The sequence below is a fragment of the Sciurus carolinensis genome, chromosome 14 (assembly GCF_902686445.1).
Source record: "Sciurus carolinensis chromosome 14, mSciCar1.2, whole genome shotgun sequence".
In the NCBI taxonomy this organism is placed as follows: domain Eukaryota; kingdom Metazoa; phylum Chordata; class Mammalia; order Rodentia; family Sciuridae; genus Sciurus; species Sciurus carolinensis.
In genome coordinates this window covers 76,189,213-76,333,391 of record NC_062226.1, presented here as the reverse complement: position 1 = coordinate 76,333,391, position 144,179 = coordinate 76,189,213, and the positions used below count along the sequence as shown (strand labels likewise).

Genomic DNA, 144,179 nt, shown 5'->3' with positions numbered 1-144,179 from the left:
TCTTGGTTGGCATCCATTTTCTTTCAGGGCTTGGTATATGTTGTTCCAGGCCCTTCTAGCTTTTAGGGTCTGGATTGAAAAATCTGCTGATATTCTTATTGGTTTCCCTCTGAATGTAATTTGATTCTTTTCTCTCGCGGCCTTTAAAATTCTGTCTTTATTTTGTATGTTAGGTATTTTCATAATAATGTGCCTTGGTGTGGGTCTGTTGTAATTTTGTATGTTTGGAGTTCTATAAGCCTCTTGTACTTGGTTTTCCATTTCGTTCTTCAGATTTGGGAATTTTCTGTTATTATTTCATTGAATAGATTGTTCATTCCTTTGGTTTGTTTCTCTAAGCCTTCCTCAATCCCAATAATTCTCAAATTTGGCCTTTTCATGATATCCCATAGTTCTTGGAGATTCTGTTCATGATTTCTTACCATCTTCTCTGTTTGTTCAACTTTGTTTTCAAGGTTAAATATTTTGTCTTCAATGTCTGAGGTTCTGTCTTCCAGGTGTTCTATCCTATTGGTTATGCTTTCTATGGAGTTTTTAACTTGGTTTATTGTTTCCTTCATTTCAAGGATTTCAGTTTGGTTTTTTTTCAGTATCTCTAACTCTTTATTGAAATGATCTCTTGCTTCCCGTATTTGGTCTTTTAACTGTTGATTGGTGCGATCATTTAATGCCTGCATTTGCTCTTTCATCTCCTCCTTCAATGCCTGCATTTGCTCTTTCATCTCCTCATTAGCTTCCCTGATCGTTTTAATTACGTACATTCTGAACTCCCTTTCTGACATTTCTTCTGCTGTGCTGTCATTGGGTTTTATTGATGTAGTATCTAGGTTTGTTTGGGACATTTTCTTCCCTTGTTTTCTCATAATGGTCAGTTGTCAGTGGGACCCTGAGATATTGCAGTTTTCCACTATTGGCTTATAGTGTCCCAGTAGATTTCCAGTGTATCACCTCCCAGCCTTCAGTAGCCTGATGTCTTGGAGGAATCTGATAAAGCAGCTCATTCGAAGAATACTGCCCCTAGCCCCCTACTGGTTCCACGTTTTGGAACTGGCTCTGTGCGGAAATGCTCTCACTGTGGGCCTGCACCGTGCAGCTGGCCGTGTGGGAAGAGCCCACTGCTGGAGTGTGGAAGACTACCTTGGGAAGACTCAAGCTGCCCTGCCCGGCTCTGCTAAGCCACCTCTATCTGGGCCTGCCACCCGGGCTGAGCTTTACCCAGTGGGCAGACTCACCCGTGGCTCCACTTCAGTCCGAGTCTCTCAATGCCTCCCCTTCTTTACTCCTGGGTTGTGGAGCGACCGGGGGTGCAGTCTCCCTCTAGGCCGCCATCTTGGATCGCCCCGTGAAGAGAGCCCGCAGCCGGAGTGGGCAGAGCCGCCTGAAGAGGTCTCCGGCTGCCCTGCCCTTATCCCTGAGGCTGATTGCAGATCGAGGCTCTCCGCTGGTTCTTTGCAGGAGTACACTGCACTGCAGCGGCTCCGGGACTCGGAGCGTGCTCTGTTCAGACAGGCTCTCACTAGCGGGCCAGTTCCTTTCCGAGAACCTGGAAAAGCTGGCTGTGTGGGCGGGGCCCACCGCCGGAGTGCGCAGGACTGTCTGTGGATGACTCTAGCTGCCCTGCCCAGCTCCGATAAGCCACCTCTATCTGGGCCTGCCACCCGGGCCGAGCTTTACCCAGTGGGCAGACTCACCCCTGGCTCCACTTCAGTCCGAGTCTCTCAATGCCTCCCCTTCTTAACTCCTGGGTTGTGGAGCGACTGGAGGTGCAGTCTCCCTCTAGGCCGCCATCTTGGATCCTTGAGGTATGATTTCTATTCTGGGTCACTTTGACTTATTTTTAGTTTTTTACTTTACTTGGTTTCTCCTTTGATTGGCATTTCCTTTAAGGTAGTTCTTCCCTTTGCTGACCTACATTGTTGTTTTTCATTTCCTCCTCATGGAATATTTTGCTGAGAATGTTCTATAGTGCAGGCTATTTATAAATTCTTTTAACTTTTGTTTTATCATGGAAGGATTTTATTTTGGCCTCAAATCTGAAGGTTAGTTTTACTGGGTATAAGTTTCTTGATTAGCAACCATGTTCTTTCAGAGCTTGAAATATGTGTTTCCAGTCCCTTCTGGCTTTTATGGTTTGGGCTGAGAAATCTGCTGATATCCATATAGGTTCCCCCTATATGTAATATGATGCTTTTCTCTCACAACCTTTAAAATTCTCTTTATTTTGGACGTTAGGCATTTTCATTATAATGTGCCTGGGTGTGTATCTGTTGTAATTTTGTTCATTTGGTGTTCTGTGAGCATTTTGTATTTGATTTTCCATTTCATTCTTTAGGTTTGGGAAATTTTCTGATATTATTTCATTGAATAGATTGTTCATTCCTTGGGTTTTTATCTCTGTGCCTTCCTCAATCTCAATAATTCTTAAGTTTGGTCTTTTCATGATATCCTGTAGTTCTTGGAGATTCTGTTCATGATTTCTTATCATCTTCTCTGTTTGGTCAACTTCATTTTCAAACATTTAAAATATTTTAAATATTTTGTCTTCATTGTCTGAGGTTCTGTCTTCCAATGATCTAGTTTGTTGGTGATGCTTTCCACTGAATTTTTAATTTGGTTTATTGTTTCTTTCATTTCAAGGATTTCTTTTTTTTTTTCAGACTCTTTATCTCTTTATTGAAATGATTTTTTTGCTTCCTGCAGTTGCTCTTTTAAAAGTTTATTGGAGTGATTATTCATTGCCTGCATTTGCTCTTTTATCTCATCCTTTGCTTTGCAGATCATTTTAATTATGTATATTCTGAACTCTTTTTCTGACATTTCTTCTACCATGCTGTCATTGGATCCTATTAATATTGAATCTTGGTTTCTCTGGAGCACTTTGTTTCCTTGTTTTTTCATGTCGTTCATGTATCTTGCCCTCAAGCAGTATGAATCTGGAGTATAGCAGTTTACCCCCTATAGGCTTATAGTGACCCTGCAGGTTTTAAAAACCTCTCCTTTAAGGGGGAGATCAATAATAAAAGCACCTGGTACAGACAATATGGAGTCCTAAATCAAATGGCCCCTATGAAGATGTTAACAGTATTGTCATAATAAACAGAGAAGATGTGTTCAATTATTATCTACAGTATAATCAATAGATTTGCAATGAGGTCTATAATTTCTAATGGTGGACAAAGAGGATGGGGAGGGGTGTAGGATGTAAATGTCAATGGGATAAGAAAAGGGTATATAGAGGTACTAGATCATAGGAAGAATGAAAATGGAATCAAAAGAAGTTGGCTGTTAGCATGAGAAAAGGGAGAAAGAGACTCTGAGGAAACAGGTAAACAAAACAAGAGTGAGAAAAATAAAGGAATAAAAAACTTAAAAATTTCAAAAAGCAGAAAAAATCTATACTATAAAAGTTCGTATACTATTCAAACCTCCCAGTCTTTGGTATCCTGATGCATGGGAGTTACCTGACAATGAATTCCAGTCTCCAGCAGGCATATTAGGATGGGAATTGCCCCTCCTAAAGATGGCAGCTTCCACTTCTGGGATAATTCAAGATGGTTGCACTGGCTTCCAAAGTGTTGGCAAATGGGGACCTGCAGTGTGGGTACCAATTGGGTGTAGGCACCAAGTTCATGTGGGGTGTGGACAGGCCAGGGTCCTTAAGGCAGGACTCAGTCTGGCAGGCTGGGGGTTCTGAAGGTGGAGCAGGGTCAGGCTGGCCAGGGGGTTCTGAAAGTCCTGGCTGTTGTCCAAAATATTGTTAGCCACATGTGACCAAACCTGTGGGTACTGTGACAATGGACTTCCAAGCAAGAGCAGGCAGCAGGTGATCCACTGGTGGTCTACAGGTGGTCTGCAGGCTAATGGTGGACAATCAGCAGGTGGACCTTGGGTGGCAGGTGATGGGTAGGTGAAAGGCAGGAGAAGGGCAGGCAAGAGGCAGGCAAATGGGCAAATGGTGAATGATAGGTGGCAGTCAGTGAGCGATCTGCACTCAAAAAGTAGGCGATATGCTGGTAAAACGGGGAAGATGGGGTGGAGCAATGGTGAAAACAGCAGGGAATAGATGAGCAGTAAAGACTGCCTCACAGAGAAACAGATTTTCCTCTACTGGACTCCTGAGTTACAGAGCAACAAGGAATGCGCCCTCCCTATAGTCCGCCATCTTGGATCATGTGTCCTAGGATTTATTTTGACATAATTTTAAAAGCATAAAATACAATTTGTCCAAACTTAGTCCCCCGTACTTCCCCTTTCCTTACCCCTTATCTACTGATGTTTCTGCTCTGAGACAATAAACATAAATCTAACCCAGGATAACAAAGAAGGGAAGACCTTGGATGGCAACATTGCAGCAGGAATATAGCACAAGTCAGGTTCTGAGTGATCTCTGTCGGGGGAAAGGAAGAAAACTGACAGATTTCCAGTACCTCTCAATCTTCCATATATCAAGGTAACATAAATAAGAAAAATGAAAAGATAATCTGTGTCCAGCATGTTGGGTTAAATGGAAGAAACTGCACAACCTAGAAGTGACCTGCCTCTATGCTTTGTGAACCTTAGGTCCCTCTGGTTGAACCAAGTCTGAGCTATAAAGAACATGACTGATCTTGAACCTATGCAAGAAATCAGGAGTTAGGAAGTCCTGAATTATACAGTGTGACAAAGTTAAAAACACCTTGAAAACTAGTGATTTATGTTTTGAAAAGAAAGAGAATACAACTGAATTTCTGACAGGAACAATTTCTTTGGAGTGATATTGATTCAGGGAAAAAAATGTATGCTGGGCACACTGCAGCAGAAAATATTTACATAGTCATGTTATGATATTAAGATTTATTGATTTTTCACCATTTAGAATCAAAGGTACATCAAAGGAATAAAAGTATAAATGTAAATGTGTTTAATATTGACAATATTAAAAGAAAGGTATAGTCAATGGAGGTTAGGTAACAAAAAAGAGGATAAGGGTATGTGGAGGGAGGACTGACTCTAGTTGATGTAACCAGGAACCAAGAAATACTGTCTGTGTAGTGAAAGCCTTCGTGCAGATTTCTGCCATCTGCCTCCAGCTACTGAGTTCTAAAGGAAATGGAATATCAAGGCATTAACCCTCCGAATGTTCTTGAAGGAGGGAGAAGCAGTGTGAAAAGGACCAAAGGGGTAGAAGTTCAAAACAACTGGAAATGGGATTGGAAAACTCTCTTAAAAGAAAAGACATGGATTTCATATTTCTGTTGCCAGTTTGCCATTAGGCATTCAATAAAGTTTATTATGATAAAGAGAGAACTGGGAGGAGGGATTTTAGTTTGTTAAATAACAGGTTTAATCTCATTTGAAGTCTCATTTCATGGAGGTATTGTGTAAGTAGAGAGAGGTAAGGGGCATGGATAGTGAGAAAAGTTAAATCATTATGCTCATGACAGGAAACCAGTGAACAATGCCTAATATGAACTTTTAAGAAGTTGCACCATAAACCTATAATTTACACATATTGGAGTAACCATGAAAAGAAATAAAAATGGAAAAAGTGTGCTTCTGATAACTAGAATAGTGGTTGGTTGATATGCTCAGTAACTGTTTGCTGAGAGAGTTTACTGAATGATATGCAGGAATGGAGGAGATGATGAGAGTCTGATATTGCTGTTTATATTCATTAAAACCTTGTAGCTATTCCATTTTCCCCCACCCCCTTCCTTGCTAATACGATACAAATTTCTCCTCTTTAGAAAAAGTGATCTCAACTCCAACCAAAGGGTGAATCCTGATTAGTCTATTGAACCATGGTATCTTCCACCTCCAACAAGTGATTCGTTGGGGGACATCCAATGAAGAATGCAGGGAGGATTCTTAGAAGTTGCTTTCTTCTTCTTTCTCTCAAAATTGACAGGTTTGAATTTTATGCCTGGGCTATTATCTTACAACCAAGAAGAAGCTAGACTGAGGAAAAAAAGAACTATCCATGGAATGGCATGACATGGGAGTCCCAGTCGTGTCACCGAGTTTTCAATTACACAACCCCATCTTAACGCATTTGTATGTGAGGTAATACATTCTCCTTTTTGTTCCAATTGGTTGAGTTGGGGACTTATTACTTGTTATCAAAGAATAACAGTAGATAAAATGTCTGTTATAGTTTGGATCTGAAATGTCTCCCAAAGATTCATGTATTGAATGATTGGCTTCCAGGTGGTTTTGCTATTGGGATTTGGTAGATACTTTAGGAGGTGGGGCCTAGTTGGAAGAGGTGGGTCATTGCAGGGGTACTTATAAGGGAATGTGAAAAAGGGAACCTTAGCATCTCTCTCCCTCCCCTGCCACCTCATATTTCTCTGCTTTCCAACTGCTGTGAGGTGAGTAGATTTTCTCTACCACTTGCTTCCAGCCGTGATGTTCTGTCTCTATCTCACAAAAAACCCACAGCAATGGGGTCAAGTAACTGTGGACTAAAACCTCTGAAACTTTGACACAAAATAAATCTTTCCTCCTTTAAGTTGTTTATATCAAGTATTTTATCACAGCAACTGAAGGCTGACTAACATAAGGTCCTTCTGTAATTTTTGGATTAGTAATATATGCCTGTTAATATTTATGAAAATTAAAAATTAAAGCTATGTGTAATTTCATCCTATTCAAATAGAAGAGTATTTTTAAAAATCTATATTTTAATTTTTGTGTCCTCTAAATTTAGATGGCCAAGTTTTAAGGCACAGTTGTTCTCTCCTGTTATGACTCTTGCCTTTCAAGGCAAATTTTGCAAAATCTCATTCCTCCAGTCTGATAACCTCAGAAATTTTACCACATAAACTCTAGCTAACAGGGAACACCTTTTCCTGATACAAGAAGAAAAGTAGATAATTTAAGTATATTTGCCTATTTCACTTTCTTATCATGACATTTATTATTTCAACAAAATGTGAGCAAAAATAAAAAGATGAGAAAATGGAAGAAAATGAGTATAAGACACAAAGTGAAAGGAAAAAGCATAAAATAGTCTTGTTAAAGACTAAAGGAAATACATCACAGATATAAAAGAATATTGAGTAGGATTTTTCCTATTATTTCAGAATTTCAGTTACAGCCCAAAAGTTGAGAGAAACTGAAGGATCTACTAGACACTTCAAAGAAGAATCTACCAAAAAGAAGCAAATGGTTAAGTAATCATCATGTTCAGAAGCTTATACAGCAAGGACTGAAAATTCATGAAAGAGGATTGTAGGATTGTTTGGAAGAGAGCCATTATAGTTTGGGTATAAAGTGTCCTCCTCAAAAAAAAAAAAAAAAAAATGTCCTGTGTTGATGCAGGAATACTCAGTGGTGAAATGATTAGATTGTGAGAGTTATAACCTAATCAGTCCCATCCTAGTTTGAATGGACTAATTCAGTAGGCATGGTGTGACAAAGGTGGTAGGTCACTGGGGGTGTGCCCTGGAAGGGTTCATTTTCCCTGCAAACCATTCCTTCCCCATCACCTCTCTGCTTCCTGGCTGCCATGAACAGAGAGCAGCACTCCTTTGTTATACCCTTCAACCATGATGTTATACCCTTCAACCTCACCTTGGGCCCAGGGCAATTGAGTTGACTGACCATAGACCAAACTGCTGAAATCATGAACCAAACATAAACTTTTTCTGCCCTAAGTTGTTATTTTTGGGTACTTTATTCACAGCAATGAAAACATGACACAAGAATCAGAAAAAAATGAAATATTGTATGACTTATTCTACTGTCTTCCTTAGTTAGTGAAAAGAAGGTCTCAAGAGACCCAAGAGAGGGAGACGCAAAAAGAAGAACAAAAACAAAACAGCATAAAAGAAGAGCTACAAATGATTTCTTCCTGCTTTAAGCTATCATGAATAATGGAATCATTTTGAAATTTGTTGATTTGATAGACCAAGAATGTGTACTCTTTACTGCAGGACACAAGTGGCTATAAGAGAACAGAATATATCATCTTTGATTATGATTATTATTATATTCATTCATTATTATATTATATGATTATATTCATCTTTGAAATTTTTTTTTACTTTAATGGTGAGGAACTCCAGGTATAAAGGGCTGTGATGTCCCTCTTGAGGTGGTAGGAAGAGGGTAGAGAAACTGAGGTGATGGGTCACACAAGTTACTAACTCTAACACAGCAGAGATCATCTCTGCTGGGGGTGAATGTCACCAAAGACTGTGTTAGTGGGTCACTGACAACTTTCAGGAAAAACCCACCATTTGAATACCTGCCCTGTTTGAGGTTAGTTGATAAGTGAGAGTGAACTTCCATTAGCCTTAGCTAAGCAAAAGTTTATTTCTCCACTTTCAATTTGTTCATCCTTTCCTGACCTTAAATTTCCAGGAGCCAGAAACAACATAACAAGATGTGAAGCTGGGGAGGAGAAAAGAGAAATGAAAGGTCAAGGTGATGATACACTGAAGATATAGACTATGCTGTTATCTCACGCTGGCTCAGTCCTGAGCTAGGAATAAGAGAAACTTTGAATTGAATGATAAAGTCAATTTGTAATTTAGACTGCACTACATTTTTGTCTTTCACCTGAGAATGTCTGTTTATGGTTAAAAGTAGGCAGAAAGTCCCAAAATATGCCTGAGCAACAAAATATTTCTTCCCCATGCAGATATTGGGGAAGAAAATGCCTACTCATTGGGTTGGAAAGCAGTGAACGGAAAAGAATAAAGATGTTTGCTATTTTTTCCTTATGAAGGGAAACCCATTCATTAAACATTCCTTACTTGGTAAAACCATTGTAGCAGATTGTCAGATAATACTCTTTTGGGTTTCTGGTCATGAATTTCTCATGAAGCCACTCAGATACAATTCCCTCTCCTACCAAATATTCTGCTCCTCCATCATAGGAACAGGAAAAGAGAAGTTGAATTTGACCAAGGTTGGGGTTTTACTACATAAGAAGGGAGTGAGAAAAAGTATTTTCTAGGAAGTGGCTATAATGATGGATTCTTAAAGGAATCTAAATTGAGTGAAGAGGGAAATAGAGACAGCAAGAGGATGGAGTATGAAAACATGTGGTGTTATGGAGAAGAGAATCAATGAGGTAAAGAACTATTACAATTAGGAAACCATAGGAAGCTCCTGGAAGATAAAGTTGGGATGGCCCAAGAAAGGATTGCTTGAAATGGAAGTTTCAGAGGCCCCAGGGCTTCTAATAGATGGCAAGATTTAAGAAGGAATTGGCTGAATGAAAATGTTGTGGGAGGTGAGACAGGTAAACAACTGAATAGGTGAAAAGTGTAGTCTTATGAACCAAATAGAATTTGAGGTAGTTGTAATTTTAAGAGAGTTGGTTCAATTTTTTAGTTTAAAACCATTTAAATCTACAATGAACCAAAGGATATATTGATTTCTAATTGCATTAACTCATTGATTGTATACACCTTGAACTAACACTGATCATATTTTACCTAATTTTAAATAATTTACATTAAATTACATAGCATGTTAGCATTAAATATTGTTTTGTTTACTTAAGAACTGAAAAAATAGATTAGTATCTTAGAAGACAAAATTAAATTTATAGTGATTTATGTTTACAGTAACTTCATTTTTTTAAATGCTAAAATCAAAGAATATTTGCACGTTAGAAATTCCTTTTGAAAACTAGACACAATGAACTTTTACTAAGTGGATCAATTAATTATAAGAATAGGAGAAATCAAAGGAATTGTTATGCTGTGGTATGAAATTACCTCTTCAAGGTTTGACCATCTTTCTGAGTAGGGGAGATACTTAGATTCTTTATCTTATAAACTTTAAACCTCATTTATGAGCTCATATTTTGCCAATTTGATGCCACTGTTTCTCAGCTAGAGTCTATAAACTTGTGATTGTCTTCACATGCACAAACAAAACAAAAAAAGAAGTGTATTTGATAACTAGATGCACTTACTTGTAAATAGTCTGGAGTCATAACTATGGAAGAAAATTTATTTCCAGCAATTCTTAGAACTGAACTGTTATACTATGTCATTTTTGAGTGGGAATGTGAAGGGAGAAGATGTGAAGGGGATGTAGTTGAAGTTCTCCTTTCCTCTATTTCATGTGAGGTGGACCACAGTTCTCTGATCATCTCAACCTTGATTGCTCTTTATATCCTATTCAAACATGAATTATATATTCTAAGTTATATATACCCCTCCCTTTTAATATAACCTTATGTTATGAGGACTTCCTCTGCTTCTTTCTACCATATCCATGAATATGGGTCATCCAAAAATCAACAATTATAGAGACTAAAACTGAATTTTAAAACATGTTAATTTATTATAAAGTTATTTTGTATCTGGATGTTTCATTTATCTCTTTATTGGCACTATTACAAAAACCAGTACTTACTATAGTTTTGGGATCCTGTGTCTGAACTACTTGAGATTTTTTTTTCAAAGTGCAGAGTTCAAGAACAAACAAAAACTCAAGAGATTTAGACCTTGACAGGGAAGGAAGGGCTGGGAATGGGCAGTTTAAAAATATTCTCTAACTAGTTCTTATACACAGGATAATTTGAGAACTAGTTTTAGAAATTAAGTATTCTCACTTATACATCAGAAAGTCCAGACATTTAACTTCAAAGATTTTAAAAAATATTTTTAAATATATGCACAAATGCAAGGTTAGGGAAACCAAGACAATTCAACCATTTGTCTTTTTGAAGGTTTTTTCCCTATAGGATTCATCAGGGGTCATCTTTTTAAATATTTTTTTTTTAGTTGTAGATGGACACAGTACCTTTATTTTATTTATTTATTTTTATGTGGTGCTGAGGATCAAACCCAGTGCCTCACACATGCTAGGTGAGTGCTCTACCACTGAGCCACAGGCCCAGTCCAGTGGTCATTCTTTATACACAAAATTCAATGAAAAGTGAAGAAAAGTTCAGTAATTCAATCTCCTTTTTTCCTTTTCTCTTCCCATACTTCCAGATCCTATTGTTTTTACTATCAGAAATTTCAGATCTGATAATTTTTTTTTAAATTCCTCAAGTCTGATTTTTCATTTCCATATACAAGCTTTGTATCTTTAAAAAATTATTTCAAAGTGAGAGATGAAAGGTTGAATTGTAAGTTAGTATTGAAGTGCATCTCAGGGCACATTTTTCCTCTGGTTACTTCTGCACAAATTACCTTCCTTGCATCCTGCCTCCTAAGTTTCCCCATTGTAGTACCTTCCTTTTCTCTTCTCAGACTTGGATCTGGCTGAGTGAAGTCATTAGTATTTCACCTTTTCCTTTAGTTTTGGCTTCTAGTAGTACTATCTCCCCACCCAAGGTCACCCACCTCATTGTATTTCCACAAAATCTATTCTATTTGCATTGATTAGAATTTTGTCTGCCTCTCGAAATCCAATTTCTATAGTCATAAGTGTTTGTCTTTCAAGACTTTTTAACTTCACTTGCTCTACCTCCAAGCCTGAGCAAAGGCGAATCAACTATTGAGAAAGCATTTGAGGTTGCTTTAAAGCTTTTAAAGTCTTGATACCATGTATTTTTAGAGGGGTTTGACTTTCAGGATTTCAATCTTTTTATTTAGGCAGCTACTATACCAAGGAACTGTTGAATAATTACCTTTGAAATTTGCTTATCAGAAAGTGAAAATTCTCAAAAGCCATCTATAACTTCTAAAATAACTGCCATAGATGTGTGTGTGTGTGTGTGTGTGTGTGTGTGTGTGTGTGTGTGTGTGTAAATGCACAGGGGAGGGTGCCTATACAGACAAAAAATATAGCAGTGGGAGACGAAGAATATCTACTTTCTGTGAAGCACAATAATGAGCTATACAATAATAATTATAAAACAATCTGTGCTCTCAGAGGTGTACCCAGCATAATGCTGGAGGGAGATACATGCACAAATGCTAAGAACAATATGAGAAAGAGGCCCTGGTAATCTGCTGATGGTTGGTTAAGAGCAGCTGCATGACAGCATGGGAAAAGCTAAGGGGTTAGAGTCAAAGAGATCTGATTTCAATTTCCAACTTAGCTCTGCTATGGTTCTTGTCAAATGACTAACATTTACAGAGCCTCAATTTTCTAGAGTCTGTAAAGTCTAGCAGCACCTAACTCCTAAGTATGCAATAAGGAGTAGAGATAAAGTAGGCAATGTGCCTAGCACATGGTAGGGATAATAAATAAGTTATTATCATGGAAATAGCCAGCAGTTGCAAGTTTGCAAATTGAACTCTTTGCAATTGTACCTGGAATACAAAATCAACAGACCCTGCACCCAATTGCAAACTGATTTCTAGTCCAAGAGACTGACTTCAAATCAGGTCATTTTTGGTTGAGGTCATGTTTAATGTCAAATGCTGTTTAAGCAATGTGGGTCATGTTAGAGGCCCCTGAATTCTGCAAAGCCTGTGAAAACAAAGGGATAACTAAAAACCTCATGGTTTAAAATTAGCTAGTCCAAGCACATGAGAGAAAACTCCAAGATATCTTTCCCTATTCAGAAAGGTTTTGACATCCATACCTGGAAAACATTGTACTTTTTTAAAGGTTAGATCTGTATGTGCTGCAATAAATGAATGTCAATGACATAGTAATGTGTGAAAAATTATAATGAACACCTGAAGTTCTCATTTCACAAATCCATTCCCTCAGCTTCTGCTAATGGAAATGTGTTTTGTCTAACAGCATCTTTTCCCTTTGTTATAAAGCAGCCCTGGCCAAGAGGTCCTCATGACCTGAGCTAGGCAATCTGACACTTTCCTGGGAGTTTGCATCTCAAATAATTTTTACACAATCCCCCATAAAAGGTGGGATGATGTATGCTAATGACGGAACCCTAAAAAGACTATGGGTTCCTACTATCACAAAGGACAGAACAACCCCAATTCCTGTCCTTTCCAAAGATTATTACCTCTCTTCAACCTTGGCTTCAATCTTTCCTTGAAGAAAAAAATATGCATTAGCCACATCAATGGAAAATTTTCCATGTTCCCTACATACAAAGCTGATCCCTTAAAATATTTTTACAATACAGTCTTTTTCCATTTAAATTATATATAGTAGATTTCTGTTGCTTCCAAAGAGCCCTAACATACAGCAATAAAGTAATAAACATTGTGCTTATTCTTACATGTCTATTTTTAATTCATTGACTTTATACATTTTTGCACTAAAATTTTGTAACCTATTATTTTTTATGAAAAAGTACCAACAAATCTTTTAAATTTTAGTAACCATGAGTGTTCTCTGAGATGGAAATAAATCTCTTTTGAATGCTCTTTGCAAACTAGGAGCAGTTTTCACTGGGAAGCAGGAGCAGCATTTATAGCAAACTATCACAAGGCACCTGAGGGAAGTGAAGAACTGAACCAGAAGGGGGAGAAAGGACCAGCAAGGGAAATTCAAAGGTATTTGCCACCACACAAAGTATACAAACAAGACTGGCTTAAGCTCTTGCCACTTCCATAATATAAGGAGGTTCAAAACCTTCCCTGACAGTTACCCACATTTCATAGAAAGCTCGTGTTTCATTCTCAGAATAATTTTTTAAAATATTTTTTTAGATCTTGATTAGAACTTTATTTTATTCATTTATTTATATGTGGTGCTGAGAATTGAAACCAGTGCTTCACACATGCTAGGCAAGTACTCTACCACTGAGCCACAACCCCAGCCCTCAGAATAATCTTGACTCTGGGTTTCTACATTCTTGCATGTTGCCTCTGCCCTTATATCATATAACTCTGATGTAGAATACATTTCTTTTTTTCTTCAGTTTCCAGGGTAAGGAGAATCACATTAAACAAGATTTGGGAACTTAGCATCTTACTTGGATTGGTGGATGTGGTCGCCAAGATGGTCTGTGTCATCTTGGGTCTGCCATCTTGCTGACCCCTCTCTATTCTTTCCTCTCCATGCCAATTGCTTTCCAGAACTCCAAATCCTGTGTTTTGTCTTATATAAAAAAAAAAAAATTTCCTTTCCCTGTGATGTCTGCACTCTAGCCAGCACTAGGTCCCACGTATGTTTTCATGTAGACTATATTTACCTGATATTTTTTTTCAGGCAAAGATAGATTCTTCCTAAGTAAATTTCTCTTCACTTCTCACATTCACATGTAACGTAGAACAGGAACTTAATCTTTGTGAAGGGAACATAAACAGTGTTCATAGAGAGTAACAAAGAGAAGAAGACTTTGGTATTTTAAAAACAGAGAAAGAATTTATCCGAGAATTGCCTCAGCCAGAGAACTTTCATGACCACATAATCCATTCAGTGATTCATCAGATTTTTATTGTGTGCTCTCTATGTGCCAGTAGACAATTGGCTGCCTAATGGAGAATTTAAAGGTAAATAGGGAATGACCTTGGGAGCAAAAAGTCCACAAGGAGAGATAGATACATAAATTGATAGTCATAAAACAATGCTACAGTGAAGGGCCACATAAAGTTGGAGTCATTTGTACACAGAAGACTTGTTCTGTCCCAAATATTTGAGGCATAGGCAAGAGTTCAAATGGGAGGATCAAGGGTCATATGTCTAAATATGTAGATGATATAAATCAAGCTAACAGACTGCTAAACAAAATACGTTTTATCTTTTCTTAATGAAAAGAACTTCATGAAACCTGACTGACCAGGTCTGAGTTAGGGATTTGGTAGTCCTCAGAGTTCTTGTAAGCAATGGTAGTACAGTGAGACTGGTCCTTGGCTTCTCACCTGAACCAATTGGCAATTTCCTCTCCTTTTCTGCCATACCCCCATTCCTTTCCATACTTATATATATGTAGTGTTGAGGTCATGTGTACAGGCTCCTGCCACAGCATCCACAAACAACTGCCCTTTGGTCACAACTTAGCCTAGGATATATCCAGTGGTGATCATACTGCCCTTAGGAGGAAAGACAGAGGAAAAGTATGCACCCAGGCTCTGAAATTAGGGTCGAGATCGTTTAGACAGGGATTGAAGGGTGCTAGGTATCAGAGAGTGGTCTAAAAATGGGTACATCTCCAGATAGGTCCACCTAAGGGGCTCCAAGGACTCTTCAGTCTACAGTGTGAAACACAAATAGATAAGAGCTACAGAGAGGCTGTCTAAAGAACAATCACCCTCTTGCCTAGACCAGAATGCAGCATTGCTTAAGCTATTTTATCATATTCTTTAGATGAACCATCCTAAAATGCATGTAACACAATAGCATCAGATGCACTAATTTTGTGGCAAGGGTAGGATAAACATGTTTATTTGGTTTTTAGTTCTCACCTGATGGATCCTTGAGAAAAATGCCATTTCTGGACCTGTAAAGCATTGTAGTTATATTTTTCAATGGCTATATAGGTTAATAAGCTAACACCAGGGAAGGGAAAATGGAAAGAAATTCTTTTTGGCTGCAAATCCCAATTTAGAGTCTAAAGTATAATAGGGCCATCTTCAAAGACAAAGGACACTGTGTTTTCAAACATTTCTTCCCAACCAGACATTTTCCTATCAACTGGTTGTTTTCTGCAGGGCAGGCCTACCCTGCATTTGTTTTCATCAGGGTCGCAAGGAAACCACACAGCCTAGGTTGAGCCAAAGTCAGGTGACTGCTTCCCAATAGCTATGCCAATTCTGCCCCCTTCCAATCTTATCTTTACTTCAATTCCCAGTTTTTGCTTGATTTCCTGCTTACTTTTTATCATTTATTTTTTTTTTCTCTCTCAATGTCTATAGATCTTCCAGTTTCTCATCATTATCACCAAATTCTGGTCACTTGCCCTGTTTTGTTTTCTAGTACATATGGTCCTCTTAGCTTCTGTTGGTTCCGCAGCCTGATATATTGTTGTCCTAACCTCTGAGTGGTTTGCGGTTTGTGATAACCTAAACCAATCTCAACATCCTACCTATCTCCCTGACCTACAGTCAACCTCATGTTGACCTAAAAAGTGAAAGCAAACAGCAGGTCAAGCATTGAAACAGAATCCTCATCTGCAGTCTGAATCTCCTAAGTCATAGTAGGAGGGTTGAGGGGCTTTTATTTCTCACTTATTTGGATGCCTCTTTTCTTCTATTTGACCCCAGGAAATCCATAATTACCCCATGGTGGATATCAATACTGTGTAAAACTGCTCTATCTCCTAATAGTGAGTTCAGACATCACCCACCAACCACAGCACTATATCTCTACTGATCATTTCCAACTATTTCTTGCCAGAGTCTCTGAACTACGATCCATTTGAGGTAAGCAATGTTTCAGTCTGTTACATTCTCACTCCTCTTTTTATCTAGTTACAAACCATAATCCTTCATTTAATAGTTACTCTCATTCATACCCCAAACTCCTTTATGCCTTTGCATTTTATCACATCCAACTGGGGATCAACCCTGCTGTTTGGCTGTCTGTCTGGTAAGATTTGAACATCCCATAATTGCTGGAGGAAAACACAGCAGATCGAATAACAAAAATCCCTCATCCTCTATAAATCCATCATCACAAGTATCAAGTGAGCTCTCAACTCTGCCCACCAGTTTTTCTAGCCAACTGGGTCTCTCCCTTCTCCATTTTCCTTAACAGTGATGATGCAAACTCAGTCTGTTCCATACTATGTAGGACCAACAATTTTTTCCCCCATTCACAAAGGAAATGAAGCCATAAGAAATAATCCTCTCAATTTTTTAAAATTTATTTTTATTGTAATCAAATGGGATACATGTTGTTTCTCTGTACATGGAGTAAAGGCATACCATTTGTGTAATCATACATTTACATAGGGTAATGTTGTTTGATTCATTCTGTTATTTTTTCCCTTCCCCCCACCCCTCCCACCCCCCTTTTCCATTTATACAGTCCTTCCGTCCTCCATTCTTGCCCCCTCCCCCCCCATTATGTGTCATCATCCGCTTATCAGCGAGATCATTTGTCCTTTGGTTTTTTGAGATTGGCTTATCTCACTTAGCATGATATTCTCCAGTTTCATCCATTTGCCTGCAAATGCCATAAAATGTTCAACTTCTCTAGTAATAAGAGAAATGCAAATCAAACCTACCCTAAGATTCCATTTCACCCCAATTAGAATGGTGATTATCAAGAATACAAGCAACAATAGATGTTGGCGAGGATGTGGGGGAAAAGGTACACTCATACATTGTTGGTGGGGTTGCAAATTAGTGCAGCCACTCTGGAAAGTAGTATGGAGATTCCTCAGAAAGCTTGGAATGGAACAACCATTGGACCCAGCTATCCCACTCCTTGGCCTATACCCAAAAGACTTAAAAGCAGAATACTACAAAGATGCAGCCACATCAATGTTCATAGCTGCTCAATTCGCAATAGCCAGATTGTGGAACCAACCTAGATGCCCTTCAATTGATGAATGTATAAAGAAACTGTGGTATATATATACAATGGAATATTACTCAGCCATAAAGAATGATAAAATCCTCTCAATTTTTAATTAACAATTCTACAAACCCACACTTGTTCTCAAGACATAGACAATTACACTTACCACAGCATCTCCCTCACCCCACAATCCCGCAAACTATATGCTTCATCCACCTGGCCTTCTTTTAGATCTTCCAGTGTTGCATCTGAAACTTCTGTAAGAATTATTCACATTATTTGATAAACTAACATTTCCAAGCCCACTGAATAGTTCCTGAATGGAAAGGACTTAGAAAATGGCACCCTTAAGACCCTTTGGTCATCCTTAGTATCAAGAGAGACTGAGAATGCCACACCATGATCTCTTCCATATGCTGCTCATCTGCTTAGAAGCTGCTTTTCCCTTCCTTTGTTTCTCCTCCTTCTCTCCACACCAAATGCACTTTTGTTCATCTTTGGACTTTCCACTCAAACCTCACATCAGCAGGAAAGCTTTCTTCACAACCCCCTCCTGCTCTCCCACTGCCGCCACCAAGTTTAGGAGGGTTCCTTTGTCTCATAGGACCACAATCTTTCCCTCATGACACTCAACTCAGGTTAATCTCACACACTTAGTTGTGTGATTATTTGGTCACTGGTTCTCTCCTACCAGATTGTGATGGGAGGCGCCATATCTGTTGTCATTCATCATTGCTTCCACAATATCTAGGCAGTACTGGTACATAACAATTCCTTAACAACAGTTAATACTTGAATGAAGGCATCAGTAATGAATTAATGAATGGACTTAAAATTGATGAGCAGTGTTGGAAATTATCAAGTTATAACCTTAACACAGAGTTTTTTCAGTCTCTGGTTGGATATTTTTTGTGTTGGGCAATCCATTCCACTGTTAGAGAGTGATACAAAATTCATTTTTAATTAAATTGAAAGCTGCCCCCTCATAATCTTCCTCCAATGCTTACAGCTCAGCCCTGCTGGAAAAAGCAGAGTCTGTTTCCTCTTAATGCTATTCCTTTCCAATATTTGAATACTTTCAGCATGTGCCTCCTATATTTTCTCTTCTCCAACATTGATAAACAGAGTTGCTTCAACAGTTCCTGATTTGAGACAATCCTCAGACTCAATTATCCCCTCCCTGGTTTGAGCACACTCTAATGAACACAGAAACAAGAGAAAAACAACAGAGCCATGAAACTCTCACGTCCTCAGAACAGTAGCTTTAAGTCATTACTTTGAGAAGATGAGTCTGTCTCCTTCCTTCTACCAGTTAGAGTTTATATTACAAAGTCACTGAGCCACCGAACTGCAATATCTCCAAGAAGGATCATACCTACAAGGCAATCAATCTACAGGACACAGGGGATTTATTACAAGAACTTTTATTGCAGCAATTTGTTGACAAATGCTCAAGCAGGAGCACGGAGTGATCAGTACTAATAAAACCTTATAGAGATAATTTCCCCAAATGCTGTCTAGGAGAAAAACTGAGATAGATTCCTTAAGCAAAGATAGGAATTCTGAACCTTTCCACTGGTGGTTTTTACATGTCATCTCTGGAGAAATTTTAGATGTTTCGAATCTAAACGTACATCAAAGCTGGGATTGATAAAAATAGCAAAGAAGTTCTATTTATCTCAATTCACTAATCCTAGCCAGCAGCCGAAAAGAACTGGAGTTTAAATCCTATTACTCTCTCATAGCCCCCGCCCTCCAGGCCATAATGTCTGGTTGATACAATTACTTCTGAGATGAGAAAGGAGGCTGTCACATTGACCGATTGTTTACAGTGCTCAGGAAGAAGGGGCAACAGTCTTGCAAATTGAGAGAATTATTATATGTCCCTTGCGTAACTGGAAACCTTTCCAAGGGTCACTCTTACAGGTTGCCACAAAACCAGAGGTAGAAGAACCAGGTCATTGCTTGACTGTGGGCTCAGAAGGCCAAGTACCACTTACAAGAGAGTGCTGAGAAGTATTTAAAAGTGTGTTCCAAGATAGTGCATTTCCTACTAACTCTCAGGAAAATAGGGAAATAAACATCAGCCTGTGATTTGGATACAGTCAAATTGCTCAATGGGTCAGGTCAGTGCAGGGATTCTTGATCCAGTATTTTTAAACCAAGGACAGATCTGGGGTAACAACTGTAACAGTGGAGAGGATGCATAAGAAAAGGAATCACAGGCAGAATTGACCAACACTGGAATTATCTCATACACTGCCCAATGCCCAACATGTCCTTTCTTGCTATGGCGAATGCTCTCAAGAAAAGTTTGAATGACTTAATGATTAGAGTCCAAGACTCGCAGTTGTATGTTCTTGTGTGTACTCTTCAGGCCAGCTTAGCTTCCAAAGTTTACTTTTGACTGTTTGTTCCTTTATTCTGTATTTGAACCTGTGTTTACCCATTTACTTTTTGTATGTACAAATCTTATCGAGAATTAGATACAAAAATCAAATCTTCTCTTTCCCAAAGCATTTCCTGGTCTTGTCCGCTATAAGGAATCTCTCCTCTGAACTTTCCTGTCTTTGTTTTCTTTCCCTTCTTGTGGAAAGCTTGTATGTACATTTCATTTCCCCTATCATTGTATAAGCTAAATAGAAACTGTGCCTATGTCATATTTGTTTCTTCCTCAATCTCTTTCACAGAAGCAGACATGAAGAAGAGGTAAAGGAAAAATAGAAGAAACAAATAGCAGACATGATTTAAAATAAGAAATATTGACCTGTGTGCAATATGCGTAGATCCAGTACCCATTTAAGAGAGTCAAGTCAAACAGGGGCTCTTTTCAACTGCATGCTAGGCTGGATGCCTTCAGCCTCAATAAAAACTCTCCCACCTCCTTATCACCCGCAGATTAATAAGAACCTGGAATTCTTTCTTTCTCAGAAGACATAAAAGAAAAGATTGATAACCATGACTAAGTAAAAACTTTAAAACATAACATATATTTAAAAATACCATAAAGTCAATGACAATTTCTTTAAAAAAATGAAGTAAACCCATATTGATAGACCAATTAAGAACAAACAGATCTATTAATAAATGAATAACTCCTGCAAATTAATATTCATTAATTAATATGGATTAGTATAAACCATTCAGTAGAGGAATAGGCAAAATTTTGAGGCTTTAAATAACTATAATAATTTTGAAGGGAACTTTGAAAATATCTACCAATATGTCCAATGGCTTTTGCTCTCCTGTAGACACAGGTTATACACTTCTGGCAAGAATATTCCTTAGACGATGTTGTGTGGTTTCTGATGCATGTTGTCAGGTGACACGTAACATCAGTATGTCTCACTTTTGGTGTTGCCAAGTTTGATAACTTGTTTGGCAATGTCTAAATCAATTCCTATAGCTATACATGTTTCATTTTGCAAGTGATAAGTAATCTTCAGTGTAACACTGAGAACATGTGAACATCTGTTCTCAAAAACATTCCCCAGTGGTTCTGGCATCCATTGAGGACCCTTGCCTGATTCAATTTATTTTACATCAAGAGTTGCAACGTGACCATTTATTGGCTGGCATTCATCTGTAGAAGAGAGATTTTTGTCTTTTGAATTGGGATAAAAATGTAAGATATCTCTGAGAATAATCTTTTATTTAATTTTGACTTTTTAATTATATTATATACACACACACATTTAAAATCTTAAACTATTACTTCATATTGATATTACAAATTGCAATCTAATACCAAAATGTTCTGCTTAATTCTCCCCCATAGCAGTTTTGTATCAACCGTTTTCTACTATAAAAACTCAACTTCCCAGAAATCTCAATGTTTATTTGCCTTCTTCTACAATGTCAAAGAATTATGTGTTTATAACACTGATACAGCTATCAGCAACAAACCCACCAAGGAAACCCCAAGATCTCCTTGCAGTTCTTTTTGTCCTTATTGTATACCTTCCTGAATAAACATGGAGTATTATATTAAAAAATGCTTGACCTAATTCATATCTTGGCATGATATGCTATGGATCTGATATGTAGATATGTTTATCTGCCTCTGCCTATATTCAGTTCCAGCGTGCTATAGTTTGGCATGTAATGTACACCAAATCCACATGTTGAAGACTTGGTCCCCAAGTCTTTGGAACTATTGGGTGGTGGTGGAACCTTTAGCAGTGGGGCCCAGTTGGAGAAAACTAGGTCTTTAGGAGTCTTGAAGGGTATTTTGGGATGCCAGCCACTCCGCTTCCTCTTTCTTTTGCTTCCCAGCTGCCACAAGGTGAACACATTCCCTCTGCTGGGTGTTCCTGTCATGATGTACCAAAAGCAACAGGAACCCATGGAATGAAGCTTCAAACTGTGAGCCAAAATAAACCTTTTCTTCTTACAAGGCGATTTATCTCAGGTATTTTTTTTTTATAGTGATAGAAGAGTGACTAACACCCAATGTTTACTCATTTTTAAATCTTTATTTATAAAATTGGAAGTATTTACATAATTAAAAAGTCAAAAGTAAAGAAAAAGGTTTTCTCAAAGAGATCTCACTACTATCCCATCCTCCTACACCCACGCACCTCCTATAAACAATCACTTTCTTGTCATTGTGTCAGGTTTATACTTCTTGTGTTGCTTCTTGCAAAAATTTATAAAGCATATGTGTGTATATATATATTTACCTCCTGTATGTGTGTATATTCTCACTTCCTCATATCCTATGTATGTGTGAGTGTGTATATATCTTCACTTCCTCTTTTTCTTTTTAAATAAATGTAGCATTTTATGTATACTCTACCTTGCCCTTTTCAATACATCCTGGAAATCACTTTTAGTGAGTTGCTAGAGATCTTGCTCATTCTTTGTTATGACTATGTCATACTACACTACATTGTGTGACTGGATCATAATTTATTCAGCTGGTCTGCTGTGAGTGGTGAGCAGGCACCTATGTGTTGTTTCCAGTGTTTTGTTTGTACAGACAAGCTACTGTGACACGTCTTGCACATATGTTTGTGCTTCTGTTTTTCATGTCGTGACTGGAATCTTATGGGCAAAGGAGAAGGGGCTTTGTAAAAGGGTAAATGCAGTATGTTAGGTGTTACCAAGTTTTGTTCCATGGGTTTGTAGCTCTTTGGTGTGTTTGAGGGGCTGAAGGTGTGTTCTGGGTGAGGGGATTATTAGAGGAGGATTCTTTCCTAATAGCTCTATAAACATCTTTTTGCCCCATCCAGGCTGGCTCTGCAGCTAATCCTCTACTGTAAATTTTTTTTTTCCTAAATTCATCTCTATTTTGCACTCAGGATGTCACTGATTACTGGATCTGAAAAAGAAATGGCAACAGTTCTTTACTTTCTGGATTGATCTCTCCAACTGCAGTCTCTTCCCAGACCAGGTCAATATGGATAAGGAAAGTTCCCTAGAACTGTGGCCATCTTCAATACTTAAATTTACAGTATCAGGAAGGCAAAATGTTAACCTCCGTTCTCTGTGGGCTTTTTAAGACCGGGTTTTATGTCTTGTCATGAAATCATCAATAGGATAAAAGCATACAAATTTGTTTAAGACAAGTTTTGCATAGCCTGGGAGCCTTCATAAGATAATGAGAACCCAAGGTTGGGCACTGAGATGCATGCCTGTGATCCCAGAGGCTCAGGGGGCTAAGACAGGAGGATGGCAAGTTCAAGGCCCCCTTCATCAATTTAGCAAGATATTCAGCAACTTAGGGAGACTGTGTCCCAAAAGAAAAAATAAAAAGGGCTGGAGATGTAGCCCAGTGATAGTTGTAGATCACTCCTGAGTTCAATACCAATACTGGAAAAAAAAAAAGAGTTTAAGAAAGGAAATGAAGATCCAAAGATACAGATGTCTACTGAATTGAACAAAGAGTAGGAAATTATGAAAATGTGACAAGGCATATGGGCTTAAGCAAGGGTATTTACCTGAGTAGAGAAGTGAGTGGGAAGATAAGGATTAGTTTAACAAAGCTTGCTTATACAGATTTCCCTAAGTCTCAATTTCCCATTCTCAATGATAAGAATGGTAGTTTCCCTGTGGTACAGGGAAGACATCTTTTACATGGGAATTTCAACTCCTGGTTTTTTTTTTCCCCCACAGTTATTCCAAATCTCTCTCTTTTTTTTTTTCTTTATCACCCACCCCTTATTTTGGAATAGCTTCTGCATATCAGACTGGCTTATTTCATTTAACGTGATATTCTCCAGATCCATTCATTTACTGCCAAATGTCATAAAGCAATTCTTCTTTATGACTGAGTAATACTATATTGTGTATATATACCACATTTTCTTTATCTCTTCATCTGCTGAAGAGCACCTAGGTTGGCTCCATAGCTTGGTTATTGTGAATTGTGCTGCTATAAACACACACACAAAAAGCCACATTGATGTGGCTGTGTCACGGTACCCTGCTGACTTTAAATCTTTTGGATATATACCACAGAGTGGAATATTTAGGTCATTTTTGGCTCCATTTCTAGTATTTTTCAGCAATCTCTGTACTGCTTTCCAGAGTGGTTGCACCAATTTGCAGTCCCACCAACAATGTATGAGCTTATCTTTTACCCCACATCTTGCCAAAACTCTTATTATTTATATACTTGATAATTGCTATTCTGGCTGGAGTGAGATGAAATAGTATTGATTTGCATTTTTTCAATTGCTAGAGATGTTGGACAGCTTTTGATAAATTTGTTGACCATTTATAATTCTACTCTTGAGACTTGTTCAGGTCTTTTGTCCATTTATTTACTGGTTGGTTTACTTGTTTTATTGATGTTAAGTTTTTTGAGTTATTTGTGTATTCTGGATTGTGGGATGGGGGGATTCTGCCACGTCCAGTGTGGGTGAGGGAAAGGGTTTCTGTTGGAGGATGGTGCTGGTTATTGATTAATCACTTAGAAATGTATTTAGTAAAGTAAACACAGGAGCCAATAATCTTTTTAAATGGGAGAGGAGTGTGACAGATTGAGTCGTGCTAAGATCTGGCCTCTAACAAGATGGAGAAGCTCACCCTCCCTTTATTTATAGTAGCACAGGTAAAGGGGGACTGGGAGGAGTTTCTTCTGTGAGGAATAGGATGATGGAGTTAGGGAAGCCATGTACTTTAGCTGGTCATCCCAGAATTAACATCTCCTCAGGCAGTCAGCCACTTCTACACAGAGTCATATGCCCCAGTCTCCCATGACTGCCAGTTCCTGGGAGTCAGACCTCTGTATCCCATGGCTCAGTCAAGCCTGATTCTGCCAGTCATGGATGGTTTCCTGTACTGGATATTAATGCCCTATCTGAGGAACAGATGGCAAAATCTTCTTCCATTCTATAGGTTCTTTCTTCATGCTCTTGATGCTTTCTTTGCTGTGCAGAAGCTTGTTAATTTGATGCATCCCATTTATTAATTTTTTATGCTTTTGGAGTCATGTTGAGGAAGTCTCTTCCTGTGCTGACATGTTGAAGAGTTGGACCTACCTTTTATTCTAGCAGGTGCAAGGTTTCTAATTCCTAGAATTAGAATCGATTCACTTTGAGTTGGTTTTTGTGCAGGATGAGAGATAAGGGTTAAATTTCTTTCTTCTGCATATAGATTTCCGGTTTTCCCAGCACCATTTGTTAAAAAGGCTATCTTTTCTCTAACGCACATTTTTGGCATCTGTTTTAGGGTAGTTGGTGTGAACTTGCACAAGTGTTATTTTAATTATTTTTTATTAGTACTGGGGATTGAACCTAGGCATGCTCTAGCACTGAGCTACATCCCCAGCCCTTTTTATTTTTTATTTCAAGCAGCAAGTTTTCACTACATTGCCAGGCTATCTCAAACTTGAGATCCTCCTGCCTCAGCATCCTGCACTTCTGGGATTATGGGCATGTGTCACCCACCACACCCAGCTTGTACCAATATTAGTTTAAAATAGTCAGCATGATACAGGAGCCTATGTGTGTGTGTGATGGGCCCTGAACTGCTATACTTCCAGTTTCTACGTGTCAACCACTGTACTAAACCACTCTTGGTGCTCTCGACCCCAACCTTTCTCAACTTCTCTCAGTTCCCACCTCTTTGTTCTGAAACATTGATTTCAGTTCTCCTTCTGCCCACCAATCACCATTAGCATATAAATGTTATATAACACCTTTCATCTTTAAAAAGAAAAATAAACTCTTCTTGTGTTTCTTCTCAATATTTTGCTCTCTTCTTGGTCTAATTTCTCCAAAGGTCTGTTCTGCTTCCCCATCTCTGTTGCACAACTCAATGCATTCCAGAATGTCTTTTTCCTCTAAAACTTCACTCAATCTCCTGTTGTTTAAAATCATCAGCAAACACTATGTGGCCCATTCCACTGGTTATTTTTCTCTCATCTCCATTGTCCTTTGGAAGCTTTCAACACTACAGGGATCCCCTCACTCTTGAGCTGTTTTCCTTTGGTAGCTTGGAACATCATGATACCCTTTATTTTCTCTTCTTTCTTTGACACTTCTTAGTTTTTCTTAGGGGACTTACTCTCAGGACTTCTGAACAGTGCGGTTCCTTAGGGCTCAGAGTCACCTCATTGTTCATCCCTCTTCTCTCCCTACTGATTCCATCTCTTCCTATAACCTTGCCTGATGATAACATATTTGCTTTTCTCCTGTCAACCCTAATCCTAACCCTGTTTCCTGAGCCTTCAATGCACAGAGCTTAATAATACCTTGACAGTTCTACTTCATTACTTTACCAGTATCTCCAATATAGCAAGTCCAAAATGGAAACCTTGATGTCTCTCCCCACTCTATGCCAACTCTGGGTTAACCTTCTTTTGTCATTTTTGCTAAATTCCCACATCCAAATGTGTATTACTTACTAGAGCTGCCATCACAAAGCACTACACACTGGGTTGCTTAGACAGTAACAATTTATTTTTCTTACAAGTCTAGATACTAGGAATCTGAGACCAAGGTTTTAGCCATGATTTGAGGCCTCTCTTCTTTGACTTGCACATGGCTGTCTTCTCCCTGTCTTCTTCCCGGTCTCTCTTCTGCACATGTCTGTGTCCTAATTTCCTCTTATAAGGAAAACAGTCATATTGGATTACGGCCTATCCTGTAACCACATTTAAGTTCACTACTTTTATAAAGCCTATTTACAAAGACAGTCATGTTCTAAGGTACTGGAAGTTAGGACTTCAATGTATGAATTTTTGAAGGATACAGTTCAACTTATTACACTAGGGATATACATCAGCTTATAGCACAATTCATTAGCAAATTTTGATTGTTCTGATTTCAAAATTTCCCCCCAATCATTTGCATCCCCCTCTTCCTCCAGTTCTGCTGTAGTCCATGATGCTGTCCTCTCTTGCCTGAACTACTAGAACATGAAATTGACCAGTCTTCTCACTTACAATGCTGACCTCCAACCTACACTTCCCTAGAGAGCCAGTGAGATGTCCCAAATATGATTCAGATCAAGTCACTGATGATATGCCATCATTTCCTCTAAGAAGTCTTCAGTAGCTTTTGATTGAACTCAACATAGCCAAACCCTTGAGACCTTTGTGTTTCTGGCTTTGGAATATTTTTTCACCAGTCACTTCATCCTATGCATTTAGGCTCTCCTCCTCAACTCTCCATGATAGGTTTCTGTTTTGTCCTTTAAGATTGTGTTTAAATGTCACTCTTACAAGGAAGCCTTTCAAAAGATCCTTATAAAGAATAAAGCATCCATCTTATTTTTCTTAAATTTTCATGTTTGTTTTATTCATACCACTTGCTGCTATTTGATGCCTGCCTTTTGGCATGTTTGGCTTCTTGCTTCAGCTCCAGGAATATTTTCTGATGTGTCCCTGGTACCTATTACTTTGCCTAGCAAATGATAAGCAGTCCATAAACATGCTTTGAAAAAAGGTATAAGTGGAGAGATGGATGCTTTTCTCCATGAAAATAGAAACCACCCATGTCCCATTGTCTGCAAAAGATAGAAACTCAATAATTACATATTAAATTGATGAATGGATCTCTGCTTTACAGGAAACCGAGTGTAGAGAGTTGAAACGACTGTCCCCTGATCAGCCAGTAAAGAAGCAGAGCCAGGCTTTACATACTAATGTTTGACAGTTCAGTTTCTTGAAATATCATCACTGGAAGGGACTTCAGATATTATCCAACAAGCAGATTTTACAAATGAAGCTCAGGATGATTGAATGGCACACCTGACTCACCTTTTTTGATGTATATAAGAAGTCCTGCTCTGTGAGGAGCCATCTGGGTAACTTAGTTAAATTTCCTTCTCTGTTCCTCATTTTCCCTATTTATAAAGGAGCCAAGAGGTCACATGGGTATGATTTAATCAGTCCTGGATCTTGAATTCCTTCCAGTTCAAATTTTAGGACTTTTCTTCCCTCAGTTTGCTCCTTCTTCTTCCCCTCACCATCTCTGTTTATAATTAGGGAGAGAGTTAAGCTGTATTTGCATATACTTTATTCTGTACTCCTGTAAAAGCTTTAGAAAAGCAAAGTTCTAATTTTCATGTACTGTAGGGAGAATAAGTGTGCCTACCTTTGCGCCCCCTAAAGGAGCGTTAGAAGTTATTTCTCCAGATCCTAGCCTAGTTGAAATAAAGTACTTATATAATAGTCATTCGGAAGAAATATCATTATCAATTCCTGTAATGAGGCAAGAAATTGGAAAAGAAAAGAATAATATAATGTTCACAGCAGTAACTGAATATTAAATCCCTTGGTGTGTATGCAAGAAAATAAATACCTGCATTTCTATGGTTTTCACTTTTTTCAACCTCTGGTGATGAGTGACTTACACTACAAAAAGACAAACCATTCTTATTTACGCTTAGAATGTCAGATCCCATTTGCACCCCAAATGCCATCACCTTGTATAATTATCCTGACTTAAACTGCACAGAAGAGAAAAGCTGAAGGCAGAATCTGAGGAGACTTGGAATATTAAACACAGCCCCCTTTCTCTGCAGCCTTGATCAAATACCCTAATTTGCTGCAACCATTCCAAGATGGAAATGTTTTGAATTCTAAAATAGCTTAGCACCAAATGTGTCATAATTAATCTAAAACTATATTTAGAATGATGGAATTTGCCTTGAAATCTGAAATATGCTTCAAATGTCAATCTTATTTTTAATTAATATGCCAATCTACCTTTGCAATAATCAAGTTTTACAGTCGCTGGGTACTGGATAACATGGATACTGTTTCATGAGTGTGTGTGATTTTTTCCTAATCTCACAATTATGATAATGTAACTCTCTCACAGATCCTTCCTTCTCCCCAAGATTGTCAAAAGAAATCTGATTTCATCCCAGTGGTGTATTTTGTCTATAAAACCAAAATGATGTGAAATGAAATGTCTTGTCATACTGGTCACAAGTTAACAAAATGATTTTCACACCATCACATTTACCATCCTCACGATCTGATATTTACCGTAAGAGGACAATATATCATAGAGCTTCAGTCAACCCATTTCTTTTGACTTAAATTTGAAGTTAATGGCATTGGAAGTCCCAGATAGAAAAGAAATGTGTCTTTTATTATTTCAAGTGAGCATGGAGTTTTAAAATATTGATCAATTATAAAATGCATTGTTTATTTTACCCTCTCATTAGGTCTCTTCCAGATTTTCTATTGACTTCTAAAATACTTACTAGTTAAAAAATTTAACTAACATGGAACCCCAAATTTTAACAATCCTGTCACCTGCTCAAATTTCACCATATGACCAGGAAACCTGTCTGAAGATACTGATTCTTCTGTCTTTACAAACATTTGGAGAAAAAGAGAGAGAACAATTTGTTGGAAGTTTCACATGCACATATGTTTGAGCTGAATTGGTGTCTTGGGACTTTTTCTGCTATTGCAAACAGTAAGATTATCAGTTATGGGTCAAATAAGGTTAGCATGAAAAGCAAGAAAAAGAAAACTATAAAAATTGAGAGTGGTTAGAAACGTCTCAAGCAATTTGACACATTATGTTTATTTCATTTAATAAAAACTTAGGTTTCTATTTTGTCCATTTTGTTTGCTTCATTTTATCAAATATTTAATTTTTTTAATTTTAGATTTTAGAAGTTTTTGGCCACAGATTTAGTTGAGGCTTTAGAGAAAACTTGCCCGAAGTTTGCCTTCATTGTTTAGCTGTGGCCCAAGGATAATTAGGAGGTAAGACATGAAGAATAGCAGAAGTGTGGGAGGGGAGGAAAAATACCAGGAGAGCAGTCTGACAGAAGAAAACTAGTTTTTTTGTTCTTTCCACCACTAAGCCTGTTTTATATTTTGTGTGTGTTCACTTCTCAATGGAAAACGCTGATCTCCCATAGTTATTATATTTTAACCATTGAAATCTTGCTTTTTAGATTCTACAAATCTTCCTTAGTAAAAATTCCCTGAACTTTTCTAGTTTTTCTCCTGCTCAAACTCCTGCCGGCTTTAAAATCTTCCTATATTCTAAAAGTGATATATAAGCAAGCCTAGACCCGAGTAGGGTGTCCCTTTAATCTATGCAGCTCTAAGAGTTATGTTCCTCAAGCCCTCTTTGTCCCAGCATTTTGTCACTGCTGCTCAAATTCCCTTCATAAGTTTCATATCATATGATGGTTTTTAGCTTAGCATTTCCCGTCTCTCTGCTTCTTGCTCCTTATGGTCTCAGTGAATTCAACCCTAGCTACAGGCGTGAACCTTATGATCCTGGCTTGGACAGCCAAAGCACTGCACTTTCCTAGTCCATTGTGAAAGGCCTGCAAAGAAAGAAAGAAAGAAAGAAAGAAAGAAAGAAAGAAAGAAAGAAAGAAAGAAAGAAAGAAAGAAAGAAAGAACTTTCCAATATTGAATAAAAAAGGAGAGGGAAATAGTAACAAATGTTCAATTACATTGTTTCAGACCTCAGTAAAGACTTTCTTGAATCCAGAAGTCTATGCCTAGATTTTTTCATTAAAGGAGATGATGAATTCCTCCCTTTTTTTCTTAGTGAGTTTTTGGGTTGATTTTTGTTTCATCCACAAACCAGAGTCTTCTGCACATGCACACACACATTCACACACATGCTGCAAGTCATCTCTCTGATATGTGTATTAAGTACAATATGTGTAAAAAAACACTGACAACAGTCCTGAAGTATCCATCAGAAGGCAGGATTATAACACTTCAGGATCCCTGAGGTGTCAGTTCCCTCCCTTCAAAGGCACCCAGAAGCACACCTGTGGTTGCAAAATTTAGGGAGTTTATTAGCAAGGGAGAAGAAGACACACAATGGTGTGGAACGTCTCAAAAAAAGAATATTAGAAAGGATTTATGGTGACTTAGGATGGTCTGGAGGAAGCCTGATTCTCTTTGGATTGTACTGTGAGGAAGCAGCAAGAATTCTACAACTGGTTATCTCAATAACTCTTATCTATCAGGAAGCCAGACTAGAGAGGAGATAAAGTTGCAATTGGGAAAGAATCAGAAGTCGCTCGTTAGCTAAAAAGGTGGGATGTTGATGTTTGATGTTTCGTGGGTTGTACAGGGATCTGTTTCTCTGTGCTTGAACAAAATTTTGAAGTGGTCTTGAGTTTTCTCATTCATCATGTGCTAAGAAAGATCTTGTCTGATGTTGGTTCTTGGAGATTGTGTCCAACAGGTGAACAACCTGGGCCAACTTCCACTAACCTTGAGATCCAACTGTAAGCATCAGACTAGTTCCTGGCTGATGTTTTCTTTCTCAGAGGCTGAAAGGTACAAAATCTCAGTGAGATGACTCAAGACCCTTTCAAGTTAAACTCAGCAGTGCACAAGAAGGGTAAAAAGCTGCCATTCTGATTTTGTTTGGAGAGAGCTAAGAAGGCTTTTGTAAAATCCCATTATTTTTCTGCACCTGAATAATGATGCCAGAAATCCTTTTAACAGGAATCAGTCTCTCAATCTGTAAAGAAAGAGATGTCATAGAATTCAAATTCCTCCAGAAAAGACAATGGATTTATTTAACTCTCAACTCTACTGATAAAGAAATGGAGTCTCATGAGACAAGAAAGTATTTTGATCTTTAATCCAAAAGGAAGTATGAAAAAATTTTATTCCTTCACTCAGTCTTACAGTCATGGAGTCCCAGCCTCCTCTTTTCCACACTGGGGGCGATGACTCCCTGTTTTCTTAATGACTCCCTATTCTTTCCCACCTACCACTGAAGAGACAATCAGGGGGTTAAAGACAGAAAGTAAGGGCAGTTTGGGGTTCAGATTAGCTTATCTAGGAACCTGCTTCAAGGAATCGTAGTTTCTGGGATTTATGACTTTGCCGTTGAACCAGCAGGAAATGCAATGCACTTTGCAAACCCAGAATGCTTCTCCCACATAGTGTCCGGGCTTGTACTCCTGTGCATACTACAGACTTATCTATTTTATTTCCACTAGTGTCTTGACTTCATTCCCTTCTGCTATAGAATACATCAACATGCTGTAGCAATTTCCTTTCTAAATAACACTTTGCCCTCAATAATGACATCAGGCCAGAACATACAGAAAGTATCAGAATCTTTTGATTTCTACCAGAAGAGTCTACCTCTTTCTACCTCTCTCTTGCCAGCTCTCCTTTTTCTTCTGGTTGTGAAACAGGTGTTCCTCTTAGCCACATTTCTTCCCATTTGCCCTATTTAGGAAAGACTAGAGTTGGAAGACCCAAGTTGATTTATTCTCTCTTCTTTTCTTTTTTTTTTTTTTTTCTTACCCCTTCTGGTTGCCAAAAAGATCCTGTAACCTATTCATTCTCTTTATGTGTTCTTTTTCTATATAGCTTCCTTAAGATGGAATGTAAATGATTCATTCATGCATTTGTTAATTCAATAACACAGGTGTTGAGAGTTTTCTATTGGTTAGACATTCAATGGTATCTGATTCACTGTAATATCTCAGATGTCAGACAGTTACTTGATAAATAAAGGGTACAGAAAAGAGACAAGTCTTGTGGAGGAACACAAAGGAGAGCATCACCTTTCATCATCTTCCCAATCACACGAGGGTCCATTGGGAAGCTTAGGCTCAGCACTTCTGGTTGCTCCACTGTGAGCCAAGAAATACAGAGCTTTTAGGGAAAGGACTTAACACCTGATCCTTAGAATACAAAGACTGTCTTCAACTATTTTCTCAATAAAGTGGGGAATTTCAATATTCTCATGTGAGAACACAGGACAGTTAACATGCTACTGTGCAATAAAAACTAAACACTAAAAAATGTGACTCTGAAATAGGAGTGGTCCAAGAATTCTCTGAGGTTTGGAATGAGAGATGTTTGTTGTAGGATAAGAATAGGTATGCTAATCTCATGCAATTTTATCCTTTGGGTTTCTCTGGCATTTTTAAGTGAACTGATCTTATTTTCAATAACTTTAATAAAATTCAAGTTCGAGAGAAGCGTAAAAAAATCTATATTTCATCCCAGGTCAATGTTCTGCTCTGTCTATTCTAATTTTTAAGGCAATGTGAAAAGAGTTTCAAAAAATAAAACAAAGTCTCTGCTAATGCTAAAAACTGACATGCATTGGGCTGTGTATTTTGAAGCACATGAACTTCCAAAATGAATGAGATTTTTGTGGCTTGCTCCAGGTGGAAAAAAGATTATTATTAAATTGTTTAAGGTGTTTTCAAAAGTATGCTATATTTAGAAAGAAGAAAATGAAATTTGTACTATAAACTTTTGGGAACTCAATGGATATGCTATTATTTGTTTGGGGTCTTTTTGTTTTTATATTCTTTATTTTTACAGAAAATTATAACATTGTTAGGTGTTTGAGAGGGAAAACACACAGAGAGCTACAGTAAGACCCAGTGATGTAAATCAGTTTCAATTTGCTTTTTGCATATATCTGTCACGTTTTAGTCTGCCCGTGTTTCCGCTATTCATCTACTGTTGAAGAAAGCTCCCACTGGTATCATACCCAATGTCCACAGGTATTATAAATATCCTTTCATAGATCTCTACTGAGGGATAAAGCATGGGGTCAATTCAAAGTCAATCTTAAATTTTTAAGGCAGGCAAGTATATCATTTGCATACAGATCAGCAATCTGTTCTTTACTTAGGGAAAGATTTACAGATACTTTAAAATCAAGCCTAATCTATAAAACAAACAAGCAGGAAGCTAAAGCAAACCAGAGAAACAAAGAAACAGAAAGAGAGGAACAAAAAAAAAAAAAAACAGATCAGAGTGTAATCACCTTGAATATTTGTTAGAGAAGAAATTTTGTTGTTTCTGAGTAAGATTGCAAAAACTCCAATGGGAACTAAATCAGGACTCATGATCTGAGAGTGCTCATGAGTCAAGGTGCTAAGTATCATGGTTTAAAACTTAAGTTGCCACTGTAAAATGTAAGCTTCAGGCACTGGTTGGATGGTAGAGAGACAGAACAGTTTGTTTTTTAAATAAAACCTTCTTTTCAATTATTGTCTCACTTGATCACTGCATGCATGCAATTCTCTCTGGTCAAATAAAACTCATCTATAAAGGTCATCCTCTGAAAGTCATTCATCTTATTCTGCCCATCCTGAGGAAAAACCTTTTTCCCAGGAAAAGTGGAGCCACATGATTGGCACTCTCTCTGGACTTATTCATGGAGATGGATCTCAGGTTGCTTAAGGGGACTCTCTTGCTAGGTCCAAAATTAGAAGATCAGGGACAGGAAGATTGAAAGGGCAAAAGAGAAACAGCTACAGAGGCAAATTGCACTTAGTCAAAAATGAGTCCACAACTGGGCAAACATATAGAGGTTTGGGCTCCAGGCCAGACTCTGTCAAAAGCAGTGCTGGCTCTCAATCTTCCCAAGACTCCCCCACTACATCTTCACCACCTGCCACCACATGGCCACCCTGAGGCTGACCCTTTCACTCTTCTCAAGTCACATCCTGGTACTTCTCACATTAGTCCTAATTTAAACCCATTCTAAAGAAAGGACCAGCTCCTCACCCTTTTTAAGGTGTCAGCGATGATTCACAACCTCAGGAAAACTCCTAGAGACAAAGAAATATCCTTCTAACAACTACAAAAGCAAAAATACTAAAAAAAAAAAAAAAAAAAAAAAAAAATTACACTAGTACTGACAATTACAAAGAAATTTTGCAAATTATATAATTATAAAATATACCAAAAAAAGAGTTCTGGAAGATGATTTCATGTGGGCAAGTGCAGGTGGGGGGTCCTTTCTGACATCCCTCAAATATAGTCTGGAGCAACATTTCCAAACATGCTCTGGAAGTGCTACTCACCTTGTTCTCCACATAGGAGCACATATAGGCGGAGAAGTTTGAAATAGAAAACAGAATTTCCCCAAGGCTATCAATATGCTTATGCAAACCTTGAAATCTGCAAAACACAAATAAAATATATGTTTTTTTAAACTTATTTGTCTCCAGAACTCTTTTTTGAGGTGCATGCCTATGTATAATCCCTTTTTCTCTTTGGCTACATTAACTCAACCAAGAGGTAATTAAATACAAGTACGTCTTCAAGATTACTCCTTTAATTTTTAAGACCCTTCCTTGAACACCATGTCCCTCATCTTTCCACTCCTACCTCCCTTCCACCTTGCTCCTATCCCTATGCCCTAATCACTTCAGCTGGTCCCTCTGGCTGTTTTCTGAACTGGTTTCTTTTGTTTGTTTGGAATTTCCGCAATCTACCAGTGCTGGGGACTCGAACCCGGGTCTCGAGTTTGAGAGGCAGGCACTCTACGTGTTGGGCTATATCGCCAGCACCCTCTGGCTGTTTTCAAGATCTCACAAGCACATTATCTCTTCAGAAATCTTCCTGGACTTTATCATGATTTCCATATTCCATGAGTTTCCTGTGGCTACCATAGTAAGTTACCATAGTTCTGGAAAATGGAAAACTGAAATGAAGGTGTCGGTAGGGCCACCATCTTCTGAACGCTTTAAGGGAGAGTCCTTCCTTGCCTCTCGCAGTGTCTGGTGGCTATAGGCTTTGACTTTTGGTAACAAAACTGTGATCTCTGCCTCTGTCTTCACACGGTCTTTTCCTCTGTCTTCTTTTATGTCTTCTCCCCTTCTGTCTAAGAACATTTCTTTTTTTTTTGTTTGGTTTTGTTTTTAGATTCTTTTATTTCTTCAAATTTGTTATGTATCAGGAGTGACTGAAATAAAAAATATACAGTCCCATCATTATTGTCATCATCATCATGGAAATGACTTTAAGAGAAAACTGACCAGATGAATATTATTGCTTCCCATTTTCAACTGTAAATAGTTGCCATTGATAAACAGCCAAGAGTCTGTCCAGAATGCTCAAGATTTGTTATATAATACAACATGCCTGTTCACAGGCGGGGAAAAACCTAGGAAATAACTTATGTGAACTTTTTGATTTCATCGTACAAGACAAGTACAAAGGCATCACCCATGCCTCTGAGAACATTGGACCATGCGCCCTTGAAAAAAAGCTTTTCCTCCTTCATCATGAGCAGTCTTCCTCCAGCAGTCAATCATGCCTGTGTACATGATGTCAGTTCCTTTGCACCCTGACTACATCATCATGCGGCGGCGAACAATATCAAATGGATAGGAAGTCAACCCAGCAAAAGTAGTGACAGACTGTGCAATCATCCAGCTGATAAAGATGTGAGTATTCTTGGGATCTGGAAGCATTCCCTTTGCAGTGTCATAGATACCAAAGTAGGCAGCTCGGTAGATGATAACACCCTGCACAGACACATTAAAGCCTTGGTATAGGTCCTTAATCCCATCAGATTTGTAGATCTGAACCAGGCAGTCACTGAGGCCTTTGAATTCCCTTTCAGTTCTGGCTTTGCCCTCATCAGCTGCTAGATGGGTTCAGATAAAATCAGGAGGACACACAAAACACAAGGATGTGGTCCCTGCAGCACTACCTGATGCCTGCAAAGTAGCACCCAAACTGGGTCCTCTTGTCCACACCACCCAGGAAGATCTGCTTGTATTTATCTTTGAAGGCAAAGTTGAGAGCCTGGGCGGGGAAGTAGCTGATGATGTTGGTCAGGTTACCACGCCAGAAGGACAGGACTCCCTGCTCCTTGGGGATACGAACCACGCAGTCTATAATGCCCTTGTATTGCTTATCTGCTGTGATTTGCTTGCTGCCATGCTGTACCTGCAGCAGCAGCTTGACTCGCTCTATGGGTACTACCACTGTCTTGGAGATGGCCACGGCCACTCAGGAAGTCAGGAAGTCTGGCAAAGGACACAGCGGCATCTTTCTGTTGGTAGAAGAAGGAGCGGGTGACTGGGGGACAGAACTGGGCTAGAAACTGGCTTTGACTCCTGGGCTCTGGGCAGAACAATTCTTAAACTGAAGGAATCACCATAATTCCAACATGAACTGATTTTGAGATGCTTACTTTAATCACATCTGTAAAGACCTTTTTCTTCCAAATAAGATCACATTCACAGATTATGGCTGGGCATCCTTTTGGGGGCCACCGTTCCACCCACTGAACACCCCCAGACTGAGCTCAGGTCACCTTCCCCTCCTAGCTTTAACAGTACCTTTGACATATCTTCATCACAGCATTGACCCCATTGTGTTATCATGACTGTGCCCACCCCATCACACCACAACTATCCTATAAGATCCTAGTAGACAGCATCAGTGCCTTATTTATCTTGGAATTTCCATCTCCTAGTGCACGCTGGGCTTTCCACGTGTCTGACTGAGTGAGCGCTCCTTCTTGCAAACATCGTCCTACACACTCTGAAGGCTGCTGCTGGGTATCTACTTCCTTTCTCAAAGACTGATAAGCCACAGTTGTTCGCAAGCAGTTACCTTTTGGAAAATTTGCAAGGGATTGATTTATAATTTTGTCATGTGATGGAAAATGCTTGCCCTGTTGCAAAGAAGGTGGTGTTGAAACACCAGTTTTGTTCTGGTGACTAGCATCATTTTTGTGTTCATGAACTGAACAAGGAGCAAAGTGCCTTGAAATGTGCTTTATTGTCCAAAGAACAAAGTATTACACAGTTCATCTGCCACGATGGTTATTTACCAACAGCCTGGGAATCACAGAATATCAATTCTGGTGGTCATCTTGTTTTGGGGGAACTAGGGTTTTTGCCTAAGACTCTGACCTCAAAAGAACAGTTCCCAATAGGCTATTTCCCCCCACAAGGAGGAAAGAGAGATATTTATAAAAATGTTCTTTGCCATCCAGGAACTGATCATTAATTTGGGATAAACACAGATGTAAAAAAATCATGCCAGTGTCTTGAGAGATGCTCTGTGTGTGGTGTGGTTTCTCCTTGAGGCACAGAACTGGTGTGGTACAAAAGTTCCAAACTGTCCAGAGCCGAGCTTTTGAGACTCTTCGATGCCATCCAAACTCCTTGGTCTGGATCTTCTTTTTCTACTCTCTTCAGTCTTCTTTCTTTTTTTTTTTTTTAATATGTCTCAGCCACACTGCACTATTTTTTTGGGTCTTCATGTATTGTATTCTTTTTCTCCTCCAGGTCTCTGAACATGCTGTGAACTCATCCAGTCCCATCGTCTCCCGCCTCTTCTCCGTTCCCCTGCCCTTTCCTCTTCCACACTGCGGGGGTGTTACCTGGCTAATTCCTCCTTTGAGTACCAATCTAGATGTCAGCTCTCCTATAAAGCCATACCTGACTTCCCAAGTCTGAAGTACAGTCTCTTCCTGAATACACTTTTAAAGTTCTTATGTATGATACTTACGGACTGTATTGTAGTCACCTGCTTGTTTATCTGTCTGTTTCGTCTTGCTTTCCTTTTTATCACAAGAGCTAAGAAATGCCACTGGTCCATACAAGACATTCCACAGACTTGTGGAATGAATGAATGAATGAATGAATGAATGAGTGAATGAATGAATGAACAAACAAAGTAAGCATATCCAGAATGAGCCACCTGTCTGTCCTATATGAACAGTAGCCAATCCAGTCCTAAGGTCTCCTCTCCTCTCTGCAAGTTCAGGTTCACATGCTAAGTGATGAATCTGTGTTAGAGAAGCCCCCAGCAACATCCAGCAGAATGCACACACTCATCTGCTTCTGTTTGCTTCTAGCCATGAGGAAAGATGATCTATTTTCTGACTTTGATGCTTTTTGCATTTTAATGAAAATAAAAATACCATTTCCTTTTCTCACATTAACACTGAGAGGAGGCTCCCGGATAGACAGAGTTGCCAAACTTTCTTTACTTCTTTTTTTCTTCCCTTCCCACACCTCATTTTAGATTCCATTGTTTGTTACATCAGAATAAATCATCAGGCCCTACCTAAATTTAAGCAGCTGTTAAGTTTCCTTGGTTTTTCTATTGACTACGTTTTCTGGAAAAGTGCTCTCATATGGAAAAGTCTGCTTCAAGATATACTTTAAATTCTGACAAAGTATGATTATACTATCTAAATGAGATTCCTCTATTTATTTAACAAGACTTGCAGAATGAATAAATAAATGATGTCTTCCAAAAGTACCTAAATGTCATCGGTCAATTTGACCCTGGTCTGTACCCTGTTGTAGAAAAGGCAGAATAACATATCTACTAATCTTTCTTCATGATCCATCATTTTTAAGATCTAAACCTTAAACTTAAACCTCACGTGGACTAGGCAGTATCTATAGATGATACCCTTTTGTCTCATAATCAACAAGTTTTTCAACCTCTGGGCCCTGTTATGCTGGGTGCAGGGACACATGCTTGCAATCCCAGCAACTTGAGAGACTGAGGCAGGAGGATTGCAAGTTTGAGACCAACCTGAGCAACTTCATGAGACCCCATGTCAAAATAAAAATTAAAAGAACTGGGGATGTAACTCAGTGGTAGAGTCCCTGGGTTCAATACACAGAACTAACAAATAAACTGTTACACATTTTTCAAGGAAGATATAGTCTTTCCCACTTTAAATTCTATTTGGGAACTTCATGAGGGAGGTTATGTCTTCTGTTCTCACCTGCTTATTTTCACACAAGGGTGCAAGGAAAGACTTTAGATACAATTTTTCAGGTCCATATCCTGATTGATAATTCCCCAGGAGCAAAATGTCTACTAACAACTATAATAAAGATTTGTTAGATGATTCTTTTACATTAATAGACAATTTCTGTTTTAAAATATAAACTCGAAAATGAAATGTTTTGGCATGAGAGAGCACGACTACAAAACAAGGTAATTGCCCTTTTTATTGTAATCTCTGGACAGCAGCCCAGAGAGGAACACATTCCACAGGGCCAGAGCTACAAATCAATTTACAGTCCTGGTGGTCTGGATGGTACAATAGATTTCCTACTCACCACACAGTCTGTGAAAGTCAGACAGTCTTAATTTGAAGATAGACTCTACTGAAAATCATTCCCATAGACTAACTCCTGTGATCCCAAGTGAAATGAATGTAGAAGGTGCTGAGAAAATGTTTGTGAAAGACTATAATTAAACACTTGATGAAAATGAGATATGGCTTACTGTTTTCTGTGGCATGTGGAAGAAAGGCACATTTATCTTGGTCTCTTTGCTAAATAATTCTTTGGATACTATACTTCATTTTGGAGATTTTTACAGGAAATCTCAGAAACTTATAACTCAAATAATAGAATCTGCATCAGCCAAGATGTATTTTCAAGCCTTTAATATTCATTCAACTCAGAATAGGTAAGTTTAGATCAATTAGTTTTATTTTAAGTTCTTCACTAAATTTTGGTCACTACTTTTAATGTGGGGCATGCTTTCTACACAGACAGAGGGTCTAATCCCATGAATAAGTTTTCTTTGGGGTAAGATAAGAAAACTTCAATTGGATGTTACCAGACATTATGACTTGTCTAGGTGCCACTACCCTGGTGATGACAGTCTTTATATTATTCAGTATAATCCCTCTGAGCATGTGAGAAAAATGGCACAATGAAGAGATGCCCTCATCAGACCACGTTCTTTGGAATATGATATTGGCAGTTTCCACGAGTTAAATACAAATTTTTATCCACAACAGGAATTTACTAAGGGAGAACAGGATAAAAAGGAAATAATCTACTCTACTGACCCCATTATTCTGAACTGAGGGAAAACAGAATTTGAGCTTCTGTCCTGGGTAAAATGAGATTCATCTTTTTGAGGAAGAATGCTGAACTCTCAGTGTGGGAACCACATTTCCTAGTGGGAACTGACAATCTAACACAAAGAGGAAAGCTGCCAACCACCTATTAACCATAGTTCACCAGGAACCAGACAAAAAAAAAAAAATGGCTTTATTTTACTCTCATCCTCTCCAAGACACATTCCCATTTAAAACTAAAGTTGACCTTCCTTTGGTTGTTCTTAAAAATTTTCAGTCTCGTGAATTTAATCAGTCCATCATGCTGGAAGGAAACAATTCTCAGAAGGTTGCCTCCAAAATAACAGAGAAGTTACAAGTGACTTGTGAGGAGTTTCACTACATCATGTTGACAGGTAACACAGAGATAGGAATAGCATGTTGCTATATAACCCATCATTAAAGGTCTTCTACATGCCAGTCATGTAAAAGTTGCTGCACAAGCACACATACATCAAAAAATCAATAGATCAAAGCAGAATAGACAAGTAAACAAATAATTACAGTAAAAATAGACAAATGATATAATACAAGCAGATTTCAGCAGGTGTCCAAAGCAAAGAAACTTGATGTGCACTTCTTAAGAGAAAAACAATGTGTACCAAGTTGAAACTCTCCAAACTACGTGTCATGTGCAACAAGAACAACCAAACTCTTCCTACTCAAAGTGTGGTGCCCAGGTCAGCCACACTGGCACCAATCTAGAGACATGTTAGAACGTAGTGCATTGAGCCCCACTTATTGACCCTGCATTTAAACAACATCCCCAGAAGTTCCACATTAGTTTTGAGGCACACTGCTCAAAAACAGTGTTACCCAAACTTTAGTACACTTCAGAATCACCTGAAAAGTTCACTAAAACACAGACTGCTAAGTGCCAACCCCAGAGTTTTTGATTCATTAAATCTGCATCTAGAGTTTGCATGCATAACCACTGATGTTGCTGGTCTGAGAACCAGTTTTTAGAACCACATTTGTAGATCATGTTCAGGAACTTGAGTCCAGAAAAAGAAGGGAATTCATGAATACCAGGATTGAGTATTCAGAAATGTCTTATTGAGGCAATTAAGAAGACCACCCTAGGACCCTGATAACTTGTACAGGTGCAGGTGCAGACCTGGTTTTTAGTAGATGAAGCTTCTACCCTGTTCACCCTACCCAGATTACAAGATGTAGAAAGGGAAAAGATAATTCTTCAGCTTTTTGCTTAATTCCAGTTCCTAGACTAGAGTAGGTGCTGCTTAATACCATTATGCTTTTTTCTTTAAGAAGAGCATGGTAGATCTTACTCTTTGAAAGCCTGCACATCCTTGTCTATGAATGGCACAGTGGACACTGAGTCTCCTGGATTAGGACACTTGCTCCAGCACAACTTGCCAGAAAAGGCTTGCAATGAGAGGGAATTGAACATTTGTCTAGCTACTACTAAAATAATCCCGCCACAGGAGAATGGGGAGCTGAAACTCTAAAACTTGGTTCTTATGCCCAGATGAAAGAAAATTTAAAGTCAAACACAAAGAGTCAAGCAAGACATTTTTATCACGAGTGAAAGTAAAGTAAGGCCCAAGCAGAGAACAACAGAAGAAACAATGTGGCTTCCAAATTTGTTGTTGTTTGATGTTTGTCAGGAGAACTGGGGTCCACCTTCTGCAGTCTTCACCAATCAGATGTTTTTATCTCCTCCTTCACAACTGCTGGGGAAGATTTTGGCCCAAGTTGGTTCTCTCTAGAACTGTCATGGCAATCATCCAATTGGAGTTACATCTGCAAGTCAATGCTGTATTAATGTGGGTGCTAGGGTCAATGAGCAAGCAGACTTCGTCTTAGTGCACTTGTGCTATTAATTAAATTTACCTTCTGAAAATACATCGAGAAACCTATGGCCATAAATACTAATTGCACAATGACTCCAGTACACCCTGCCAGGAGTTAGCCCCATTGATCTTTGTTTCTTGACATATTTCTTAATTGGCTCCCTTTGTTTCCACATATTTATTTTCAGAGTTATACACCTGTTGTAGTTCCTTGTTTTTTTTTTTTTCCATTAAAAGCAATTCAGGGACTGGGGATATAGCTCAGTTGGTAGAGTGCTTGCCCTGCAAGCACAAGGCCCTGGGTTCAAACCCCAGCACTGCCAAAAAAATAAAAAAATAAATTAAAAAAAAATTAAAAAAAGAAAGTAATTCAAAGAAATCTCATGACCATTGCTACGCTATTGGTTCACATTCCACTGTTTGTTACTAACTACTGCCTAACACCCTAAAAATTTTTGCAACGGCAGTTCTGAACACAATCGCCTAGACATTTCTAAAATAACTCCAGTTTCCCATTTGGCTTTTTTTTTCTGGTGAGTACACATATTCTAACACATACTAGTGGAGTATGCTAGGAGTTAATCATAAAATGTCATCTCACATACCTAATAATATGGGTAAGAGCCTACCTAGGTCAAACAAGAATGGTCTGTGTTCATAGAATTATTCAGAAAGTGCAAATGTCAAGGATCAGAGCCAACTATTAGAATGGCCCCTAAAAATTCAAGTAGCTGAACAACTCTTATGGATATTTAATTTAACTTGAATTATTCAAGTCAACTTCTTAGTCTAGTGGCATCTTCCTGTGGTCTCTGCTCATAGAGAGAAGCTAATGGGATTGCCCATCATTTTACATTGATTAAGGTCATAACTTTTGAAGGGTTAAGTTGCCCATGTTAATTTCTGTGATATTGAAATTTTCATGAAGAATACAAACATGAATTCTTAAATATAGCATCACCCTGTTGGATGCTTCCTTATCAATCCAAATTATGTTGATGCTTCCTCCATTTATACTGCCTGCTTCAGTCACACAAGCCCCGAGAAGTAGAAGGCTGGTTTGGAAGGCTTGGTCTGGCATTCCAAGCATGTCTATTTTGATTATTATTCAACAAATTCAACTCATCATGTATAATGTAATATGATTTATAGCATATTAAGTGATGGTTCTTAAACATGCATTTATCCTAACATTTAAAAATATGAGAAAATAAGAATAAGAAAATAATATTATTACCCACATGAAGCAACTCTGTTCATCTAAATATTATATGTAAGTTATAGTTTGGATTTTATTATCCCTCTGAAATCTCATTTGTTAGGCAATGCAGCAATGGTCAGAGTGGAAAAGATTGGACTATGAAAGCTGTAGACTCATCAGTGGATTAATCCATTTGATGGATTATTAATTTGAGTACACTACTGCATGGTAACTTGTAGGCAGGTGGAATGACCTGGAGAAAACAGATTACTGGAGGCTCGCCCTTGGGGACTGTATCTTGTCCCTGGCTCCATGATTTCTCTCTCTCTCTCTGTCTCTCTCTGTTTCTCTCTCTGAGTCCTCCTGGTTGTCAGGAGCTGATCAGCTTTGTTCTGCCATGCCCTTCTGCCATGTTTATGTCTTGGAGCTATGTAATGAGTCCTCTGGAAATTGTAAGCCAAAATCTTTCCTCCTCTAAGCACCAAAAACAAATGAACAAAAAAAAAAAAAAAAAAAAAAAAAAAAAAAAAAAAAAAAGTCAGCCTCAAAATAAAACTAAAATAAGGACTGGAGATTTAATTTAGTGCTTGCCTACCCCTGCTTGAGACCCTGGATTCAATTCCCAGTCACACACACACACACACAAAAAAAAAAAAAAAAAAAAAAGCAAAATTGTATTTTTTCTTAAAATATTCCAAAATTGTCAGTTACAATGCTAATCCTCCAAAAGTTTAAGTGAGGGAGCTATGAACTCTGTTAATATATGTTTATTCAAAATCACTTGCAAAGATGATGTACTTATAACCATTTATCTTATCTAGGCTTCAGAATCAGTATCTTTGAAAAGATGTGTGACGTCTATCCATATCTATATTTATATCTCTGTCTCTATATCTATCTATCTCAAAAAACATGAACCTTTGTGCCAAGAAAAAGCTCAGAACTAACCTTTCTCTTTTTTTTTTTTTTTTTTTTTTTCTTCCTTAAAGGAACAAAACAAGGCCAAGAAAGAAAGGTTTTATATTATCCACATAATTGCTTGACTTGCCCTCTTCATTCTGCCTGGGCAGAACAAGCGGTATAAGACTAAAGGCTGAAGCTGGCCCTTAAAGCTTTAATTAGTATCACATTGTTAGAAGTTGCAACTGGTTGTTAAATGTTACTGCACTTTCCTTCTCCTGTGAACACTTTCTTTTCTACCACTGCTAATTGCCTTGATAAGTTTTCTCTAATGATGCACCTTTGTCCTTCATCTTACTCAACTGCATGAAAAAGATAAGAAGGTAAGTTATTGAAAATAGGTGAGAAGTTATACAGGGAACTTTAATAATATATCATAAATTACTGTCATTCCAATTCTCCTGTGACCTTTGTATGTTTTATGCAAAGAATAATGAACAAAAATATCTTGGAGAATTGTCTGAACTTGTCCCATATACATAAAAATTTTACAATGATACTAGTAAGGGATTGGAAAGGGTGAAGAAGAGCAAGAGACTAATTTCTGGAAAATCTCCTTATAATGAGTTTATTTGGCAACTTAAAAAGTAATTTTTTTTCACTCAGATTCAAAAAGAATCTGGATAATAGTGAATTCTATGCTGTGGATGGAATATTAGAATGAACTTTCTCAATATGCTCTTTTTACACAAATTGATGAACTTAAACCAGAGATGTGAGCAAATTCAAATCTTTCCTGAACTCTTAGTCCTAGGAGCTACATATTTTATCTGACTATACTATTAGCTTTTTGGCTATCTGTCCTTAGTTATGCAAAAATTTGTCCACAAAGTTTGCAGCATTTATTTGCCTCATACTATCCCAATGTGGGTAGAAAAGATCCAAGAAAGATTTAGAAGAATTGAGTGTTGTCTGCAAAGGAATAGATTGAATTTTATAAGGGTTGTCCCCCAAACCATACCCTACTTCAAAGCAGCAAGTGATGAGTAGAAGGTAGAGAGGGGACAGATCCCAATTCTCTTTCCCGAACTTAATCTCAGACCCCTCGTTATTCTCAGTGATCCCAGGAAGCTGTAAGAAATCAGGACAAGGACTGCAGATCTCAAGTCCCTTTAACTATTTGCTAACTGGATGATTCTGGGAAGCCCTGAAGGATCCTCTCTTCATCTGTAAATGGAAATTAATATGACTTGCCTTAACTGGTCCTAGGGTTCACACATCTATATGAATGTAAAGTTTTCACTCATGGTACTGTCAGTGCACTGAAGTGAGTTTTGGGAATGCAGAGATTTGCAAAGATTTCCTTATTGCCCTGAGACTTTCCTCAGAGAAAATAAAAGTAGATAATAAATGCATTGTGTTCAGTAGCAATAAAGCAGGCCTTCAATAAAATCGCCTTTTATTGCTGTACAAGCTATTCTGGGCTAACTATATTCTTAAAATCTACAAACACAAGAATTCATAGAGGGGAAAAAAAGTGAACTCTGGATCCCAGCATACATATTACTTTTGAAATGCAAAAGGCCTATGAAAATTTAAGGTGGTGATTTATGGCACATAAGGTTCTCAAAGCACTCAGAGTTCTAAGATCTCTCTGCATCTTATAATCATTAATTACCAAGAATATGGCATTCCAACCCATAATAAGCACCCTGCAGATATCTGTATTTGATGCATGAAGAAGAAAAATGATCAACGATACAAGTTTCATTTGTCCATTTCTTCTCATGGAAGGCAACCCCTGAGTGGGCCTCATAATAATCTTATCATATCCTTTTGCATCTTATTTATGCCTCTATTAAAAAAGTGAATTTGGGTAATGGGATGTGTGTATGGAGCAAAATGATAAAACCATAAGCTCTCTACAATAATTCCTGTAGTCTAAGGAATAGATATATCAAGGCATTTTGCTTCCGTGAATTCTAATGCCAGCGTTCCCCCATGTGGCTTTCTTTCCTTTTGTAGTAGGCTTGTTGATAAAGCCTAAGCTGTTTGTGTTTGCCGAGGGGAGGAGATGAATAAGTTATTAGAACTGTATGGGAAAATTCTCACTCTCAGCAAAAAATAGCCTATTTATGGGATGATCTTAAAGGGCAAGATATTTTTCATTCTGACCTTTAATGGCACAGGAAAAAAAAAGATCAGCATAGAAGGTTTTTCGTGGAGGAAGGTGTAGATTTCACTTTGGTGCCAATTTGGACTTGTGTTTGCATCTTTTGAGTTAAGGATAATGAGTGCCTAGTTTCACCTTTGCCATGTTCTTACCTACTTCCTCAATTCCTTTTAACAGAAGGTATCACTCAATGTGCACTGAGATCTTGGTGGTGTAAACACAGCCCAGGTCTTTAGAGGGCACCAGGCCAAGGTCACTCAGGTCAGAACATAATGTACCAGTTTCTAATGGCAACAGGAAGCTAAGAAAACTGTTTCTTTTTGGAACCAAATCAGAAACCAAATCAGAATTATGCCTGCATAATTCACTCGGATCAAATAGCGTTTTTAAGTCCAAGTTTAGGTTGGGAGGAGGAAAAAGGCCTGGATGACATAGGTAGAAGACTCTTTTTTTTTTAATTATTAATGCATTTATTGTTATTTCTAAAATGAATTATACTTCAGTTTACTAGCAGAATAAAAATAAATAAATTCACACTCAGATATCATTGTATTCAGTGAATTAATTCAACTATTTAAAAATAGGTATTTGCTATTGTGGGAGAGGTTGTAGGGAAAATGTCATGCTCATTCATTGCCATGGCAGCAGCATTTGGGACAGATATATATGCATTTTTACTAAATCTGGAAAGTTATATTATGGAAGTAATTCAAAATGAGGCATAAAGCTACAAGCATTAAAATATTTATTACTATATGACCTATGACTATAGAATTTAAATGAACTTGTGAATCTAACAATAGGTGAATAGTTAAATCAATTTGGTAGGTTAACTGCATAGGATATTACAAAGTCATTAAAACTAATTATGAATACTATGTAACAGCACAGAAAATATCTACGATAGACTATTAATTGAAAAAAGCAGAATATAAAGTTAATGTGATTGCTATAATTCCAACAACATTCAAAGACTGAAAGTGGATATAGAAAATGATAAAAAAATATTGTATGGCAGTAGGATTAAAATAAAGTTTTTCAACATTATATTGATTTTAGTTCCCTTAAAATTACTAAAACTTGTTGGAGAGGTGGGAGAGATTCAAATTAGCTAAATGCTTGAATGAAATCAGTTACTTGACCTAAAAAAAAAAAATGCTCTTTTTCTTTGCAACATCAGGAGCAGGATTTATCTGCATTCAAAACCATATTCTATACATCTAGCTAAGAAATATTGGGCTAGTCTTCCAACCTCAGTTTCCCATCATAAATGGAGATGATAATCATACCCAATCTTCATAACCTTACTGTGAAGATTAACAGAAGTGAAGAGCATCCTTAGTAACTGCTCAATACAGGTTAACTGTTATTATAATTTCAATAGAGCATGAATGCCATTGGGAATTTGGAACTAAGGTTACTGCAGGAAACTGCTTAATTCAATTTTAAATTGCCAAAGTTCCTTAATTTAGAGTGGTGGGATGCTGTAGGAAATGGAGGGTAATTAAATGGAGGTGTCATTTGTAAAATGTCAGCAGTTTCCTACACATTTGTAAACCAAAGATAATGTTGACGGACTAAAATAGTCAAGAAAACTTTTTGCAAGGCTAATTTAACCAAAAGCATGATCTATGACAAGATAAACAAAAACGGAAATCTCTTTATATTCCATCTGGGAGTTGCTGAATAAAATTACAGATGCAAATTAAGCTTGCAGTTTGAAAATGTACTGATCCATTTTGGTTTGTCTTTCCACACTGCCTCTCCTTTCTCAAATCACCATAACGTGTGGCCTTTTGGGATGACATTGATTAACCTGAAAATGCATGACTCTGTTGCAAGACACAGAATCATGTTAGACATTAATGGTCAAAGCCACTGGACAGTGTTGGAGAGTTGGGTAGTGGAGATTCTTCTTTCTGAGTCATTTACATATAGCCTGGAGCTTGGGTTCCCACTGCCAGATGGGTGGTTTATTTCTTCCTGGGTTTGGAGGACACAGATCTGTAGATGATTTGGATACATTATGTCATTCATCACCTTGTCTCCAAAAGTAGGCTTCAGACAGACTTCTTGTTTCTCATGACAGAGCAAGACTTTATATTATCTTAGACTAGTAACCTAGTTCACTTATTTAGAAATCTTTAGTGAACAAGGGGTGTGCAAGTGTGTGTTTGTGTGTGTGTGCATGAGCATGCAGGCAGGAGTGAGTAGGAGAAAGGGAAGGGTTATATTGAGAAAACAAGCAATATAGAGAGGTTTTACCTCTTGGACAGGCAAAAATCTAAGAAATTTAATGACACTTGGTTGGTAAGTCTGTGAGGAGCTAAGCACTTAGATATTTCTGATGAGACTGAAAATTGGTACAACATACAGGGAGGGCATTTTGGCAATAGCCATAAAAATTACAAACATATTCCCTTCCTATCCACAGGATAGGCCAGTTGATGAGCTCTTCTTGTCACTGTGGTGCCATGCACTGACCTGTCAGCCTGGCTGATGCAGCCTTATGCATGGGTTGGGATCACACATGTTCTTGTTCCACCTTTTAATCCCCTCACATTCTGCAAAAGCTCATTTCTTTCCACTCACCAGAGGCTTCTCTCTGGGCTTCACAGCAACAGTCATGTGGTAGTCACTGGACTCCACTTCTGCGATGCCCAGGAGCACTGGAGATGAAGGTCATTCTGAAAGGAGAAAGTGTGCTGATTCTTGTGCAGTTCCAGGGTTGCTTAATGTGGAGTGGAGTTTAGGCTCAAAAGTGACAGGAGGTAACTGTTTTTGATCTACCTCATCCTGCTCCAGAAAAATTTACACTCGTCATAGGATAATACACCAAGCTACTAATTCCTGTTCCTATTCCCTAAAGGAGACTATGGAAGGACATAAAGGTAACATTCTCCTTTCAGCTTCTAGAACATTCTGGATTTCTCATCTCAGAGAACTAAACAAGTTTTAGGCATTTCTTATCCATCCTTGTCCATGTTCTCCTGTAGTAAAGTAATTATCTTGACATCCTAAGAAGCAGTTAATAGAGTCAGGTAGAGGGTTTCTGGGTCAAATAAAGGGATAATCCCTAAGGTTGACTCCAGGGGCTGCAAGGATGTGGAGATGAGTCCTATAGATGGGAGAGGCCTCAGGAGGCCACAGAGCTTCTAACAAAGTAAGTGGATTTGTGTGTGTGTGTGTGTGTGTGTGTGTATGTGTGTGTTAAATGAGCTGAACAATATCATATCTTTCCCAAATTAAGTACACTATTTCATTTCTTGTACCCAGAAAAGTACATTTGGTAGGCCTAGGAGAGTCCTCAGAGTGCAAGGAATTCTATATCTCAGGGGCTCTGAGACCATTTTATTACCTTTACCAGCCCTTTCCAGGGGTGTCACCGCACTGAGCTCACACATGGCCATTACTTAGGATAAATATGAACCTACCACAGGCTTGAGGCAGTCTCAAGGGAAGCTCTGAGGTTCCCATGGGTGTCTCTCTATGGTATAACTGCCTACGGCAGGTTGGCACTGGGAAGAACAATCTCCTTCAGTTTGTGCTTTCTGGATTGTTTTATTTCTCTCGTTTTTTTCATGAAATACTTGTGGAGTAACTGTGGAGTACCAGCCCTGATGCTGGGGTCAAGGCCAACTACATAAGAGGCACGGCCCAGTGTAAATTGAAAATATGGAGACTCTAGTTCAAAAACAAAGAAAAAGTGGTATGTATAATACTAAAATATACAACTTTTCCTTTCTTCTATGATCTCTCGACTTCTAATGTCTAATTTGCTGCTCAATGTTCTAGGTAAATACATATTACGTTTTAAGTTTTAGCATGAATTTTGCCATTTAGCATTTTATTTTGCAATTCCAGCTTTAAGGTCAAGCATAAGAACATTTATCTCATATGTAGAATCACCAAATTTGTACAATCTGTATTCCTTGCTTGTGTATACATATGTATTCCATTTTTACCAGAACAGTAGAAATGCTTCACAAAAACAACTCAACTGTTTTTATTTTATTCTTGACATGTTTGTGTTCTTGGAACACTACTCTTTCAGCTCAGGAAGGAAGAACTAAAACTAAAGGGACTTTGGGATAAAAAAAAAAAAAGGAACTTTGGGCTGCCTTACTTTTCTTTTTCTTTCATCATTGTCAAAACAAGTAATTGGCTAATATGAGAACATGAGTAAGAAAGGATATGATAAGATTTATAGTTGTGTTTTATGACTGCTGTAACAAATTAACCTAACTTAATGGCTTAAAATAACAAATTGATTCTGTACAGTTCTAGAGATCGGACATCTGAAATAGGTCTCATTAGGCTAAGGTACCAGGAGGTACCATGACAAGCATTTCTTTCTCCAGAACTTCTTCTTTTAAAGCAAGTTCTGGTTTAGTTTCATGGGTGTCTTGTGTGGCCTCTTGCATCTGTCAGTGTTCCCACTCACTCAGTCGTAGTTAAGATACACTTGCCCCGTACCCACTTCTAGTCTCATGCAACTCTCATGAGTGGGTCCACCAGAATTCTGTACTCGTGGGGCACCCAGACACTGTATGCAAATGAGGTGTCTGGGAATTGGGAAACTACATATCTCATTTATCTCTTCTCTTCATGTGCATACTCCACGTCCCAGCACACCCTGTGCAATAACACAAGTTCAAAGATAAAATTGTTAATTTCAAGATAGTGATGGTAAAACTTAAAACAACACTGAGAACTCTTAGGAGGATGGGCTGTTTGGGACTGTAAAGTTCAGGTGCCTGTGAAGCCAACCCCAGCAGCATGGCTGGCAAAACCAAAGGCAACTTTCAAATAGGTAAGAACAGAAAAGAGGAAGACGTGAATGAGTTAACGACAGAAACACAACTGTGATTTTTCACAGATATCTTAATCATCCATTTTCACTCACCAACAAAAACATACCCGTGCCTTCCCATACTGGTTGTTCCTACTTACCATAATTCACTCAAATACGTTTAAAAAGGAGCAATAAATGGTTTTTGAGGTATTCTACAGGGGTCTCTTTGCAATTGGGACCAGTTGTTCCTTGGTTAAGAAAAAAAGAAGAAAGTCTTAAACTGGAAAACATTTTCCAATTTATTAAATTAAAAAAATGAGGTAGAGTGTGATAATTTGATTTATATTTTTAAAAATCTGATGATTAAATAAGTGTAATTATCAATTACATCTTTTTAAACATGTTTCTTTTTTGTGTGTAGGGTACTTTCAAACTGTTCACTTCTAGTGCTTCATAAAATATAATAAAGTGGGGTGCAGAGGCCACATGCTTGTAATTCCAACTACTCAGGAGGCTGGAGCAGGAGGATCGCAAGTTTGAAGACAGTCTGAGCCATATAGTGAGACTCCATCTGAAAAAGAGGAAAGAAAATATATAATAACTATTTTATACTACAGTCAGCCTACTGTACTGTAGAACATTACTACTTATTCCTCCTACATAACTATATGAAAATTACTTTTAAGCACATAAATACTATAAAGTAAAATATGTAAGTTTCCATTCATTGGCAATTTTTTGATACAAAGTCATGGCCATTCCTTCCTGTATAGAAACTGATTGGTATTCCAGATCTTTCTCATATAAATCACACCCATGATGTACAATCTATGATTTTCTAGTTCCGGTTACTTTGAAATGATCCAAAACACTTTAAAGATGTTTATGGACACTTACATACAATAGTGGTGAAATCTTGAGTTCAGAATCCAATTTTATAATCTCCTCCCCAAACTTTTATAGTTATCCACACATAATTCAACAGAATATTTTGTTTTATAACTGGCCTTTAGAGAGTTTTTTCAAAGCCTTTCAAAGGGATAATAATTTTTTAAAATTAATTAATTAATTTATTAATTTATTAATTTATTATTTTATTGTAAACAACTGGGATACATGTTGTTTCTCTGTTTGTACATGGTGTAAAGGCATACCATTTGTGTAATCATAAATTTACATAGGGTAATGTTGTTTGATTCATTCTATTGTTTTTTCCCTTCCCCCCCACCCCTCCCACCCCTCTTTTCCCTCTATACAGTCCTTCCTTCCTCCATTCTTGCCCTCCTCCTTAACCCTAACCCTATACCTAACCCTAACCCTAACACTAACCCCTCCCACCCCCCATTATATGTCCTCATCTGCTTATCAGCGAGATCATTCGTCCTTTGGTTTTTTGAGATTGGTTTATCTCACTTAGCATGATAGTCTCCAATTTCATCATTTGCCTGCAAATGCCATAATTTTATCATTCTTTATGGCAGAGTAATATTCCATTGGGGATAATAATTTTTTAGATTCATATTTTATTGATTTATATAATAAAGTCCTAATTAACACAATATCACTGGCATAAATATTTAATTGAATAATCTGATAAATACAAATGCCACATAAAGTTTGAGAGCCAAGAGAACTGACTTTTGTAGGTATATGTGTTCGGTGGGGACAGTAGAACTCTGCAGAATGGCAGAGATTCATTGAATAATCATGAACTCCCAAAACTGCCACAGAGAGTGTCAATTCTACACGTCTTATACAGAGCACAGGAAACATTATTTGATTTGGACATGTGGTTGAGGGAAAATTGGTTTAAAATACTTTGATTTAAGGTGAGTGTCCTCGAGAGATTCCACATTCTTAATTTCTTTATATAAAATTCAAGATTACTAATGAAGACTGTTTATTCAATGTTGTTTCAGGTGTCATTTTTTTGGTAAATAACTCCCTGTCCCCCATGTGGACAGTTACTCCCTTGGCTCTGACCTCCTATAGAGTCTGACACAGCATTGATCATGTAGTATTGAATTAGCTGCCTTTCTGTCTCACTCTGTACTTGAAGATATTCCATAAATATTTCATGGGCTTCTTTTTTAACACAACATGGAGTTGTGCTCTGAGCTTTTCCTTTCTTCATTATATAATCTTACTATTTTGAAACATTTGATTATATCAAATGTCTTTCTTTGAATCAAGTCTTCATCCATTTGCTAGATGGAATTACCAAGACCTTTAATGCGTACAGTGTTTAGAACCTAGACCATGGCAAGTTCTTTCTGTGTTTGCTATTATTATTTTTTCACCCCTATATATAAACTTTCATCTTAAATGCCTTTTGGGGGATGAAACCAAGAAAGCAGATAGGCAGCTTTTCTACAAGGTGGATGAACAAAAACAAAAGCAGTGGGATTTTACTGGAATTTAAAGCTGGACATTCAAAGCAGACAGGAGACAAAGGAGGTTGGATATAATAAAATAAGGAAAAAATCCCGAGCAGCACAGCGCTGTGGCTGGGCAGGGTGGAAGTGCCACCCAGAGCAGTCCCCTCCATGAGCATAGTGGAGGGATAAGGGAATTAAAGGAACCCACGTTTTTGAGAGGCGCAAGGTGTGTCTGGGTACAGAGCATTTAGAAATCAAGGACATTGTCTAATTAAACTGAAAGACACACTGCACCATATCCTTGTGCAGGGGGGAAAAGCAGCTATCTTTCCTGGTGTTGTACAAAGAGCAAAGGAAGGAATCATTTTGCAGCTGCAGTGTGGGGGGCAGCAGCTGAAGGGACCAATTCCTGGCAATTCTACATTTGCCCTGAAATACGGGCCTAGTAAACACGCACGGCATGACACAGAGTGTGCCTAAGTGACCAGGAGGAAATCAAATGTGGAGAGAGATTTACACAGGGCACAACTGGTTGCAGAAACTCACCCAGTTCTCCCCCTCCACCTCCAATCCAACTATTTGCAGGACCCACTGTGAGAGACCCTTTCAGCAGGAAACTCAGAAGGGACTGAGTTGTTGGGACTGAACCCGAGACCTGGAAACGTGGGGTCTGCAGGTGAATTTGGGACCTAGAATTGGTTCCCCCACCACACAAGTGGAACCTGAGGGGATCCCTGGAGTAAAGTCTTCCACCGGCGACCAGCGAGTACTGGGCAGTGTAGGTGTGCTGATTTAAAATCTCCAGACCATTGGCATTCAGTGAAGAACCTGGGGCTCACCCAGCCCAAATCTGCCTCCAGGAGTTCCACCTATGGATCACCACTCTGGTTCCAGCAATCCAGAGGGTGGAGCATCACATTCCAGAGCACCCCATGGATATACCACAGGAATGCACCCTCTTGTCAATAAAATGATACCAAAAAATTCCCCAAACCTCAAATCTTCAACTTGTCAGCTTAGGATAAGACTTCTTCAACAGGACTCCCATAGCACAAGAAATAAAAGCAAGAATCAACAACTGGGATAGATTCAAACTAAAAAGCTTTCTCTCAGCAAAGGAAACTATCAGTAATGTGAAGAGAGAGCCTACAGAGTGGGAGAATATCTTTGCCACTCATACTTCAGATAGAGCACTAATCTCCAGAATCTATAAAGAACTCAAAAAACTCTACACCAAGAATACAAATAACTCAATCAACAAATGTGCTAAGGAAATGAACAGACACTTCACAGAAAAAGATGTACAAGCAATCAACAGATACATGAAAAAATGTTCAACATCTCTAGTAATAAGAGAAATGCAAATCAAAACTACCCTAAGATTCCATCTCACCCCAATTAGAATGGCGATTATCAAGAACACAAGCAACAATAGGTGTGGGAGAGGATGTGGGGAAAAAGGTACACTCATACATTGCTGGTGGGGTTGCAAATTAGTGCAGCCACTCTGGAAAGCAGTATGGAGATTCCTCAGAAAACTTGGAATAGAACCACCATTTGACCCAGCTATCCCACTCCTTGGTCTATACCCAAAGGACTTAAAATCAACATACTGCAGAGATATAGCCACATCAATGTTCATAGCTGCTCAATTCACCATAGCCAGATTGTGGAACCAACCTAGATGTCCTTCAGTTGATGAATGGATAGAGAAACTGTGGCATATATATACAATGGAATATTACTCCACCATAAAGAATGATAAAATTATGGCATTTGCAGGCAAATGGATGAAATTGGAGAATATCACTCTAAGTGAGATAAACCAATCTCAAAAAACCAAAGGACGAATGATTTCGCTGATAATGGGGGTGGGAGGGGTTAGTGTTAGGGTTATGGTTATGATTAGGGTTAGTGTTAGGGAGAGGGACAAGAATGGAGGAAGGAAGGAATGTATAGAGGGAAAAGAGGGGTGGGAGGGGTGGGGGGAGAGAAAAAAATAACAGAATGAATCAAACAACATTACCCTATGTAAATTTATGATTACACAAATGGTATGCCTTTACTCTATGTACAGAGAAAGAACATGTATCCCATTTGTTTACAATAAAATAAATAAATAAATAAAAGAATGAAATGGAAAATCAAATATAAGAAGTTTCCTGGACCCCAAATGTACAAAATTGCAACAGACCCACATTAAGACACATTATAATGAAAGTGCCTACCATACAGAATAAGGATAGAATTTTAAAGACTGTGAGAGAAAAATATCAGATTACATATAGAAGGAAACCAATTCAGACTTCAACTGATTTCTCAACCCAGATCCTCAAATCTAGGAGGTCCTGGAGTAACATATATCAAGTTCTGAAAGAAAATGGATACCAGCCAGGAATTTTATATCCAGCAAAATTAAGCTTCAGATTTGAAGATGAAATAAAAATCTTCTATGATTAACAAAAGTGCACAAGTAGAAAGCCTGTACTTCAGAATATTCTCAGCAACATATTCCATGAAGATGAAATGAAAAAAAAGTGAAAACGAGCAAAGGGAAGAACTACACTAAAGGAATAGTCAATCTAAGGAGAAACTAATTCAAATTAAAAACTAGAAATAAACCAAAATGGCTGGGAATACAAATCCTATCTCAAATAATAACCTTGAATGTTAATGGCCTACACTCATAAAGCAAAAGACACAGACTGGCAGATTGGTTAAAAAACAAGACCCAACAATATGCTGTCTCTAAGAGAGTCACCTCATAGGCAAAGACGTCCACAGACTGAAGGTGAAAGGATGGAAAAAAACATATCACATGAACCATGTAAACAAGCAGGGGTCTCTATCCCCATATCAGATAGAGTGAACTTCAAGTCAAAGTTAATCAAAAGGGACAAAGAAGGACATTTCATATTGCTTAAAGGAATTACACATCAACAATACATAACAATCATAAATATTTATGCCCCAAATGATGGAGTGTCTTTGTACATCAAACAAACTCTTCTCAATTTCAAGAATCAAATAGGCCACAACACAATAATACTGGATGGCTTTAACACACCTCTCTCACTACTGGATAGATCTTCCAAACAAAAACTGAACAAAGAAACTACAGAACTAAATAATACAATCAATAATTTAGACTTAACACACATATATAGAATATTTCATCCATCAATGAGCAAATACACTGTCTTTTCAGCAACACACAGATCCTTCTCTAAAATAGACCATATATTATGCCACAAAACAACTCTTAGCAAATACAAAAAAATATAGAAAATACCTTGCACATCCTATCAGATCATAATGGAATGAAATTGGAAATCAATGATAAAATAAAAAGTAGAGGCTACTCTAACACCTGGGGACTAAATAATAAGCTATTAATGACAAATGGACAGCAAATGAAACAAAAAATACTTAGAGGTAAATGAGAATAATGAGAACAATACCTCAGCATTGTAAAAGCTATATATGCCAAACCCAAGGCCAACATTATTCTAAATAGAGAAAAATTGAATGCATTCGCCCTAAGAACTAGAACAAAACAAGGATGCCCTCTTTCACCACTTTCATTCAACATCATCCTTGAAACTCCAGCCAGAGCAATTAGACAGAAGAAAAAAATTAAATGATACAAAAAGGAAAAGAAGAATTCAAATTATCACTATTTGCTGATGACATGATTCTATATTTAGAAGATCCAAAAAATTCCACCAGAAAACTTCTAGAACTCATAAAGGAATTCAGCAAAGTACCACGATGTAAAATTAACACCCATAAATCAAATGTGTTCCTATATATCAGTGATGAATCCACTGAAATAGAAATTAATAATTTCAATCCAGTGAAATAGAAATTAAGACAGCAGCCCTGTTCATAATAGCCTCAAAAAATAAGATATTTGGGAATTAATCTAACAAAAGAAGTGAAAGACCTCCTCAATGAAAACTACAGAACACTAAAGAAAGAAATTGAAGAAGACCCTAGAAGACAGAAAGATCTCCCATGCTCTTGGATAGGCAGAATTTACATGGTCAAAATAGCCATACTACCAAAAGTTTTATACAGATTTAATGCAACTCCTATTAAAATCCCAATGACTTTCTTCATAGAACTAGAAGAAGCAATCTTGAAATTCATTTGGAAAAATAAGAGACCCAGAATAACCAAAGCAATCCTTAGTAAAAAGAGTTAAATAGGAGGCATCACAATACCAGATATCAAACTATACTACAGATCTATAGTAAAAGAACAGCATGGTATTGGCACCAAAATAGACATGTAGACCAATGGTACAAAATAGAGGACACAGAGACAAACCCTTATAAATACGGTTATCTCATACTAGACAAAGGTGCCAAAAATTCAATGGAGAAAAGAGCCTCTTCAACAAATGGTGCTGGGAAAACTGGAAATCCATATGTACCAAAATGAAATTAAACCTCTGTCTCTCACCCTGCACAACAATCAACTCAAGGTGAATCAATGACTTAGGCACTAGAACAGAGACCCTGCACCTAATGGAAGAAATATAGAACCAAATCTTCATCATGTTGGCTTAGGACCTGACTTCCTTAACAAGACTCCTAAAGAACAAGAAGTCAAATCAAGAATCATTGAATGGGATGGATTCAAACTAAAAAATTTCTCAGCAAAGGAAACAATAAACAATAAGAAGAGGGAGCCTACAGAATGGGGGAAAATCTTTACCACACACATCTCAGATAGAGCACTAATCTCCAGGATATATAAAGAACTCAAAAAAACTTAACACCAAAAAAAAATAAAATAAAAAAAAATAACTCAATCAATAAATGGGCTAAAAAACTGGACAAATACTTCACAGAACAAATACAATCAATCAATGAACAGATGGAAAAATGTTCATCATTTCTAGCAATTAGAGGAATACAAATCAAAACTACTCTAATATTTCATCTCACTCCAGTCAGAATGCCAATTATCAAGAATACAATTAACAATGAGTGTTGACGAGGATGTGGGGGAAAAGGTACACTCATACATTGCTGGTGGGACTGCAAATTGGTATAATCACTATGGAAAGCAGTATGGAGATTCCTCAGAAAACTTAGAATGAAACCACCATTTGATCCAGCTATCCCACTTCTCGGTTTATACCCAGAAAACTTAAAATCAGCATACTACAGTGTTGTAGCCACATCAGTATTTATTGTCACTCAATTCCCAATAGCTCAACTATGGAACCAACCTAGGTGCCCTTCAACAGATGAATGGATAAAGAAAATATGGTAAGTATACACAATGGAATATCATTATGCTTTAAAAAAAAATGAAACTATGGGTATTTGCAGGTAAATGGATGGAACTGGAGACTATCATGCTAAGTGAAATAAGCCAGTCCCCAAAAACCAAAGGTCAAATATTTTCTCTGATATGCAGATGCTAATTTGCAATGGAGTAGGGCTAGGAAAGAATAGTGATACTTTGGATAGATAGAGGGGAGTGAAGGGAAGAGAGGGAGTATGGGGAGTAGGAATGATAGTAGAATGAGTTGGACTTTATTACCCTGTGTGTATATATGATTACATGACCTGTGTAAGTCTGCATCATGCACAACCAGAAGAATGAGAAGTTATACTCCATTTATGTATGATGTGTCAAAATGCATTCTACTGTCACATATAACTAATTAGAACAAGTAAAAATGTCTTTTTGGATATATTCTCAATTCCAATCTTTTTTTATTTCTTTAGGAATTGATTTGCAATCATAAAGTCAATTGTTAGTCTGCTGTTACCCTAAGCCCTCAATGGTTACTCCTGTAAGTTATTATCACAGTGACAAGTTTTGCAAAAGTTTTGATAAAAAATGATCATTTTGGTGATCACTTTTATATTCTGGTGAGAAAAGTACAAAAAGTTGTAGTGTCAACTGGAAAAAATAGAGGGAAAATAGCATGTTCCACTTACTGAAAATCATATAATGAATTCAAATATGCAGCTTGAATAAAAATTCCAAGTGATCTGTTCATTAAGTCTTGATTTCCACAAGATTAAATCTTTCCTTGATAGTAAGTGACACAAAGAAAAAGGTACATGAACTCTTTAATTTCAGTGCTAATATTATGAAAGAGATAATAAACTTAATTTGAGCCATGACTCCAGTCTAGAATTATCCATGTCACTAATTGCATCCCACAGCATTAAGGTTCAGTGCCCACGTCATCCTCATACACATCTATGTTAATCAGCTTTCCATCACTACAAAAACACCTGAGATAATAAGCTTATAAGCAGGAAAGGTTTATTTTGACTTAGAATTTCAGAAACTTTAATTCGTGATTGGTTGGTGTCGTTGCTTTTGGGCCTGTGGTGAGGCATCACACAGAAGCAGGAACATGTGGTGAATAAAAGCTGCTTATGGCCTGGAAGCAAAAGAGAGAAAGAATAAGAGACTAGGGGTCCCACCATCTCCTTCAAGGACACTCCTCCAATAACTTAAAGACCTTCACCAGGCCCCACCTCTTAAAGGTTCTACCAATTCCCAATAGCACTTCCCTGGGAACTAAGCCTTTTTAACACATGGGGAACATTCAAGATCCAAACTATGGCAATATCCTTTACACACTAAGCCTTGATCCACCTTCCGAACTGTTTTTGAACATTACCCAGGCTGATTCTTAACTCTCTTGGCATTACCCTCTGGTTTAATGTATTCTTACATCTTGATCATATTTCAGATTCCTCAGCATGTTAACTTCTTAGCTTATTTCCAAATTGATCCAGTTAATCATAAAGTGTAGCCACTACAAATTTTTCATTATAGTCTCCATGCTGCATGGCCATCATGGTCAGCCTAGGTGGAGTGTTCATGGTGGCTATAGCCAGCTGCACAATTCTTGTGCTTTCTGTGGAACACAGCAATCCTGACATTTGCCTGGACACTGTTACCTGCAAGAACACCTGGTTGATTTCTAAGTCTTAGTTTATGACACTGACATTAGCTAAGAAGACAACTTGCATGACAAGAAGTCATGTGGAAGGGAGACAAGAGATGACCATGACCAGATTAGGTGAGTGAGAAGAAGACGTGAGAGTCAAGAGGGAAAACATTTTCCTAAGAAGATGAAGCACCACTGGGACACTTCGTGTAGTTCATGATTTTAACCACTTACAAGTGCTACCTTGAGGTTATGGTATTGAGGTTAGTTATGGTCTCCATATTTTTAAATCCAAAACATGGAACAGACCTCTATATAACTCACATAGACAGTGGAATGGAGTATTTAAATCATGCTTGGTCCATAAAACCTGAGAGCCATACATTTAGACCATATAATTAACTATAAGACAAAACAAACAGTGAATGAAAATAGCTAATTCCTGATTTGCATGTTGGTAATAACTATCTTCTTACTTTTTGTTTTTCTTGAGTGACAATTATGTGAATTACCTTATGTTGTCAAAATAAGTTTTAATAAGCTAAAGATGCACAAATGGACCTCAGTAGGATATTCTTCTCTGAGTACTATAGGTTTCACATGAGCAAAAAATGTTTTAAGACCCTTGTTTTAAGAAATTAAAATCAGCATACTGTAGTGACATGGTCACATAAATGTCCATAGCAGCCCAATTCGCAATAGCTAACCTATGGGCAACCTAGGTGCCCTTCAACAGATGAATGATAAAGAAAATATGGTACATATACACAATGGAATATTACTCAACTGTAAAGAAGAATGAAATTATGGCATTTGCCAGTAAATGGATGGAACTGGAGTATCATGCTAAGTGAAATAAGCCAATCCCCAAAAATCCAAAGACTAAATGTTCTCTCTGATATGTGGTTGCTGACTCACAACAGATGGGTCGGGGGGATCTAGAGGTTCACTAAATTGGACAGGGGAGAATGGGGGGAGGAGAGGGGGAATGGGAATGGAAAAGACAGTAGAATGAATTGGACATAACTTTCCCATGTTCATATATGAATACATTACCATTGTAACTCCACATCATGTACAACCACAAGAATGGGAAGTTATATTCCTTTTATGTATGATATGTCAAAATACATTCTACCATCATGCATAACTAAAAAGAACAAATTAAAGATCTTTGTGTTGACAGGGCAAAAGAAACACATGTCTTGATACATAACAATATATTCCTAGCTGTAAAGCACTCACATAGCCAGCAACTCAGAAAGCTGTAATTCCAGCAACTCAGAAAGCTGAGGCAGCAGGATCACAAGTTTGAGACCAGACTGGGCAATTTAGCAAGACCCTGTCTCAAAATAAAATTTTTAGAAAAAGGACTTTAAAGAGAAAAGGCTCAGTGGCAGAGTGCTTATTTATCATGTGCAAGGCCCTGGATCCAGTCCCTAGAACTGCAAAATAAATAAATTGTAAATAAATAAATAAATAAATAATACAGTACTCAAGTAGAAAGTATGATAAGATGGGAGGTAAAATTGGTGATGGGAGGACAGCAACGGACCTTATATTTTCCTCAATACTTCAATAAAAAATTGTCCTTCTGCCTGAATAGCCAGGAGTTCTATCATAGTTGCTTTTATCTTTGTTGCATAGCTATATACTTCCTAGATATCTTCATTATCCCTCCCCCATCAAAATTCAAAACCTTTTAAACACTCTTATTACATCAGTTATCTGAACTGTCCTGTCATGAGTATTTGGCATTTGATACTGTTGGAAATAAGGTGACTGATGGTTTAGATATTAGGTGTTCCCCAAAAGCTTGTGTGTGAGACAATGCAAGAAGGTTTAGAGGTGAAATGATTGGGTTATGAGAGCTTCAACCCAATTAGTGCATGATTCCCTGCCGGTGAACTGTGGGCAGGTAGGCTGTGACTGGAGTAGGTGGGTCCCTGAGGCTATGCCTTTGGGATGTGTTTTGACCTTGTTTAGTGGAGCACTCTCTCCCCACACCCCTCCCCTTCCTGGGGCCATGTTCTGAGCTGCTCTCCTCCACCACTCTCGTCTACCACTGTGTTCTTACTCTCCTGGGCCCAGTGCAAAGGAGTCAGCTGTCTATGGACTGAGACTTCTGACACCACGAGCTCCCAAATAAACTTTCCTCCTCTAAAACTGTTCTTGTTGGATCTTTTGATCACAGAAGTGAAAAAGTTGATTAAAACAGGTGACTAGCTATTTCTGTTTGACAGGGACACTGAGTTTTCAATGCTATCTATACCCAGTAGAGTCCTGTGCAAGAAGGAATGAATTAGTCATCCTACATGAAAAACTTAAGATGGCAAGGTGGAAGTCTTCCTCTCACTAAATTCCATGAAATGTCCAAAAGGATATTTTTAAATGACAATAAATTTGTCATTTGTTTAGGAAAACAAAAGAAATAGGAAGGAACTCCTGAAGGCAACCAAGATCTAATATAAACAAAAATAGCTTAGAAAAAAAAAAAAAGCTTAGAAGGAAAAACCTATAAGGGAAGGAAAAGCCTGAGGGCAATCTGAACTCAAAATTAAATGAAGCCACTAGGTGTGGTGGCGCATGCCTATAATCCCAGCAGCTTGGGAGGCTGAGGCAGGAGGATCATGAGTTCAAAGCCAGCCGCAGCAAAAGCAAAATGCTAAGCAACTCAGTGAGACTCTGTCTCTAAATAAAATACAAAAAAGGAGCTGGGGATGTGGTTCAGTGGTCTAGTAACTCTGAGTTCAAACCCTAGTTACCCACCCACCTTCCCCCCAAAATTAAATGGAGCCTAGAAGGTAGAAGAAGTTTCAGGGCAGTAATCAAAGTATATGGTTAGAGATGTACACTCAAAAAAGCAGAGCCATTTCCCCTTATATACCTTCAAAAATTTACATTAAACATTGAGCAACAGTCATGTAATGACAGGCTGCAGCAACTAATATGGACACTGAGGTCAAGAAGAGAGGGCTGAGCCTCAAAAAGAAACTCAAGAAGCCTCACCTACCAAGACAAAGTGGTAAAATCATTCTTGAGATTAGTGTATGTTCACACACATACATTCACACATATGCATACACATATCTTCATTCATCCACATAAATACATGCACGTGTATCCCGAATCAAGTACAGTTTTTAATTAGGAGACGCTGAAAGTATTCCCGTCAAGATCAGGCATAAGGCAAGGAAACACACTAACTCCATGACTATTTAGTATCATATGGAGTTGTCTGTTAATACAAATAAATGAAAGAAAACAACTATAACTACTAGAAGAAATAAATTATTTTTCAGATGACAGGATAGTATGCATGGAAAATGTTAATCGATTACAAAACTAATTCAAACAACAAAAACTAGATATAAAATTAACATAAAATCAGTACATTACATATACATAAATGAGATATAAATAGAAGAACTAATAGAAGAAAAACTCAATTCATAATAACAATGAAATCAATTCAACAAAAAATAAACCATGAAAACTTAGAACTAAATTTAACAAGTAGTGTTCATGATGTATATAAACTGAAAAACACCTCCCTTCCCACCTTGTTCTATTAAGGGCATGTCAACATCATCAAAATACCAATTCTCCCTAAGTTATCAATCATAAGTGTATGCTCACACACATACATTCACACTCACATACATACAAAGTACCAGGAAGTTTTATTCTTGTGCTGACAACTTGATAATTAAGTCCGTATTGAATAATAAACATGCTACAATGTATCTAGGAAATTGCTGGCAAAGAAAAGCTGTGAAGGGCCCTGGCCCTGCCAGATAGTAAAATACCATAAAACCACAATAATTAAAACAGAGCAATGGTGCATGAGGAAATGACCAAACCAACAGGATGGAAAGCCTAGAAGAACAATTAGCATTGTGTACAAATCTAGTGAATAATGAAAATGACATGTCAAAATATTTGGGCAAAGATAAGATAGACTATTAAAACCATGTTGGGACAACTGGCTAGTCACTTGAAAAAGATAAAATTAGATTATTTCTCATACCATATGCAAAAACAGAATCAAATTAATCAAAGATCTAAATGTAAAAAAGAAAAGTCTCTAAATAAAAAAAAAGCACCAGTGGATTCCTATAGAATTTTGGTGCATAAACTGTCTCACCATGATTCAAAATGTAGCTGCCATAAAAGTTTGATAAATTTAACTACATTGTTTTCTTGTGTATGGCAAAAAAAAAAAAAAAATCCCACAAGTAAATCAAAAGGAAAATGGAAAATGTCAAATTTAAGGAAAATAGTTGAAGCATGCACCATAAAAATGATGATGTCCCTAGCATATGAAATATAAATGTTAAGAAATCAAAAATCATATTAATATGGACTACAGACACATGAGACAACAAAGTGACTTTAAACATGTGCAAATATATTCCATTTTACTTATAATCAAGAAATTCAACTCCAAACTACTCAAATAGTATTTCTCATCCAAGAGATTGGCAAAATTTAAAAATATTGACAAGTTTTTTTCCTGGAGAGACTATGGATGAATTTAAGTTTTTATATATTGGTTACTAGTAGAAAAGAAAAACAGGACAATTCCTGTAGAAAGAATATGACAAAAACTATGTATATATTTACATTTTGACCTAGAAATTTAAGTTCTTAGAACATACTCTGAAGAAACACTTCAAACAATATGAAAATATGTATGTGCATGGTCATTCACTCATTCAGTACAACGTCGTTTGTAATGGAAAAGTATTGGAAAGAAGCTAAATGCCCAAATAGGAGATGGGTTGAATCAACTGTGGTATATGTACACATTGACTATAAATACATATGAAGCTATAAATAGAACAAGAATATTCTCTACAAATTGATAGAGTGTCTTCTGTTAACTGGAAGAAAAAAGGCAAAGTGGAAGAATAATTGAAGGAGGGGCACAAGGAGGGAGGAATGGGGAAAGGCTGATCAATGGGTATAAGTTAGAAGTAAGAAGTTCTGGTGTGGTAATGCATAGTCGGGTCTCTATAGATAACAATTATGTACTGTATATTTCAAAAAGTTGGAGGAAATATCTTCAAACATTTTCACCATAAATCAGTGGTAAATGCTTCTGGGATGAATAAGTTTGACTTGATTTAAACACTGTACCATGTACACCTGTATTTAAACATCACATGATACCTGGCTAATAAGTACAATTGTTTCATTTTTTGTGTCAGTTAAAAATAAATATAAATTGACAATATAAATCCTTTCACATGTTAATAACTTTTGGAATGAAAATAATATTCTCTAAAACAACAAAAAATTAGAAGAGAGTCATTGTTTTACATTCCTTCAAATCTCTTCAGTGTCTCTCTTAATGAAAGAAAACAGGCATCTCAAGTCTTCTGTATTCAATCTGTTTCCATATGTTGTTTTGGTTGAAGTATTTGGAGAACCCAAACTCACATGGAAATGTAGTTGGAAAAAGAAGGGATATTTTAATAGCTTTTTCAGATAATTTTGGAAATAATTCCTAGGTACTACACCAAAATAAGTGGTACCTTCTTAAAGATTAGTTGGAATGTGAAATCTGAAATCTTATTAATGAGAGATTTGTTCTTTTACATTAAAATTGCTTAGAGACAAATACAGAGGAAAGATTATACAAAAAAAAAAAAAAAAAAAAATGGAGAAGATGACCAACTAAAAGCCAGGGAGAGGAACCTGGAACAGATCATTCCTTCAGACTCTTCAGAAGACATTGACCCTGAAGACACCTTGAATTTAGACTCAACCTTGTGATCTGAGAGAATATTTCTGTTCCTTAAGCCACTCAGTCTTTTATGCTTTTATACTTTGTTAGAGCAACCCTAGAGAACCAGCACAATGGGGGTGGTAATTGTGAGGGTAGCAGTTAATGTTCTGGGTTATCTACTGCTATTTAATGAACTGTGTTGGTCAACTGCAGCTTTCCATATCTACAACAAATGCCTGAGATAATCAAGTTATGAAGAGAAAAGAGTTTACATCGGTAAGTCCTGGAAAGCCGTGGTTGGTTGACAGTGTGGCTTTTAGGTGTATAGTTAAGGCGGTGCCCATTCACCTGATGACTGTGTGTGAAACAAAAACAGGAAGAGGAAGAGACCAAGGTCCCACAATCCTCCTCAAGGGTGCTACATCAGTGACGCAAGACCTCTCACAAGGTCCTATCTCTTAAATAGTTCACAATCCCCCAAAAGCACCAACCTGGAGACAAAGCCATTAACACATGGACCTTTGAGAGACATTGAGAGACATTCCAGATCCAAACTATGGCACAAACCATGCCAAAATTAGCAGAGAAATAAAACTTTCAGTTTTACTGGATCAAGAATTCTGCAGAGCAGCAGTAGTTCACCGATGCTCCATAGTCTCTGAAGCCTCCAGCTTGCCTGGAGGACAGGGACAACTTAACTGAAGCAATATGCCTGGGTGTTCTTCAGGCGCTGTCTGTGGGAGCAGATGTGTCCAAGATGGCTTCTTCACACACATTTGGTACCTGAAGGTGGATGCGGAAGTACCTGAGGACTGGTAACATTAGTCTCTATACAGTTAGTTTGGACTTTCTCACAAAAAGGAGGTTTCAGGTAGTTGAACTTACTTATTGCATGCATCTGGGCTTCTTTCAGAATATGCATTTCAAGAGACAGGAAACAGAAGAGCAAAAGTGGCCCAGCATCGCTGCTCCGATATTATTTACATAGTTCTGGGAAGTCACAGGACCAACCTTGATTCAGAGGGGTAGAGCAGTATACTCCCCCTCTTGATGAAGAAGCAACAAAATTTACTTGTAGAAAAGTATGTGGATAGAAGATGCTGAAGTCATCTTTGGAAAATACAATAAGCCACAGGTAGAAGAGATAGGGCAAGGAGTAACATTTCTTTTAAAAAAGAACAACCTTTTCTTTTAATGTAGTTTTGCATTTGGGAAGTATTTTGGTGATCTAGAACAAGGGTCAGCAAACAACAGCCTACAGACAAAACATAGCTTGCTGTGTTTTCTTGTAAATAAAACTTTATTGCAGGGGTTGGGGAGATAGCTCAATCGGTAGAGTGCTTGCCTTGCAAGCGTAAGGCCCTGGGTTTGATTCCCAGCACTGCAAAGAAAAAAAAAAAAAAAAAACACAAAAACTTTATTGGAACTCAGCCATGCACATTTGGTTATGTATATTCAATAGGTATTTTTGTGCTAAACCAGAAAAGTTGAGTAATAGCAACAGAGACATTGTAGTCCACAAAATTGGAAATATTTACTAGTTGACCTTCCACAGAAAAAAATTTTTGCTGGTCCCTGTTCTACAAAATAAAATTTAATTCATGAATTACATCTACAGAGCTAGGAGGGGGGAAGCACTATAAACCTGCAAGCAAATAGTGACAAATAACCTACTTATAATTCAAATGAATAACATTAGCTACATTGAAAGGGAGAAAAACAACTAAAGTAACTATTGAACTTAGTATGTGACTTCTCATCTTCAGTCTAGGTAGAAAAGAATGTTGCAGATAAATCTTTTTTTTTTTTCCATGTCTTCTGAATTTTACATTCTTTATTTAAAATTTTATTTATTTATTTATTTATTTTTACAGACTGCATTGAGACTCATTGTACACAAGTGGGGTACAATTTTTTCATTTCTCTTTTTTTTACTTTTTTATTTTTAGTTTTCACAGACTGAATTTTGATTCATTGTATACAAATGGGGTACATCATTTCATTTCTATGGTTGTGCACGATGTAGATTCATACCATTCGTGTAATCAAACATGTACATAGGGTAATGATGTTTGTCTCATTCCACCATTTTTCATACCCACCCCCCTTAGACCAGGGACTCTGCACCAAATAGAAGACAAAGTAGGCCTGAATCTTCATCACTTTGGCTTAGGATCAGACTTCCTTAACAAGACTCCCAAAGCACAAGAAATCAAAGCAAGAATCAATAAATGGGATGGACTCAAACTAAAAAGCTTTTTCTCAGCAAAGGATACAATCAATAATGTGAAAAGAGAGACTGCAGAGTGGGAGAGAATCTTTTCCAACGCACTTCAGATACAGCACTAATCTCTAAAATTTATAAAGAACTTACAAAACTTTACACCAAAAATACAAAGAACCCAATCAATAAATGGGCCAAGGAGCTGGACAGACACTTTACAGAAGACATACAGGCTATTAATAAATAGATGAAAAAGTGTTCAACATCTCTAGTAATCAGAGAAATGCAAATTTATACAACTCTTAAGATTTCATCTTACTCCAATTAGAATGGCAGATAATCTTGAACTCTCTTGTGGGGTGTGTAGGGGGATTGATATTGATGTCAAAATTCTAAAACTATGTGCACAACATAATTGAAAAATTGTACAAATGACTCAGATGGTGTTGTGGGAAGTGCTGGATATCACTGTAGGAAAAGGAGGCTATAAAACAGAAGGGAAGAGGCTTGGGAAAAGCCCACTGGGTTGTGCTGAGGTTGGAGGCATCCATGTGAATCAATAGCTACCTGCACGTCTATGACTAATCTCAGTCTCCTAACTGCTGATAGGCCTAGAATCAATGACACTTGACACCCAGTACCAATAAGCCTATTTAGTACCCAAATTGCATTTTCTATTAAACAGAACAAGAACTCCTTGGAGAAATGTCAAGTTCCAGAACTGAAGTAGGGAAGTAACAAGAAAAGTCTGAAATATCATCTTGTGCCAGGAAATGAGGAAGTACTCAACAAATAAAGAAAGAAGTAAACTTACCAAAGGATGCAGGACAGTACTTTTCAAAACTATCAAGTTTAATAAAAACAAGGAAAGTCTGAGAAATTGTCACAGAGTAGAAGCTAAAGAGACACAATGGTTCAATGTAGTGTGGTATCCTGAATGAAATCCTGGAACAGAGAAAGGACATTGGGAAGACTGGTGAAATTCAAATAAAGTATGGAGTTTGGTAAATGTACTGGTATTGGCTTCCTTGTTGTAACACAAAACTATAATAATGTAAGATGTTAATAATAGGGGAAAATAAATGTGGGGTATGCAAGAACTCTGTTATCATTACCACTTTTCTGTATAATTACTGTAAAATTAAAGTAAAACTGCATCTCAAAAAAAAAAAAAACCTATAAAAACTGGTGTGAAGAGACTCCCATTGGCCAAATCTAGAACACGATAAGAATGGATTATAGCCCAATTCATAAAATAGGAATCCATGAGTCCATACTAACAATTGATATTTTTTTAAATTTATTTTTATTGTAAACAAATGGGATACATGTTGTTTCTCTGTTTGTACATGGAGTAACGCCATACCATTTGCACAATCATACATTTACATAGGGTAATGGTGTTTGATTCATTCTGTTATTTTTTCCTTCCCCCACCCCTCCCACCCCTCTTTTCCCTCTATGCAGTCCTTTCTTCCTCCGTTCTTGCCTCCCTCCCACTCCCCATTATGTGTCATCATCCCCTTATCAGCGATATCAGTTGTCCTTTGGTTTTTTGAGAATGGCTTATCTCACTTAGCATGATATTCTCCAATTTCATCCATTTGCCTGCAAATGCCATAATTTTATTATTCTTTATAGCTGAGTAATATTCCATTGTGTGTGTGTGTGTGTGTGTGTGTGTGTGTGTGTGTATCACAGTTTCTTTATCCATTCATCAATTGAAGGACATCTAGGTTGGTTCCACAATCTGGCTATTGTGAATTGAGCAGCTATGAACATTGATGTGGCTGTATCTCTGTAGTATGCTGATTTTAAGTCCTTTGGGTATAGATCAAGGAGTGGGATAGCTGGGTGAAATGGTGGGTCCATTCCAAGTGTTCTAAGGAATCTCCACACTGCTTTCCAGAGTGGCTGCACTAATTTGCAGCCCCACTAGCAATGTATGAGTGTACCTTTCCCCCCACATCCTCTCCAACACCTATTGTTGCTTGTGTTCTTGATAATCACCATTCTAATTGGGGTGAGATGGAATCTTAGGGTAGTTTTGATTTGCATTTCTCTTATTACTAGAGATGTTGAACATTTTTCCATATGTTTGTTGATTGCTTGTAGATCTTCTTCTGTGAAGTGTCTGTTCATTTCCTTAGCCCATTTGTTGATTGGGTTATTTGTATTCTTGGTGTAGAGTTTTTTGAGTTCTTTATATATTCTGGAAATTAGTGCTCTAATTTCCAGTGTTCTAATTCCTAATTAGTGCTCTGAAGTATGAGTGGCAAAGATTTTCTCCCACTCTGTAGGCTCTCTCTTCACATTGCTAATAGTTTCCTTTGCTCAGAGGAAGCTATTTAGTTTGAATCTGTACCAGTTATTGATTCTTGATTTTATTTCTTGAGCCATGGGAGTCCTGTTAAGGAAGTCTGAACCTAAGCCAACAAATTGAAGATTTGGACCTACTTTTTCTTCTATAAGATGCAGGGTCTCTGGTCTAATTTCAAGGTCCTTGATCCATTGTGAGTTGATTTTTGTGCAGGGTGAGAGATAGGGGTTTAGTTTCATTCTGTTGCATATGGATTTCCAGTTGTCCCAGCACCATTTGTTGAAGAGGCTATCTTTTCTTCATTGCATATTTTTGGCACCTTTGTCTAGTAAGAGAAAATTGTATTTATTTGGGTTTGTGTCTGTGTCCTCTATTGTGTACCATCGATCTACCTATCTATTTTGGTACCAATACCATGCCGTTTTTGTTACTATTGCTTTGTAGTAGAGTTGAAGATCTAGTATTGCGATACCCCCTGTTTCATCCTTCCTGCTGAGGATTGCTTTAGCTATTCTGGGTTTCTTTTTCTTCCAGATGAATTTCATGATTGCTTGCTCTATTTCTGCAAGGTACATCATTGGGATTTTAATTGGAATTGCATTAATCTGTATAGCACTTTGGTAGTATGGCCATTTTGACAATATTAATTCTGCCTATCCAAGAATATGGGATATCTTTCCATCTTCTAAGGTCTTCCTTAATTTCTTTCTTCAATGTTTTGTAGTTTTCATTGTAGAGATCTTTTACCTCTTTGGTTAGATTGATTCCCAAGTATTTTTTTTTTTTGAGGCTATTGCAAATGGAGTTGTTTTCTTCATTTCCCTTTCAGATGTTTCATCGCTTACGTATAAAAATGCTTTAGATTTATGCGTGTTGATTTTATAGCCTGCTATTTTACTGAATTCATTGATGAGGTCTAGAAGTTGTCTGCAGGAGGTTTTTGGATCCTTTAAATATAGAATCATGTCATCAGCAAATAGTGACAGCTTAAGTTCCTCTTTTCCTATTCGTATCCCTTTAATTTCTTTAGTCTCCCTAATTGCTCTGGCTAGAGTTTCGAGGAAAATGTTGAATAGAAGTAGTGAAAGAGAACATCCCTGTCTTGTTCCCGTTTTTAAAGGGAATTCTTTCAGTTTTTCTCCATTAAGAATGATGTTGGCCATGGGCTTAGCGTAAATAGCCTTTACAATGTTCAGGTATGTTCTTACTATCCCTATTTTTTCTAGTGTTTTGAGCATGAAGGGTGTTGTATTTTGTCAAATACTTTTTCTGCATCAATTGAAATAACCATATGATTCTTATCCTTAAGTCTATTGACATGATGGATTACGTTTATTGATTTACACATGTTAAACCATCCTTGCATTTCAGGGATGAACCCCACTTGATGGTGGTGCACAATTTTCTTAATGTTTTTGGATACGGTTTGCCAATATTTTGTTAAGGATCTTTGCATCTAAATTCATCAAGGATATTGGTCTAAAATTCTCATTCCTTGATGTGTCTTTGCCTGGTTTGGGTATGAGGGTGATATTAGCTTCATAGAATGAGTTTGGTAGGGTTCCTTTCTTTTCTATTTCCTGGAATACTTTGAGAAGTATTGGAATGAGTTCTTCTTTGAAGGTCTTGTAGAACTTGGCTGAGAATCCATCTGGTCCTGAGTTTTTCTTGGATGGTAGGATTTTAATGGCTTCTTCTATTTCATTGCTTGATATTGATCTTTTAAATTGTGTATGTCCTCCTGGTTCAGTTTGGGAGGAGCATATGTCTCTAGAAATTTGTCAATGTCTTTGGTAGTTCCTATATTGTTGGAATACAGATTTTCAAAGTAGCTTCTCATTATGTTATGTATCTCAGTGGTGTCTGTCATGATACTCCTTTTTCATCACAAATTTTAGTAATTTGAGTTTTCTCTGTCCTTCTCTTTGTTAGTGTGGCTAAGTGTTTGTCTATTTTGTTTACATTTTCAAAGACCAACTTTTTGTTTTGTCAATTTTTTGAATTGTTTCTTTTGTTTTAATTTCATTGATTTCAGCTCTGATTGTAAGTATTTCCTGTCTTCTACTACTTTTGCTGTTATTCTGTTCTTCTTTTTCCAGGGCTTTGAGCTGTAATGTTAGGTCATTTTGTTGTTGACTTTTCATTCTTTTCTGGAATGCGCTCCAGGCAATGAATTTTCCTCTTAGTACCACTTTCATAGTGTCCCAGAGATTTTGATATGTTGTATCATCATTCTCATTGATCTCTAAGAATTTTTTTTATCTCCTCCCTGATGTTTTCTGTTATCCATGTTTCATTCAATAGCATATTATTTAGTCTCCAGGTGTTGGATTAATTTCCATTTTTTATTTTGTCATTGATTTCTACTCTTAGTCCATTATGATCTGATAGAACACAAGGCAGTTTCTCTATTTTTTTGCATTTCCTAAGGGCTGCTTTGTGGCATAACATATGGTCTATTTTTGAGAAGGTTCCATGTGCTGCTGAGAAGAAAGTGATTCCACTTGTTGATGGATGGAATATTCTATATATGTCTATTAAGTCCAGGTTATTGATTGTGTTATTGAGTTCTATGGTTTCTTTGGTTGGTTTTTGTTTGGAAGATCTATCTAGTGGTGCCAGCCAGTGTGTTAAAGTCACCCAGAATTATTGTGTTGTGGTCTATTTGATTCCTGAAATTGAAAAGGATTTGTTTGATGTACAGGGATGCACCATTGTTTGGGGCATAAATATTTACTATCATTGCCTTCCTAATTCATGGTTCCCTTAAGCAGTATGAAATGTCCTTTATCCCTTCTGACTAACTTTGGCATGAAGTTCACTTTATCTGATATAAGGATGGAAAGCCCCGGTTTTTTACTGTGTCCATTTGCGTGGTAGGTTTTTACCCATCCTTTCACCTTTAGTGTGTGGATGTCTTTTTCTATGAGATGAGTCTCTTACAGGCAGCATATTGTTGGGTCTTTTTAATCCATTCTGCCAGTCTATGTCTTTTGTTTGATGAGTTTAGGCCATTAACGTTCAGGGTTATTATTGAGATATGATTTGTATTCCCAGTCATTTGGGCTTATTTTTGGTTTTTAACTTGGCTTGGTTTCTCCTTTGAGTGGTTTTTCTCTAAGGTGGTTCCTCCCTTTGCTGACCTACATTGTTGTTTTTCATTTCCTCCTCAAGGACTATTTTGTTGAGAACATTCTGTAGTGCAGGCTTTCTACTTGTAAATTCTTTTAACTTTTGTTTATCATGGAAGGATTTTATTTCATCTTCAAATCTGAAGGTTAGTTTTGCTGGGTATAGGATTCTTGGTTGGCAACCATGTTCTTTCAGAGCTTGAAATATGTTGTTCCAGGCCCTTCTAGCTTTTAGAGTCTGGGTTGAGAAGTCTGCTGCTATCCATATTGGTTTTCCCCTCTATGTAATCTGATGCTTTTCTCTTGCGGCCTTCAAAATCCTATCTTTATTTTGAACGTTAGGCATTTTCATTATAATGTGCCTTGGTGTGGATCTGTTTTGATTTTGTGCATTTGGTGTTCTGTAAGCCTCTTGTATTTCATTTTCCATTTCATTCTTCAGGTTTGGGAAATTTTCTGACATTATTTCATTGAATAGGTTGTTCATTCCTTTGGTTTGTATCTCTGTGCCTTCCTCAATCCCAATAATTCTTAAATTTGGTCTTTTCATGATGTCCCATGAAAAGTTCTTGGAGATTCTGTTCATGATTTCTTACCATCTTCTCTGTTTGGGCAACTTTATTTTCAAGATTAAATATTTTGTCTTCATTGTCTGAGGTTCTGTCTTCCAAGTTGTCTAGTCTTTTGATGATGCTTTCCATTGAGTTTTTTATTTGGTTTATGGTTTCCTTCATTTCAAGGATTTCCATTTGTTTTTTTGTTTTGTTTTGTTTTGTTTTGTTTTTTGAGAATCTCTATCTCTTTGTTGAAATGATCTTTTGCTTCCTGCAATTGTTCTTTCAGCTTTTTGGTATTATCATTCATTGCCTGCAATTGCTCTCTTATCTCATCCTTTGCTTCATGAACCATCTTAATCATGTATAATCTGAAGTCATTTTCTGACATTTCTTCTACTATACTGTCATTGAATTCTATTAATATAGAATCTAGATTTGTTTGGATCATTTTCTTCCCTTGTTTTTTCATGTTGTTCATGTATCTTCCCCTCTAGCAGTGCAGATCTGGGTATTGCAGATTTCCCCCTATAGGCTTATAGTGGCCCTATAGGTTTCCAAAACCTTTTCTTCAAGGGGAGATCAATATTAGCAGTGCCCAATTCAGAAAGTATGCAATCCTAGACCAAATAGCCCCTATGAGGACAACAACAAAATTGTCATAATAAACAGAATGAGTTCAAATATTATCTTCAGTATAACAAACAGATTTGCAATAAGGTCTGCAGTTTCTAATAGAGGACAAAGAGGAGGCAGAGGGATGTAGGATGTAACTGTTAATGGGATAAGAAAAGAATATACAGGGCTGGGAAGATAGCTCAGCTGGTAGAGTACTTGCTTTGCAAGCACAGGGCCCTGAGTTTGATCCCCAGTACCGCAGGAAAAAAAAAGAAAAGAAAGAAAACATATACAGAAGTTCTAGATAATAGAAAGGGTGATAGTGTAATTAAAAGAAATTGGATGTTAGTATGCAAAAAGGGAGAAAGAGACTCTGAGGAAACAGGTAAACAAAAGGAAAAGAGAGCCAATAAAAGTAAAGAAATAAAAACTTAAAATTGTTCAATAAGGAGAAGAAAGAAAATCTACACTATAACAGTCATATAGTATTCAAACCTCCCAGTCTTCAGTAGCCTGATGCATGAGAGGTACCTGACAATGAACTTCAAGTCTCCAGCAGGTGTCTCAGGATGAGATTTGCCCCACCTAAAGATCAGAGCTACGGCTTCCAGGATTATCCAAGATGGCCACTCTGGCTTCCAAATGTGTTGGCAAATGGGGAGCTACAGCTTGGGGTGTGGGCATGGTCAGCTGGAGGTCCTGGAGGCAAGATGTGGTTGGTTAGGCAGGGGTCCTGGAGGTTGGGTGTGTTTGGTGTGGTTGCAGGATCCTGGAGGCCAGGTGCAATCAGTCAGTCGGGGTCCCGGTGATAGGATGCAGTCAGTTGGTCTGGGGGTACTGGTGGCCGGGAGCAGTCAGTCGATGTCAGGGCCCTGGAGGCAGGGAGTGATCAGTTGGGCTGAGGTATCCTGGAGACGGGGCTCAGTCAGTCCGGCCAGGGGTCCTATAGGGCCTGGCTATTGTCTCATAATGGCAGCAGCCACTGTAACCAAACCTGCAGGTACTGTGACAGTGAACTTCCAGGCACCAGCAGGCAGCTGGTGCTCCACTGGTGGTCTGCAGTCAGTCTGCAGTCAGTCTGCTGGCAGCTGTTGGACGATTGGGAGGTGAACCTCGGGTGGTGGGTGATGGGTAGGTGAAAGGCAGGTGATGGACAGGCAGAGGCAGACAAATGGTGGATGATAGGTGCCTGACAGTGAGCAATCTGCACTCAAAAAAGGAGTTGATATGCTGGCAGACTGTAGGTGATCACAGTAGACAAATGGGGTAAACAGCAGGGGATCAATAAGCAGCAAAAACTGCCTCACCAAGAAACAGATATCCTCTGCTTGAAACCAGAGTTATGGAGCGACAAGGAACGCAGCCTCCTTCTAGCCGCCATCTTGGATCTCCAGCTTAATTAGTACAATTGATATTTTTAGTGGCAAAGGAAGAGCTTTTCCTCTCAGTAAAAGACCAATTGACAAGTGTGAAGGAAGAATGAATTGGAAATTCACTACTTTCCACCCATCAGACTTATGACCGCTTCAGATGAGAATTATCAAGAGTTGCTAAGTCTATTGGGGTTAGAGTCTGAAAAGACTGGCATTTGCATGTTCTTTAGTGTCTTCCCGGAGATTGTATGCTGTTCACAAGTGTACAAAATTTTACAATGAAAAAAAATTCAAGAAATATCTTAGCTGGGTGATCAAACTTTGCATCTATGATGAAGGGCTAAAGGACATACTGTGTGCATGCATACAGATAAAATAACCTGATCAGGACACCTGAGCTTATGTAGCATTCCAACTAGGGATAGAAGTATCATGCAGAAATATCAAAAACCAAACAAATCCAAATTCAGGAACATTCTATAAAACATCTGGGCTACATTCAGAAAATATGTCAAAGTCATGAAAGACAAAATAAAACCAAGGTAAAGAATTGCTTCTGATAAAGGAGATAAAAGAGACTCAGTCACTGAGTGCAATACTAAATCCTAGGCTGCAAGAACAAAGATGCTACAAATACATTATTGGGACAACTGATAAAAATGGGAATATGGACTGTAGATTAGATACAAATATTATACTAATGTCAAATTTCCTGACTGTGATACTATCGCTGTGGATATATAAGAGAATATTCTTGGGTTTTTTTTTTTTTTTTTTGTGTGTGTGTGTGTGTGTGTGTGTGTGAAAACACATTGAAGAACTATTGAAAATTAAAAGATTACTACACATGCAATTCACTTTCAAAACGTTCAGACAAGAATATAAGAGGGAGTCAAAGAGGGAAAAATTATAAACAAATTTGTCATATTAGCCAGGCACAGTGGTGCATGCCTGTAATCCCAGCAGATATGGAGGCTGAGGCAGGAGGATACACATTGAAAACCAGCCTCAGCAACTTACTGAGGCCCTAAACAATTCAGCGAGGCCCTGTCTCTAGATAAAATATGAAAAAGGGTTGGGAATGTGGCTCAGTGGCTAAGCAACCCTGGGTTCAATCCCTGGTATTAAAAAAAAAAAAAATTATCCTATTAGGTGAATCTGGGAAAAGAGTTTTGGGATTTCTCTGTATTATTCTTGTAAGTTTTCTTTAGGTTTGAAATAAAACCTAAAGTAGACATGGAGAGGCAATATTTTCTAAAAAAGATACATTTGAAAATAGCTAATCCAAAGTAAGTATTCAACAAATGTAGTTTTATTTTTGTTTCCCAATTAATTTGACTAATTAAAAGTCATTGCAAAATGTGCCTACACTGGAGAAAAAAACTGTCAAAATTTTCTCTCTTTAGAAGGTAAGGAAAACAAACACTTGATATCCCAGTTTCTCCCCAAAGAAAGAAATATAAATATTTGAGGGTTTGGATCATAAACCGCGCTTATATTGGCTTCTTTTTCTTGGTAGCTACCAGCTTGAAAACCTCTGGAAGGAGATATAACAAGGAAGTTTGTGGTTTCTTAAATAAATGCACTGAATAAATGGATTACACACACACACACACACACACACACACAGCCCAGATTGCGGGGCTGATGGGTCTAATGGACATAAGTGCTGTTTTTGAAGAATCTATGATATTAATCTGAACGAAGACTCATAAGCATTAATATTCAGTTTCCCTTTTATAAACTGAGAAATACCAGGAAAATAGTGCTACTAAATGAATTAGAGAACCTTTATGTCCCTGCAGAAATCTGGGAGAGTTTTATAATACTATTCTCTTTAAGCACCCCACTGTATTTGACCTCACTCAGATTAAAAGATACAGCACAAATCCACTTTCATTTGACAAGTAGGACAGGATTTGTGAGATCAAATCAACCTTAGAAAAATCTCAACTGAGACAGACATGTACGACTGGGTTGACATACATCTATATTCTGGCTGTGTGTATCTTTAATAACCCCTCGACAACAGATGACTCTTCCAGAACATCCTTAAGAGAAATCAACTTAATTATGTGTGGTTTATCTTGTTTTGTTCCTATGTAAATTAATAGGACTGCTCCTTAGCTTTTACTGAGGAGTTACTGAGTTCTTAAAGTCACTAAATTCATGATTGAAAAAAAAAAAAGTAAAAAAGCACACTTTGTTTACCATAAACATTAACTGGGTGACAAAATTCCAGTCTTAGTCTTCTTCCTTGCCACATCCGTGGTCACTATTCCTAGGTTGGAGTCTCCTTGAAAATGCAAATGATAGCGTAGGACTCTATATTCTTATATTTTGCATGTGCTGTGTCAATAGTAAACCACATTCAGCATGGTAATTTTTGGATGTCTTTATTTTCTCAAACCAAGAACATTCAAATAGAATCTACATTTCTACCAATACAGAACTACTCCAGACCACTATCTTCCCACACTTGGTCTAACATATCAGCCTCCAAACTGATCTCCTCACTTCCATACTTCCTCATCTATGGTTCCTGTCCCATTCAGCAGCCAGGGTGATCATTTTGAAATATAAATCACTTTTCTGCATAAAAACTACCAGTAACTTCATATTCAAATAAAATCTAAATCTGTGATCTCACTTCAAAGTCCTGGACACCCTGGTCCCTGCCTGTCTCACTAACTTCTCCAAAAACTCTCCTTCTTTCACGATTATCTAGACACATTGTCCTTTCTTCAAATGTTCCAAGCCTGCCCTAACCCAGGTCTCTGGCACTAGCTGATCCTCCCACCTGAGATACTACTCCACTTCAAATGCTACTCCACTTCAAAAGGTTCCTGCTCAACATTTAGCTACTGCTTTAGACATTGCTGCCTCAGGAAGATTTTTCCTGGTCACACCAGGTAAAGGAGACACTCTTTTTGTCAACTAATGCTTCTATTTTGTTTACTTCAAATCTTACCGCTATCTAAAATTGTGTATTTTTTTTTCACATGCTTATTTCTCTTCTTTCCCTCACTCACTAGAATGTAAGTTCTATGAGAGCAAAAAATCTCTTGTGAATGATTACCATGGTTTTCCCAGTATCCAGGATTGTCAGCTCTCAATAAATACTGGCTGAAAGAATATACCACTAAATATACAATCACAAGTAAGTCAATGATCAACTAATGTCCATTGTAAAATGATAATTTACTCAAATTTTTCTGGATTCAAAACCCCACAGAATACACACACACATACACCTGGAACTAACAAATTTGGCAAAGTCACAGGTTTCAAAAATCAATGTTCAAAAAAACCAGTTTCATTCCTACACACTAACAATGAACAACCAAAAAGCAAATTAAGAAAACAAATTTGTGTGTAGTTTCATCAAAGAGAATAAAACATTTAGGAATGAACTTAGCAAAAGAGGTTAAGGAATGAGGAATTAAAGGAAATACAAATAATAGGAAGAACGGAACAACCCATCTTCCAACCCATTGGAAATACTGCAAATATGTGTACTACCTAAAGCGATCTGTAGATTCAGCGCCACCTCTATCAAAATTCCAAAAGTGGTTTTGGCAGAAATAAGGAAGAAATTATCCTAAAATCCTGGTGGAAAATCAAGGCACCCTCAATAACCAAAACAATGTTAGAAAAGAACAAAGTTGGAGGCCTAACACTTCCTGATTTCAAAACATATTAAAAAGCTACAAATCAAAACAATATGCAATCAAAACAATATGGTACTGATGTAAAGACCGGTATATAGACCACATGTCTAGAGGCAATTATGGGAGGAAAATTTCATGACATTGGATTTAGCAATGATTTCTTGAATATGAGCCTCAAATATTATAGTTACCAGTGTCACCACTGTAATTCACACAAAGCATGCACCCACAGTGGTGAAATATTATTGAGACTGAGACATGGTATTGTGTTCTTCCTGATGAGACTATTCCCACTGCATTCTAGAAAATTGTGCCCCTTGGAATTATTCAACAGTTTTTCTGTAAGGTACTCTGAATTCAGCACAGAACTATTATGTTTTTACAACAAGCAACAGATACGCATAAAACCTTCTTGAGCTGAGGAAAAGCTGGTCAAATTAAGGATAGAATATCAAAAGGGATTATACACCATTACACAGAATAGAAAGTATGAGGAAATGGTAATGTGGAGACACATGAATTTATTTTTCTCTCCTATAAATGCAGGCACTCCAGAACCATTATCAGGATCCAAACTCCATCTTTCTGCTCTACCATGCTTAGCACTGATGTCTATCCTAAAGTTACTTCATGTTTCAAGGTAAAACTGCTGGAATTCCTGCTCTCATGACTACATTCCAGGCAGGCAGTTGGTGGGAAGAAAAACGTAAGAGTTAAAGGACATGAGCCTTTGAAGACATTCTCCAATTTATATTTCAATGGCTAAAGTGAGGAAATACTGTGTTCCTCAGCTGGGCGTATTGCCCAGGAAGAAGTGAAAAATTAGTATTGGGTAAACAATTAGCTATCTCTGCTCAGTTAAAATTGGTAAATTTAGTTGAATTAATGACAAAATACATTTACTCTGATTGACTCACAGTTTTATAGGTAGAGTATAAATGTTATTGACTCAGTAGATAAAATTCAAGTAAGTTACTACACATTTCCTGAATTACATCTAAATGTTTTGAGTTGCAGACAATTATAAAACTGCACACTAAGAAGACTTGCAATGCTAATTATTAAAAATAACCCAAGCAAATTGAACATTTCTTTATATCTCTAACCCAGAGTTCCTTAATAAGAATATGATTTAAGTAAATTAAACTTACTGAAGAGAATAATACTTTGTTTCTTTAGTGTGTTTTTTTTTTTTTCTTAAGAAACAATTTTGGGGTTGTTTGCTTTAAATCTGAGTTTCTGGTTGCACAATTGTCATGCTACAGAAATCATTAATGGTAGAGGCATTTCTCAAAGGTCTAAAACCACTCTCCTCCATGAGATAAAGCTCAAATAATATTCCTAATTAAAACAAGCAACAAATGAGCTTATACCTTGGGACTTACACATGCAAACAAGGGTCATCTTACAAAATAAACCTAGACATCTGGGCACTTTCTTCTAATGAGACAGCTATTATTTTGAAGGATTTTGTAGTTCTTTTCTTCCAGAAATTGAGGCTGGAACAGGGCAAAAGTCAGGGCAAGGCACTGTTCTCAGTGATTGGTTTGTAAACCTTGTGGAATTTTTTTGTTTGTTTGTTTCAAGAAGATTAGCCAACTTGATCAATAATGCATTCTACTGACCCAGCTCTGAATGACTTCTCATTGTTTCTAATAAAGATTTACTGTTGGGTGTGGTGGTGCACACCTATAATCCTTGCTACTTGGGAGGCTGAGGCAGAAGGATCACGAATTTGAGACCAGCCTCAGCAACTTAGCGAGTCCCCAAACAACTTAATGAGACCCTGTCTCAAAAAAACTTATAAATTAAAAATTAGAAAAGCATATTTAAAAGGGCTGGCGATGTGGCTCAGTGGTAAAGTGTCCTGGTTTGAATTCCTGGTACCTTAAAAAAAAAAAAAAAAAAAAAAAAAAAAAAAAATCAAAGTCACTGACATCAGCAAGTTCAGTCAATCAACTCACCTGATGAACTAGAGAGACCATCTGTGCGTTCCCTTCCAGAATGATGGTCAGTGATTCTACAATTTCTTTTGCCAACCCTTAACTCTAGGATCCACATTTAGAAAATTCATCATTTATTATTTAAAAATATCTATCTCTCTTATTTCAACAAAAATATAGATCACCAAAATCCACATTAACATATGAACACATACATGCACACCCCACCTATGTGTATGTGAATGAAATAAATGAATGCACATTTATATTCGAGATATATGGGAAATAGAAAAGTTCTATTAATCAAAACTTACGGAAACTCTGAGTTAATTTGTGTTACTTATGATGGCGTCTCTAAAATCTAAACTTTTAAATGAGAACGAAGGTGAGGAAGGAAATGAACATTTATGAAAAGACTACTAAAATCAGGCAATTGCTAGCAATTTCTGTTGTAAATCATTGTAGTCTGTAAAGGTTCCTAGTGTCATAAAGCCTACTAGTAACCACTCAAACAAATGGAATTTCTGTTAATTCAACTTTTAAACACATCGAGCTATTACCAACCTACTACTCCAGTTAGCACTCTGTACCATTTAGCACTCCCTCCTAATGCTCACTCCCAGTCTCCAGAATCATTAGACATACCTAGTCTCAGAGTTTCCTGGGTATCAAGTACCAGGAAACATAGCTTTCCCTCTGCTATGTGATCCCCAACTTGACTTATCTGAAGAGGCCTAAGTGTATTCTAATACATGTGTTCTTTATAAAGTCTAAATTGCTGCATTCCAAATATTCTTTACTCATTTCCACTGAATTGCAAACTACATCAGCACAGACATTTCAAGTGACCAGGTCTTGGAGTAACAGGGTGCTGTTGTTACCCCAGCCCAAAGCTCTGTATTTTGAACACAAAAATCTTTGATACTTGGGATAAGTATTAAATTTATCTGAGAGGTTTCAATTTTAAACTAAATCAGTGTTTCATTTCTCACTTGCTGGATTTTTCAAACTGTTTATAGATGAAAAGAACTCTGTGTGCACTGAACCATTCAATCCATTTTGGTCGGAAGCATGATATTTTCGTTTTCTACCAAAAGTGCCTGTAAATCCCAGGGCAGTCTCATGCTGCTTTTTCTTTAATGTAAATTACCTCTGTGGACTGCTACTTAAAAAGTTCAACCAATAGATAAATTTCCTCCATCCCCTCCAGTCTTTCTGAGGGTAATTTCTACAATCTAGCAAAACCACCTAGCTATAATCAGATTTCTATGTTTAAAACAACATAAACAACCTGATTTACGCTGAAAAACCGTGAAACTCCTAGGGAATTATAGGCAGCTGAGCTGATTGCTCTAGGGGGAACCAGTTGTTGGCATAAAGTCGTACATATCCCATTTTTTCATATTTTGGAATTTCTGTTGATGATCATGGAGGAAAATTAAAGAACAAAAGATGGGTTAATATTTGGGTGGCACTATAACTAATACCTGCAGATCAGAAGAAGAAAGAGAAGATGTCAATGAGCCTGTTAAGATATCATTGAGTAAATATTGTTTTGAGCCTGAGAAAATGTAGAAAAACAACAACAACAACAAAAGCCCACGGAATCATCACAGATTCATGGAATCCTGGTGGAAACCAACAGTAGCAGCCCGCAGCATCAAGACATCCTTCTGACATATCTGTGTCCCAGCAGTGGCTAGCACAATGCTTCTACAATAAAAAATGGGTACATTTAGAAGCATATTTGACTGGTCAATGTCAATAAAGCTGCCATTTCTGCTTTAGGAGATATTATGATTTTTCTTTCTAATGTACCTCTACTCTTTCTCAGATATCTACTTTCAACAACAATCTCTTAAAAAAAAAATGTTTGAGCAAAGCAAAAGGAAGTAACATTACTAAAAGACAAATAAGATGGGCACTTTGTTAGCAATGTATAAATCACAATAGTCAATACCAGTTCTTTAAGTCAAATGCAATTTTCTCCCGCCCCAATAAAAGGAAAGATTAAAATGGAATGCACCTTTAGAAATCCCCCAACAAGGACCTACCTGCTGTCTCATAGTTCCAGATAACTCTCCTTCCTAATGGACTGTGCTCATCTGAAAGGTTCAAATGTGGCGATAGACATACCTAATTTTTGGCTCTGAGGAAATGGATGAATCCACCCCCAAAGAGTTTACGATGAATAGAAGCAGTATTTTGAAGGTGTTATAGGACAAGAGTTAGAAAGGAAGCTGAAACAGATGATGCCATCAACTGAATAGTATCCCCCCAAAATCCACACGTTGAAGCCCTGGCCCCAGAACCTTAGTCTGTGACAGTAATTGGAGACAGGCCTGTAAGTAGGTAATTAAGGTTAAAGGAGGTCATCAAGGTGGGCTCCAATCCCATAGAAATGGTGTCTATAAAGAGAGAAAGACAACAGGGATACATGTGCACAAAGACATAGGGAGAAAGCAGCTGTCCACAAGCCCATGAGACACCTCAGGAGCAACTAACCCTGCTGACACCTTGATCTTGGACTTCTAACGTCCAGAACTGTGAGAAAAATAATCTCTGTGATTTTAGCCATCCAGCCTGTGATATTTTTGTTATGGCAGCACTAGTGGACTAATGGAGCTGTCTAAAACGGTTGAACATGAGCCAGGAGAGCTTTGAAAAAAAAAAAAAAACAGAGTGCAATTTAAAGAAATGATTGAATATGATATGATCAACATCCACTGAGAGGATCTTGACCCTGCTTTGAGAGACTTGCCTTCATGGATGTATGGTTCGGATCTTAAGCATACCACAAGACTCATGTTAAAGAATTGGTCCCCAAATGATGGTGTTACTTGGAGCTCACAGAACTATTAACAGATGGAGCGTGTTGGAAAGAAATTAGATCACTGGAGTCATGCCCTTGAAAGGATATTGGAACCCTGACCTCTTCTCTCTTTTTTTTCCCCAGTTACTATAATGTGAGCAGCTTTGCTGCACTATGCACTCCCTGCCGTGATGTTCAGCCTCACCACACGCCCAAAACAACAGGGCCAGGTGACCATGAACAGAAATCTCTGAAACTGTGAGCCAAAATAAATCTTTCCTCTTTTTAACTTATCTCAAGCATTTTGTCATAGCAATGGAAAGCTGACTAACACATTATACAAGATTGATGAGAAACCCCAGTCATCAGAAGTCATTCCTTATTCCTATGCCTAAGAAAAACAGATAGCTTCCTACTTCTAAACACACCCTGAATCCCAAGCACAAAACGGTCAAGGAAGACAAATCTCCTTTCACTGTCATTTTCCTTTATTGAAATCCTGCTGCAGTTTGTTAAAGCTTGACAATTGGCACTCTTAGAAATGGCCCGAAGCTTGTCAATTCATTTCTTTAATTTGCAGAACACCTATTGGGAGGTAATAGAACCTGACAAATTGATGGACTATAGTAAAGCCCACTCTGGAAATAAAAGTGATTTAATTATCAGTCAAATATCTAAGGTTAAGATGAGATATTTTCAAGTTACCAGGTTATAAGGATTAGCAGAATGTCAGAATTCATCTTTTCAAAGAAAAAAAAAGCTTCCTATTTGGATTATCATTATTATTTTAATATCTTTACTTATAACTGTACATACATTTTTTATGCTATGAGACCCCATCATATTTATCCTTACCCACTTTTCCCAAAGCCAAGTACCTTGTTTCTTATCAGTGGTCCTATAGCTAAGTTTGTGAAATGAATGGGTAAGTCTATGGGTCAATGGAATAACCAAATTTAGTGAGAACATTTTATGACAATAGTACAACTGAACCTTCCCTTTTTTCCAGCCCAAAGTGAACACAGAGCAACTCTAGGATCAGCCTGTTTTAGCAGGCAAGACTATGAATGTAAGATTCATACTCTTCAGCAGCCCATGTTTTCTTCTATTTATTTATAAAAGGTATTTTTCCTTCTTTTGCATTTAATGTGCGAACTGTTTTTCCATTTGAGGTATGTTAGCATCATATTATCTACACATGTCTGTTGATATGTGGATTCCCATAACTCCCATAATTCTCATCTCCTACAGATGCATGGATGGATTGTGCACTGCACAAATCTAGAAGATGTCATTCACAAAGTGGATCATGTAATGATCACGCGCAATCATTAATTTTTTTTAATGTTAGTTGCTCTTTCATGTGTTAACTGGCATTGATTTATATTTGGGACAACATGTTTGAGATGTATTGGTGTGAATTCAAAAACTGATTCACTTGATTCTTTAAAGGTGAATAGTTCTCAAGTTACTTTTTAATTTTCCACAATTATAATAACTTTTTTCAGATTACATGCATATACTAGTAGGAAAAAAATAAAGCTCAAATAATACAGAAAGTTAAAAGTTTCTGAAATGCTTCCATATGATTAATTTTTCACTCTCAGACACATGGTCCAGGTCCTACCAACAAGATCAATATTATTCTTATATTCTTCCACAAATTTCTCATAGTCCTTAAAATCATTAGCTAACATGGTGTTAAGGCGTGACTTTTTGTTCTGCTTTGTTTTATAAAAAAATGGGTTCCTCTAATATATTTTATATATATATATATACATATATATATATACATACATATGTATACACACATATATTTCCTCCCCTTATTCTTCTTACTTAGTAATACATTCTAAAAATACCCTTAAGTTGACTGTTAAAGGTCCATTTGATCCATTCTCTTAATTGTATCCTATCCCCTTGTATGGTATACAAGCTAACTTTTATGTATTCTTCTATTGATAGATGTTTGTTTTACTTTCAATTTTGTTGATCGACACAAACAATACAACACTAAATAACATGTGTACGTTTCCTTTTACATGTATGTGTGTTTTTATTCCCAAGACTGGTGTTGCTTATATTTTTATTTTAAGTAGCTATTATTATGGATCCAATTCCCCAGCATGCTAGGATCTACACCTAGACTTTCTATTTGAGTTCAGTGATTTTATTTTCTATATCTATATCATTACCATAATTAATCATATGAATTTATAGTATGTTTGAGTATATGGTACTTAAACAAATATTTGAATATTCAGTAAGGTAAGTGTTACTTCTCCTTCTTTTCCATACTTTTCTTGACGATTATCTAGTTCCAACTAACTACAAATCTGTAGATAATAATATTGAATTTTATTGAATTCATTTATTTTATAGCCTGTTTTGAGTTTTTAACCATCTCATGCAGATGCGAAATTTCTTTACAAATAACCAAATCTTGTTTATGTCCTCCAATAGATTTTATATATTTCTTCATATTTTTAAGTTTGTATCTAAGTCCTACATAGTTTTTGACAAATTTCTTAAACTCAGATATAGTATCTGTTTCCTATATGACTAGATCATCATCACTATGAACTTGCAAAGAATCTTTCCATTTCGTGACCAAATAAAATTTTCTCCAAAAATAGGATTGCCAACTATTCTTGTTATCAATCATTGTATAATAAATTATACCAAAATGTATGAACTTAAAACAAGTACCATGGATTTTATCTCATGAGTTCATGTGTCAGAAACTCTGGAAGAGCTTAGTGGATCAACTTTTTGCTGATGTGGTCTCAGCTAGCATCGTGCCATGGTATTCACCTGAAAATGGGACTGACTTGGAGGATTCAGGAAGGTGTCCTGACAAATTTATCATCTTTTCAATGGTGGCTGGATGATTGTCCTTGATCAGGATATCTACTATGCCTTCACTCTCAGGGCCTCTTCACATACAGATCCAGCAAGATAGCTGAACTTTCTTTTTGACTCAGACCTCCAAGATACCCAGCTGGTCATTGCTACTCCCTCCCAGAAGGCCAGTCTGATGACTAGTATGGCGTCACTTCCACCACACTCTGTTGGTCCAGCAAGAGTAGACCAGCCCAGGTTCAAGGGGGAAGGTGGACAAAGCTTATTTCTAAATGGGAAGAGTGTCTTAAAATTTCTCACTGTCTTTAATACACAACCGCAATCCTTTACTTATCCAAATAAATTAAAAACAAAAGCAAAAATGTACACCCCACTTGTTATCACTTCATCAGAAAAAGTATCTTTTAATTCACACAAGAATGTTGGTTCAGAAAAAATAAATTTTAAATTAAAGAGGTTACATGTAGGAAAAAAAAAACATTGTGTTTTCTTCCTTATTAATGTTTTTCCACAGGTTGCTGGAATGTGCCTAGTATGGAGAATGATGGGGGAAGCTGGGAAATCTTGTTTACCCAAGGTGTCAGGCAATGCCTGAGTATTCTGGTGAATTAGCAAACAGATTTCAGGCCTCAGATTTGAATCTTCTTCTATCTCAAACCTAATAAAGTTCTTTCTAGCCTATAGAGAAATGAAGCCAAAATTAAGGGATTCGATATAGCCCTCTTCTGTGCTGAGTACCTCTGATAGTCTCATGATAATTCATCCTGTCTAGACCTCCAAAACTATGTGAAGCTTACTGCACAAGAATTCTTTACAGAAATAGAGAATGTACATCTAGATCCATCTGAATGGTCCTGACCAAAGGAAAGCATTTGTAGAGACTACCACTACCACTTCACATTTTACTGACTGAACACAGCTACTGGGTCCAATACAATAACACAAACACAATTCACACAAAACAAAACTCAATCACTGGAGTGTTGCTGGGTTAAGAAATATCATGATGGTTATGGCTAGATGAATATCTATGAAAATATGAATATATAATCCTATCACTAAAGCAGACTACGGGGAAATAGATCAATCTGAAAAATATTTGGGGACCTATTATGACTTTAGTAAGCAACATTTAGATAAGAACCTCAGATGTTCTGTAGATCCCAGTGAGTCACAAATAAAATAAAATGTGATATAAGTTATTAATATAATAAACTTGTTGAGATCACCCAAAGAGAATGGTGTAGATTGAAAAGAAAAGTCTAGGACCCAAACTCAGAGTTTTGGGTAAATGAGAAAGAAGCAACCAGCAAGGAATTAAGTAAAAATACTCAGTGAACAGGAAAGCCCAAAGTGACTGGATCCATGGGTAAGTTGATTCAAATAAGAGAATCATTGAGAATTAACCTTTGGACGTAGCAATGCTGGGTGGTTGAGAAAAAAAGCTAAACATCGTGGAAAGAAGGGCAGATGGACACTAACAACAGAGACAAATCTATTATGAGGTTTGGGGACAGGAAGCAGAGAAATGGAACAGTCCAGGACAGAAATGTTGGTCAAATAAAGTATATCGCTTGTTTCATTCTTTCTTTCTTTGATAGAAGACATTTCAGCCTATTTATATGCTGATATGAATGGTTCAGATGGGAAGGTTGAGCAGAGAGAAATAAGAGCAAGAAGATCCTTATGCTTTCAGTAAAGAGGAAGTATAAAATGTTCAACATGGAGAATGGAGGAGTCAATAGGGAAACACAGTGACTTCACCAAATAGCTGACCAATGTTAGGCTGCATGCAAGAATTTAACATTACGTCAATCAGTAGGTTGTGTATTTCTCTAGCTATGTTTAGCTGCCTTAGGGCAGCTATGGTGTAGACAAAAGTGGTAGTAAGTCCATTTAGGAGTTTCACTAGGGAGAGAAAGGGACAAGAGAATCAGAGGACAAGGGAAACATCTCATATGCTTCTTCCAGCACAGGTGAGAAGAAATTTTATGTTATATTATGAAATTTAAGATGGATGAGGAGGAACTGGTGACATGTGCACATGGTAGTGACAAGGGACAATAATAAGATAGCATGTTCAACTTTAGATTTGATTTTTATCAATGATACAAAAGTTAACCATAGACTAGGAGAAATACTGTTCTCCCTTTCCTAGCCATGCTCTATGTATTGATTTTATCCACCCTCAACTCTCAGAGTAGGGAGAGCAATATTTCTCCATAGCAAATTTGAGGAACTATTATTATAAAGAATGGGGAGTGTTTGAGGACTGTCCACCCCATTTTCCATAGCAACCACACAGTTTTATGCTCCCACCAACAGTGCACAAGTTTCAACTCTTGACATCATTGTCAACACATTTTCTGGGATTTTTTTTTTTTTCTCTATATTGACCATTCTAACAGGTGTAAGATAATGTTTCACTGTGATTTTTATTTGCATTTCCATGATGTTTAGTGATACTGTGCATCTTTTTATACACCCATTGGCCATTTCTGTATCTTCTTTGGAGAAATGTCTATTCAAATTCTTTACCCATTTTTAAGTTGGGTTGAGATTTTGCTATTCAGAAATAGTACTTCTTTATAGATTTTGGACACTGATCCTTATCAGATACATAGTCTGCAGCCCTGTTGATTGTTTTCTTTGTTGAACAGAAGCTTTTTTGTTGGAAGTAAGACTACCATATGATCTAGCAATCCTACTTTGAGAACTCAGAAGAAGTGAAAAAGTGATATTGAAGAGATATTTTCACTCTCATGTCCTTTGCAACATTACCCAAGAGGTAGGGACAACTTGGATGTCCACTGCCAAATGAATGGATTAAGAAAATGTAGTACACATACACAATGGAATATTATTCAGTCTTACAAAAGGAAATCCTGTCCCATGTTACAACATGGATGAACTTTGAGAATATTCACTAGGTGAAATATGCCCATCATAGATGGGCAATACTGTATGATTCCATGCTTCCAGGGAATCTAAATTGGTCAAAATGCATGGAAGCAGAAAGTACAATGGTGGTTTCCAGGGACTGGTGGAGGAACAATGGGGAACTGCCATGCAATGAGTGTACAGATGCAGACATTAAACATGAAAAGTTCTAGACATCTGCTCTGCCACTTGTAGGTGTAGTTACTAATGCTGTACTGCACACTTAAAAACTGATAAGAGGGTAAACCTCATATTATTTTCTTTTACCACAATAAAAATGGGGGAATAGTTTCTTGGTAGCACATAATAGTTGTATACAGCACTTGTCAATGCAAAACCCTAGGATATAAATCTGGTTTTACTTAAGTTTTATTTTCTTAGATTTTTAAAAACAGATTAAATGATGTATATATATATAATGATATCCTATGACCAGAAACCCACAAAACAAAATTTCTTACTTTGATCGACTTGATTGAACAAAATGAAAAAAGGTTTTTTGTTTGGTTTTATTTATTTATTTATTTTCTTTTTAAACATTTTTGGAATCTAGTGAGCCTGTCTTAGCATTGCAAATCTCCAACGGAAAAAGTGTGGGTTGGAGATTTTTGCATCTGAGCAGAGGTTTCTATAGTATCCCTGGGTTTAACATTGTCTTTCTTTTCTTGCTACAGAAATCTTTCACCAATCTAAGCAAAAGTTCTCTCTAGTCTACTCTCATTCCCACTCTTATGCCATTCTCAAAATAACGTTAGTGAAATGTAAAATCATTTCCCCCATTTGCGTATTTTAAGTTTTCTTGGTGCTCTTGCAGTTAGCTTGCCTGCAGTTAGCTTGCCTCTGGAGCTTGGGTAGGAATGAGGCATAGCATTTACAGTCTCCCATATGATTGTAAGCTCCATCTTCCCCCATCTGTGAAAGAGGAATCAGAGAATTACCAGAGATACAGACAAGTAATGGAAGAAGCCCAGACACCTTTGTAGGTGGTTGGAGAAAGAGCTGCCTAGAAAAGTCATGCAATCTGACACAGGAACAGGAAACACATTCTCATTGTGCAAAGCCACAGAAATTTTTATTTTTTACTGCAGGATTGTTTAGCCTACTCTAACTGGCAAGGAAAAGAAGCCTGAGTAATGTGGTGTACTATGTAACTGTTAATATATTTTTCTTAGTATTCCATGGTTTTTAAATCCACATGGCTTTGCTAGGACCTAATTACTCACCTAAAGGTTGTAGGAAGGGCCTCAGTCTTCCCAACCTTCTTCCAGAAACTTCTGCGTCAGTGTAGGAAAGGAACATCCTTGGTGTTCTGAACATTACAGGACTGCTGTAACTCAGGCGGCGCGTGGCATTATCTGATGAGATGTGACATTGGTTTCATGGTTATTAAGTCTAAAGAAAGGAATTTTGCTTCACATACAGAAAATCTGAAACCAGACAGATTATTTTCCCATATTACTAAAGTTAAAAACTTTCAAGAAAGTTCAGGTCTAAGCACATGATATCCAGATGTTTACAATTTATCCTGATTAATCTGCGTCTCAGTCCCAAGGTGATATGCCCTGGTTATTTCTTATCTGGAACTTTTTATTTCTATATTATCTTTAAAGAAAGACTCTCCTTTTCTCCTTAGATTTGAAATGGATTTCTCATTAGCTGCTTGCCATAGGCACATTATCTAGTGTAGACAAAATGTAATTCTTTTCAAGTACAGACATCAAATAATACAAAATAAAACCACAAGCCATATGGGATGGATCATCATTTCTAGGTGGTACACTTAGTATATGATCCCTCCTCCTCAAACGAGTTAGCTGCTTTCAAAAAAAGACAGAAATGGAGGCTGCTCTTCTGCCAGTTCCTAGTAGGACATTGTCTGTTTTACAAACAGACAATCCGTTGTATCCGTGCAACAAGCCTACAGATCATCTGTCCCACTGATTATTTTGAAGTTTCCTAGTGTTGACACATTTTGAGCTTGACATGAACACCTTCAAAAATAAATGGCCAATTTGAAAGTATCTCAGTGATAACCAGCTGTGAATAATAATAATAATAATTCCTGAAGTCACTTTAAATTGAAACTCAGTCATTTTTCTAAAAGTTTGACTTTGTTTTTCCTCCAAATTATGTGTTTTCCCTCTTCGGCATGTTCTATTTCTGACCAGTATCTGACATTCAACATCATTTAGAAGTCTGCTCTGATACAAGCATACTGCTGTGACTAGATATATGTAATATCTATTCTTGAGTTGCAGTGTGACTTTACAAATGATTTAACTTTCAGGTTTTAGCATTCGAACCTGCCAGAAAATGGACATCTTGCTAAAGTGAAGGTGCTGGCTTTATGTCATATAAAAGTAGGTCTGATTTCTGCTCTGTAGTCTACTGTGTGACCTTGAGCAGGATTCTTAATCTCTCTGAATCTTTAGTTTCTCTTGGTGTTACTGTAAAGTACAAGAGTTAAGGAGATGATATATTGGAGCTGTACCTCAGTGCCTGGCACATTGTAGATGCTTAACAAATATTAATTCCTTATAAAGCAATACAAAGTGATTGGCCTAGAAGTACCATAAAACTACAGAGAAGGATCACTGAGAGTTCCCAGCAGGCCATTTTATCAGAAAAATTCACAGAAGGAAATGAATTACTTCTGATCATGTCCCTTTTTTATCCTAGGAAAAGAGAGATAGAATGTGCAAAAAGTACTTATAAGCCTGGTTTTGCAACCTCTAAGTTACTTCCAGGGATCAGATTTGCTGTTCATCAGAATGGCTGCATGTATCCCTGCCAGATAGATGGGGACCACTGTTCTGAGATGAGAAGATATATCAGCCCCTACTTTCCAAAAGTCAGAAAGAAGTGCAAAACTCCCATCAGAGGAAATCTACTAGCAACACAGCACGACCATGACCAGTCATCTAAACCTCGTAAGCCCAGGGAGCACACCTTCACTCCAAGGTCACCAGCTCTGGACCTGCTCAAATCAAAGCTGCTAAATTTTCATGGTTTTAGTGCCTCTAAAATTAAATCTTTCAGTACTGAACTGCAGGTTAGCACCTTACACTTAGTAGAAGTCTTAGGAAGGCAAGTTTTGGGAAAATGAGTATAAAATATATGCAGCAACTCAAGAGATTTAACTTGATGCTATCTCCTATTTTTATCCGTGGTCCAGGCTCAGCAATGTAGATACCTAAAGCTCGAGAGGAATCTGTAGAGTTGCATTTTCTGTCCCATGACATCCTATTGCTTCTCCCAAAGGCCCACTTATATATCAGCCTCTCCATTACACAGTGCTAGATTTTTCCAAATGAATGTCATCTCTTTCCTCTCAAAGTTTACCATCAAATTGCACTGTTTTCCTCAAAGGGAAGAGGTAGGATAGAGTGAATAAGGGTAAGGACCTAGAAGTCCAGCAGCTCTGAGCTCACATTTTGTCACTACCCTACACTTGCTATGCAACTCAAGTTTGTGAGAGATGGTATTACAACCATACAGTGATTCGAGCATTAAATAAAATCATGCATGGAAAACACTAAGCACAGTGCCTGGTCCACAGTGCTCAAAATATTGTGGTCGTTGTCTTATCAATGTTGTTGTGGTCATCATTATCATTCGTATCTCTCCTACTTTATCACAGCTCACAGAGAATATGGATAAGTCTCCATGCTTGCATTACTTCTCTTGGAGAATTTGACTCAGATTGATCAAATTATGGTAGGTGTGTGCACAAATACAGCACAATGAATCCACTGTTGTGTACCACTATAACGTGTCAATAAAATACATTTTAAAAAATTGCTCAAAAAATGTTTGTTGAATGACTTTAAATGGGATACATCTTTTTGCTTTAGCCAGGATGCTTTAGATTGTAACTCATGAAGACCAGAGTCAACTAGCTGAGGCAAATGGAAAAATATTAAGAACACTGGTGAGTATATCTTATTTATTCAAAGGAGCAAATACAGCTTAAGCAAGGCAGAAATTCACCTGGATTTCTGGAGCAGTTGGAGCCAAGGACTTGCATATGACAAGAACCTCTTTGACTTTCATCCCTGCCTCTTGAGTATACACCTTGGTTTTTCCTTCACATGGGAAGGAGAGTGACCACTAAGGAATCCTGTTTTACAAATTGTGGCTCCCATCTCTAGAAACACAACCTTCCTTTCATAAAAAAAAAAATCTCAGGGGAGATTCCTATTGGCTGAGCTCCTGCCATATGTTCATTTCTAGACCAATTACTTATAGACAGAGTGAGACCACATCATGGAAGATCAGGTGGCTCCTGAGCAAATATGTGGCAATAACTGGGAAAGAGGCAGTTCCCAAAAGAGGAGAAGGCCATTTCTGGAGACAAGTAAAGGTTGGGACAGATTTTACTACCTGGTTGGGCATTAAACTCTGATCACAGTGTACCATAATGTTTTCAAAACAAAATTAATTCTAATATACTTTTATTTTCATGTTTGCATACATACTGTATTTGAGGGCTGGTATGACAGTAAAGGTCCAAGACTAATGCAGCTCCAAAGGACACACAATATTAATGCTTAACTTTTAAAATACGATGTTATCTCATTAAAAAAAAATCATACAGGCCAACTTGACTGAAATAATATGCCTGTGTATAGTGGATCCACATAACCCTGCCATTAAAAAATAAAGTGTTACAAAGTTTTCATACTTGTAAACATTGAAAAGTGGTAAGAATATTATTTTCCTTCTAATTTTTTCAGAGTATACATTTGATCTAAATTTGGTGTTCTGAACAACAGACACCTACTATAGGTTTGAGAAATAGAAAAATAATGAGAGGAATGTACAAACCAGGAAAGGACAGGAAAAGTGGATTTAATTTAATTTTTTCATGGTAACAAAGATGGCACCTCGTTTATCATTCCACCTAAAATATATCAAATAAGTTATCCTTTAAATTAATCAGTATTACCCATGGTTTTCTTTTCAATAAGCAACAAGGATCCCAGAGCAAAATCTAACACATTTCATACAATGTTTTAAAAATAGAACTAAGAATAGACAACTCTTATCAAGGAGGTATGGAAGCAGGCCAGGTGCAGTGGTACATGCCTATAATCCCAGCAACTCAGGAGGCTGAGGCAGGAGGCTTTCGAGCTTGAAGTCAGCCTCAATAACCATGAGGCCCTAAGCAACACAGTGAGACCCTGTCTCTAAATAAAATACAAAAAGGATTGGGGATGTGGCTCAGTGGTTGAGTGCCCCTGAGTTCAATCCCTGGTATCCCACTCCCTGAAAAAAGAAGGTATGGAAGCAGAGAAGCCCCTGCTGTTACTGCAACTTAATGGCATTCTACCTAACAGCTGCTTGGTGTTAAATTTAGGTTTGCCCCCATTTACAGATTGGTGGCAACCCAGCTTGCCTGGTGTATCTGAATCTTGGCAAGAAAAACTTGGCACTCTCAAATTGGGATATATGAAGAGAATTTAATAATGAGTCTGGTTTCTATTTATGAAAGGGAATGGGAAACCTCAAGGAAGAGCGAAATGACTCAAGACAGGTGACAATGGTGCACTGTCACCTCAGTACACCTGAAGCTGGAAGGAAAGGGGAGTCTATTGCAACCAGAGACAGAGCAAGCTGCCTGGCTGGGGCACCTAACACCACTGTACTTCCCTTTGGCCAATCTGCAGGAAAATGGCCATGAAAATCAACAGTGGCTTCCTCTTTTACCTGCTTTGATCTTCTGCTGGGGCTCCCGTTGACCATCTAACCAGGGTCCAGAGGGCAAGTGGACCAGTTGGTGCACAGGTCAGCCTCCCAGGGCCCAGAGCAGTGTGGGGACTAGTAGACATCGGAGGCATGATCCTCTTATATATGTGGCCCTCTGGGTGGATCCCATCAACACTTTAACTCCCACTCATTCAGTCCCCTCAGTCACATGGTCAGAGATTTACAGGAAAATCAAAACCTCATATAATTTAATATCCTACAGGTTGGAGAGAGCTGAGAACACTCCCTTCTTGAGCCCATCTATTTATCAAGGGTCGTTTCCCTCCCTCCTTCCCTGGAGATTGGAGGTATCCACAGAACACCATGAGTGCAGCCTCAGCAGTCTGGTATCAGGCATCTGACCACGTCTGACAGTTCTTCAGGACAGTGGCCCTTGTGGCACCGGGCCTACGCCCTACCAAGTCCACATGTTCTATCTCAGTGTTTTGTAACGCAAGCTCCACTGCTCAACTCCCAGGGATCACTTCCTAACTCCTGCTCCTGTGGTGTGTGGTGTTGACAGAATTATGGCCTCTTTGCTCAGGGTTTCTGAAAAACACCCCCAAGGGAAACAAAGGGATTACAAGTCAGGGAGTGCAGATGAGCTGCCTTATGAGTTTCAGTGTCTCCTTATGTGGACTCCAGAGGGCCTTTTTGGAATATGAAATTGAAGCAGCAAGTGTGTCCAACATAAATTTTCCCATCTCTTGGGGAAGCAGTGAAATCGTTATTGTGAAACTAACACGTGTATCACCAGACTATATCTTGCTGCAGCTATCGGCATTTGCTCCACTCTATAAGAATGGAGAAGTCAGCTTTGCTTCCTGCCTTTCAAGTAGCCTTCTTGATTGAATTCACACTAAGTATAATAGATAATAATACCCATTTCCAAAAGCACCTTATGGATAACTCAATCACAGAATCGGCTCACCATCTTGGTCACAAATCAGATGAAACACTATACTCAGAAAAAAAGAAAAACAAGGAAAAGTGATTCTGACTATAATTTACACAGCATGTATGTTGGATTCTTTGACCTTCACAGTAGTCATGCGAAGCAACAGCCAGGCATTGTTATGGTCTCTGTTTTAAGTTGAGATTAATTGGCACTTGTCAGAATCATGGAGTTTTCAAGTGGCGGTGCCTAGCATGGAACCCACATGCTTGGTTGTTAATGGCACGGCCTTTAGACTGCTGTATGCTGCTTTTTATGAAATAAAACTACAGTCATACTGGCATAGCATCTCCTTGGACAGGAATGTTACCAAAGTTCCTTCATAAATAGATAGATGAATTATTTCAGAAAATTTGTCTTCATCCTTTAGGCCTGTTTGTATAATATCACCAAAACAAAACAAAAATTCTTTATACCACTTGAATGTTTTGCCTCATCAAATTCTGACGTTTGAGAACAACGTGCCAGGCATTTATGATTATTAATCCCAGGTGGAGAATACAGTTGACTGGTACAATAAAATTCTTTTTGCAATTTACCTTGGTTATGGAATGACTTAGTAAAATAGACCCACTGTGATGTGGGCATTGACTTTCTCAGCATAGTCAGAATTTCCAACCCTTGAAAACTCCAACCAAGAGCCTTGGAAAAACTTCAGTTTTTATTCAGACTTTGAAAAAACAATTTCAATGGATATCACTGAATGAGACAATGGGCACAATATCACCTACCCAGAACCTACAACCAAGAAAGTCCTTAGATGAAAATTAATCTCAATACTTTTATTAGAGTTTTCTTGTCTGGTCAACATACCATTTTGCTTTAACTCAGGAGGAAAAAAAATAATGATTTATTCTTTATCTCTCTACTTTAAAAAGCAATCATCTTCACTAAGATATAATGGATTGGCACAGGAATATATGATTCAATAATAATGTAATACTAAAATGAATAATAAAGGCAAAGAAATGTGTGCGCAGAGCATAAATTTACCAAAGGTAGATTTATTTTTCAAAATTGCTTCTTACTCTCTACAAATTTATCAGACACTAAGGCAGTCCTGAATTTATTAGTGAATGTGTGACTTAGTCTGCTCATGATTTAGAATGAAGAAAATGTGTCCTTATAATCCTTCCTTGGTGATGAGGGGTCGACAGGGGAATTGGCTCATTTTGTTACAGGATTCTGTTTCTGTCATGGCATGAATCATGTGTCTATGATCAATGCTAAATTCTCTTTCTTGGTCCTCTCTTTCCCTGTGTTGTAAGAGACACGCTGTAACTCATCATATATACACATGTATCTGTAATGTTGTAAGATTTTGTGACTTAGGAACATGAAACCTAAGAGTCACTGACTCTGTTTCATTCTAACTGTGAGAGGCTCAGACCTTTGACAGTCCTATTTCTCACATCTCCTTCCTTTCTCCTTGATGAATAGGCCTACATTTTTTTCTTTCAGCATCCTTTTTGGCACTGTGCTTTGTGGAGTTGAAATATCCCTATGTGTCCTTCAAAAAATTATTTTCCCAATAATTTCCCATTGAAATTGGTTGGCTCATTAAGTAAGCTTATTGCATTTTTCTCTTTCTCTCTAGGTTTTTTTCAATTTAAGCTATGTACCCTTTCACCATTTGTTTTCCATTTTGATATTTTTGGAATAGCTCCACTCCATTTCCAACTTCATCTGCTTGCTAAATAGGCCTGTCTTTTCTACTTGGAAGGGAAGACTATGAGAAAAAAAAAAAAAAAAAAATCAGTGTAAAATTGTATCCCAGAGAATAAACAGGAGCAACTAATTAAGATAATCAATTGTACTAGAATTTCAATCTTTGAAAAATATAGTGGAGTTTAACTGGCAGTCTACTCACTATGGTCGAGTGGGTAGGTTACCACTTCTTCTCCTTCTCCTGCCAGAATCCATCTATTTTTTGCTATTATCCATGCTTGTAAAAAAGAAAAAAGATTTAGCACATTTAGAAAGAGTACATGATGAAAAATGACTTAGGTACAATAGGTCATATCACTATTGCCTAAAAATGGACCGACCCTTTGTCCTTTTCTCTTCCACTGCTCCTCCTCTCCCTCCCCACGATCTCCAGTACCCACATCTTAGTAAATGGCATTCATCTATCCAGCCAGAATATGTGGACTCCCACTTGGCTTCTCCTACCTTTCCACCCCTCACCTCCCCATCTCTAAGCTCTACACATGCTCATTCTCTGTTACCTTTTGAATTTGTCCTGTTTTCTCCATCCCCATTATTAACATCTAAGTGGGCACCACTGAAGCCAGACTTGAGGACAGGCAGTTTACGTAGAATAAGAAATCTGGTCTAATGGAGGAATGAAGGCCATCTGAGTCTTGGGAAGTTGAAGACCAGCCCTGGGACATTGGAATGTCAGTGTCTCCAGTGCCTTTTTGATCACCAAGTTTACCTGCCTAACTAGCCCTCCCAAAAAAAGCTGCAGGCAGGGAATTGCTAATTAATGCCTCCTGGGCCCTTACCTGCCTGAATCCCACTTTGGCCCTCCCCTTGCCCATCTGCTTCTCACCTTTTTTGCCTTGTCACCAGCAACTCCTGGGCCTAGTCAGGAAGTAGAAAGATAAGGAATGTGTGTATGGGGGGGAAGAACAGAACAAAGAAGACCCTAATCTATAAAAGATGTAGGGTGCGCTCACTTCTTGGGATTCTAGAACATCAGCCATGGCCCCTTCTCCCTCCCGGAGAAGTCTGTGTTACTACTTTTAAATAAAACCTGCATAATATACTTGTCTTGACGTGCTTCTCTGATGTTATACTTCAACACCTAAGGAAACAGAACTCGTCACCAGTAAACAGCAGAATCACTATCATCTTGTGACCGGCTATGGCAGTAACTGCATCCACAGTTGCCCCCTTATTTTCTGATCTGCAACCCTGTATTAAACATAAACCCTGCCACGCTTTTCCAATGCTTACAATCCTTCAGCAGGCTTTTTACTTTCTCTATTGTCACTTGTAGTTTGAGAATAAAAAACAGAAGACAGATTTGTACTTATTCTAGGAATTTGAGGTTAACAGAGTATCTATAAATTGGTGAGTGTTATGGGCCAGGAGAGAACTAAACCCTGTTCAGGAAGAGGATAAGATAGCATAGAATGAGTCAGGAAGCCTAAGTCCAATGTCAAGAGGGAAAAAAGACATCAGTAAGAAATCACCCCAAAGTCCACGCTGATACAAAAGGATGGAGGATTCCAGGAGGAATATCACAGAAAAAGAAAATGGGATGAATGGGTTTTCCAATGCAGAATTCCATGTGAAAAAATATGAGGAAGAATTACTGAGATATTTTTTTGTTTTAGGAAAATAGTAAAATGAGGCAGTTGTTAGTACTAAGAAGGATGACATTATGTTAAAAAGTCAGCACAATTGTACAAACACTGTTATGTTTCAGATCTAAATAATATTGTCTATTCCTGTAACATATACTCTGAATAATGATTTAACCAAGAATTATGTCTCGCCATATTAATAGGATAGAGAATCAGGCATGAGTGAATAGATCCTTACCTACCATACCTCAAATCAATAAATAATGTCCCAAACAGGAAAAATAAAATAAAATTTACATTTTAAATATAGTATATAAAAATATAAACTAAATATGGAACAGAAAACTAAAACATTTAAAATGTTTTTCTTTGTATAATATTGGTTGGGTGGTAAAAAAGAAGACTTTAGGTTTTCACTAAACTTTGTAGCACAATTTGACTTTGAAAAATTATGTTCATATGTAATATATATATAATATATATATATAATATATACACACACACACACACACACACACACACACATATATATCAATGTATATATCCTGGATTGAACCCAGAGGCACTTAATATTGTCTATTCCTGTAACATATACTCTGAATAATGATTTAACCAAGAATTATGTCTCGCCATATTAATAGGATAGAGAATCAGGCATGAGTGAATAGATCCTTACCTACCATACCTCAAATCAATAAATAATGTCCCAAACAGGAAAAATAAAATAAAATTTACATTTTAAATATAGTATATAAAAATATAAACTAAATATGGAACAGAAAACTAAAACATTTAAAATGTTTTTCTTTGTATAATATTGGTTGGGTGGTAAAAAAGAAGACTTTAGGTTTTCACTAAACTTTGTAGCACAATTTGACTTTGAAAAATTATGTTCATATGTAATATATATATAATATATATATATAATATATATACACACACACACACACGCACACACACACACACATATATATCAATGTATATATCCTGGATTGAACCCAGAGGCACTTAATATCTGAGCCACATGCCCAGCCCTTTTTATTTTTTTATTTTGATACAGACCCCTGTTAGGTTACTTAGGACCCAATAAATTGCTGAGGCTGGTTTTGAACTTGAGATCCTCCTACCTCCTGAGTCTTTGAGATTACAGGCATGTATCATGGCATCCAGTCTATGCTCATATATTTTTTAATTCAAATAAATATTTAATGATAGGAATGGTAAAATATATTGCTAAAATATTAACAAATGAAAGCAATATCAGAAAAGTTGTTTTAGAGTAATATATAATTATAATAATGAAAGTTTTATTCAATGAATAAAGGAATATCTACCAAGAATTTATTATAATTTCATACCTGTATTTCTCTACAAACTTTGATTCAGAATTTAGACTGTGAAAGTTCACAAAATTACATAAAGAAATTTGAAAAGAGGAAAAGTTCAGAGAAATGCACATACATAGCTTATGACCCATCAACTCCTGGGAATTTCTCATAGGAAATGGTTGGTACATGGTTACCACTCATAGCATATTTATTGATGTTAACCAAAAACTGGAAAAAGTTAATGCCCATCTATCAACAGGTGAATGACTAAATTAATTGTGGTATGTTCATAAATATAAAGCTACTCACAATAAAAAAAAGAGGTAACAACTGAAAATTTTACATTAATCAACCCTCCAAGTAAAAACAAATAAACAAACAACAAACAAACAAACACAAAAGAACACATACTATGTGATTTTTTTTTTTTTTTTTTGAGATTACAGAATAAACAAAACTACTCTACAGTGATAGAAAGCTGATCATTGGTTTCCCGGAAATGTGGTGGAGATGGGGAAAGAGGGCAGAGATAGCAGAGGTCACAAGGGAGTTTGGGTGATTTACAATTTATAGTTATACACTTTTTGAGATTCATAGAGCTAACTGTGCTATTTCAGTATATATAAAAACTTGACTGGATCCTAGGATGCCCAGATTTCTGTTAGGAAATTTCTAGACGAGATTAATACTGTATTAGATAAAAAAAGGGGATCATCCTCTCCAATGTGGTTGGGTGTCATCCAGTTTGTTGAGGTCTTAAATAGAGCAAAAACATTAACAAGGAACAATTTTCCCTCTGTATGACTGAGCTGAGACATCGGTCTTCTGTTTGTAGGTCTCCTATTTCTCAGGCCTGCAGACTAAACTAGCATCTACACCTTTACACCATTGGCTTTCAAGTGCTCAGGCATTGGAACCACCTCACTGAACTTTCTAGTTCTCCACTTTGCAGAGGGCAGACAGACCTCTCAACCTCCATAAACACATGAGCCAATCCTCATATATGAGCCTCTGTAATCACATGAGTAAATTCATATATATTTACATAAATCCATATATATATTATATATTTAGTATAAGGCAATTTATATATATTTAATAGAAAGCACATTTATACATCTATAACATACGTATATATCTATAAAAATGCCTAATTGTATGTAAATTTTAGTTTAATAAATTTGGCTTTTTAAATTTAAATTTTAAAGGAAATACACAGAGTCTTTCAAAGGACCTCCAGCCTAAGGTCTGAGAACCCATATCATATTCATTGGCAGTGTGAACTGTGACTTTAAAGAAACAGGCTACTTTTAGAAATCCAATGAAAGAAAGGCATACTTGCTCCCATGGGAGATGAGAAGAAGGTGGCAATGGCATAAAACCCACCTCACAGGTCATACTGAAGAGAGAGAAGAAGCATGAGCCAGTCAAAGCCACCAAGCAGTGCATTTTAGCAGCAATAGCAAAATAAAATTTTAATTAGTTTCTGAGGATATTTCTGGAGACTTCATTGAATTCATTATGTTTCATTATAGTAATTAATATGATATACACATGCTCTACCCCATTCTGAAACTGATGTGTTCTGGGGAAAATTAAATGTATACCTATTTTATGGTCTTATAACAGGACATAGAGAAACATACATAAGACTGTATATACTTAACTACTCTTAATCTAAGTTCCTCATCTTAAAAATCAAATACATTAATCTAGTGTTTTCCCAAATCTCTGTTAATTTTATATTCTAAGGCATAGTCACTCCCTCTAAAGACTCTAGGAGGTAATGACACTCACATTTAAAATAATAAAAAGTAATGACACATTTACCACACTAGTACTTGTAAATGTGGAAAATTCAGGTAGTTAATTAGACCCATCATAATAATATAGAATCATATTAATTATTAGCATTATTTATAAAATAATAATATTTCATTAAAGTGAATGGAGACAAGATAATTATACAAATACAGAAACTCAGTATAACTTCCATATGCCAGCAATAGCTGATTAGTAACTATAAAGTGATGAAAATTTAAAGGACTATATTATAAGGAATACAGTAAACATGAATGGCCTTATGATTGCACAGATGGTATGCCTTTGCTCCATGTACAAACAGGGAAACAACATGTATCCCATTTGTTTACAATAAAAAAAAGAAGAAATTTGCAAAATTCACACAGACAGCAACGAACCTTCCAGAGAGCTATAACTCTAAAGAAAAAAAAAGAGATAATTCTGGGTAGAAAGTCTGAACTGTCTGGATCTCACAACTCCTTCCAGCTGTCAACATTTTCTACTGTTCCTCCCTTGAGAGTCTAAACTTTCAGAGTTGTCAGCGCTGCCCAACTCCATTTCTTTTCTTCTCATTTACTCTCCAATTGCCTACAATCTGTTTTGTGCCCTCAAGGAGCCACCAGCATGGTCCTCTTTGATGTTACTAACATGACACGTGTTCCTGAAAGTTAATGACAACTTTGTAGTCATTGTCTTTCCTAATGTCTCAGGAGCATTTGATAATGTCATATGAATTTCCTTTTCTTAAAAAAAAAAAAAAAAACTTTCTTCCTTTATTCTTCTACTTCCAAGATACTACACCCTCTTGTTTTCCTGATCCCCTATTGTTCTGTCTCATTTCTTGACTCCCTATCCTGTTTGCACCTTAAATACCAGGGTTCCTTGGACCCTCTGCCATGTTTACTCTGCATACCTGTGTGAGTGGTCATGTACATGGTTATAACTTAAGACACAAATTTGTATCTTTATCTCATCTCATTCTAATCCAGACTCCAAACCAGCACAGTCATTGTCTATCAGATAGGCAGTCTTGGGTGTGCCACATATATCAAATTATCCATGTACAAAATACTGTATTGTTGTATGTCACACCCACATTTCTTGTTTTCTCTCTCACTGAATGGAATAAACATGTGCTTGATTGCTGTGTGTTGTCATCTCTGATTCCTTTCTCTTCCTTATTTTATATACCAAGTCACTAATTTCTGTCCAATTTTACATCCTAAATATCTTAATTCATCCTTATCGCTCTATTCTTTCCACCACTACTGTAGCACAGGTCAACATTATTTTTTTCCTTCTTTTTTGGGGGGTTGAGGGTACCAGGGATTGAACTCAGGGACACTCAAACTCTGAGTCACATTCCCAGCCCTATTCTGTATTTTATTTAGAGACAGAGACTCACTGAGTTGCTTAGAGCTTCACTTTTGCTGAGGCTGGCTTTGAACTCATGATCCTTCTGCCTCAGCCTCCTGAGCCACTGGGATTACAGGCGTGCACCACTGTACAGACTTTTTTTTTCCTTTTTGATTTATTAGGAAAATTGATAGCCCTGCTGCAGTTTTTTGCAGATACTCCAACCAGACATATCTTTCCTATAAAGCTGATCAAGTCACTTTCTAACTTCAACCTTTCAATGATTCCTCCTGATTCTCAGGGTAAAATTCCTTAACATTTTTTGACCCCTCTCAATTTGGCCTCTGTTCACCTCTGTAGGCTGCTTTAGTCACACAATTATTTTCAACTTCTCAAATGCATCAGGGTCTCTACATACTCTTGGGTTTTCTGGATGCATCTCCTACTACCTTCAACATTCTTCTTCCTCATCTGTTTGCCTGTCTACCATAAGTCTCAGGACTAAACTTAGCTGTCACTCATCTAGAAAGCCTCACTGACCCCAAACCTGGAGTAGATCCTTACCATATCAGCTCCAAGCACCTTGTATCTCTCTTCACATCACTCAGGTTTCACTGGGTTGCATGTACTGTCCTGCCGTTTCCTGTACTAGGCACCATGAATATGAGCACAAGAACTACTTTCATCTGTTACACTGCTGTATCCCCATTGCACCATTTCCGAATATGGTAGGTATTTGATAATTTATGAAATGAAACCATTTAATAATTGTAGAGCTATAATGATGAAGGCTGTAATACTGATACAAGAACAGACAAATCAAAACACAGAATGAAAGCCCCCCCAAAAAAGATCCTTAGGAGATAGAGAACTTAATAGAATTTAATAAAAGCATTCCACTATATACAAGTGAGCTAAAGTAAGAATTTCTTAGTTAGCTTTCAAGATGGGAGTGAGAAAGATTTTCTAAAATTAAAATTTATGGGTATACATCACAAAATTACTCAATTCCATAATGCAAGGCCACTAAACATAAATAGTGTGAATTAAATTAAAAGGCAAAATCTGGGAAATCAATATGTTCACTAAATATGACAGACAAAGGGTTAAAACTTTTTTATAGAGTTTCCTCAGGTTTTTAAGAAAAAGACAATCCCAGATAAATGGGCCAAGGACATAAATAGACTTAAAGGAAGAAATACAAATTAATAATGATCAAAGTAATGTGTTCAACTTCCATGCAATCAAAGAAATTCAAATTTTAAGATGATGCAAAAAATTTTAACCTTCACATTAGGAAAGATTTTTTTTTTGTGATGATTTTCAATGACAAAAATTCTAGGCATGCAAGAGAGTAGTAAGACATTGTTATAAATATAAGAATTGCTACAACTTTCTATTAAGCAGTGTTCAATATGCATCAAGAATTCTTTGCCCTTTGAAGAATCAAGCCTAAAGGAAAAAATCCAAAAGGTAAAAATATAAATATTAATCATAATGTTATTTATAACCAAGTAAAATAGAAAAAAAAGGTTAAACAATAGAAACTGGTTAAATTCTAGCATATCCAAAAAATAGAATAGCTTGCAACCATAGATAGGTTAGTAGATACCAGGCAGCTAAATAGGCCCCAAATTGCATAGAAGTTATGTTATTAGCTTTGCAAAATTATATATGCACAAATAACAAAATATTAGAAGGAAGTAAATTTGTTAGATATTGTGATGTATGATCTGAATTGTCTACTTGGTTGGATTAAGAGATACCTAAGATTGAGAAAGTTCTGGATATGTCAATGAGGGGTTTCTAGGAATGATTGACATGTGGGACAGCAAATTGAGAAGGAAACCCCTTCTACATACAGGCAGTACAGTCCAATAGGTTGGAGGCCTGGATGGAATAAAAAGGTATATAAGTGAAGAAACAGAAGCAGATGCAAACTCAATTCTTCTTCCATGGGTGCTTCAATTGCTGCTCCAATTGCCTGAGGACATCAAACTCCAGTTCCTTCACTCTTCCAAAGTGAATTCAGACTGGCAACTCTCTAGGTAGTTTCCAGGCCTTCATTCTGGAACTGGGGCTGCATCACTGATCCCTTTAGTTCTGAGGCTTCAGCATCTTTAACTGGGCAGCTTCCGATTCCTCCAGCTTGTAGATGGCCATTGTGGGACTATCCAGCTTCTGATCATGTAAGCTAATCTAATGCATCCCTTTTATAATAATACCTACATATATATCCTGTTAGTTCTGTTCTCTAAAACCAATTACTAATACAGATATGCTTCACTGTAGACAAAGAGACTATGAGAGATCATACTTTTTTTTATGTTTCATTATTTGCACATTTTCCTTAATAGTACTACTTTTATAATATTTCAAAACAAAATTAATAAAAATCAACTGTGACAGACTCTAATGAAACTATTGTCCTTACAGAAACAATAAGACTGCTGGAGCCAGGTATTTACTTTTGCATTAAAAAGGTCTTTGAAGTGTAAATGTGGATAAAGACAGAAACATGTCTACGGGATGTCCTACACTGGTTGTTGGCACAGCAAGGGCTCTGGAATGCTGAAGGGGGAGAGAGCGGGTATGCCTGAGGCCCTTGGTGATCCTCAGAGGGCCCCCAAAATCCTAGGACCAGAACCTGAAATCATTGGTAGAGATATAGGTTATAGGAAATATGAGCTTATAACATCTTATAGAATATTAGAGACAAAAATTCAAATGAGCTTGAGATGCAGTTTCTAGGCAGCTATGTTACACAGCTACTTTAAAATAATTACATGGTATTCCAGAAAATTCCAGAAAAGTGCTGATGCCTAGGTACTAAAATAGAAATACTGACTAGAAGGGGTCCTGGAGAAGAGAACTTCAAGGAGAAGATGAGGACAGAGAAAGAACCAAAGAGACTCCATGTTTTAGGGAAACTTAGACAAGCAATGGCCTTCTCCCAGAGCTCTGTATTGCTGCATGCGATACCAGCATTGAAACGAACTGTAAAGCACAAGACGGTAGATTTGTTAGAATTAAGTTCATCATGAGTAACAGAAAACCCAATAGTATGATTTAAATAATTTAGAAGTTTGGTTTTTTTCTAAAGTATAAGCCCAAAGGGCAGGTGGCCTAGGGCTGAGTTGGCTTTCTATGGTATAAGGGATTCAGGTTCCCCCTACCTTGATGCTTCTCCACTCATGGACTCCACTCTCAGGACCACCTCAGGTTCTGGGATAGCTCCTCCAGTGCAGTCACTGGAATTGGGTGTCTCCATGATGGTCCGCATGTAAGAAGGAAGGACCAAAGAATGGCAGCGGAAACTTCTCATTGCTACTACCTGACACTTACACTTACAACCAGCCCACTGGCCAGAACGCAGTCATGGTCACATCTAGGTTCAGGAGAAGCTGGGAAACTAGTGTTCATCCTGGGAAGTCACAGGTCCAGCTCAACATTTAGCTACCATAGAAGATGAGGAAAAGGGAACAAGGAGTAAATAAGATTCTTCCAAAAGATTCAAATAAATGAAGTAAGAGGGGAAGAGTTCCCAGAAGAGGGAACACTGTGCAAAGTCAAAGAGGGTGAAGAACATCAGGTGTTCAGGAAACAGTGAATATCATTCACTGACTGGGAATGGTCGGACCAGCCATGCAGGTTTAGCTTGAGATGCATTATTTGTTGGGGGGATGGGGGGAGGCCCTGAGGAGCCAATGATATAATGACATATTACTTTTCTAGTTTCCTTCCTTTCTGAATTTGGTGTAACTCATATCAGTTACCATTTTCATGGTGCATTTGTGGTTTGTTTTTTAAAGTATTTACTGCTCCAAGTTTGTTCTCATCTCTACAGAATTATTAGAATGACTCAAACATCCATAGGAATGTGAATTTCAGATGGATGGCACACACTTTCCCTATATTTAATAAACCTAAGTTTGCCAGAATTAACTACCCACAACCAGAGACCCAAAAGGGAGCCAAGTCAACTGGTCTTGCTCAGATTGGTAGTTGTTCTCCTTTTTCTACAGTATTGCATCTGGTCATACAAATAAAATAGGCATTCAAAGGTGAGACAATCAAAGTGTCATTATAGCAAACCAGATTATGATGTCTAATCAAGATAGAAAAATAGCATTTTGTGTGAAGCATGATTGTTTCATTTCCTGTAAACTTGATTTGGAACAGGGAAAATCTTTCCCTTAACCCTGTCCTTAACCCTGATTCTAGAAAACAAACATGACAATGTTTATCTGGCCCTTGAGTGGGCCTCAAATATTTTGGACACATGTCTTGTATTTTGCTCCACTTGAATGTCTTAAAGAAAGTGTGGCCAGGGAAGGAATTGGGTGCCCGGGGTCAAGTGTTCTGTGCATAAAATGCAGCATCAAGGTAAATTCATGCTCACCATAAAAGAGAATTGATAGTAGGAATACATTTTTCTGTCTCTGAAGAAACTTCTAGACAGGCTACATCCCAGATGTTTCTTGCAGGATTCAGTACAGAGCTCCTAGAGCCAACCTTTCCTTTGGAGAAAGGCTTCGGCAGAGGAGGACATGGTAAAACAGCTAGAGTCAGTTCCTTGATACATAAAAACTGACCCTTGTATTGATTGCTGACATCTTTATGCCCCCAGTTTAAGAAGCATTGTCTATGGGGAATATAATTACCCCTTCTCATGGTGTGCTCTGGCATTTTCTTAAAGCAAGTGAGCTTGCAGCTTTGTAATCCTGTCTCTGGAAACAACTGATTGAACTCTGACAGCTAGGTCATAAATGAAAGCCCTGCACACCACTTTACAAGTTTCAGATTGAATCACACCCTCACAGTCCTAGAACTTCCTTGGGACAGTGTTTGTTTTAGAGCTCCTGGTCATCCCTTGGTAACTGAAAAGAAGAGGAAATAAGAACCATCTGCTTTTGAACATTCCAGTGATGTGACTTACATGGCCTTCAGTCATTCATGCATCCGTTCACTTTTGCTACATCTTGACTCCCCTGGCCAAGAAACATGCTAAGTTGTCAAAATCATGAGCAGAGCAGTGTGACCAGTATACAACCATTTGATAATTTCTTTTTAATTTTTTATTTTATTTTTAATGGACACATAATAACTGTACATATTTATGGAGTGCAGTTTGATAATTCAGTATGTGTGGGTAAGGTTGTTTCATTAAATAAATAAAGTGTATACTATGATTATATACAATTGCCCCCAACTAAGTCTTTCACATAGGATCATAATATTAAAGAATACAGATGCTAGCAGGAATTAGTTTGGGTTAGCAGGTGATATAACAAGCATTATTATCCATCGGCATGAAAGTGAGGCTACTGACTTTTGATCTGGAGACAAAGGATCCAGGTTTAAGTTAGGATTTGCCCTTTATGTACATGAATATGACTAAACTACTAAACTTTTCTGAGTCCTAGTTTCCTAACCTAAATAAAATAAAGGTGATAATAATAGTAACCAAACATATTTTTATTATATCATGCTCTCAGTATGGTCGTTGGAATTATCAGTGCGTTTTGTTACTTTCTGGGACATGCATGACAATTAATTAATCATATGGGCTCTCAGGTGGTTGGATTCTCCTTCCCAATGGTGGGGAGACATCCTGTGTCTTAGAACACCTGTTGTTAACCTCTAGTGGCTTGAAGAAAAACTCCAGCACTCCACAGAAGACTACCTGAGATCTGGGGCAGCTTGACGTCTGTCCTAAGTGAAGATATAACTCCCAACCTGGACTTTACCTGCTGAGGTACTGAGTCAACCACCTCAGACCACAGTTAAGTTTAGATTTTTGTTGTTGTTGTTTGGTTCTGAGGATTGAACCCAGGGCCTCAAGCATGCCAAGTATGCTCTCTACTACTGAGCTAACCTTCAGCCTTAAGCTGATATTTTGAAAACACATCCAATAAGGCTAAATATGCACAAGTTGATAGAAACTGGCATTTGAGTTGTTAAAAAAAAATGTTTATATCCTTGCCAAATATACTTTCAGTAAAAACATTGCAACAAAAATTTAAAAACCTGACTGTTAGTTAGGGACAGAAGCAGGTGTGCCAAAAGGCGATGTCAAGTTGACCGATATGACTTGAACAGAACACCTTTCCTGGGTAGCTGCAATTGGTGGACTGGTTTTCGTGGACCTCAGCAAATCAGACTATTGGCATCTTTTTGTTAAATCTACCTTTGCTTTCCGGAGAGAAAGCTATTAGGAAAAACCATTTCCCCCTTTTGTTAGTTTGATTCATGCTCCAGGCTCCTCTGAGCCATTAGGGGATGAAAAAGTTCATTAACATGATGCCTTCCTTGCCGGTCTCCTCTCTGCTGGAGAGGAAAGAGCCTATTCCTTCCTCCATTCTAGGAAAGTATATAGGAAAAGACAACACAAACAGGGGTAGGAAAAGCTGTGGAGGCAAAGGTCGTACAATGAGGCCCCATTTAATCACTCCTTTTTTCTCTTTGGAAGCAGTTTTTCAGCAATATGTCTTATTTCCTCTTTCAGGGAATAGGAGAAGGACAGCACCGTTTGACCAGTTGACCCGTCTTCCAGGAACCAGCTTCAAGTTTTTTGGCATTTCTGGGACCCCAGATACATATTTAATAGGGAAAAATAGCAATATACATAACAGCATGACTAATATACTACCATTTAGGTTTTAAAAAAAATCTATGTACACACACATACATACATAAAATAATGAACATAATGCAATCACTATAAATCATGTAACATAATGAATACAATAAACATAATATACTTCTGGAAATATCAATAAGAAATTATTGACCATGGTTTTCTTTGTAGAAAATTTGGGAGGCTAACATACTTTTAGTGTTGTGCCATTTGTATAAATTATCTGGTTAATAAAATATATAATTTTCTGTAGTGTATATTTTATATCAATAAATAGAGGGTAACTGTGAAATAAAATTAATATATTATAATCTGTATAAATTGTAGCCTTGCATTTATTGAAAGGGAAGATGTGACAATATCAGGTGTTAGAGATGAGAATCAAACAGAGACTTTCTCCTTTATGCACTTGGAAACTTTAAAAAAATGAAATTGAAACATTCCTAACAGTCTTTCCTTATGACTCAATGGCATTTAATGCTACATTTATGCCCTCCCTAAAATTGACACCCTTTCGGAAATTCTAGGGTCATAGAAAAGGTGCTCAACTTGGGGTCATGGTCTCTAGTCTGAAGTGTTCATCATTTTCTGAATCTGGTGTTAGTTCTCACCTGATATCTCCCTAGCATGGACGTGGGATCAAAGATACTGCATAGAAAATATTTTTTAAAGAATATGCAGATAAAGGAAATTACTCTCTAAATTGTCTTATAATGAATAATTCAAATGAAAATAATATACATGTACATATGAAAATAATATATATGTACACGTATGCATATATATTTGTATCTGCAGGGTTTTTTCTTCCTGTCTTGTATCTTGAAGTCAGTATTTTAAGAGTAAGCTCAGAAAGGGGAGAAGGCAGAGATTAGAAATCCCACAACAAATGTACTTAGAGTATCAAATGAGTGGACACATTCCATCTGATTGCCTTTCTTGCAGAGGAAGACTAAATAAGCAAGGGGGACTGGACTGCTCCTGTGATTTTTGTGACAAGGGATTATCCTTAAACCTGAAATAAAAAAGGCAGTGGGTGCATTGGCCAAACAGTTAGGGGTGCAGGCTGCCTTTCCATTCTGAAGCAGGAAGGAGGCTGGGCTCCTGCTGCTGTCTGTGTCTTTGACATAGCAGTGAGGAAACCCAACTTAGAAGACTCATCATGTTATCACAAATAAATTGTGTTGTGGGAATCATAACTCAGTGAGAGGTTGTGTGGACATGACACCAATCAACATTGCAGACAGTGAAAGTCACCCAAGTGACTTTTCCTGGTGTTGTGTTCCATGATACGTTCAGATAATCTCTGGGAGGAAAGTGTATACATCCGTGATTCAACAAAAACTAAAATCTCTATGTTAAGTAAAATAGACACTTATGGAAAACATAATCTCAAAGCCCTGGAGGGGCATGAATAAACTTTATGACACCTGAACACAGGTTCTCTCAACACATTCTATCCCTCTTCCCTCTCCCTCCCTTATTTTTTATTTAAGACCTATTAACAATCATGTTTTCGAAACCTTGAACTAAGAAAATTGAGCAAAGCAGGCAGGGGCTGCTTTAGGCTAAACTGCTCTGAATCCCCCATGGCACATTCAATAAATGGTGGGGGAGTTGATGAATAATTTAGCCGAGTCAGAATTAGCTGCTCTTCCATGACTGCTCCCTTGAAGGGTGAAGTATTTGAGGTCCATTTCCAAAGATTATGCAAACAGATCTATTGTTTTATAAATATTTTAAATAATACACATGCCTGTGTGCACACCCCACACAGCCCACAAATACTCTTTTTCTTTTAAAGACAAATGCACACACAGAGATTGTCCCCTGTGCTTTTTTTATGCCAGTGCTAAGAAATGTGTCATGAAAGCAAGTTTACACATCAAGCACTCCAGTGGGATCTTTAGACCTCATTATTTCTCAGCATAATTAAATCTTTATTAGATTAAATTGCACTTTTTCCGGACTTCTCAATAAATTTAGTACCCAGCCAACTTTTAATGTGCCATTAGATAAGACCCCAAAAGAAATGTAAAGAAAAATATCCGTTACCAATGCATTCACAATGCTGAGTTTTATAGAAAAGTCTCCTTTGACACATGCTATCCATATTATAAGGAAAGACTTTCAAGGTTCTTTTCTCCAAAGAAGAAACGGGAGGAATCGATAGAATTAGCACGAGAAAGGCTTTGGCTGGCAAGGAACTGAAAGGTAAAAATGGAAAGACTTTAAATAAAGAGGATGTGGTTTTTGACAACCCAGACATATTGGCCCAAATTACGAAGCCAAGCAAAACGGAGGAAATTTCAGCTCTGAAACTACAACACTGTCTTTATGATGCTCCAGAGGGAAAAACTACAATGCCCTCCAGGTTGCACTCTCCTCCTTCCTCCAACAACCACTGCATGTCTACACCCCAGCCCATCTTTCCTCCATATTGTTCCACTTCCTCCCCATCATATTTCTGTTATGTCTGAGAGTTTCGGCATTTGAAGGAAGAACAGCTTAAAATTTACCCAGAATTAGTGAGCAAGGGATGCTGGAATCTTATGAACACTCACAGAGAAGTCTGGCTTCAACTTGCAAGGACATCATCAGGAAAATGGCACTATAGCCTGCTTGGCAAGAAAGAGTACTTTCCATTGCACACAGGTGTGGAACTAAAAGCTGTGGTTGTCTCGCCAAATATGCTTTCTTAAATAGCAAAGTGAAACCTTGCTGACAACTTTAACATACGAGAATCAAAAAGCAACACCATCTCCATGTGCTGTGTACTGTGTAACACAGATGAATCTCCATCTTCAGTCATCATTATCTAAGTGTAGATGGAGCGTGAGGCTGTGTTGTCTCATGAATTTGAAGAATGAAATTCATGGACACAAGGGTGAGTGCAAAGTAACAGGATTTATTAGAGTAATAGAAAGAAAGCAGAGCTCCCAAAGAGGGAGTGGCTATTGTCTAGGGGTTTATACAGATCTATAGGTTTAAGGAAGTCAGCCCTCTGCCCAATCCTGGGTCCATGAGGTTTTTGTGCAGCCTTTACTTCAGTCAAAATATCAATCAGGGCTTTTTCCTTCCTTGGATAGGCATGAACCCAGTCAGGTAGGACCTGATTTGAAAATAGCCTTTTTGTAAGTTTCTTAGCAAATATCTGCAGGTGCTGTTTGTGCTCAACTGCCTAAGAAGTTACCCAGGGGCCCATCTCCCTATCCTCCCAGCCGTATCTCTTCCTCCTGGCATTATAAGTCTACCTAAATCTATCTAAGGAGATGCCAGTACAACCTATTGTAAAGTCAAAATGTTTAATCAAACAATTCTCTACGTATGTCTAGAAAATGATTAGTTTTGCTTTCCTTTTTCTCAATGAATTCTCAGAGTGGGCAGATGGGCTTCTGTAGTGTTCTATAATTTTGTGTCTGACTGGATTGTATCTCTGCATTGAAATTTTTCTTTTCTCTATAATACAAACTTCTGGAAGGAAAGGATTCCATTTTGGTCTCCCCTCATGTCTCCCAAGTATACCATACAATGCTGGGCATGTAATAGGATCTTGAAAAGTATTTGCTGAGCTGACCCAAGTTGACCTGAATCTATACTTGCAACAAGTAAACTCAGTCTGCCACTGAAGTAAACACCCACAGGAGGATCCTTCTAGAAAAAGGTTGCTATCTGCATGACACAGTGCAAGGGATAAGAAATCAAAGATTAGCCTGTTCCTGGGACAACTCATGACTTCCAAGTTGAAGTAGATGTTGAGATCGAAGGACCTACGTGGTAGGAGTCAAGCCCTGTGGAAATAGGGAGTAGTCACCCTCATACTGCACAGCACTACACAAACATGTTATCCTCGCCCACCCTGACTGGTGCACTTCACCCTCACCAACTTGGCTTTGCTTGGCTTTTCTCTAGAAGTAAATGTTATAAAAAAGGGGTTGGGGCAGTGTGATCTGTTCCTGCTACCAGTGGAACTGAGTTTGCCGAGCCCAGGCTCCCTCATACATCTGTTCCAAGGGCTTGCTGAATGAACTCACACACGGGTGAGCTGAAAATGAGAGCAATTATGCTTGCAAAACATTTAGTCCTCCTTAGAAGTGAGAAGCTCCTTTTTAAGGCTTGGAATTTTAGAGGTAGATTTTTATATAGTTTGGTACAATTCAGTAATGTTCCAGACAGGAGGATGTTTATCCAATCCCATAGTCTGTCTTTTTTTAACATAAATACACCTTTTACCATTTATGGCAACACTTCTAAAACTCAAGAAATGAACAGATTCTCTGTAATGAAAAAAAATTTCCCCTTGAGCCACTGGTATTAATTTTATTTTAATGTCACTCCAATCTGTATGACCTTGGACTTACAGATATAAAAACCCTTATGCTTATAATTCTTGAAAAACTAAAAAAAAAGGGGGGGGGCTTAAATTAAATACAAACAAAACTTCAAACCAATAAGTTTTTAATTAGAAATCTAAATTCAATGTGATTGATGGTATTGCATTGCTGAGTTGCAAGCTAATCACTGCTTGTCAGCATCTATACCTATGTTATGGGTGCTTTCAGGTTTTATAGGCTTAAAAAAGTAGATGTCATATGAGGACTCACTTCTCTAAATTGCATTACTGAAAAACTTTCACTTATAAAATGTGCATCATTTACATATTAAATAATTATCTGTTATTTTCTTATTAGCTTGAGGTAATTAAAGCAGGATGACTTGGCAAGAAAGATACTAGAAACATGAGCACAAACATAGGCACTAAATTCATCCAAATGATCTATGTACCTGTCAGGATTTCTCTTAGTTTCAAATAGAAGAAACCCTAACTTAAAGTGGGTCATAATGGAAAGAATCCCTGGCAATCATTCCACATGGACTCTGAATGGATTGCAAGCTTGCTCTGGAGGCCAATGGAATGGAACGTGCTGATCACGTTGAAGCTAATGCCAGGATTCCTAGAGGGGGTTCACATCATTCATGCTGTGCACTTGAAAAAAGAGATGATTCTAAAGGAAATCTGTGGTACCTTTAACAAGAAAGAATGGGAATAGATGTGCCAACTTGCCTACTTGGTAGGTATCCAAGTATCCACTAGAGGCTTGCACTAGTTTTTCTTTTTTTTTTTTTTTGTAATTTTTTTTCTTTATTCGTTTTAGTTATACATGGCAGTAGAATATATTTTGACATATCCTACATACATGGAGGATAATTTCCCATTGTTGTGGTTGTATGTAATGTAGAGTTACACTGGTCATGTATTCATATATGAACATAGGAAATTTATGTTCGATTCATTCTACTCTCTTTCTGGTTCCCATCCCCTCTCCCTTCCCCCCATGTCCCCCTGTCCAATTTGGTGAACCTCCACTCCTGCCACCCCCTACCCCACTTATCGTGAGTCAGCATCCATATATCATCCATATATCAGACAGAGCATTCAGCCATTGGCTTTTTGGGATTGGCTTATTTCACTTAGCATGATAGCATCCAGTTCCATCTACTTTTTCAAATTACTTTAAAACATGAATACCAATTTTAAAAACTACTGGAAAAAATTTTCAGATTCTGCAGTAATAGTTCTTAGACACTTCAGAATTTCTCAGCCTTCTGTTTGAGAAACACTAATTTAATGAGGGGGTTATAAGTTATCAAAACTTAACCTTAAAAGTTCAAAAAAAGGTCCACCCAGAAGCCTTGAGGAGGAAGCTATTGTCGTCTTTCAGATATGTGGATCTTGCAATATATATATATATATATATATATATATATATATATATATATATATATAAACAGACTTCCATCGCTCTCTTACCACCTCTCGTGAAGGGGATTTTCACCAAATTTAAAGCTCACATTGAGACAATCTGATTCTGAATTATAGACTACATTGCATTGATGAAATCCACTTTGGGAAGTGTATTGAAGAGATAGTAATCTATTCAGAAAATCAAGGGAATTGAGATCAGAATAGAGGTGCCAATTAGAATAGAGGTGTCATAGATCAGGGAAACAAAGAGAGGTTTCAAATATGAGCCTTAAACCAAAAGTAAAAAAGCAAATATTCTGTGTAACAGGTGGCAACTTGACCCTATGGAGAGGCTGCTTCTCTAATGGGTAACACAATAAAGTTGTAAGGACAACAGGGATTTATTTATTCAACAGTAGTCAAGAAATCTTACAATTAACATGTGGAAAGTCAACTGGACTGTGGAATCATGACCTCAATGAGTGCACTCATGGCTTTTCCCCAGGTAAGTGAATTGACCTGGATAGATGTTCACACCAGGACAGAGGTGGGGTGAAAACTTTGTTCTCTTCTATCTGTGTCTCTTTGTACTGCTACTCATTCTTAGACTTCTGGGAATTGATCTGGTGAGGAACCTAAGTTCACTCATTAGCTTTTGTTAATATGTTGGTACCATCACCACATAGAAAACATAGGACCTGAATTTTATTCAGGAGGCATCAAGGTCTCGTTTCCATCCTTTGGTGCTCAAGCGGCTATGTCCCTGGATTACACCAGATGGAAATGTGCTATTCAATGGGTCTATTCCTTTGTGCTTGCAACTTTCAACAATACCCATCACCCACTGTGTTTCTGGATTCTAATGGGGTCTCCTCCTGATAATGCCAGTAACTATCTGGGTAACCAGGTCACTTCATGCATTTGTTGTCTGATTCCTTTGTACAAAAGAAGACATTGACCACTACTCTAACACACACACACACACACACACACACACACACACACACCTAGCGGAATAATAAACAAAGATCTCAGATAAGAAAATGATTTTTAAAAAATAATAGCAGTGAGCAAACATGAAACTCCATTCAATTATACAAGTATTGCTTGGTTTCCCCTTCCCTTCTCTTTCTTGAATTATTGTTGATATCCCAGTTTTTTTCCACATTGAAGAGAATGTAAATTCAAATCCATAAGACTGTGAATGAATGGCAGAGGTGGCCAAAGCTAGAGCTCTGTGGTGATCCGTAGATGTCAGTATGCATTTCCCACAGGCAGTCTCACAGAAATGTATTTGTATGTATAGCAAACCAGGGAAAACTTGAACTCAATCTCTATTGTGACAATTACTGCTGCAATATTATTATTTTATTACTATACCTTAATTAAATTCCTTTTACTGGGACTTAAACACCATGAAATCCCAGACAGATTGAATATAGCAGACCATTAAGTCACCCTTCCTTTACTCATAGGATTCTGTGTTAGGGCACAAAAGGGACAATATTATAAAGTAATTACTACTTTTAGTAGCAGTGAGTAATATCAACCCATCACCCAAGCATCAAAAATTGACAACATCATTTTGTTATGCTCTGTGGCTGCAGGCTACTTTTTCTTTCCCCACCCAAGACTAAAAATCCAATAATGTTTTTCATAATGGGGGTGATGTGACTTGAGAAATATCTGTTTATGAGTCATGCTAAGGAGTGAACATGCTTTGCTACACACAAGCAAACTGCTTTGCTTGAGAGGAAAACATGTCCTGTGTTGTGTTAACTCAGCTCTGGGGCAAAATATCACAGCCATATCATCTAATGATGGGCAGTGCTTCATCAGTTGGTCCAGATAGCCCTTCCACACCAGAGGCCTTGAAATAAGCTTCCAAATGATTGTGTGAAAGGTACTGTTGATCCAGTTCACAAGCAAGGCCATTAAGCTGAGCAATTCAAGTTGGCTTGTGTGTTGGTTAGAGACTTGCAACTCACATAATAAAGAATGGAATTCTAGAAAACTAAAATCTAATTATAAAATTAAATTGCCAGGAGAACATTATCTATGGTTCCTTTCTTGGGGTCAAGTACTCCCAGCTAAGCACAGCCTGTAGGGAAAGTATGAGGTGAACAATTTTTCTATATAGGGATTTTCACTTCCACTTTCCCTGTGTTTTTAAAGGGGATCACATTCCTTTAGGTTTGCTCTAGGCTAAGTGCCAAAGACAGAAAACAATCTGATAAATGCATTTACCATTCATTCATTTACTCCTTCAAAAGATCATTTATTGAGCGATATTCTAGGCACTGTACTAGACTCCCATTCAAAGGCTAGTATGATAATATCTTGCCCAAAACTCATAGTCTAATGTAGTATTGAATAGGATGAATCTTACTGGGAATGGGCGTTGGATTTTAAGTTGGGGAAAGGAATATATTATGTGGCAAAGAAAAATAGGGCATTTAAAAAGGTGATAAGGAAGTTCATGTCAAGCTCTGCCAAGACCTGCCTCCTCCTTGTTCCTTGCTTCCATTGTTTACCAAACCACCAAATCAACCCTGGGTTCCACTCAGATCCTGCCTCCATATCCTTCTTTCAACCACTTGGCATTATGCTTTGTGAGTGCTACAAGGAGCCTGCCCCTGAGCAATTCACTGCATGGCTGGGGAGACAGTCCTAAGCACGTAATCACTGTACCATTAGTGAAGTGCAAGCAATATTGGAGGTTTGTACAACACCCTGAGTATGAGAGTGGGTGTGGAGAAATTCATTCTTACCACAGGAGTTTTAAGAAGTGTTTCCCAGAACAGATAATATTTATTTATTTATTTATCTTTTTTCCACATTTTTTTATTGGTGAAATGTAGTTATACATAATGGTGAGATGTGTTGTTACATATTTGTACATGCTATAATTTGGTTAATATTATTCCCCAAGATGTCCCCTTTCCCTTAGCTTCTTCTTCTCCCTGGTTCCTTTCCTCTACTCTGCTGATCTCTCTTCGATTTTTATGAAATTGTCCATGCCCACCTCCTCACCTTTCTTTCCCTTTTTTCCCTTCTAGCTTCCACATATGAGAGAAAACATATGACCCTTGACCTTCTAAGTTTGGCTTATTCCACTTAACATAATGTTTTCAAGTTCCTTTTATTTTCCTACAAAGGACATAGTTTTTTTCACTTATGATTGAATAAAACCTAATTGTGCACATACATACACCATATTTTCTTTATCCATTTGTCTGTTGATGGACACCTAGACTGGTTCCATAGTTTGGCTATTATGAATTGCATGGCTATAAACATGAGTGTGCATTGTATCATTATAGTATGATGACTTTAATTCAGGATAAATACCTAGAAGTAGTATAGCTAGGTCATATACTGGTTTAATTTCTAGTCTTTTGAGGAACTTCCAAACTGATTTCTATACTCGTTGTACTAATTTACAATTCTACCAACAGTATGAAAGTGTTCTTTTTCTCTACATCCTCTCCAGCATTTACTACTATTTGTACTCTTGATGGCTGCCATCTGACTAGAGTGAGATAAAATTTCAGGGTATTTTTGATTTGCATTTCCCTAACTGCTAATGATACTGAACATTTTTCATACATTTGTTGACCATGTGTATTTCTTCTTTTGAAAAGTGTCTGTTTCATTCATTTGCCTATTTGTCAATTGGGTTATTTGTGGTTTTTTTCATGTTAGTTTTTTGAATTCATTATACATTCTACATATTAATCTCTGTCAGGGGACTAGTTAGCAAAGACTTTTTCTCAATCTGTAGGTTCTCTCTTCTTATTCTTAATTAGAACAGATAATATTTAAACAAAAATTTAAAGAATGAGCAGAAGTCATACAGCATAAATGGGTAAGATGACCTTATATGTAGGACAAAGGCATTACCTCTGAAAATCAGAAGATTTGACCATAGGAGACCCAGTTTCCTCCTTTTGATTGTGAAGTGTTCCTTTGAATGAGGGTGTGTCAAACTCAATCTACCTACTTCATTTTCTTGTATGATGAGCCCCTTAAGCAACTGAGTTTGAGATTCCTTGGTCTATTGGTTCTAGCCTGAGTCCATAGGACCACAACACAATCAATGGACTTAGTCAACTATGCAACTCTGACTTAATTTTGTTTTTGTTTTTTTAACGGAACTGCTTATTTGGTATTTTATCACAATTGACTTAATACATAGGTCAATTTTGACTACACATAGACACATCCAAAATGAAGAATAAATGTTGATCAAAGCAGTGATGAATTGCTTTGTTGATTTTAGAAAAAAATAAGTCCTACAGGCAGCTGGTTCAAAAGTTCCTGCATCCCACTTATTTCTACGCATGTCAAGTATCACCTTCTCTCATAAAGGTCCACAGAATTCTATTTCAAGTGTGTGTGTGTGTGTGTGTGTGAGTGTGTGTATAGTGGTACTGAATTCAATGAGAACTCTCAAGTTTCCCCCGTTCTCATGTGGTACAGTCTGCAGGGGTATGCTGATTGGGACAATGAACAGACAGCTTTCAGTAGCCCAAGTAGAAACATAAGGCTTCTACTAACCATGATTCCAATTTTTCATCAAAAGGACTTCATATCCCAACAACTGACAGACCAGACTGCAATAGGAATCCAGGTCCCAGGTTGATCTCATTGCCTGAAATTAGATTTGAAGATTGATCATCTGAAAACATCTGTGAAGCAGTCTATAGAAAAAATATGCATGTATGTGTATGTGTATATTAGGTATATAATTTAAAACACATTAAATGGATGTTCTTAAAGACCTGCATTCCTATGAAGACCTTGTAGAAAGTTGCAATATCTAAAGAGAGCAGCAGAATTCAGCAGTTTGCTAAATTTGATTTTGTGTGTCTCTGTTTCCCTGATTAGGTCTGGCTACACAAACAGTCTGATTGACATGGTTGACTTCAATATATCCTCAGAGGTGAATAACATGCACTAAATCCACTATCACACTTTCTTTCCAAAATCAACAAAATGAGTCTCCTCACTTCTTATTACTTATTTACTTTTTTCAAAACCACTTCTTTCATGGAGGGAAGGAATCGAAGGGTGGTTTTTGGTGTTTTTATGAGTTGTGGAGAGCAAAGCAAAAAGAATAGTAGATTTGACAGAGAGTGAGAATGGAATCCAAATAATGGCTGAGAATGGGAGGTGAAGGGTGCATGGCGAGTGTGTGCGTGCGTGTGTGTGTGTGTGTGTGTGTGTGTGTGTAATGACCTTAATAATAGCTATATAAGAATATTAGAAGAATAAATTAAGATTCTAGAAGACTAATTTTAAATAATTGATTTCTTAAGGAGTAGTTTTTAAATTGTGGGGAAGGTGAGAGTAAGTCTGAAAATTGTAGAGATTCCAGAAATTCTGCCTGATTCATTTCGCCAGAGTATACTTGTTCACTGTAATATTAGTCCCAACTATGTGGTTATAGCTGCCAATTTGGAAGCTCTATATAAAGCCTCAAACTCCAAATGGCTGCCAAATTCAACTGCAGACCAAAGTTGTGTCTACATGACCAGGTAGAACCAGAAAAAATCAGTTGGTGCATTTTTCCTAAGCCCATTTATGTTAGGAGAAGCAGGACCCTAAAGGGACTACCCCTCTGTTCAAGACCGTGAGCTGGACCAACTCAACAGAGAAACCGGTTGATTTGTAAAAGTTCCATCCAAAGAAAAAAGCTATACCCTGATTCAGTACTGTCATTTATAATAAAATTGAATAATGATGATAATTATGTATCTTCTAGCTGTTCTACTATATGACTGCCAATAATCATTTTTAAATGTCATTGAAAGTAAATCTCAAGTTATGGCATTCATAAGATTTTTTTTCTTGCAAATATGAGTTATTTAAACTCCTACATTTATGTTCATCACTACAGTCTTATGTTGCATCTTTTGCCCTGGTTTATTGTGTTTTCTTTAATGTTACCTGTTATTTTCACAGTTGTTTGCTCTGAACATTTGAAAGAACTATGTTCATCCACAGAGTGGAATGTACCAACAAACAATTCAACTTATTTATTCATCTTTATTTGAACTTAAGAATCATGACATTCATATTTGAAGAAGTTTTCCGGATAATAGATCTCTTTATCAAGAAACAAGACTAATTAAGAGAAATGAAAGTCAGAGATCCAAGCTGGAAACTACTTGAAATCAAATGGTGACTCCCACTCTTGACTTACTAAATATAAGGTTAAAGAAAAATATGTATACTTAGGGCTTATCTTTCTTTCATTAGTATAACTTGTAATTTTAACATAGAGTTTACTTTTGTAAATAAAGCACAGGGTGTAATGAATTCTCCTCTACTAGGAATCTGAGAAGGCCATCTGGGAGAAAGAGTGTGCATGAGTCAGAGGGTCCCAACAGCTGGCATCAGTGTGTAAACCTTCTGCTACTCTCCTTTGGATTTTACAGCTAAGTTACTCTATTTCTAAATACACCATTGCTTCTTTAAAAAAAGCTTACACCTTCTGGCTTTTCAAAACATCTCTGGATTTGCTATAGGACACCAGAAACAAACAGAAAAATCCAATCCTCAAAAAGGAGTGATAATTAAGTGTAAGAGTTGCAATGTTGGCTGTTTTGTTTGCTTGTTTTCAATAAACATCAAATTTCTGCATTCTGGAATGAAGGCATCCTAGCTCACAAGAAAGACCAAGGACTCTCAAGTGAGAAAGATGATGTATGGAGACAAGTGTTTGCTAGACTCCATTTTCTTTTCTGTGAAATTAGGGCAATTGTGCCTACCTAAAGGAGCGACATGCAGTCCATGTGATATGGTAGATGTAGTTGTTGGCAATTTCTAAGTACTTGAGTGACAATATCATAAAGAAATGAGTGAATTGAGCCTTCTTTGAAAACACAGTTTAGGAGGGTTTCTGTTTCCCTCCAGTTGGCTGGAAGTTTCCTTGGCAACTCTTCTGGGGAACCACAGTGTTGTGGATGGGGAGTTGAACTTCAGAGTCTAGAATCATTAAGGTTTGCCTGGCTCTGTGAGAAGCTCTGAACACCAGAGTGTCTGTACTGATGTAATACCTTCCCGTGCCTTCTCTGAATGCAAAGTCACTCCAGAGGGCAGGAACAGGGCTCTCACTTTTTTCTCTGACAAAATAGGGCCACCCTTATGCACAATGAACAGACAATGACCTCTATGGATTAAATGGCTTCCAAATTTCTTTCAGGAAGGTGTGCTTCCACATATATGGTGAAAGGTTACTATCTGGCAAGAGCTCTGATTTTCTGATTGCCCAGAATTTGAATTCAATGAACTCGCCTGCATTTTTCCTTTTTCTGTTGGACTGGGCATCAGTGGAGGCCAACATGATACATTGCAAAGAAGTAACCAGTCCTCACCTTTCTGAAGAAGCCACCTGTGAAATCATGGAGATTCACCACCATGGGAGAAGTAGTCTGGCAGCCCAGTCCAGGCAGGTAGAGCACTTTCTTCATCATTGAAGTCAAAAAGAGAGAGAGAGAGAGAGAGAGAGAGAGAGAGAGAGAGAGAGAGAAGCCTAACAGAGAAGAGAAGTGCGACTGAGAACATGGAAATAAATCAGAACGAAACATATTCATGGGAAGAAGCAAACGAATAAAGGTATATTGAATGTCAGTTTTATACCCAGCAATTTACAGGAAAGAAAGGGAATATAAAACAAAAGATGCAGTCCCTGCCTTTGAACATTTATAACTTCATGGAACAAAAGCATCAAAACCATAGAAAATGAAGTAACAATAGATGAGATTCATGAAGTAGAGAAATGAGGTAAGGTATGTGGATAGTGAATGGATGTGCAGATAGATAGATATCAGCTATTATGTGCCATGTATTCTAATGAGTACATTACATATATTTAATTTTAATCTTCACAATAACACAGCACATTTATAACCATTTTCTAGATTCACTAAAAATCAAATCTTGGAGATACTTTAAAAACTGATTTGAGATACGTGGTTAGTCAATTACAGATCTGGGATTTGAATCCAGATGTGACTCTATGTATGTTCTTTCAGAGCTGGGCAAGAGGGCTTACCTCCTCTTCAGTGTTTCCTCCCCTGAGCTAACAGCTCTTTTTAACTTGTCATGTTGATCCTTTCATACCACTACAGGTAGCTCAGCTCTATTTATCCTATGATTGGCATTTTTCAGTTCTATGATTATGTTGCAACTATCTTTTTTAATTTTTTTGTGATTTCTTTTTGGAAAAAGCTTGTTCTGCATAAATAAGTTAGATTAAATTGATTCAAAACTTATGGTCTATGGTATTGTGCCCTGCAATAAGGTAACAAGACTTAACAGCAATCAATCCAAAGGCAGAACAAAATTTGTTGTCAAATACATTGTTCATATTTTTAAAATATGGCATATTATCACAAAATGAGATAACCTTCACTCTCATTCTGATGGATTCAGGAATGTGGAGAGCTGGGATTCCATGGAGTTACTTAAAGTCTGAGAGAGCAGCACAGAAGCAGGAACAGACATCCCACATACTTGGCAAAAGCAGGAAAGACAATGAATGGGCAGCAGAGATAAACTAAAAACCATCAAATGAAAAGAATTCAAGATTGAAGACAACTCAAATATTATCAAAGTCATTGTTAATTTAATTTCCTTTATGCATAGGGAGGTTTGGAGATCCCTATTTTATATTTGTTGAATTGAAATTGATGCTTACTTCCTTTTCGGAGGGTTTTCCTTTTCTTCTTCTGACCATCTACTTTCTAGGAAGAAACTGGTTCTAAAGTTAGAGTGGCAGGTGTTCTTGACATTCCCCAGGTAAAGAAACCACAGCAGAATTCAGACATGTGGCCCTGATGGCTTTAATCAGAGGTGCCTTTCAGGGAGCTATTTCCCTTCCATACACTATTCTAAGAATTTTTTAATTTTCTTTGTAATATAGGAGAAAACTCTCCTTCCCTTTCCTCCATGCTCTGCTGAGAGTTCTGAAAGGCAAGGACAAAATACTGCCCATTGCCTCTCAATCCCCATCTCGTTCTGTTTCCCACCTGAACTCTGGGACCTGTGGGTAACAAAAAGAGGCAGTGGGCACCACACATATTTCCCTATCCTCTCATACTCCCCAGAGCAGTACAGTCCCAAGAGGCATGCTCTTTAGAATAAAATTGCTTGCTCAGCCTCCAAGAGCAATTTCAAAAGTGAAAAATCAAGGAAGCTCATAGCCCAGGCTTTGTAAGTCTTTACCCAAATGTAAGCCTTTATCCAAATGCCAAAAAGTTTATCAGATAAGTTTCATGACTCTGCCAGCATAAACCAATACTTTCTCTCAAAGGAATACATTTCCTCATCATTACTATCATCAAAAAGCATTTATTAAACACCCATCTGCATGTGGTGCTGCGTACAACACAAGACAAGGGCCTTTTTATGCTTGAATTATAATTCTATGGCACCAACTCTTTTACCTTTCTGAGCTTTGTTCAATAAACAATGAGTCAACTTCTACCACCTACAGAGCAGAGGCCAGAGAGTCAGGATCCTGTACAAAGAAAATTTCCTGGGGCCAGAAGAATGGGGTCTTTTCTATCTGTCACCCAAAAATAAGTATGAAGGTGTTTTTCACTTTCACTTGCCAAGAGCCCACCTGTAAAGATGAAATTGGAGAGGCAAGGAAGCAGAGAAGTCTCTATTCATAGTCTTTTCTTCACTTCCTTACCTTTTTTCACTGACTTTTAAAAAATTATATAACATATGATGCATACTAAAGAATGTATGTTAGCAAATATGTGATCATGAAATACAGTAAGAAAATGAGTTTATGGACCTACTAACAAACTTCTTTACTCTCAATGTCAACTACCTATGGAGTTGCTCCACCCCATATACCTTTCTTTCCAGAGGTAAACTAGGCTGAACTTGCTGTTCATCATTGATTGCTTTATAATAATTTTAGCATATATATGCTAAAATTATTATAAAGCAATCAATGATGTGTGTGCATATATATATATACATATACATATACATATATATATATATATACATATACATATACATATATATACATATATATATACATATATATATATATATACATATACATATACATATATATATATGCACACACATATATGAACACATATATACTGTTTAGTACATATATACAGATATATATATATATACACACACATATATGAACTGTAAATTGTTAACTCATTGCTTGGTTTTGAGCTCTATAAAATGAGTCTTAATTTGAATTTCCTTGCTCACAAATGAAATTTAACATCATTTTTTATATACATTTGACATTTATGTTGCTTCTTCAGTATTATGTCTTCTGTTGGGTTGATTTCTCTTTTTAACTGATTTGGAACTGTTTAATTGATTTGTATTTCTTCACCCCAGGGTGCAAACCACCCCATACATTCTTAGAAAAGTTTTCCCTTTCATCTGTATGCATTCATTCAACTAGAATTGATTTTTTTCTTTATAGTGTGAATAAAACTCAAATTTCATTTCTTTTTCTATATGGATAATTAACTCACAGCAACATCTATTCAATACCACCTCCTTTCCTAGCCATTCGCAATGCCACCTCTATCACATAGAATTTCATGTGAATCTGTTTCTGAGAAGTCTATTCTCCTTATTTAGTTAAATTTGTAACTCTCTGTGAAAGTGCCACATTATACTGATTATAATGCTTTATGCCCGGTTACCTGGTAATGCAAGTTCTTACAATATTCACCTTGCACAGGGTCTTGGTTCTCCTCAGGATTTTTCTTTTTCATTCAAATGTTAGAATTAGCTCATCAAGTGACTCAAAAATTACTGCTGGGATTTTTATAAAAGTTGCCCTGCGTCTGTAGCTCGTATGGGGCAAAGATACAAGTTTACAGAATCAAGGCATTATATACAGAAGATGGTATTTGTCTGAACTTATTTAGCTATGAGTGACTTTCAATAAGTTTTTGCTTTTGTTTTTTTTTTTTTTAAGTATACATAAAGTATATAACAATTTTCTCCATACAGATCTTGGGCATCATTTGCTAAATGTTTTCTTGACTTCTGTTGCCCCATTGTATTGTATATTCTGTTGCTGGTTTTAGAAACCCAATCTTTATTCTTTTATTTTGTTTTTATCGCTTTACTGCACTGTCAAGTATCTTCAGAAAGTGAAAGGAAATACTAGAAGCTGACATCCTTGTTTTATTTTGATTTTAAAGTGAATACCATTAACGTCTCTCTTTAAGAATAATGCTTAATGTTATATTTTGTTTTACTTATCAAGCTAAGGTATTTCCATGTATTCCCCATTTGCTCAGATTTGCTTTGTCACTTAATGGGAATCTATTAAGAATACCAAATTTTTGTGTTTTAATTTTTTGTTATAGTAAAATTATTTTTATCAATGATCTAATATTCAGCCATTCTGGCATTCTAAGTAGAAATAACCTGGTCATGATTATTAATATTTTATTCCATTTGTTAATATTTTACCAATTACCAATATGACATTGTTAATATTTACCTTTCGTTTTTGAGTTAAATTTGCATATCCTCTAAAGTCCTTAACAGATCAAGATTGCCTCAAAGTATGAATTGCTATTGGTTCTCTCTTTCCTTTCTAGAGAAGAATTTGCATAGTATTGGAATAATTTATTTCTTATTAAACTAGTAGAACTCATCTAAGATGGTTATTTGGAAGATCCCTAACTCTTTCAGTTTTCTTTTCTCTTTCAATCAGATTGGGTATGCTATATTTTCTAAGAATGGTTACATGTTGTCTCTGTTCAAATAAATTGCATAAGTTTCTTTATAAGAACCAAAACAAAAACCATGGGTATAAAACCATGTTCCTGAGATGCCATCATTCTCTGCAGCCTATAAGTCACTTCAAGTTAAATTGAAATTTTTCCTGAAACCATAACCCTTCAGATTAAATAAATGATTCTGTAATTAAAATTGGATAACTAAAAGCAACCACATTAAATGTACATCTATAGTCACATAAATGCAGCAGTTTTATTTATAAAATTCCTGAAAGGAAAAATACTATCAACAACTTCTGTACCCAAACAAGAAAACTAGACAAATCCTAGTTTGCCTTCATTAGTAAGACTTAAGTGGACATTTTAAGGGTTCCTCTAGTTAGCCATTCCTTTTTTAAAAGTTGAAATCTGTGTACTAAAAAGTCATATTTCATGGAATGTCTTAAGATTTGGCTTATGGAAACCTGATCAGATGGCTAGAGATGTTGGCAATTTACAACCTGCTCACATAAATGGGTGAGAAAATTTTTATAGTCTAAATTAATGACCTGCATGTTTTTTCTTTACCCCAATTCATTCCTTACATGTAGATTTAATCTTTTCAGTGTTTGGGTTACTGGTTCAACACAAGCCAGGAAAATAACTTCATAGTAATCAGAATGTTACCCAACTGTATATTGTTTACTTTATTGTAAATATACTGGTGAACAATGATCAATAAATAGTTTTATATTCCTTAAAAAAAAAAAAAAAAGAATCTACAACTAGTCTGTTTTTAGTTGTATTTCTACTTATATCATCTTTTTCATTCTTCATATCTTCTCTTTTTTCTTATGTAATCTAAAGACGCCTATCTGTACTGATAGTGATTTCCACAGTGGTTGTACTAATTTACAATCCCACCAACAGTGCTAACGTGTTCTTTTTTTCTCCACATCTTCTCCAGCATTTATTGTTGTTTGTATTATTGATGACTGCCATCCTAACTGGTATGAGTTGAAATCTCAGGGTAGTTTTGATTTGCATTTTCCTAATTGCTAATGTGTTCAACATTTTCCATATATTTTTTGGCCACTTGTATTTCTTCTTTTGAGAAGTATTTGTTTAATTCATGCATACTTCAGTTTTAAACATTTTTAAAACTTCTACCATGATTTCTTCTTTGACTAATGTATTATTTAGAAATATGCTTACAAAATTACAAATATATTGCAATTTTTTAAACTTACCTTTTTGTTTTTGATGTTTTGTATTTAATATGAGAGCATAATTAGTCTGGTATCATTGTTTAAATCAAATTTATTTTATAGTCTACTATGTGGTCACATTTTATAAATATTCAATATCTATATCAGTACAATGTGTAATAGAATTTGGGTATACAAATTTTATACATCCTTTAAAACAATTTGTAAATTATATCACTCAATTTTAGTATCTTTATTCATTTTAGCCTCCTTAATCTATTAATAACTAAGAAAGTTTCATTGGAAGCTCATTTAATAAATTGTTAATTTCCTCTATAGCTCCATCAATTTTTGCTTTTTGCACATTTTAGATATTTTATTAAGTTTATACAAGTTTGGAATTTTGACTTGTCCTAGAAAATTGACTCTTTATCATTGTGTATGACACTATGTTAATAATGTTTATTGTTTTGAAATTTATTTATAGCTGTTTTGGCTTAGTTTTGTTTAGTTATTTTTCTTTTACTCATTACATGTTCTTGAGTTTTAAGAGTGTTTCTTATAAGGAATATTTAGCTGAATTTTGTTTCACTCTATAATGTAATATCTATGTTTTAATTCATTATTTAAGTCCATTTACATTTATTGTCACTGTTGGTATGCATGAAACTCTTTCATCTGTACTATATTAGATTTCTCCTGAGAAACTATCAATATGATATTTGAGAAGAGAGCAAATCTGAGGTAACTGGTTCATGTGATTATGAGAACTGGCAAGTCTGAAATTCTCAGAGCCAACCAGGTAAGCTGGAAACCCCAGTATGGCCTGTTGCAGTGATCAGACATAATTCTTTCTTCCTCACCAAAGAAACCTGTCTTTTTCTCTTGAGGCTTCAAACTATGGAGGACAATTTGCTTCACTTAAAGTCTGCTGAACACAAATATCAGTCACTTCCAAAAATTACCTTCACAACATCTAGAGTGGTGTGGACCACACAACTGAGCACTGTAGTCAAACAAATGCATGAAAAAATTGTGGCAGCTTGCTTTCTTCTCTTTTTTCTTTTTTCTTTTTCTTGGTTTCTTTTACCTATCTATTTGGATTGATTTAATCTTTATATTTGATGCATGTTGAATCTTCTCATTCAATCCTCTGTGTCTCTTAATTTCTATTTCACATTTTTTTTAACCAGTCTTTTTCCCTGTGATGTATTCTAGATCATTTCTCTGGTTCTTACCTACCATGTCACCAATTTTCACTTCAGCTGTGATTAATTTCATCAATTTAACTAATTCATTGGGCTTTTAATTTTGCCATTTGTATTTTTTTCATTTTTGGAATTCCACTTTTGGGGAAATTCCAAAATTTGGTTGTTTTTCCAAATCTTTCAGGTTATTTTGTTATTGCTTCTTGCACAGGTTTGATGTTTGCTTGTTCATTTGTTCTCCTCGTATTTTCTTTAAAACTTTCAAACAGAGTTTCTTCATATTCAGTGTCTGATAATTCTAGTATCTGGAGTAAGAAGGTCTAATTCTGTTGTTTCTGATGATTCTCAATCATAGTAACTCCTTATCTTTTATGTTTCATTAAATTTTTATTATGAGTTCATATTTCATGGAACTTAAACTGTGGGATTCCTAAAGGCTAAAGAAAAGATGGTTTATTCCAGAGAAAATATGCATTTGCCAGGGGAGACAGAGGGAACTACTAATTTGACAAGCCTCTGACCCACTTTGAAGGTACCATCTCTGTAGTAGTCTCAGACTGTTTCATTTTCTTGCTGGGACTTAGTCTTCCTGCCTCATTGTGCACTGCCCTAGGGATAACACTGCTTTGTGCCCACTTCATGCTCAGTTTCCTGCTCTGTCACTGCTCTCAGAACCAGAGTCTTGAAAGTCACTGACCGGGTCTCTGGCAGGTGTGATTGACACAACCAAACACAGAGGCCTTGCTTCACTGTTGCTCACCTCTGCCCTTTGCAGACATCCAAGTTTTGTGATAAACTCAGCACTACATTGAAAATGTTGTCATTTTTCCCAGGATCTAATTGTTTTTAGTGAATTCCATCAGAGTATTTATTCCTCTAAAATGCAAAAAAAACTTTGAATGGAAGCATGGTCAACCATTTTCTAAGCTAAAAGGTGAATTCAGCATGTTTTTAAAAACTAAGAACTCTGCTGCAATTTTACAGTTACACATTCAAACCTTAGCAGGCCCATTATAAGGGGCTAAGTAGGGCCCAGACCAGAGGAAGCAAGCAGGAGAGTCAATATCCAAAGACCTTATTGCCTTACCCTTGAGCACTATAACTTTCTGTCAGTATCAGAGACATATGTGTGAGAATCCCACCCATGCCCCAGAGCACCCAGTTTCCATCTTAATGAGGACTGCAGGTCACTGTCCTTCTCTTTGTCATTCAGGAAGAACTTTCCATCACCAGCAGTCATCACTTCACCTAGGGTCATTCAGTGGGAAGGTACTGCTTCTGCCTCATGCATGTCTTTCATAGAACCTAGCTCTCCTATATAAATACCTCTTTTCCTTCAAGAACTCACCAGAGAAACAGGGTTAGGACACTAAGAGGAAAGAAAAAAAATTACCTGCCAGCAGCCTCCCCTATTGACTTCATAGTCTAATAAAAAAAAAAAAAATCAACTATCCATCTGGTCCTGTTCAGGCACAGTGGTGAAACCCACCTCCAGCTAATAGTATTCCTGCTCCATGACAATTCCTTCTTGCTCTCCTTAACTGGATTTACTTCTTTCTCCTACATCTAAATGCTTGTTCACTGAGAGTTGCTAGAGAGCATGCCCTGGCTCCATTCTCTTCCCCTCAAATAACATGTCCATACCCATACTGCTCTTTCTGGACAAATGTGACAAATTCTATTACAAACATATGTGAAAAATAGTGTCATTGAACTCCAGAGGGAACAGAGCTCAAGTTTGCCCCATAAGATGATTCAGACACTTCCTAGAGAATAATTGACAGATGAACCTGGGAGGTAGCTTTGAAAGAGACACAACTGAGCAGTAGCACTGAAGAAACCATGGGCTTAATGGACCTCCCTGTGTAATTGTTTGATGACCACATTTGATACTTATTGAATATTTTCTCATCCAATTTAGAAAAACCTTCCCAAAGTCTCTCAGAACTAGCATCAATAAGATTATATAGCTGGTCACTGGTCTTTAGGGACTTTCTGAACTGGCTCTCTCCTTCCATGTGACAAGGTAAAAGCACACCTGCGCCAAACTAGTGCCTGAGTGGTTTTGTGCTATGTTACCTAGACCCAGTAAACTGGTCCCTTCCCACTATGCTAATTTCCTTTGAAATGAAGTCTAATGAACCATTTTACATGTCAAAGGATGAATTAAACTTTATCTTTTAAAAAGGAATTCTGCTGCAATTTTATAGTTACAATAACCTTCTCAGTATTTTCATTACCTGGACATACTAGAGAAAGGGAAAAATGGCAAGTGGATTCTCGGGTCATTAAAGTCAGTATCAGAGTCTACTGAATGCCCCTGAGATGTATGTAATTGCCTCCAGTATTATGCACCTTGTCATGTTTTGTTGCCAAAAACCGTTAGTGACTCTTCACTGTTTCTTATCAATCTCTCTCTTGCTATGACAAAACTGAGCTTATTGCGGCCCTGACATTTGCAACATCATTATTTGCTGAAGACAAGACAAGGAACAGGGCCTCTAAGCTTCAGGAAAACCATATTTATAGTACAAATAAAAGGGGAAGTGACTTGCCATAAGATCTGTTCATTAACAACCTCCTTCTTTACTCCAGTGTCCACGCTGGGTGAACTGACTCTATGTCCCTGCACCTTCCTTTCATACATACTTACAGGTATTACCAGACCCTGCCCCGCACATGCACATTCATACGCACACATCATGGAAGGTTCACAAATGTTCCAAAGATTCTTGTGTTAAGCCAATGTACCAACATAAATGCAAAGTACTCAGGATCACACAGCACATTCGTTCATCTCAGACAAGCTGTGCATCAAGTGCATTTTGTGTTACCAGTGAATCCTGCAGGCACTGAGCCAAGCAAGGTGCAAATTCAGAGCCAAGGTGGTAAGCTGTTTTGCAAGACAGACCCTCCAGAAACCAGTTCTTGAACACATTAACACTTGCAAGCTGTTGTTTATCACATCAATGACAATGTACAGTTCTTCCACAAGTCATATTTTCTTCATTTTTTTTGTCTTTTGTACCCTATATCTGATTATTTTTTCTTGATTAAGCACCAAGATGCTCAGTCATAGACTGGGAGAACTTTTTCTCGCATGACTGTGGGCTTCATTTCTTTGGTAACCTTCTTTTACTACCAAAGAAAAAAACAAGAATGCATTTTACTTCCTCCTTGCCAAGAAATGTGGCAAAGAAGAATAGTGCCATGATTTCAAAGAATTTCATATTCCTGGGTTAATGTGCTATAAATATTTTAAATGTATTATAAAGCTGCTTGAGGATGGACAAAATTCTGAGAGTGATAATTATGTGAATAAACCAGGTGAGAAAAAACAAAACTGCAAGAAGATAAAGACAAGAAGAAGCGGATTTGAGGGTATGCATCAGCAGGTATTGGAAATTAGATAAACTTACTGAAAACAATATGATTCTGACAGCATTTTAATAAACAAAATTAAGGGAGTCACCTGCTTTTTAATGTAATTAAAATATGAAAGAGATTTTTATTATTAAGCAGCAATTCATTGAGATTAGAGGTAGATCATTAACACTGAACAAATAAATAGTACCATGTTTATCCAAGCATCCTTCCTTGCAGTTCTTAGATGAGGATCTTCTTTCCTATGTAGGGCAGGCAGTGTTGGGATCCTAGACAAAGATTCTCCCAAGTAGAGACAATTGCTGCATAAACATCTTTAAATGTTTTTAGCTCCAAATAAGAGAATATTTGCCTAAAACTGATTTTAACAGTGATGTATCTTAGCACACCTGGCATTATCTAGAGGTAGAGTAGTTGCAAGATTGATTAATGGCCTATTTAAAAATAAGATCAAAGTTGCAAAGATTTTCCATTTTTCTACTCTATCATCCTTATACTTCTTCTCTCAGGGTCTCAAAATAGTGGCTATAGTTTTGATCATCATATCTTCACACAACCCTACCCCAAAGCATGAAGGGAAGCTTATTCCTTTGATTTTGGGGTATTTTTTGTTTGTTTGGTTTTGGTTTTCTGGTACTGAAGATTGAACTCAGGGGTGCTTAATCACTAAGCCATATACTCAGTACTTTTAATATTTTATTTAGAGACAGGGTCTCACTAATTTGCTTAGGGCTTCCATAAGTTGCTGAGGCCGGCTTTGAACTCGTGATCCTCCTGCCTCAGCCTCCCAAGATGCTGGGATTACAGGCATGCACCACCATACTCAGCTGTATTTCTTTTTATTAGGAGGGAAATCTTCACCAGAAAGTTCTCAGATGGTACATCTTCTGGTCATTTGGCTGGAATTAAGTCACATATACATGTTCTTTCTGTAAGAGACTCTAGAAACCAGTGTTCACCATTTCTGGCTCCTCTATTTGGACATAAATGTTGGTGTCAAGGACAAAGTATAGGGAAGAAAATTTTATTATTCCTTTTATATACTTCTTGTTCTTTTTTTCTAAAACTTAAAAAAATCACCTGCCAAAATAAAGTTGATACATTTCTCTGGGGACTGGTTTGTATGTCTTGGCCAGTTTCTTTCCTTTTTATGTGTTTGTTTCTCTCCTGGCCATTTCTATCCTTTTTATTTTGGTGGTGATGGTGGGTGTCAACTGGTTACTTTAAGAAGAGCAGAACTAACCCTGGACTTGGCAAATGATGTTTTAGGTTCAGGAATCTGCCCCGCCTTTCTTTACCATATGATCATCCACAAGGCTCTTAGACCCAGAGCCCCATCTGTAAAGAGGAAATAATAATCCCTGCCCTGCCTATTTCTGGAAGTAATTGTGGGGGCCAAATGAGGTAAGATGTGTGAAACTGTTTTGTAAGCTGTCAAGCACTGTGCATATGAAATGAGCTGAAGTGACATCCCAGGATCCTTGTTTGCACCCATCAACCCCTTACGAATTGCCTTGTCTCATCCACTACACTGAGGTCATTCTGAAAAGAAAAGTTCTTCATGTGAGTCAGAGTTTTCCAAATATTGGCTGCAAAGAAGTCTGTGTGTTCACAAATAAAGAGCATATGAGCAGCTGCACTTTGGAATTGGAAATTAGGGAATGATGGCCTTTCTGTCCTCTTGACTACATTGCCCTGGACAGGTCAGTACAGCCAAATAGTTGAATAGGAGCTGTCTACAATGAAGTGTGCTACAGACTTGGAGAAGAGGCTACTGATGGTAAAGTATTTGGACCCAGGCACCTCCTTTCCAGAGGCTTTCTCCTTCCCCCTACTTTTCTCCATGGCCCAAGTAGTTCACTCAGGACACTTAGCATCTCCTCTAAAATTCAGGTGCTTTTTAGGACTTCATAACTGGGCTTCCCATGGATCAGGATTGACTCTAAGCAACATCATGAATTCTATTCAAAAACTCAGTATGACCGCTTTTCTTTGAGCACTTAACTATGATACTCTTGAAGTAAGTGTGTGTGTGTGTGTGTGTGTGTGTGTGTGTGTGTTTAGGTTTTTGTAAACTGATAAAGACTGCATTGCCTACACTCTGAAGGAGGATTGTATAAGAATACTACTCAACTCTAGTTCGAGGCAAAATATGGCAAATATCAAGAAGTCTCTAAATTGACCAGACCTGTGATATTAAACTCAATGCAAACAGATAATAAATCCAAGAAAAATCAAAACAAAAAAACAACAACAAAAGACTTAAAATGATCTTGTCTACAAGTAGAGATGCTGAAAGAAAAGAATGAGCCAAAGTTCAAAATAGAGAAACAGAACTAGGTTGGAGGAAGAGGAGTCAATAAAATACACACATGGAGGAAAGGCAGATTATGGGGTGATTGGGGACATGGGGGTGGGGGTGGGATGTTAGGCTTTTATTTTCTTACACACAAACACACACACACACACACACACACACACACCCCGGTTGGTTAAAAAAAAAAAGAAAGAAACTTTCCCTTTCTTTCTCTGCCCAGGCCTTCAGAATCTTGGTGTCCTATTTTTTTTCCTCCTGCAGTCCTCCCCACCCACCAAAAATTGCTCTTAGGAACAGCTGTAACATAGGTGACTTATGGTTTGGCAAGAATTGAAGGCATACTAACATTTCATTTTAAGCCATGGCTCAATTACAGAGTAAAGGACATTGTTTCCTATCAAAGGATCTATGAAGATGAAGAGAATTCACATTCCTTAGCAGACAGAAGCCAGGGACTAAAAGTATATCTGAAGCCCAGCCCAGGTGTATAACATATTTGTCATGTGGGCAAGTCATCTACCCCCCTGCACTCCAGTCTTTGGTGAGGACGTGCTATCTGTCATACCTGCATCACGGAGCTGCTATAAGGCTCATAAAACAACCCACAGGATGATACAGCACCCGGGCGGTAAAGATGCTCACCCAAATCCTACAGCCTCTGACTGCTCACATGTATCCCCAAGGACACTCTCACTAAGAGGCTAAGGACTCAGAGGGCAGTGTAGGGAGCTAGGTAACTTTCAGGATACTTTCCCCCCTCACCAGTTGCCAAATGCATAGGACTCTGAACTGGGCTGGTCTAATTCAGACTGCAGGAGCTCTTCAGGAGAGGGCCGTGTGGCCATCAGAGTCAATAATGCTCTTGCACCTTGTCCCCTCATGGGCCTGAGTGTGGGGGTACATTGACAAAGCAGACAAGGAGCCCAAAATTTGAATTGTCCTACTATGTTGTCCCAACTCTACACTTACTTACCTGTCGGCATTAGGATCAATCACTGTCTCTTCTGGAAACTGGAAATGATATCTCCAAACATAAGACACATTTTTAGAAAATACACTCTTATTATTGTTTGTGACTGTAAGAGAAGAGCTTGCTTGGTACTTTCGGACACTATTGCAAGCTCAAGATATGTTTTGAGGCCTGTCTCAAATTCTATGTCCTTGAACACAGCTCCCAAAGTTTCCTAGGAAGAATGAATTTCCATCCTGGGCATCTCCACACACTCCCTTAGTTAGTTCCTCTGATGTACATCAATTCCTGCTCTAACTGGAAGGATATTTATCTCCCACCAAGGTCCTTGAAGCCCAGGAGTCCTACTTTTTCACCCTTGACATCTCAGAAACCAGCACTAGCCCTGCACATTGTATTTATAAAGGAAATATTTGGATACATGAAAGAGTTTTCAATTTATTCTGGACTTTTTTGCCTGTAGGCAGGCCATCTTTGGCTTGGAGACAGGATACTTTTTTTAGAAACTTTATAAAGGCTGGTCTGGAGTGCCAGAAGGTAAATATGAGAATATTATGATTCGATGGAGATATCAAATGCAATTTGGGCCATTTTATATTCAGCCTTTTCTGGTCATCAGAGCTTTAAGGCAAAGTTGTTTTTTTTTTTTTTTAATTCTTTTTCTTCTATCTTAGAAACTATGTCCTGAAGATATTTCTAATTGAAACACTGGAATTATAAATTAGGCCATATAATCATATCGATGGGTCCACAGCCGAAGAGCTGCCAATAAATTACTCAATAGCACTACACTGTCGCTCACTCAGGGCTCCATTAAATACACAATATTCTACCCCGAGACACCAAGAGGCATAAACGAGATACTTGTGTTGTAAAGCAGAGGAATGTGAAGCAGCTAAACCAAAAATTTTGCTAAAGTTGTTGTTTTATTTTCCCTCCCTCAATGTGATCTCAAGACGAAATGCAATCCAGCAGTTAAAAATGGAACAATTTGAAGGGTTTTGGTTCCAAAGCATGAAACATGCAAAAATGTAGAATGAAATGAAAAAGGAAGAATGTCGAGCCAGGTTGGCAATCAGATTTGCCAGCCATTCTTGGGCACTTTTCTAAAGGGGAGTATTACTGGGATTCAGCTGAGCCAGGCAAAGTCCCAATAATATTAATATTGCTTGCTCCATTGCTTTTCATAGTAAGAACATCCCGTAATGGTTTGTAATCATGTTGCACAATGTTGTGTCTGAAGACAAGGCTTATTAAGGAGGAGATGGTCACTGATGTATTTCCTCATGTGATAAAACACTTGCTAAATACATCTCGGGCAAATGGAATATTACAAATGACTCTGAATGCTATAGAGAGTTAAAGCAAATTGGTTGTCTATACCTCCAGTTGGGATGCATTCTCTGTAGTAAAACTGCCTCCTGAGACGAATGCTTGCCCTTAGAGGTTTGGAAGTCATGTCTGTACGTTTCTGCTCGACAAATCAGAATTCTTTATATCACGTGCAATTGCTGTATTTCAAGAAATGGTTTACAACAGCACTACAGACAGGCAAGGATTCCAGACTGTTGCTAATTTTTATATGTGCCATAAACCGCTGCTTAACAAACATCTTATTAATGAGTAAAACTGAGGCTTAAACATATTCTATAACTGTGTCACTGTCATACAACTAGTAAATAGCAAAGTTAGTTTTCTAACTCAGATCTCACTAACTCCAAAACCCATGAATTCCCACGAATGAAGACAATGGGTAGAGAGAGGTTAAGAATTAGACCACATCTGTTTGTACTGCAGAGCTACAATGCAGTCAGATGTGTCTGATTCCAACCCAAGCTTTTCCCATTGCTAATTCATCTTGCTTCTTGCATTTGCCTGTTTTAAAACTCTCTGAGCGGACAGATGGGAGTAGGTAATTCTCGGCTTTTTCTGAGCTTCAGTCTTTTTGGCCATTTAGGGAGTCACATGCGGTTCCACAGAATCCTGGATGCCAAGAAAAGACAGGCTCTGTCATTTCCATGGAGCCACCCAGTCAGGCCCATATTGGGGTCAAGGGCCATGTCGCCTCCACATACTTGGAGGCTGCTGGAATAAGTTTGGATGTTGGCATCAATGTTCTGAACACCATGACTCAGCTCTCACAGAGTTTTTGAGCCTCTATCACGTATTTAATAAACATGATTTGGCATTTTATTCCATACCTGCACTGAGAGAGACCATAGGGACAGATATGATCCTGCCCTCAAGTATAAAATAATAGGTGACATTTGTTAAACCCTTGGTATTGGCTGTGCATACATAAACTTGGTTCATCCTCATGCATCTCATGATCAATGCATATAATGGCCACACTTTCCAGATGACGACACTGAGAACAGGTAAGCATAATTTTCCCTGAGTCTATTGTAAATTAGTATTACCACTATAGAAATCAGTTTGGATGTTCCTCAAAAGACTAGAAATGGAATTTTGTGTGACACAGCTCTATCCGTCCTTCATACTCTGGCATTACATACATATCCAAGTTTACAGCAGTGAAATTCACAAGTAACCAAGTTATGGAACCATCTTAGGTGTCCAACAAAAGATGTATGAATAAGGAAAAACAAAAGTACGTCATTTACAGGAACATGGGTAGAACTTGAGAGCATTGTTAGGCAAAATAAGACAGATTCAGAAAGTCAAGGATCATATGTTTTTTTCTCACATGTGGAAGCTAGAGGGGGAAAAAAAGAAAAAGAAAAGGAGTGGAGGGGTCTCATGAAAATAAAAGAGAGACCAAAGAATGGGTAAAGCATGAGTTACACAGCATTGAAAGCATGGGTAAAGGGGAGGACGAGAGACCTTTAGGTTCTGGAAAATGTCACAGTGACTGATAGAGGGAGAGCTAAAAAGGAATCCAGATTCCTAAGATCAGGAGGGCTTTTATGTCATATGGCTCATCGCCAGAGCTGAGATCCCCTTCAAATGATCAGAACCACAGACTCTTCAAAGCCATGAACATGATCTAGGCTATTAGCAAATCAAAGGCGAGAAAGCATAATTAGTGTCATATTTCTTTACCATATTGCTTTTTAAAGGGTGGCTTATTTTCTTTCCCTTTACCTCAGGTGAATTCTGGGGCGTCTTGTTTTACATCCATCTGTGATGGTGAAGGAACTTGGGGAGAGTAATATGCTTGTCTTCCAGAATATTATCCACAGCCAGCTCTTCAGGAAATGCCAGCCTACCAGCACCATACTGGGCAAGTACGCCAAGTGGTAGACAGCCTGTGTACTCTGATTCCCACTTCTAAGAACAGAAGCCTTAGGAAGGTGTCAATGCACGTTTTTATTACTCCATCAATGAGTCCCCTACCTCACTTCCTTCAAAAAAAAAATGGATCCAATAAAGTCCATTACAAGATCATATATATTTCATATGTAAGAGCAGAGCATGTTTCACAAAAGCAGTGTCATTAAATGTCATGCCTTGACCTTTGTGATCTAAGTAGTAAAAATCATTTGAAAACTAGTACTGGATAGTAATAATCCTATGAAAATCAATATAGTATAATTGATTAACCATGCCTTCCATGTTTAATCGTGTACCTGGCCTTATTCCCCCTACGTACTCAGTCTCAGTTCTTGATTCTCCTTGAAAAAGTTCAGATGGACTTCTCTTGTCTCCCTAGATATGGCAGCAGTTGATACCAAAGGTTAGACTCTGGTTTTGTATCCTAAGGACTAAGGCATGAAAGGTAAGAAGAGATGAGAGGTACTTAGAGGCCCCTCAAAGGGACATTTCAAATCCTTCACCTCTGATCTTTTTATTCTAAGAATATAGTCTTCCCTTAACTCCTGAATTTGAGCACCAGTGTGGGTAAGGGTAGCAAGCTGTACCCAAGAGAATAAATGAGGAACCATGGTAGATACTAAAAATTTAGTGTATTCACAAATAGAATTTTGAAGAATTGTTTACTGAATGAGTTCAAAATATAAACAGAAATTTAGAATTAAAAAAATAATTTAAAGTTCCCGTTTGTTTCTTGATTACTCAAAGTCATAATTCATAAAAACAAGTTGTTAAGTCAGGTGGGTTTCAAAGTGTACACTTGGGCTCTCACCTATTTACTATTTTTTCTTTTTCTTTCTTTCTCTGCCTCTATCCCTCACTCCCTCCCATCATTCAGCAAGTATTCTTTCAGTGCCCACTTTGAACCCATCAGTGTCATGAGAGTCCCAACGTTGGCATGGCCCAGCCCTCTGCCTTGCAGAGGATATCTGCCACCTTATATCAATCTGCTGTTGAGGCAGATACTAAAACCAACCTGAAGGTACCAAGGACAGGAGTCTCAGACATCTCTAACTATTGTGCCTTTGTCTTCCTCCAATAGCTCATTCCCTGGTGGGGATGTTAGAAGTTAGAAAGCTCAGAGGAAAAATGATGAAGAAGTTCATTCATGGAGTTGGAGATTTTCTGTTCCAAGCTGGTTGTTTGCTCCTATCCCAGTTCTTTACATCTTTGGACTCTCAGCTCCAAACTTGCTAAGGTGGTTTCTTCAAATTTCCATGGTGTCATATACAGGACACTTATAAAAACTTAAATCAAGCAACCACTTATGGTAACTTTTGAAATATACATTATTTTTTAGAGTTCTGTTCTTTTGAGAAGGAATAGGCAAATGATGAGAGTGTTTGAAAAAATATAATTTCCATATTGTTTTAGTCAGCTATTTTCACTGTTCTGACTAAAGGACCTGACCAAAACAATTGTAGAGGAGGAAAAGTTTATTTGAGTGCTCACAGTTTCATAGGTCTTAGTCCATAGAAGGCTGGTGCCATTCATCAGGGTTTGAGGTGAGGCTAAATACCATGACAGAAGAGTGTGGCAGAGGGAAGCAGTTCACATCATAATCAGAAAGCAGAGAGAGAGAGTCCACTTGCCAGATATAAATAAATACCCAAAGCAATGCCCCAATTCCCACCTCCTCCAGCCACACCCTACCACTTGAGTTACCTTTCAGTTAATCCCTATCAGGGGATTAAATCACTGATTGGGTTAAGACTCTTACAACCCGATCATTTCTTCTCAGAACCTTCTTGCATTGTCTCACACGTGAGTTTTTGAGGGATACCTCACATCTAAACCATAACACATATGCATGTGAAAATATAAATTAAGGATACATATCAGCTCTACATTATAATTGCCAATGTATTTTAATGCACCTGTGTCAAATTTCACTGAAATATTTGCAGTATTAAAAACTTGGGACTTAATGGGTTAAAAGATTAATAGTTGGCTTTAAGAGCCCCCTAATGATTGAATAATGTGGATGAGTATGGCCTCCCAAGGATTTTTACTTCAAATTGTTCTAAGAATGTCCTAGTGGGACTATTGCATCATAAATAATCACCCTTACAAAACATAACACATGATATCTATCATTCTCTAAGTACATACACAAGATATTCAGAGGCCTGCAGCTCCTCTAAGTCTCCAATCTCTATCTTTTGCTACCTGGTGGGTATTTCTTATAATTAAAAAAAAAAAAAAAAAGCGGTGTGCTTCCTCAGACCTAAGTGTTTTTTTAACCACAAAGGCAACCCCAACTACATTCATACCGTTTGCTCCTATGAACAATTAAAAAATGGCTGAGGCCAAGGAAGTTCTTCAGAAACCAGGCACCCCTGACTCTTGGAGGTGGTGAGCGGGAAAAGGATTCCTTTCTCTCTTCATAACCT

The 144,179-nt window shown here is 37.4% G+C and overlaps 1 pseudogene; it reads right to left on the bottom strand.

Annotated features, from left to right (window-relative positions):
- Window positions 1-35,633: 35,633 nt before the first annotated feature.
- LOC124964149 (ADP/ATP translocase 2-like) lies at window positions 35,634-108,564 on the bottom strand (annotated as a pseudogene).
- Window positions 108,565-144,179: the final 35,615 nt, after the last annotated feature.